Source organism: Staurois parvus, unplaced genomic scaffold (assembly GCF_062004578.1).
Source record: "Staurois parvus isolate SC_StPar_1 unplaced genomic scaffold, SC_StPar_1.0 ptg001805l, whole genome shotgun sequence".
NCBI classification, from domain to species: Eukaryota; Metazoa; Chordata; class Amphibia; order Anura; family Ranidae; genus Staurois; species Staurois parvus.
Genome location: NW_028319601.1, coordinates 1146077 through 1250539, shown reverse-complemented (window position 1 = coordinate 1250539; position 104463 = coordinate 1146077). Strand labels below are relative to the sequence as shown.

The 104463-nt window shown below is 41.7% G+C and overlaps 2 protein-coding genes across 2 annotated transcripts; one reads left to right on the top strand and one right to left on the bottom strand.

Annotated features, from left to right (window-relative positions):
* Positions 1-6676: 6676 nt before the first annotated feature.
* On the bottom strand, positions 6677-64502 carry SCAMP2 (secretory carrier membrane protein 2). Its single transcript, XM_089663935.1, has 9 exons — positions 64338-64502; positions 31656-31736; positions 24574-24660; positions 20294-20405; positions 17666-17794; positions 16065-16227; positions 11809-11910; positions 11610-11727; positions 6677-7756 (listed from the first exon to the last, which is right to left on the bottom strand). Exons 1-9 carry the CDS (start codon positions 64392-64394, stop codon positions 7610-7612), a joined length of 996 nt encoding a protein of 331 aa, XP_089520061.1. The 5' UTR covers positions 64395-64502; the 3' UTR covers positions 6677-7609.
* Positions 64503-64903: 401 nt separating this feature from the next.
* On the top strand, positions 64904-101235 carry MPI (mannose phosphate isomerase). Its single transcript, XM_089663936.1, has 8 exons — positions 64904-65056; positions 79143-79270; positions 88119-88319; positions 92587-92728; positions 92814-93002; positions 96286-96459; positions 98012-98220; positions 100955-101235. Exons 1-8 carry the CDS (start codon positions 65041-65043, stop codon positions 101165-101167), a joined length of 1272 nt encoding a protein of 423 aa, XP_089520062.1. The 5' UTR covers positions 64904-65040; the 3' UTR covers positions 101168-101235.
* The last annotated feature ends 3228 nt before the right edge of the window (positions 101236-104463 follow it).

The following is a 104463-nucleotide window of genomic DNA, read 5'->3' as shown; positions in this document are numbered from 1 at the left end:
TAATGCTCACCATATACTTTACAATCTGATTGTACACCGCATTCCAAATTATTATGCAAATTCTATTTAAGTGTCACAAAGATTAAATATTTTGTTTTTCAGTTCCATGTTTTTCATGGATGGCATTGTGTGTCAGGGCTCTTTTGATCACTGAAAACAATCTCAGACACCTGTGATAATTAGATTGGCCGGTGAGCCCAATTTAAGGAAAAACTACTAAAGGAGGGTGTTCCACATTATTAAGCAGAGCACCATTTTCAAGCAATATGGGGAAGAAAAAGGATCTCTCTGCTGCCGAAAAGAGTGAATAGTTCAATGCCTTGGACGAGGTATGAAAACATTAGATATTTCATGAAAACGTAAGCGTGATCCTCGCACTATTAAGAGATTTGTGGCTGATTCAGAGCACAGACGGGTTCGTGCAGATAAAGGCACATTGAGGAAGATTTCTGCCAGATCCATGCATCGGATCAAGAGAGCAGCTGCTAAAATACCATTACATAGCAGCAAACAGATATTTGAAGCTGCTGGTGCCTCTGGAGTCCCACGGACATCAAGGTGTAGAGTCCTCCAGAGTCTTGCAACTGTGCATAAACCTTCTATTCGGCAACCAATGCTCACAAGCAGAAATGGCTGCATTGGGCAGAAAAATACACGAAGACTAATTTTCAAACAGTCCTGTTCACTGATGAGTGCCGTGCAACCCTGGATGGTCCAGATGGATAGAGTAGTGGATGGTTGGTGGACGGCCACCCTGTTCCAACAAGGCTGCGACATCAGCAAGGCGGTGGTGGTCATGTTTTGGGCCGGAATCATGGGAACAGAGCGGGTCAGCCCCTTTAGAGCCCCCGAAGGTGTGAAGATGACCTCTGCAAAGTATGTGGAGTTTATGACTGACCACTTTCTTCCCTGGTACAGAAGGAAGAACTATGCGTTCCGTAATAAAATCATCTTCATGCATGACAATGCACCATCTCATGCTGCAAAGAATACCTCTGCATCAATGGCTGCTATGGGGATAAATGGAGAGAAAGTCATGGTGTGGCCTCCATCCTCCCCTGACCTCAATTCTATTGAGAACCTTTGGAGCATCCTCAAGCAAAAGATCTATGAGGGTGGGAGGCAGTTTACATCCAAACAGCAGCTCTGGGAGGCTATTCTGACATCTTGCAAACAAATTCAAGCAGAAACTGTCCAAAAACTTACAAGTTCAATGGATGCAAGACTTGTGAAGCTGCTATCAAATAAGGGGTCCTATGTTACAATGTAACGTGACCTGTTAGAATGTTTAAAAAGTTAAAATGTTAAAAGTTTGATTGAAATAGCTTTTGATTTCAGTAAATATGCTGCAAACACAACAAATGACAATTTTCAGTTCTTTACAACCTATAAAGTGTTTTGAAACTTACTGTGCGGAATAATTTGGAACAGTGCATTGTAAGTTTTTAATGTTTAAAAAAAATCCTGTTATCATTAGGAGGTTTGTTCAATAAAATGTGAATTGTACTCTTAATAGTTGATAACATGAGAATTATGCTGACTGTTATTTACATCAATTATTTAGGTAAATGAGAAAAATATCATTTGCATAATAATTTGGAACAGGGTGTATAATCTCCTTTAGATCTACCATCAACTATGTAGGGCAAGGGCCTGTCTGATTGGATACAGAGTAATTGGATAAATGGTGCGTCCTCTTATTCTATAGTTTTGTTAAATCTAAAGGAGATTGTACAGAGATGGTACAATCAGATTGCATAGTGTATGGCCACCTTTACAAAGCTATCCACAACTCTGTCCCAAGCTACATCACTAGCTTATTCTCAAAATACTAACCTGATTGTTCTCTTCCTTCCTCCCTAGACCTCCTGCTCTCTAGCTCCCTTTCCCACCTTCTCCCATATTTGCTCCCAGGAGTTCTCCCGAGCCTCTACAGTCTTATGGAACTCCCTACCCCAATCTGTTCGACTGTCCCCTACTCTGTCCACTTTTAGGCTATCCCCCAAAAAACCCTAATCTTCAGAGAAGCCTATCCTGCCTCCACCTAACAACTGTATTTTTATTTTCTCCATCAGCCCATCCCCCTCCGTTATTATCTTTTGTATCTCTTGATCCTCCCTCTTAGACTGTAAGCACCAATGAGGAGGGCACTCCGATTCCTCCTGTATTAACCACTTTACTACTGCGCTATAGCCGAATGACGATTACACCGAGGCAGTCCATTTTTGGGAGGGCGTCATATGACGTCCTCCCAAAAGGTGCCCCCAGCTGCGCACCCGGCACAGTCTGTGATTGCTGTGTCCTTTGGACACAGCTAATCACAACATGGTGTCCAATTCCAGCTGACCACTATGTAAATACACTTGCCAGTTATCAGTAGTACTTTCCTCATGCTGTCACAGCATGAGGAAAGTACTGCTGGTAATCAGCAACTGTCAAAGCAGACATCTGCACTAATAAGGGCACTGGTTATCAGGCCCTGATTATTAGTGCAGCCCCAAAAGTGCCCAACAGTGCTGCTTATCAGTGCCCAACAGTGCTGCCCATCAGTGAATGTCAGTACTGCCAGCTATTCAGTGCCCTTCAGTGCCACTTACCAGTGCTGAATATCAGTGCAGCATCATCAGTGCCTTCTTATCACTGCTGCCTATTAGTGCAGCCTCATCAACGCACATTAGTGAAGGAGAAATATTACCTGTTTGCAAAATATTTTAATAGAAACAAAGAACACCTTTTTTCACAATTTTTGTTTTTTCATTTATAGTGCAAAAAATAAAACTCAGTGGTGATTAAATACCACCAAACAAAAGCTCTATTTGTGTGGGGGGAAAAAAAAAAAAAAAATCACAAAACTTTCACATGGGTACAGTGTTGCATGACTGCGCAATCGTCATTGAAAGCTGAAAATTGGCCTGGGCAGGAAGGGGGTAAAAGTGTCCAGTAGGCAAGTGGTTAAATTGTATCATAACTGTACTGTCTGCCCTCTGGTTGTAAAGTGCTGTGCAAACTGTTGGTGCTTTATAAATCCTGTATAACAACCAATTATTTTTGGGTTATTAAAGTAAATCATCAAATAAAAAGAAACATTTGGGCCGTCCTGAGCATTTTGCCATAATGTGCTACTGTCAGAGATGTCAGCATTCCCCTCTATTGCTACACTAAGGTAAGGGGTGACACAAATGTAAGAGAAGTGGGATCCTAAGGTAAGGAGGGGACACTGGTATTCTGCATTCTGGTTTAAGGGGGAACTCTGATGAAAGGGGAGACTCTGGTCATCAACACCCCCCCTCCTTTTACATCAGAGTTCCCACTTACTGGTTAATTATCAATTTCCTTAGTTAATAATAGGCATTTCTGTCATATTTCAAACGGTCAGTAAAAACAAATTGCTCCATCAGGATACTTATGTTTTGTCAGTAAATAAGCCATGGAGGGTGGCAACCCTTCCTGGCACCAGACAGACACTGAGCTGCCAGTCATGGAGATCAGAAGAGGCATACAGTTATCTCTTTTGTCATAAAGAAGTCTGCTCTATTATGACTTTACATCTACTTGAAGGCCTCTTGCACACAGACAATGTTTAAGCTGCATGAACATGAGGGTCTCTCCCCATGCAGTATATATTTCTGGTGTCTCAGGTGTCCTTGAGCTGCATACAGCTGGCCATAGACATGAATGGGTGAAGGCATACAGCTAATTGTGTAAAGTAGCACATGCACACAGATATAATGTACCGAACGCACTTTGAATGCATACAGCCACCTTCACCCATTTACACACTCCGGCCACTTTATTAGTTACACCTTGCTAGTACCGGGTTGGACCCCCTTTTCCCTCAGAACTGCCTTAATTCTTTGTGGCGTAGATTTAACAAGGTGTTGGAAACATTCCTCAGGAGATTTTATTCCATATTGTTACTGTTGCCTGTCATCTCGAACGAGCCTGCCCTTTCTCCTTTGACATCAACAAGGTATTTTCGTTCACACAACTACGGCTCACTGGATATTTTCTCTTTTTCGGCCCATTCTCTGTAAACCCTAGAGATGGTCTGCAAGAAAATCATAGTAGATCAGGCGTTTTTGAAATACTCAGACCAGCCTGGCTAGCACAAACAACCATGCCACATTCAAAGTCACTTAAATCTCCTTTTTTTTTTCCCCCCATTCTGATGCTCAGTTTGAACTTCAGCAAGTCATTTTCACCACGTCTAGATGCCTAAATGCATTGAGTTGCTGCCATGTGATTGGCTGATCAGCAATTTGTGTTACTAAGCAATTGAACAGGTTTACCTAATAAAGTGGCTGGTGAGTGTATATCTATGACTACGCAGATCTAGGACATCTGGGACACCAGAAGTACACAATGCTTTTGCTTTGCTCTAAGAAATGTGCCCATGTGCATGGAGCCTTAAACGCAGGATTTTGCTGGCAGAAAGATCCTGAATAAAAACACATTCTTCATCCTGTTCTAGCAGCAGTGTTGCAATGTATGCGTATACACTCATATTCATCTGCATATACAAGTGTAAGCGTGTAAATGACTGCACTCAAACAAGAGGTTTTTTTTTTTTTTTTACAGCTCTACTTGTGTTCTAAACCAAACAATCAATTGGCTGGTGTTATAACTGATCACATGTGCACCACCATGGCAGTTGCAGATCAAACAGATGGTAGATTCCTTGGCTGCAAGGACAGGAGAGTTTAGTTCTGCTTTAATTGCTGCTCAGGGCACTTCTACAAAATGGCAACCTCCAGCAAGAAGAAACAGGAACAAGGCTGGAGGCAATTTACAGAGCACACTAGTTTTGGTTGCATAATTAATGTGGAATGTATGTTCTTTGCTAAGGAACATACTTTTTATATATATATTTATATTTTTGAGTAAAAGTCGACTTTGACACATGATATGAGAAAAACATGGAGCAAACTATGACCCACCTCTCCATCTGAAAATACCAATTTCCTGCACTGTTACTTATAGCATTGTCTTATGTAGACATGACTTTAATAAACTACATACTTTTTCCAGGCCACTGATGTGAAACCTCAGACCCAGCATTTTAATGTGGTCAGCATTGGCAGCTCTGATAGCAAGTGAACATTATAGTCCATCTCCAATCAAAACTAATTTTGAGAGGGAAATGTACAGAATCTAAATTCCTATTGGGAGAGAAAGCTGATTTTCCAGACTGCAAAAAAAAAAAAAATGAAAATTGTAACACTTCCTTTTCTGCGACATTGACACCAGGAAAATGGACAATTATATCACATACTTACCATAATTTCCCTTTCTTGGTGCCAATTCATTGCAGCATACTACCAAATTTGCTGCCATATTGGTGCCTGGAAAACACTTTTTCGGTAAATTGGAGAAGCGTTAGAACCAGTAAAGCTATTCTGTCTATATCTTCATGTCTCAGTGACACCAGTTCAGTTTTCTTATTCTGTTGTCAAAAGGCAGTCACAGGGATTGGATATGAGCTGAAATAACCCCTCAACAGAATCAGAGACCAATTTAAAAACTCAAAAATGTATTTACTCCCAAGTCTAACCAAAACAGTAAAAAAAAAAAATATCTGTTGCATAAGTTGGAATTTAAAGGATAAGATTATATATTTATTATTAATAATAAATAATAATATTAATAAATGCACGTCTTCATGCAGGTAAAAAAAAAAATAAAAAAAAAAAAAAAAAATGTGCATTTATCTTTTTTTTTTTTTTTTAATATACACTGGAGCCTGTAAAGCATTGCACACGTGATCAGTAGACTGCAGGTGCAATACCAGGCTCATGCAGATTCTCAGTGCACTGTCTGCCCATACCTCCTTTGCGGGCAGGCAGTTACAGATTGCAAGAATAATCAATGAACTACTAGCGTGCTCACCAGTGCCCTCACAGTTCCCTGAGAACTACAAGCAGTCAGCTGCAGTGGACGACAGTAATCATAGTTCATTAACTCTGTGAATGAAGGACATAGCTGTGTGGGTGGAGCCCCGCATGACCACGCTCTTTTCAAATTGTGACAGCGGGTATGGAGAGAAGATCTCCAGCTGCTGCCACGTGGGGGTGGGGGGGGAAGAGGAGGCAGGAGCTGAAATTGTATTTATTACAGATAAGCACTATCAATTTACACATCACTTTACATATATATTGCACTTTCACATCAGTCCCTGCATTCAAGGAACTTACAATCCAAGGTCCCTAACTCACATTCATACATACACATACTAGGGCCAATTTAGATATGGGACACAATGAACCTACCGGCATGTCTTTGGAGTTTGGAAGAAAACTGCCCGTGTGGGTTTTCTTCAAGTATTCCACAAGGAGAGCATGCAGACTCCAGGCAGGTAGTGTCATGGTTAGGATTCAAACTGATGCTCCTAGTGGTGCTAGGCAAAAGTGCTAACCACAGTTACATGTTCCACCTTAAACACAGGCAAAACATGTAACATGTTCCAAAGGTGAACTTAGCCTTTACGACTCACACTTCAGCACCAGAATATAATCTAAGCTTCGCATCACAAACAAAACATAAAAAAAAAAAAAAAAAGGGACTAGGTACAATCACAATCACATAAAGGACCACTACTGATGGGAAAAAGCACAAAGATCCTTGATAGTTATTGACGTACAATTAGAAAGTAACAAAAAAAACAAGAATAAAAAACACATTATAGAAAAGAGGTTTATTTAATATCTTATTTTTTTTTACTCACTAGGCTCTGCAAGGCAATAGCCATGAACATCATAGAAAGCTGGTGCTGTCATAACTGAACCCACAGAGCAGTGATTTTAGGTTCCCAGTTTTCACTCCCTACATAATAAAGCAAGCCTCCGCCAGGCCTGAACTATGTCACCAATTTGATTATTGTTTAATGACAGCACTGGCTGAAAAGAAGAATTAAAAGACAGCTCTTTTGTTATATATTACAATGATATGTGTCTTTTAACATTTGTACAAATCCAATCCATATTAGACTTGGAAAGCCAGGCTGCAATGATTAATGAAATCTGAAAATTTAAAGCCACCATCCTCAAGTCACTACTGCAGAAGAAACACTAGTACTTAAATGGCTGCTAAATTCATTTGGAAATACAAAGAAACTGAAAAATATTGGAGAAAATATACAAGATAAAGAATCTACATATTTTACATCTTAGTATGGCATCAAAAATGCAGCAAGTGACAGATAAAGCAGATCATTACATTGGATAGTTCACAAAGTTACAATTCCATGAGTTTTGAAATACAGGTTCAAAAAATATCAGTTATTCCCCTTTCTTCACAAGCAACCCCACAGAATAAAAGTAAAAATCCGAAAAATATTTTAGCCCCACATAAAAAAAGATCAAGAAGAGCAACAAGTAAATTAGTTCATCTTGTCAGAATATATATATTTACATATATATATTTATATATGTAGAATTACATAAAGTCTCTTAGTGGAAGGGGTAATGAGTGGAGTGCTGTAATCTGCCACCAGGGGCATGAAAGAGGCAATTGGCTTTACAGAATCAGTTTTACTCCCTGGAAAAGCATTAAGGAGGGGAGGAAGGAGGAGGCAGAAGGATAAGAGCAATGACAGACAATGGAATGATGTTGCTCAATTGCCCTGGAAGGCCCCCCTTGCAGCTGAGGTGGCGGCTCCAGCAGCAGCATTCTGCACATTGCGGTTGGAGAGGATACCCTGGGAGAACTCCTCCTGTGCTCTCTGGAAGCTGGCACCTGTCCGGCGGTACATTGAGTGAACCTGTCAGAGACAGCCAAGAGAAAGTGGAAATATTAGCACACATAATAAATAAAACATAGCATTTTGGAATTCCATGTCATTTAAAAGGATCCATTTCTATTGGCAGAAAATTATGATACTCTTAAACTGCCATTAAATTAACATTTCCGAAGAATTCTGTACATTTTGTACACAGAACCATCCCCTATTAATTAATTAAACTTCCTGCTTGTAGGACTGGCTGTTTTTCCTACAAATATGCACACAGCTTAAGGTAGAATTGCAGGCATCTCCTGGTATGTCCTTCAGTTTACTGCTGTCAGACTTTACACTGCCGTGAGATGCCATTCATCTTCAATGACAAACCAATGCACATACAGGTGAAACTCGAAAAATTAGAATATCGTGCAAAAAGTTCATTTATTTCAGTAATGCAACTTAAAAGGGGAAACTAATATATGAGATAGACTCATTACATGTAAAGCAAGATAGTTCAAGCCATGATTTGTCATAATTGTGATGATTATGGCTTACAGCTCATGAAAACCCCAAATCCACAATCTCAGAAAATTAGAATATTGTGAAAAGGTGCAATATTCTAGGCTCAAAGTGTCCCACTCTAATTAGCTAATTAAGCCATAACACCTGCAAAGGGTTCCTGAGCCTTTAAATGGTCTCTCAGTCTGGTTCAGTAGGAAGCACAATCCATGGGAAAGACCGCTGACCTGACAGTTGTGCAGAAAACCATCATTGACACCCTCCATAAGGAGGGAAAGCCTCGAAAGGTAATTGCAAAAGAAGTTGGATGTTCCCAAAGTGCTGTATCAAAGCACATTAATAGAAAGTTATGTGGAAGGGAAAAGTGTGGAAGAAAAAAGGTGCACAAGCAGCAGGGATGACTGCAGCCTGGAGAGGATTGTCAGGAAAAGGCCATTCTAAAGTGTTGGGGACGTTCACAAGGAGTGGACTGAGGCTGGAGTCAGTGCATCAAGAGCCACCACACACAGACGGATCCTGGACATGGGCTTCAAATGTCGTATTCCTCTTGTCAAGCCGCTCAAACAACGTCAGAAGCATCTTACCTGGGCTAAAGAAAAACAGACCAGGTCTGTTGCTCAGTGGTCCAAAGTCCTCTTCTCTGATGAGAGCAACTTTTGCATCTCATTTGGAAACCAAGGACCCAGAGTATGGAGGAAGAATGGAGAGGCACACACTGCAAGATGCTTGAAGTCCAGTGTGAAGTTTCCACAGTCTGTGTTGATTTGGGGAGCCAGGTCATCTGCTGGTGTTGGTCCACTGTGCATCATTAAGTCCAGGGTCAATGCAGCCGTCTACCAGGAGATTTTGAAGCACTTCATGTTTCCTTCTGCAGATGAGCTTTATGGGGATGCTGACTTCATTTTCCAGCAGGACTTGGCTCCTGCCCACACTGCCAACAGCACCAAAACCTGGTTCAATGACCGTGAGATTACTGTGCGTGGTGGGCCAGCAAACTTGCCTGACCTGAACCCCATAGAGAATCTATGGGGCATTGCCAAGAGAAAGATGAGACACATAAGACCGAACAATGCAGAAGAGCTGAAGGCCGCTATTGAAGCATCCTTGTCTTCCATAACACCTCAGCAGTGCCACAGGCTGATAGCTTCCATGCCACGCCGCATTGAGGCAGTAATTGCTGCAAAAGGGGCCCAAACCAAGTACTGAGTACATATGCATGCTTATACTTTTCAGAGGTCCGATATTGTTCTATGTACAATCCTTGTTTTATTGATTGCATGTAATATTCTAATTTTCTGAGATTGTGGATTTTGGGTTTTCATGGGCTGTAAGCCATAATCATCACAATTATGACAAATCACGGCTTGAACTATCTTGCTTTGCATGTAATGAGTCTATCTCATATATTAGTTTCCCCTTTTAAGTTGCATTACTGAAATAAACGAACTGTTGCACGATATTCTAATTTTTCGAGTTTCACCTGTATACCAATCCAGTGGCATACCTAGGAAATCTGGATACTGGTTAATTTTATACTCCCACCAAAATTATTTTTAGTAACAATCATGAAATTAAATGTTGGGGCTGGAGTAGAAGCAGAATAAGCCATTGGTAGGCAGGCAGCAGAAGCTGTAAGTAGAATCGCAACTTCATGCAAAGATAATGAACTTGGTTATCCATCCACTTGACCTCCAAGAGCTCTGAAGGGCTATTCCCTGCAGAGTTGCCAGAATATCAGGATGTGTGGCCCATAAAATTGGCATTGCTTTACAGTACGTGTCTAAACACCAGTGGGGAGAAGATCTCCTGCCAACATGCACTGCGCTGGATGGAGATCAGGCTCAAGTGAGTATTTAGGAGGGCAGCGGCCGGGGGGCGGATGGGGGTAAACTGCATATAAAACCTTTTACCTTTACAACCACTTTAGGTCTTAAGTTATTACTAAAATCAGTAATAATTGAATGCAGAGGCAATTATGTATTATAATAAAGAGTAGATACATTTATGAAATCTTACAGATACGACAGGCCCTTTGAGGGCAGCCATAATGCAGATGCATCCTGCAATGAAATGGAGTTTGACACCCCTGCATTATGGTGTATGGCTTGTAGCATGGGACTGAAATAAACACCATTACTGGTGTCACTGACAACAATAGTAATCCCCAGCATTGGGGTAAGTGGCCGCAAAAATCCCCCCTTTATTGAGTGTCAGGGTGCAATAGCCCCAGCGTGATTGGTCAGTGGGAAACAGACTGTAATATTTAAAACAAAAACATACACATACAACACATAGCAATGGTGGTCAGTGACAAGCTTAAGCTGAAACAAGTACCCAACAAGTATATATATTGGTCAGTGGAAGACATAATCTGTATTAAAAAACCCTCCAGCATTGGTGTTTAGTGGTTACTTACCAGAGCACCACACTCCCACCCTGCTGCCTCCACCCACCAGCCACCACTATACGTCTATTCATTCTGACAGTTCTAGCTTTCTTTAGTGCATATCATTCCTACTTTGCATGTCAGACGGCTTAACCAGGGCGCCCTCCAAGTGGGGCTACCTGATGCAGACGACCTCCCTAGGAACAAGACTGATTCGATCCATCTATGGGCAGACTGGTTGTACTGAAGTTGATCCCTCAATCGACTCCACTACAACCAACCTTCTGGATTTTCTTTGCATGTGATTACTGCCGGCAGTTCTAGTCTCCAGCAATAATCAAAATTCCCTGATGGCAGAACACAATAGTATATCAGGAGGGATTCCCCCATCAGCACCAACAGTGTAGATATGAAAATCAAGTGATGTTCTTTCCTGCAACCTGTGGTTGTGGAAAGAAAAATCATATCATATAAGGCTTGCTTTACTATGTTGGGACTGATCACAGTGGGAGGTTCACCAGTCAGTTTGTTGAAGCTATTGCACTAACCTACCTCAATCTAAGGAATAGAAGCAGGGAACAATTAATAGTGAAGTCAAAATTCTTACATTGAATATAACTGGCATGGGAGTGTTTTTCCCACAACAAAAGGAGACACCAGTTCTAAGTAGTTTCTTCACATAGTGTAATGTAATTTAATGGTGACAACCCCTAATGTTTTCTCCTGTCAGTTTACAGTATGCAAACTTAGATTTTCATTAGGCCACTTAAAATGGGTTAAACTGGTTTAACACTGTAAAACTAATACAATTTTTTGGTAGATGCAAAATAAAAATTTCCGAACCCGTCTCTGATCTCAAAAAGCTAATGAAAAACATCTGGTGGTCCCTTCACTGACTGGATTCTTGCACATTTTTTATTTTTTTTCCATAGTCAAAAGTCCTCAGTTATCATGTGGCTATTTTGGTCAGGTGTATCACCGAACACTCACCCTCTTCAGCATGAACAAAGAGAAGGCAGCAGAGACAGTGAAGAAGGAAGCCACGACCATCATAATCACAGCGACAGCAACATTGCTTTTTATCATGGTGAGTGCCATTATCCAGCCACTGGAAAAAGAAAAAGAAAAACAGATTATAAAAAGGAGTGCTTCCCAAATGAAAGCTGCAACCAAAGAATTACAATCTCACCTGTCACCCCAGTGAGGGATACCAACTGCTTGTATGATATAAATGATAGTCTGGCAGAAAAAAATAACGAAAAATACAAAGAAATTGAAGGAACTGTCCGTCCTGTAGAAATACAAAATAAATGAGTAAATAAAAGAACAGGTCATTTTAAGTTTTATACAAAATGGTTCAAATACTTCAACTTATTATTCTGTAAAGAAAAGGTATAAAGCAGTTTTAGTATATTAGAGCATTTACCCTAAAGTGTAGCATCAGTATTGCTTATTTATTTTTTATTTTATGTAAAGATTTGTAGACTAGTCGCTAAAAGGCAGGCTAGTTTACCCTCTGTTAAGCTGGTCATACGAGGTTAGAATTTCAGCCAATTCCTGCTGAAATCTGGAGGTGTGGGTGGACCCTATCAGTACCACCTGGCTCGAAAAACTTTGAAAAAAATGAAAGCAGCCAGGTGTGACTTTGTCAGCCAAGTAGTGAGCACATCTTATCAGATCCAGTTACTTATCAGGTAATCTATTAGCAGTGGCTGTCATAATACAATAGCTGGCAGAGAACATTCCTCTATCCATGTTGTTTGGCATGGATGGAGGAAAAGATTGTATTTCACCCATTCAGCCCTTGGAACAGGTACCTGGTTTTGACAGGTAACCACTCCCAGACAGATCACCACAGCAATTCCACCATAAGTTTGATACCCCCCCCTTCACTGTCTGCAACTCTCTGGGCCATGTCACAGGTCCCACCAAGAAGGCTGCGGGACCCTTCAGAAAGTGCAGCCTGTCTTGCGTATGTTGTGCAGTGTAAACCCACAAGGAGTCACAGACATTTTTCCACAGTAAACATAACAGCGCTGGAAGACTAGCAAAGAACCAGCCCAGGTGAGGACGGCGCTGGATCCTGGTACAGGTAAGTGTCCTTTTATTAAAAGTCAGCAGCTGCAGTATTTGTAGCTACTGTCTTAAAGTGTTACTAAGCCCACAACAGTAAGTTCAGTCTGTATATGCAGTAAAGCATGCTTGTTATACTCACTGTTGAACCTAAGGGGTTTTTCCTCTGCATTGTGTAAAAAGGCTGTTTGATCCTTTCTTCACTGTTCCTCCCCTTTTTCAAGCGACCACCTCTTATCACCAGACTGAACCATAGACGTACACATGCTCAGTTTGGTGTATATTGCTAGAGAGGCTGTTTTTTTTTTTTTTTTTTCTTGGGAAAGTGCATGTGATTAGCACATGGCCAATCTGCACTGTCCAGACAGAGGTCAGGGGATTTCCATCCTCCTAGAGCAGAAAGAAAACTCCTCCTACAAGCTTTAGCTAGTGGTGGACTGGACACAGATAGAAGTCAAAAGACTGCTCTATCTGCTGATGAGAAAAGGTAGTTTATATTTACTAAAATAATTGCACTTCCATGTTCTGTGTACTGTGGGAGACAGGATATAGTGAATGCAGGGTCCTGGGTTTAGTAACACTAAGTTTTTTTTTCCAAACAGACTGAAGCTCCTCTTTAATAACTGTTGAGATATTATATCAGCCCTATACAAAGCACATGGCTTTTTGCAAACTGGACGACTCAGACTTGCATTGTGAGAAGGAGCAGAATAGCCATGATGTAGGACTGCAAGATAGAAGACTGAGCCAGAGTATGTAATAGCAAACACGAACAAATAAACATCCATGCTTTTTTACATACAAGTATTAAAAAACACAAGATTATGTGCCGTAACAGTTTATCATTTACCTGTTTAACAATTATTGAAAAGACTACAATTCCCTAAACTTGATTTTTTTGTTTAATAATATAAAAAGGGCTTTCTAAATAAACTTATTACAACAAACTGAGCAAAAAGATGGGATTTGCATACACTAATAGTGACACCTATAGAATCACCTTACCCACTGGCAAAACCATCCATTTTTCCTTACAACAACCAATTGGATTTAAATAAATTTCTAGATTAAAAGGAACCAGATACACTATTAAACCATCTAGTGTAAAAAAACCTGGCATGTTAGTAAAGCAGAAATTAGACTTCTATGCATAATTTAATATACAACTGCAACAACCCAGAGAAAATGATCCAAATATAGCTTTCCAAAGTATGTCAAATTTGACTGCGACGTTAATTCACTTTGTGTTGTCTTACTGAATAAGCATTTAGTGTCTTATAAAAATTGTATGGACAGCCATGTGCATCATATAGCTATTTACAGTACATCCAGAAAATATTCACAGCGCTTAACTTTTGCCACATTTTGTTATGTTACAGCCTTATTCCAAAATGGATTAAATTCATTTTTTTTCTCAACATTCTACAAACAATACCCCATAATGACAATGTGAAAGAAGTTTGTTCTGAAATCTTTGCAATTTATTAAAAAAAAAAAAAAAAAAAAAAAAAACACAACATATGTACATAAGTAATCACAGCCTTTGCAATGACACTCAAAATTGAGCTCTGGTGCATCCTGTTCCCACTGACCATCCTTGAGAGGGTTCCACAACTTGATTGGAGTCCACCTGTGGGAAATTCAGTTGATTGGACATGATTAGGAAAGGTATAAACCTGTCTATATAAGGTCCCACAGTTAACAGTGCATGTCAGAGCACAAACCAAGCCATGAAGTCCAAGGAACTGTCCACAGACCTCAGAGACAGGATTGTATCAAGGCACAGATCTGGGGAAGGGTACAGAAAAATGGCTTCAGCATTGAAGGACCCAATGAGCACAGTGGCCTCCATCATCCGTAAATGGAAGAAGTTTGGAACCACCAGGAATTTTCCTAGAGCAGGTCGCCCAGCCCAAATGAGCGATTGAGGGAGAACGGCCTTAGCCAGGGAGGTAACCAAGCACCCGATGGTCACTCTGAAAGAGCTCCAGTGTTTCTCTGTGGAGAGAGGAGAACCTTCCAGAAGAACAACCATCTCTGCAGCACTCCACCAATCAGGCCTGTATGGTAAAGTGGCCAGACAGAAGCCACTCCTCAGTAAACGGCAAATGGCAGCCTGCCTGGAGTTTGCCAAAAGGCACCTGAGGTACTCTCAGACCATGAGAAACAAAACTCTCTGGTGTGATGAAACAAAGATTGAACTCTTTGGCCTGAATGCCAAGCATCATGTCTGGAGGAAACCAGGCACCGCTCACCACCTGGCCAATACCATCCCTACAGTGAAGCATGGTGGTGACAGCATCATGCTGTGGGGATGTTTTTCAACAGCAGGAAGTGGAAGACTAGTCAGGATCGAAGGAAAGATGAATGCAGCAATGTACAGAGACATCTTTGATGAAAACCTGTTCCAGAATGCTCTGGACCTTAGACTGGAGGTGACTGTTCATCTTTCAACAGGACAACGACCCTAAGCACACAGCCCATATAACAAAAGCAGTGGCTACGAGCTAACTCTATGAGTGTCCTGGAGTGGCCTAGCCAGAGCCCAGATGTGAACCTGATTGAACTTCTCTGGAGAGATCTGAAAATGGCTGTGCACCGACTTTCCCCATCCAACCTGATGGAGCTGGAGAGGTACTGCAAAGAAGAATGGGAGAAATTGCACAAAAATAATTAAAATGACTTGAGGCTGTAATTGGTGCTAAAGGTGCTTCAACAAGTATTGAGCAAAGGCTGTGAATACTTATGTACATGTGCTTTTTTTTTTTTTAATTTTTAATAAATTGTAAAGATTTCAAAACAAACCTCTTTCACGCTGTCATTATGCGGTATTGTTTGTAGAATGTTGAGGAAAAAAATGAATGTAATCAATTTTGGAATAAGGCTGTAACATAACAAAATGTGGCTAAAGTTAAGTGATGTGAATACTTTCTGAATGCACTGTATATGTCTGCTTCACCTTCAGTGGAACTGTACAGACAAGTTTTACAGACATGGGAACAAAAACACACAGATATAGCTGTCTTTTAAACAGGGAAAAAAAGCAGCACCCTTTCTGGAGCACCTTCCTGGAACATCATAGATCAAGGTACTACCTTTGTCCCATGGCTGACCGACAACTTAAACACTCAAGAAGAAGAAGAAATTTCAGGCTCTGCATCTCTGTGCTGTTTCCGCAGTCTCTAGGTCGCGTTTGCTAAAAAAGGAGCTTCTGTTGCACAGCATTTAGCCAGTAGGGATAAAGAACTGACAAATATATACAATAAAAACAACACACAGAAGTGAGAGCCCTCTTCACACAAGCTGCAGTCCATGGTGTAAAATACATATGGCGCTTACAGATACTAAAAGATTCAGCGGCCATTCAATTACCTGAAAGCCTTGTAGATTGGTCGGAACCAGCACAAAAAGGCACAAGGCGTAAACAAAATAAGCCACAGGATAGACAGGCCAAAATCTACACCACCCGATTCTGTGTTACTGGTGAAATACGCCAAGCAGGCCAGAACATTAAGGAAAAGAGTGACTCCATGAACTATAAAAAAAAAAAAAAAAAGAGAAAAATAAAAGGATTAATAAACCCATTAATTACTTGTGTTCAGAGAAATCAATGGTTGACAATCCTCAATTGCACTAATCACTTAATATTACTGGCCAGTCTTCCATAACTGAACGTTCCATAACCTCTAGGCACACAAATATCAGGAAATTGATCATTAAATGTCTACTTTAACTGTATATTCAGGCCTTACCCAAATATCTCCATTACCCTTTCAAAAGAATGTCCCAGCATTATTTTTCTTCAACCTTGTTTCTGCATTGAGAAACAACTTTTATTACTCCCATCACTAGGGTTGCAAAATTCTTGCAGAGGCAGCTGCTAGGAGATATTGACTTATCACAAAGGACTACATATTCCAAGAGCTCTTTCTCTAAAGACTGTGTGGGTAGGATCATTGTTTTGCTGGGAAAATCAATGTATACACATGAATTGGGACAGAGAGGGACAGGAGGGTAGGTGAACTTCTGTAGTTTCCCCAGACAGTGCTCACAACGTTTCTTGAGATTTTGGGTTAGCCAGCTTAAATAAGGTTAGGATCACACTGAACTACAGGCAGATAAACAGGTATTCTTGTGTAAAATGTACAGGTGTTGCAGAGATGTAGTGGATATTTATTTTCCTTTCTTAATTTTGTCATGAATTTAAGGATCACTCTAAAAAGAAGGAGTGGATCATCTTACAATAGCTTGATATTTAGCATGGTGACAAGTGAGATTTATCAATCACTTAAGACAGTTAGTTTTTAAAGTAGTTTATTTTTTTTTACTGATTTCTATGTCTGTCTGGACTTTTGCATTTGAGCCAAACAGGCAATGCTTTTAGTTTATGAAAGTTTTTTTTTTTTTTTTACTAGATAATTTAATAGATTTAATAGATAAAAGAGAACATTTGAACATCTGATGTATGACTGGTTTTTCTGTACAGAAAAAAAAACAAAAAAAAGTGGTGACAAGGCTTTAAGGCAGGCCATAGATTATGCAAAAATTGCTTGATTCCACATCAACACAGACAGTGTTGATGGGGGGGGAATCCGTCCTGCAGCACCATTGTGCTCTGCAGGTAGACAACGATTTGTGTTGCCAGCTATAACAGACAGCACTAATTGTTCAGAAAAAACAAGACAGGCTGGTTTTACACAGCTTGATGGATGGATAACCAGGGTGCCCATACACGGTTTGAAATTCAGCCGGTTCAGTAAGGACTGAACAAATTTCAATTCATGTATGGCTGGGTTTAGGCACCCATGCACACATCTACAGGTTCTTCTGTAGAAGTTATAATCTAGATAAGGCTGAAGTGTGAAGCCAACAGACTAAAAGTGGCCATGTAAAAGATGAGAACAACAAACAAGTGGCATTGCTTTTCCTTCCTATACAAGCCATAATTAACTACTTGAATTCAAAATACTTACACATCCATAAGTAGTAAAGCATTTTACAGGTGCGTTGATAATCTGCTGGGATGTCTCCAGAGAAGTCCTGGTAGAAGCAAGGCTTGATCGGGCACTTTGGAGGTAGAGGAGGCCAGTTATTCTGTCTTACTGCAGTAAAAAAAAAAAAAAAAAATAGCTATTAATTGCAGTTGGCAGACACAATTTTTTTTAACTTTTAGGGATCAACTAGAAAAAAGAGAAAACCACTGATATTTATGTATTAAAGCAACTTTTTCAGTACCTGACAGTATGTTCGTATAATGTTATTAGAAGATTAGGTGTAATAGTAAAACAAAATCAATAAAAAATATTAAAATGTTAAACTGAACCTGTGTGGCGTAGTTAACTTAACAGAGCTCTGGGAGCTTTTTAAAAAAATTTTTTTTTTGAATACAGGATTTACTTCTAAGACCAGACAAAAAACAAAATTTACAGATAATGTCTATGAAGAAATTGTCAAAAATGTGGTAGGGAACTGCTAAGGGATATAGGAGGGCTGAGTGATTCCTTCTAGTGGATTGCAAGTGGAGAAAAAAGGATAACCATTTGTCACATATTATAATTAGAAGGTCAACCACTAGGTTTATAAACAATCTGTTTGTAAAGTAGCATTAACATCCATCTTTCAGTGGGAAATCATAGATAGAAAAGCCTGTATGCAGAGTTTATCTTAAAAGCGGTCTGGTAGTAAACAAGTGTTTCTTATAGAAAAGTATGGTTATAAGTGCCAAGGTCAGGTATGTTAAATATTCCCAGAAGACAGACCTTTGAGTCCAAAGATTCATGCAAGATATTACATTTATATCACATGTTGCTGTGTTGTTGAGATCACTAGGATAGCAAAAAGTGTGTTTATATGAATAGGACAAGGAATAAGTGCCACACAATAATGCTAGTCCATTACGGGGGAAAAGGGAAAGTTACTGAAATTAGGAATTTATAAAGTAGTGATCAAATAACGAAAAAGTTTAAGGAAGTGCTAGATGTCCTTGCAATGCCAATTAAAGAAGCTTGTGCTGAAAGCAATATAGGGAGACTACCATTGATGACCTATTCTTAGTTGACTGAAATTCTTTTGTTCCTCTGGTCCAGAATAAGCATGCAGCAAGTGAGCTCACAATACTTAAATTGGAGTTCCAGTCACGCTGTCAAAAAATAAAACTCAGCAGCTACAAAAACTGTAGCTGCTGACTTTTAAAAAACAGTCACTTACCTGTCCCTCGGTCCCGTGGTGTGTCCCCTGCAGCCCGTTTCACCGGCCGTCCTGTATTCCAGGTGCCGGCATCTTCAGTGTGGGCACCCGGCTGTGATAGCTTGCGGCTTCACAGCTGGGTGCCCACTGCGCATGGCTGCTTATTACTTATGGCTGCGCTTCTTGAATGGTCCTGTAGTCTTCTAGGACTGTCACGTGTCCCAAAAGACTACAGGGAGGGAGGGAGGACACCTTCCGCTTCCGATCGTGTACCTGTCAAATTTGGGTACCCGCCCCCCCCTGCCCCCCAAAGATACCAATCCTTAATGGAGTGCAGTCCTTAAAGCGAAACTTCCCCTTCTGGGTGGAGCTCCAATTTAAAAGCCATTAGATCAGTTAGGAGATCAGCAATGGCTACCTTTGTATTTACTTACACTAGATCTAAAGCCAAAACTTTTTTTTTTGTTTTAAAAGAATAAGTAAGAGTTATAGCCGTCTTTTTTTTTTTTGCCAACTGAGCCCCAGCGGTGTGATTTCCCTTCACTTCCCATAGCCACAACAGGAAGGGAGATGAAATTCCTATGAAGTCAGGTAATCCCTGGTTATCACCAGAACTAGTGTCCACATTGCAAGATTTTCCCTCTACTCCTGATTGATGACAACTCAAAATTTGGAATTTTCTTTCACTCCATGAGAATGATCACAACTAATAGACAGGGTGCATCTCCCTAACAGGAACACAGAACGTAATTAACAATTTGACAGCCGTTTTAATCCCTGTCCACTCCAATCAGAGCAAAGTAAAATGTTTTGGCTGCACCTGCACTTTATAGCAGAGCTTAAAGGCAAAACATGTTTTTCCATTTTGGATAGAGCAAGGGAAGGTTATAGCCCGTCAGTTTTTTTTTTTCTTTTTTTGCAATCTCTGTCTCATAGGGGAGATTTACCATAGCAAAACAGGAAGAGATTAGAAATCTTTACAAATTCCCCACCCCCTTTCCCTTGCCCAGGTCCCCTTTGAAAGATTTCTCCTCTATTACTTTTCTGGGATTTTTTCACTTTAAATATTAAAATGGTACAGAGGACAAATCTCCAAAATGGGGACCTGGACAGCAATAAAATAGGTGTTCTAATCCTTCTCCACGCTATCCAAAAAAACTTTTGCCTTTAGTTACACTTTAAGCAAAAGGGCTTTTGTAAATGAGTTTCAGACCCAGAAACAGCATGTTTTCAGGTATATTCTGCAAAAATGGTCTTGCAATTAAGGGTCAGTTTGATTTAGATGCTGAACTGGTCAATTATGGACACTAAGCCAATTAAGTTTTGACTGGCAGATCTCTGCATTCACTGAGCATATTCACAGAACCCTACAAAATACATCCAAGCCTTAAAACTAAATATAAAAGTGTACTTACAGTTAATATTTACATTCTTCATCTCCTTCTCCTTCCTCTCGATTTCAGCTGCTTTCCTGTCCAGTTCTTCCTGTTGCTGAAGGAGGCCAGCTTGTGCAGCCATTGCTACTGCCTACAAAGAAAAAAACATGAGCAAATAAAAAGGGGGAAAAAAAAAAAACCTTGTAATTTCTTCTTATTGATTTTCAAAGTTTGGAAATGCTTCCAGACGGATTCAATAAAACAATGGAAAGATCAGCGATGATCTTCAAAGTGCAATAGCCTTTAGAAGCAAATAGGGTTTCCTTTTTCTGAAGTTAGATCAGTGACAGATGAATTCTGATTGAATGGCGGCACACACACAAAAAAAAAAAAAAAAACCCTGCAAGTTTTTATTATTATGACATACTTATCTTTACACGGAGCCCTCCAGCGCAGCTATGTCACGGGTCCTGGACACATTTATCTTCACTTGGTTTGCCTTCTGGGTTATTGGACTCCAGCTGTACGAAAGGCCGGGGCCGCAATGATGTCACTCCCGTGCATGGAGTTCTGAAGGTAAATTACAGGTATGCCGTCCCTTTAGAGTGCATGCACTGGCTGCCTGCTGTGTGGCTAGCGCCTAAACACTGCACGTTTAAGAGATATTCACTGTACCTACAGTTAAACCTTACTATAGGACTTCCACTTTAATGAGCCTATTAAAGTAGAACTAAACATCTAGAAGGATATCTCCACTTTCGTGGAAAAAAAAAAAATATATATTTTACACACACACACACACTAACTGAATGCTATTAAAAACTACCTCTCCTTTTCAATCTGCAGTCACTGTAATTTTATGTGACATTCAGTGCAATATGGCAACCTGGAGTCCTTCTGTTCATGCTAGGTGTACAGTACTTCCCCATACATGTCGTTTCCTGCTTGTGTGATGGTATGGGCAGCAGATTGGCTAAGTGGTTAGCACTTCCGCCTAGCAGCACTAGGATTGTTGGTTTGAATCCCAACCACGGCACTACCTGCTTGGAGTTTCCATGTTCTCCCTGTGCCTGCGTGGGTTTCCTCCAGGTACTCCTGTTTCCTCCTACACTTCAAAGACATGCTGGTAGGTTAACTGGCTTCTGTCTAAATTGCCCCAAGTATGTGTATGTATGAATGTGAGTTAGGGACCTTAGATTGTACGCTCCTTGAGGGTTAAGGACTGATGTGAATATACAATATATATGTAAAGCGTGGAGTAAACTGACAGCGCTATATAAGTACCTGGAATAATAATAAGAATAATAAATTATTATTAATAATAATAAAAATATATTTTAGTCTGCACTAAGATATAAGTAGAATTTCAGGCATCCTCTGCAATAGGAATTATATTTTTGTCGAGACTACTTCCTCATCATCATTTCACAAATACTATTCAGGATACACTAATATATATCTAGCAAGTACAGTAGTGGAGATATTAAAAACCAATACTTGTTATAGGTCTACAGTAATGGTCCAATCTTTCTTTGCCACTGGTTCCTGTATGGGTCCAGGATTAACTTGTGACATGGACATACTCCCAGAGGGGTCTTCAGTGTCTGGGGACCATAGGAATGGATCACAGCTTTCAACCTGTATAGCACTCTGTAGCTAAACACACACGTTGCACTTAATGTTAAGGTGAGAACCGAAGCAGAATCCAGTGCCTGTTTTTATTGTTCTAGTAGAAGGCAGTGAAGAGGTTGAATGAAGGATTCAAAGTAAATAAGAGCTAGGAAGCATGGGAGCACCTCCATAAAAAGGAAGAGATCCATCAACTACAGGACACTAGCAAAAAATTGAGATCTCATGGTGTAGAGGAGTTTTATAGCGATAAGCTCAAGGTCCAAAAGCTTTGCCAGTGTCCAATCACCTTACGGTAGAAGCCTATACCCCAGGGTCTTCGAATATCCAGCCTGTGTCCTGTACTGTATGACTAAGGTAAGTACTTTTACTTGCCAGATACTCCACTCCCGCAGACTCCCTCCCTAGACCAGTGCCCACCCCTGGCCCTCCCTAGGCCAGTGCCCACCCCTGGCCCTCCCTAGGCCAGTGCCCACCCCTGGCCCTCCCTAGGCCAGTGCCCACAGCCTCTTTTGCACTATGGCAGTCTGGCAACTGCATGTCCTCTGATGTCATCAAGTCCTATGCAGGGCCATAGCCCTGCACTGGACTTATGCCAAGAGACAGCCAGTCAGTGTAGGGAAGAAGAGAACACCTGCTCCCGGAGAGGGTTACCCTAAACATAAACAAGCATTTAACCTTTGCTGTACATGGGCACTCCCAATACAAGGAAGAAGATAGGCTTTAAAAGTCAACCAAAAAGGTTCATATCAGGCTTCATAAATCGTAATAAATGTGGGTGTTTTATTTTGGTATTGCACTACTGCAATGCAGCAAGAGTTAAAATGCCATATGGTGGCAATACACTGGGAATTTCCAGTATTCCAACATTCAGATATGGTTCTCTTTTCAGTATTCCAATCAAGAGGAGTTTGCCCTTCTGTATTGAATGAAGCTCTTCTATTTCTTACTGTCTGACACTTCCATGAGCATCAGAGTGTTTCTGCCCTTCACAACAGCTGCTCCCCCTCCAATCCCGGATGTCATGCACAATGCAAGTGATCTAGTCATCTAAATGCTTCACATACCCGGACTGTTTCCATTGCACATTTAAGTGTTGGTGGTCAGTAATCATGTGCAAGCACACTGCCATTTCACTAGAATTCTATAGAATCATGGAGGGCTCATTGGCAACCTGTCATAATACCTGCTCTATTGGAAACAGTCAGTTTTTAGTGAAGGCCAGTTATAGACTGGGCAGTAGCCATTTGTTGTACTTTTGGACTTGTTCATGAGGGGGGCTCACTGGACACCTTGGTCGCCATTGTGCTATATGCTGGGTGTCCAGTGCACTTCTGTACCTTTAACCACCTCCCGTCCAGCCCATGTATATAAGCGGCCGGATGGTGGCAGTGCAGGGTCAGGTGGCCGTTTATAAACTGCCTCCCCGCCCGCTGCTTGTGCGCGCTCCCTGGGAGCGTGCAGCACTGCGATGCAGTGCCCACTGTATCCTCCGGACACAGTGGAACACAGATCATTGTACGGGACCTCTGTGCGAGGTCCCGATCATATGATCACTGATTGGCCAATCAGTGATCACATGCAGAGTAGTAAGCAAGCTGTCAATTCTGACATCATTGCTGACTATGTGTGAAATCTGTGAATGATCACAGGAGGTCACATGGTACAAGGCTATTCACAACAGCCTTGTGCCATGTGACAAGCTGTGACCAATCATAGCTCACACAGTATTTCTCAATCAGAGAGAAGGAGAAATTATTGCTTTTAGGGCCTTTACCCATAAAGTAAAATCAATCAGTGTAAAAAAAAAAAAAAAAAAAAAAAAAAAAAAAAAAAATCTTCATCACTCCCCGCCCCCCCCCCCCCAACAAGTAGTACAGTGTCACCATGGTGACACTGTATTGCTAGGGTGGCAGTATGAAAAAAAAAAAAAATATATATATATATATATATATAAATAAAAATATAAAAATTTATAATTTTTGGTTATAAACTAATTTGCTTTATTATTTTACTAAAAAGATAACTGAATACATTTTGGCCAAGATTTATGATGAAATATTATTTATTTGTAAAATTGTATAAGAAAAACACTTTTTTTTCAAAAATTTTGGACATTTTCATTTATATAGCAAAAAAAAAAAAAAATCCCAGCGGTGAATAAATACCACAAAAAGAAAGCTTGATCTGTCTCAAAAAAATGCTAAAAAATTAATATCGGTAGTGTTGCATGACCGCGCAATTGTCATTCAAAGAGTGATAGCGCTGAAAGCTGAAAATTGGCCTGGACAGGAAGGGGTTAAAAGTGTCCGGACGTGAAGTGGTTAGGGAGGGGTGGGCTCCCTCAGGTTCACCAGTCTTATCCATTAAATACATGTGCCTCTACTATGGGGGATCTCAAAATTTGCAGAGTTAGGAACTGCAGAATATCGGGGTGCCGTGAAGAGGCTCTGCAGCTTACACATGTATTTGCACATGTGTGCTAACTAAACCCGTTTTTAAACGCATACTGTTAGACAGGTTGATTTGGTTTGTTTGCAAGCTGGTTGGTAAGCTGAGCTGGGAATTTTTCTCTTTTATTGTTTGACAAGCGTCGCTCTTCCATGTTCTCCTTGCTGTGAAGGCCAGTTATAGACTGGGGCAGTGTCCATTTTATGTTCTACTGAAAACAATCAATCATACACATTTACCTGTGGTGATGGTTCTATAGATGGCTGAAGAACAGCTGGCTGAGAAGGCATCACAGGCTGCACTGGAACCGTCTTCTGATTGGTTGTCTGTAGACAAACAAAATTTCATCAGCAAGCTTCGCAGGTTCTCTTCCTCTACTATTTGGATCTCAACTATTTTTCTGATGCTAATAATACAATCAGGTAAAATAAATAATTTGTGTAGTTCATTTTTCTCATTACCTACCTTGTTGTAGGCTCATATATGAGTTAGGCTTACAATGTGTCTAAACGATCAGTCTGTAAACGTTTTTGCTGCTATACATCAAAGTCTACAGAATGCAAGCGTGTTCATGTTCACTATAGGTTCTACAAAGTGACAAAGCTTCATCCAGTATTTCACCATGACAAACTAAAACATGAACTTGCTGCAATGAATATTTAAAAAAATAAATAAAAAAAAAAACCCCAAGGGCCAATTCACATCTGTGCAGAACAATTTAGGTGTGTTACCAATGAACTCTACATTTTCATGAAAGTGAATCAAACATGCAGCTACCAGTGTGACGATCGTGGCGTCAGACCCCAGCCCTTCTCACCAAACTCGTGACCGAAGGACTAACCAATCTAAAACCGCGCTGTCACGCGTGTAACAATGCCACGCCCAGCTGCACCCTGCGCAAAGATTTTCCAGCTAATGGACCACAATCTATGTACCTGCAGCCTGGGAGCGATTGTTACGGGGTCAGGTTAATTACGCAATTAACCCTTCACACTGCCACCACCTCCTTTTTGTACAGAGCAGGAGGAAACTCGTCAATATCAGCAATAACACTATGATGTTGAATAATCATCTGTATACCACTGTCGGATATACATAAGTTTAAACACACACAGTAGCGCTCTTCAGAGACAGGGGTTCTTAGTTTGCATTAAAGAGCTTTAGAAACAGTTCAACACTTTCAGAAAGTAAGATTTATTACTAAAAAGGTCAAAAGGGTGCAATAAAAAAATATTTACAGATAAAAGATGTAGCCAATAAATACACACACACATATACATATACACACACACACACACACACACACACACACACACACACAAATATACAGAGAGCAATAACACAGCAAAGAGATAAAGGAATTTAGAGAGATAAAGTACTTGCCAAAGCCTTGATTTAAGCAGATAGAGTTTCCTGAGCCAAAAGGGCCTGATCTCCAAAAGTTAGTTCCGAAGTTAAAAAGGGAGAATCTTCAACTTAGCTCAACTCAGCTTTTTTTTTTTTATCTCCAAGCATAACAGACTTTTGCTAGGAACTCAAAAAGGTGTCTCCTTAAAGCAGAGAACCAATCGCCTCATTTGGGGAGGAAGGTGTAGGTGGAGACCACAGCTAGGACCAAAATCACTCACAAGTTGATATCAGGGCAATAACTTTCCCTGGATACATATAACATTCTATCCACGAGTAGATTAATATGCAGAATCATCTGCTGAACGTCTAGGTATGAAATATGACATACCTGCTGGGATAGTTGAGGAGATATAATTTTCTGCTCTCCTGTAGCTGTCAGCTAGGGGGTGTAACCTATCAGGCGACTTGTATTAAAGTGAGCCATCTGAATATGTGCTCCATGTTTATGTAATTATTTCCTATTTGGAGATATAAAATTATATGGAAAACTGGGTTTTTAAATGTAAGCGTTTCACAGCTAGCTGGAATGTCTTTGAAGCTCAGTGAGGGCTTGGTTTATGGCTTTACGATCCCTTTCCAGCAAAAGTCTCCCAGACATATGGGGGCCAGGCTAATTGGGGTTTATAGCCATGAGCTCTCCCGCTGGGCCTTGATGCCTTTTTGAACTCAGCAACCAGGGAGCACGTGTCACTCAACAGAGAGGGAGGGGGGATGAGGGAAGCTCATTTGGGAGTAAAAATTATGAAAATGATAGAAGATGGAGGCCTTTGCCAAAATGGAGGTTTGCATCCATCTCTGTATGCACGATTGCTACAACCAGGACTTTTTTTTTTTTTTCGGTCCATCTATGGCCGACTTTAGAGTCAGCATTTGCCACCACTTTCCTTCCATGATACTGTATATATGGACTGATGCTGCTTTGTCAATCACAGCTTTGTAGAGGACATTCCCTTCTGCAATCTCAATACATTTGTAAATATAAAGATCAGTGCTGTTCGTCGCTATAAATATAGTGTTTCAGTGTTACTCTGACAAAATAGCATGTGACCCTTGACACAATGATAAAAAAAAAAAAAAAAACCCACAGGAAACAGGAAACCCTTCATACTTCATAGAATGCGCTGCATGAAAACACCATGAGAACACCAACACCAGTAGAAGAAGTAGCTCTCTTTCAGGTCTACATGACAGCACACCTGAGAGAACAGGCCCTCTAGAAAAGGACAAAAAAAAAAAACTAAAATTTTTCACCTCCTTAGCACCAGTAATGTAAGAAACATAACCAATGATAAGGAAACTAATGTTCTTTGAACAGAAGCAACAACTGGGCAAAAAAGTGAATGTTTGGTCTTAAGGAAGCCATAGATGATGTAATTTTCTTTCCTGCAACACAGGGTTGATGGGGGAATCCCTCCTGCAGCGCTATTGTGTTCTGCCAGTGGACAGCCTTCCATGCTGGCAGAACACAATGATAACTGCTGGCGGCTATAACAGCCAGCAGTAATTGCATGCAAGCTTGCTTGCATCACATAGTAACTGAATTTAGAACTTAGTTGAAACTATCATATAGGGGCCTTTAGATTATTCCAAAGAGAACAGTTTAACCTAGCAGAGGGAATTCCATGGTTATAGAAGAAATGGTCACATGGGCTTGACTCCAATAACTGGCTTTACTCCAATTGTTTTTCTTTCACTCATTCATTTTTCATAGGGTGACACCAAAGTCAGTGGATCACTAAGCATATCAACGAGTTTAATAAATGTACAGAATTTTTTTTTTTTTTTAAAATCTACACTAATTAATGCTAAAGCACTGATATAGCCACAACACTGCTTTATGAATGGCCCTATAAATGTTTAGGCTCTTACATAAGATGCAGTGGATATAAAAAGTCTACACACTCCTGTTACAATGTCAGGTTTCTGAGAAGCAAAAAAATGAGACAAAGATAAATCATTTCAGAACTTTTCCCACCTTTAATGTAACCTATAAACTGTATAACTCAGTTGAACAAACTAAAATATTTTAGGTGGAGGGAAGTAAAAATAAAAAACTAAAATAATAATATGGTTGCATAAGTGTGCACACCCTTAAACTAATACTTTGTTGAAGCACCTTTTGATTTTATTTCAGCACTCAGTCTTTTGGGTATGAGTCTATCAGCATGGCACATCTTCACTTGACACTCTTCCTTGCAAAAAAAAAAAAATAATCTTGTCAGATTGCGAGGGCATCTCCTGTGCACAGAGCCATCTTCAGATCACCCCACAGATTTTCAATCGGATTCAGGTCTGGGCTCTGGCTGGGCCATTCCAAAGCTTTAATTTTCTTCTGGTGAAGCCATTCCTTTGTTGATTTGGATGTATGCTTTGGGTCGTTCTCATGCTGAAAGATGATGTTCATGTTCAGCTTTCTAGCAGAAGCCTGAATGTTTTGTGCCAATATCGACTGGTATTTGGAACTGTTCATAATTCCCTCTACCTTGACTAAGGCCCTAGTTCCAGCTGAAGAAAAACAGCCCCAAAGCATGATGTTGCCACCACCATGCTTCACTGTGGGTATGGTGTTCTTTTGGTGATGTGTTGTTTTTGCGCCAAACATATCTTTTGGAATTATGGCCAGTTCAGCCTTGGTTTCATCAGACCAGAACACATTTTCCCACATGCTTTTGGGAGACTTCCGATGTGTTTTTGCAAAATTTAGCGGGGCTTGGATGTTTTTCTTCATAAGAAAAGGCTTCCATATTGCCATTCTACCCCATAGCCCAGACATATGAAGAATACGGGAGATTTTTGTCACATGTACCACACAGCCAGTACTTGCCAGATATTCCTGCAGCTCCTTTAATGTTGCTGTAGGCCTCCTGGCAGCCTCCCAGACCAGTTTTCTTCTCGTCTTTTCATCAATTTTGGAGGAACGTACAGTTCTTGGTAATGTCACTGTTGCGCTATATATTCTCCACTTGATGACGCCCTTCGCTGTGATCCCCCCCACCCAAAATCCATACCAGACCCTTATCCGAGCATGCAGACCGCAGATCAGGAAAGGGGGGAAGGCGGGCTTGAAGCCTAAGTTCACACTAATGCGATGTTTGAAATGCCGTAATCCAAGCGCGTTTCACACACCATATTCCAATCACACTGCCCTTGCGATGTGCAGCAGGTGTCAATACAAAAGTTAATGACACCCCAAACACAGTGCGTTTGCCTGCACCAGATTGCATGGTACAAAACGACCATTAGATCTGGTTGCGGTGAAGCTCCTAGATTGTAAGCTCCAAGGAGCAGGGCCCTCCTATCCCTTTTGTATTGAACTGTATTGTTGCTGTATTGTCTCCCTTTATATTGTAAAGTGCTGAGCAAACTGTTGGTGCTATATAAATCCTGTATAATAATAATAATAATAATAATAATAATAAAAGCTCCAAAAAAAGCGCATGCAGGTCTTCAGTGCGATGCGGTGCAATTTGATCCCATTGAAAATGAATGGGCTCAAATTGCACCACAATGAATCACACGTGAATTGCACAGGAATGCAATGAAGTTCCTGTGTGCGATTCACATGAGGTTCATAGTGTGAACGAAGGCTAAGGCCTTATGGTGATTAACAACAGCACAATAGGTAAAGTTGTCGAAAACCCTTACATATACCCAGTGAAGTGACTGGACTCAGGTGATACACAGAGATTCAACAAATCTTCCAACATACATTGTACCTCTGTCCTGCAGAGCTTTCTTAAAACACACAGATCAAAGGACTGTTTCTCAGCTCCAGAACCAGGGATCTCAAGTTAAACAGTGTGAGGAGAGCTCATAGCGCTGACTGAAGGGAAGAGCCCCCCCTCCATCCACACAGCAACCATGCAGCGCTAAGGATATGAATCACAGGCAGTGTGCTGGAGTTCCCTCCCTCTCACCTTTTTAAAAGTGTAGTATGGTTTTATTCCCCCCCATTATACTTACCTAGGTGAATGCAGCATCGGTCCGATGCTGCATCTGTCCCTCGCTGGCTCTAAGCCTGGGTTCAGACTGATGCAGTGCAGAATTTGCAGCTTTTTCATCAGAATCGCACCCCGTTCATGGGAACTGCTGCAGGTGTGTATGTTAACACCCCCAAATCTGTCTGCAAAACGGGGTGCGATGTGCAGAATCAGATCACATAGGTGTGAATACCCATGCGATCAGATTCTAGTTTGGACCCAAAAAAGGGTCCTGCACCTTTTTGGTGCAGGTGCGGTGTTATTAGAGCCATACAAAATGGCGCCAATCGCACTGCACACAAAGAGCATGTGATTTGCACAGGAATGTGGTGCGGTTCCTGTGCGAATCAAATGAGATGTACTGCACCGCATATGTGAACCCGGACTAAGTGTGAGAACTCAGGACTTGCATGACCGCTGATCGCAGTGTTCCCCTCTCTACTCTAAGCAGAGAACGGGACTGTCAGCCACCGCTGTCTGCTCAGCCCCCCTTCCCCCCAAGTGCTGGGCTGGGGAGCGGCGGCTGACTCAGGCTCTCAGCGCTTCCCTGAGAGGCTGAGCCAGATGCAGCTCCAGACTCTGGGGTGGATCTTGACTTTGAAGTCGGGATTGTTCCCAAACCTAGACCAGCTGAGTGATGTCCGCTAACTTCAGTCCGCTCTCAGCTGAAAATGGGTCACGGGAGTGCAGAACGAACTGAGCTTTGGCTGTACTTATCCTTTAACTCTGTGTGGGAAAACCCTTTCAGAAATGACTCATACAGAAGGCAGGGGAATGGGGCAGCAGAGAGAAATGACACTCGGTGCTTTGGATAGAAATAACCACACACTACAGAAGGATGTGTTTTGTTCATATTTCATATCTGAGGTTTACAACCACTTTAAGACAGATCATTTGTTTGAGCCATCTTGCAGTTACTGGCTTGCAGCATTTTCAGCCATTAGGTTAGCCATAGATGGGTTGTTTTGTTTCAGCCAGTTAGTTGGTTGAACACTAATGGATTTTTCCATCCACATAAACAAGGTGAATGAAGGAATCCCCACAATGAGACATTGTATTCTAACAGAGGGACTCGCACTGTCAGCATACATTGATCAGCTGCTGACTGACAGAAGTTTTTTCCAACAGTCCCGTTTGACAGAAATCAATCGATCTAACAACAAACTTCTGTCAAACAGGGATATCCACACATGGATCAGAATTTGGCCAGTCCCTGCTAAACCAACAGAATTTCAATCCATCTGTGGCCAGCTTTACCCTTTCTTTAAATAAGCATGTTTTGTCCATACTGCTTGAAGATATTGAGGTATACATCTTTTTGGTGGGTTAGTGCTGAAAAAAAAAAAAAATATAAGATAGCTTAGGCTAGCAGGGAAAAAAAAAAAAAAACAGGGGTCCCGAGAGATTAGAATTTATCTGACAAGACATTTATACATCTATTGTTTATTTTACTGTTTGCACCGCAATCAACAATGTGGTTTTTAAACTGAAAAATATGGTCAAGATATTGAGGACAATCTACAGGAACAAAATACATATAGACTGCACAACCACAAATTCCATCCTTTTAAATACCATTTATTGCATAGTATTTACTGCCAGATTCTGCCAAATCATAATTCATTTATCTACATCTAAACAGATGCAGTAGTAAGATGATGTCCAACAGTATCCACTCTTCCAGCCCCCCCCCCCCATGTAAAAAGTATTGCTTCTGAGCCGGTCCTGCCTGGAAATTGGAAGGAAAATACTGGCGAAGGTGGAAAAGGGAATGGCACATTTTTACCATCTCCTATTCTTTTACAAGTATATCATCGCTCTCATGTTCTTCCAGAATGACAGGGAATAGAATAAAGCATCAGAACTAAAACCTGATAACGTGATATTATCCTTGTCGATATTATGTGCTGCACAGTATTACTCATACTCACCAACCGTGAACTTTCAGTGAAAGGGTTAAATTCTTCAATACCTCCATGGCTGCCGGCAGTAATCTGCGTCACTGAGGGATCCTGAAAAAGAAACCCAGGAAAACAGATTTATTAATGGGAACCATAACATGTTTTCAGGCAGAGAAATCAACAGTGTGAATTGGGTAAGCACCATATACGAATTCAAGGAGCAAGCTGATGCAGTGGCAAAGCCTCCACCAGATTCCCAAATATTATTATTATTATTATTATACAGGATTTATATAGCGCCAACAGTTTGCTCAGCGCTTTACAATATAAAGGGAGACAATACAGCAACAATACAGTTCAATACAAGAGGGATAGGAGGGCCCTGCTCCTTGGAGCTTACAATCTAGTTATGCACATATTCTGGGGCTCCTGGGCGCTATGAAGAGGATTTTGGAGGGGGAAATCTAGTATGTGTGGACACATTGCAGTGACTTCTTTTAGGAATCTATGTCTTAGGACATGTCATATAAAAGGTCCCATTCACACCAGTGTGTTGTGTCACTGCAAAACTCATACAGCATCTCGGGGGGGGGAATTTACTAACACTGGAGCAGACGGTAACAATGCACAGCTGCTCCAGATTGTAACTTCAGCCTGTTCAGTTAGGTTTTGAAGTTTAAAGCTAGAAGCTGACTGGTTGTCATGCACAGATGTTCCAGATTCTGTTTGCTCCAGTCTTAACCACTTTCAGCATTCTGGCTGGATGACAGATGATGTCCTACAGGAACATGGCTGCAATCTGTCGTCTGATGCTGCAATCTGATGACAGACCATTGTACCGGCTGCTGCTAGAACCATGTGATCGCTGCGACTAATCACAGTAGATCACAAGGCAATTGTAAACAATGAATGGCTTCAAATCATGCCATTGACTGTGTACAATTATGTTGCTAGCTCTGATTGGTCACAGTGATCACATGGTACAGACAGGGCCAATCACAGCCCACATGTACCATGTGCTTAAATGTGGCCAATCACAGCAATACACACTGAATGCATCAATTTCATTCAGTGAAAATGGTTGCTTATACCAGTGAAATTCACTGGTATAGGCAATCATAATGAGAAAAAAAAACTACATACTAGATTGTAAGCTCCAAGGAGCAGGGCCCTCCTTTCCCTCTTGTATTGAACTGTATTGTTGCTGTATTGTCTCCCTTATATTTTAAAGCGCTGACCAACTGTTGGCGCTATATAAATCCTGTATAATAATTTACCTACAGTAGTACATTGTTACTATGGTAACATTATACTGCTCATTTCAGGGTGTTAAAAATAAAAAAAATGTGATTAAATAGAAGAGAAATATTGGAAAAATTTATTAAATTCATCAGTGTCCCTGATCACCACACCAGTTATATGATGACACTGTACTGCACTGGTGACAGTATGTAAAAGAAAAAAAAAATGTTTTAGGTTCTTCATTTTCCAAAAAATTATAACAAAATTACAACCTCAAAAAAACAGAAAAAAAACAAACAAAAAAACCTTGCCATGCCTCTTACTAAATACCTTGCACTGTCTGCTTTATACAAAGGGGTCGTTTGGGGGTTATTTGTACTGTTCTAACATTTTATGGCCTTTAGAAATGAGTACATCAGGATTGATTGATTTTCTGATATATTATAGTTTGTTGACTCTATAACTTTATTACAAACTAAATAACACTGACTTGGTTTATTGTCACCAAAGAAATGTAGCAGCATACATTTTGGCCTAAATTTATGAAGAACAGTTCTTCAATTACAAAATTCTATAACAGAAACGAAGAAAAAAAAACAAAAAAAAACACTTTCATTTTGTCTTTTTTCGACTATTTAGCAAAAAATAAAAACCTAGTGGCAATAAAAAATAGTCACCAAAAGAAAGCTCATTTTGCGTGAAAAAAAAGAAAGATAAAAATTTCATATGGGCACAGTGTTGCATGACTGTGCAATTGTCACTCAAAGTTCAACAGCGCTGAAATCTGAAAATTGGCCTGTGCAGGTAGGAGGTGAAAGTGTCGGTATTGGGGTGGTTAAGCTGGCCATAGATAGATCGAATCTTAGCCAGTTCAGCAGGGACCGGGTATGATTTGATCCATCTATGGGCAGGCTGGTTGTACTGAAGTCGATTTATCAACTGACTTCAGTACAACCAGCCTGTCGGATTTTTTGCAAGCGATTACTTCCAGTGGCTATAATAGGCAGCAGTAATCATTTTGTTCTGCCAGCAGGGAAAGCTCCCCACAGCAGAACACAATAGCACCGTGGGAGGGATTCCCCTATCCCCATGTTGATGGGGAAATCGAGTGATTTTTTTTTTTTCTTGCAACCAGTGGCTGAAGGAAAGAAAATCGCCTCAACTATGGCTTGCCTTAGTAAATTCCCTCACTGTGCACTGATGTTTTTACCTGGTGATCTGGCCAGTAACACACCTCCTATATTAGAGTACCCCCGCTCTGGATGAAGGAACACAGGGGCACCTTCGGACAGTAGCATTGTCAGTCTGGGGGAAGGGGAGTGTTAGATGTACTAGCTGATTTAGATACATTAATCTAAGGCCTAGTTCACACTGGCATTGAAAGCAGGTGTTTGAGGGGCATTTTTAACACTCCTCAAACCCCTACACCGGGTGTCGGCAACCCGCGGCTCTTTTTCACCTTGGCTGCGGCTCCGGAGCACACTGCCCACCAGGTGACAGGCAATAGGGCAGCAATGGGCAAACTACGGCCCGCATACGGCCCGGCGGACCTTTTAATCCGGTCCGCGGAGCTAGGCTCCTCTCACAGTCCGCCCTGAAGACCGGTGTAGCATGAAAATCTGTCTCCTATGAGGATCTGTCCCCCTCGACGTATCTGCGCATGTGCCGGAGATCGCCGATCGGCTGCTAATGCCTGAAACTGGCACATGCGCAGATACGTCGAGGGGGACAGATCCTCATAGGGAGACAGATTTTCATGCTACACCGGATCGGCGCGGGAACACGGCGTGAGGAACGCGCGGAGCAAAGGTAAGTGAATTGACACAGGGGGGACTTGGGGACTTAATATGGGGGATGAATTACTATGGGGGATGAATTACTATATGGGGGATGAATTACTATAGGGGGGATGAATTACTATATGGGGGATGAATTACTATATGGGGGATGTATTTTCAGTTTTAAAAATGTGGCTCTCAAAATAAAATTTCAATCGTGGTTTTGGCGAGATTTGGCTCAGTTGAAAAAAAAGGTTGCCCACCACTGAAAGGCTATGATTGTGATTATGACGATACACTGTGGCCCTGATTAACCCTTTGCTTACTGGGCCCTTAAACCCCCTTCATGACCAGAGTGCTTTTTGCAATATATGCAGTGTCGGATTTGTTTTAAATGTTGCAATGGTTTTGCGGCTCCCAGTCTTTTTTTCCCTCTCAGAAACGGGTCCAAGCGGCTCTTTATGTCTTAAAGGTTGCAGACCCCTGCCCTACACAAATGATAACATGGACAGCACTCAGTGTGTGAACATTTCCCCAGTCTATCGATACCGCTAATGCAGGCCATAGATGGGTCAAAAATCGGCCTATTTTGCAGCCAAAAAAAAAAACGGCCGATTTTCGCACTGTTAGTGGGTTAATTGGTCGGCCATTTTTTGGGATTTTGGCACTTTTTTTTAATTGGTGAAGTTGTGGGGGGGGAAAAAATCGGACTATTTTGCCAATCGGCCGATTTTCCCGGCAATGATGGGCAAATCAGCCCATCTTTTTACCGATAAAAAAAAAAAAAAAGGAGGGGGGGGGGGGGGAGGGGGGAGGAGGGAGGAAAAGAAGAAAAAGAATTCCAGTCCGCTATTATATTTGCCATGAAAAAGTATTGCGGTTGCAACAATGTATCTATTTGTATCCAAATAAAAACATCTGTATCTGAAATGGATACAAATAGATACATCGTTGCAACCGCAATACTTTTTCATGTCAAATATAATAGCGGAGCTCTCTGCAAGGGACCTAAGTAACTAAATGCCGGCCGCAGACGGGACGAAAATCGGCCGATTTTTTCTTTACCGCTGGTGGTAACGTCCGACTATTGAACGACTGATTTTTTTTTTTTCATTAAAACAGCCGGTTTTCGACCAGTCTATGGCCTGCATAAGACAGGAGTCAGAAGGAAGAGGTTATTTTGAGTTCTTGTCTAATGCCAAGTTCACATCAATCAAACTAAAAAAAAAAAAATACACCTCTCACTTAAAATTAATTGTACAGCACAAGGATTGACTTGGTCGAATGTGACAAAGGGTCCTTTCACATGGATGTTCTGTATGTCTGTTTTTTATCTCTCTGTTTACGAATGAAAATTGGACACCAATGTATCTCTATGGACCAGTAGATGTTAATCTGTTTACATCCATTAATGTCCGCATCCATTAACATCCGTTTTTTCAACAGAAGAAAACCCTATTTTTCTTCCGTAGAAAAAACATAACGGACAAAAAAATGGATGTAAACGGATATACGGTCTGTTTTTACATCGGTAAAGGATGTAAAAAAACTGAATTAAAAACAGATGAGAAACAGATCAATTTTTTCTTTGAAAAACAGTGACTGAACTGATGAAAAAAACAGAACGCCCTTGTGAAAAGACCCTAAATTGTCCCATAGGACTGTTCCTTTTAATGAAAACGATTGTTAATTATTCATCAAGCCCTTTGGCATAATCAATATGTGAAGAATAAGATTGATTGATTTGATGTACCTGAAACAAAATTGTATCCTTAGGTAAAGGCCCTGTATTAGATGAATCAGTCATACAAAAGGAACACTGTCAGAATACAATAGATCCGCAGGATGGATTCCCCAATCCACACAGAGTGTGTAGACAGGGGAATTGAAAAGAAAAAAAAAAAAAATGCATCCTCAATGGCCTGCCCAACATCTATTGTTTAATGAGAAATAGGTTATACCAAAGATCGTTCACAAGTCAGGCAAGCAATTGTCTGTGATCAATCTTGGGGCTCGTTTACACCAGATGCAGTGAAAGGTTTTTAATGCAGTACAAATGCATATGCAAGAAAAAATAATGTAGTAACCTCCCTAGCGGTCTGATTATGTCAGTATTTCTGTGCTCAAAGTGGTACTTTTTTTGCATGGAAATATGTATTTTTTTTTATCGTAGGCCTGAAATTTTTAGGAATAACTCACTGAAATCTGTCCGAACAAGAGTCTAGTAAACATCCCGGGTAGGTTAAAATTTGAAACAGAAAATCATAATTTAATAATCATAAAAAATAATAATATAATAATAAATTTAATTCAATAATATAATCAAAGCAAAAACACTGAAATTTGAAATAGAGCGCCAAGTTCGCACATCACTGAGCAAAGTCGCAAAATCGTTTTCAGTGTCCGATGATGAATTTCCCCGCGAATCGTCATCACTCAATTCTGCAAGTGGTTCTAATTTACGATCGCTGTTCTCTAGCTGGTCTAAAACCGATTTTGACCTAAAGGGACGCTTTTTGGACACCATGGACGTTTCTCAGTTTCCAGGCAGAAAGAAAAGTAAAAATGTAAGCAGGGCACAGGACAAAGCACTTGGGACAAAATGTATGTGAAATGGTTTCATACAGTAATGTTTTACTATGTGAATTTAGTGTATTTAGTGAATGTCACCTTTTTACATTTTTAAATTTCCCGCCAGTTCCTTCCCCCGTACGTCCCGATGTCGCAGGGAATGGAACCCGGAACACAGATGCCGGCATCGGCCGGAGGACATTGCCGGGGACGCTGCAGGAGGGACATCGCGGGAGCGCAGGACAAGGTAAGTGAAGAACAGATCCCGGAGCAACGCTGCAGGGTATTCCTGAGTGTAACTCGGGGTTAACTGCTTGTTGTGCTGAAACTTTACCCCGAGCTACACTCAGGAATACCTCCAGGGAGGTTAACCATAGTCTACATGTGCATGTTAAAAAAAGTACAACATACAGCATTTTTTTTTTTTGCACACAAACACATGTAATTACAGCTCATAAGAAGGATGAAATAAACAAACAATGCCAAAAAATGCATTTGAAACACGCACTGCAACTGCGCATGTAAATGAGCATGCAGAACTGCACACTGAACATGGGGGATTGTGGTATACAGGAGCTCCAAGTCATATATTCTCCTGCTACAGCGTGGCATTTATGGTCAGTAGTATGGGACTTTCTCCAGCATAAGAATGTGACCTATGAAGTGGGCACACCCGTCCTTAACAGGTTCCTCCAGCGATGACTCAGATGTGATCCAGTGAAGAGGGAGACACACTGCTACTACCTTACACAAATCCACAAGACACACACAGGGTGTAGAGAACATGGTCAAGTGTCTAGCGGCATGTCACCAGAAGCACAATCACAGGAAAATCCCATTTGCTGTTAGTTTTTATTCATATTCAATAGTAAGGAATTCTATACTCCTCCTACCAGTCCATCCCCCACAGTTACTACCTTTTGTACCACTAGCCCCTCCCTCTTAGATTGTAAGCTCCAAGGAGCAGGACCCTCCTAACCCTCTTGTATTGAACTGTATTGTCTCCCGTTATATTGTAAAGCGCTGAGCAAACTGTTGGCGCTATATAAATCCTGTATACTAATAATAATACTGAATATTTCCGGTTTCAACTAAAACAGAAAAAGAAGACTTCAGCAAATCACAAAACTCAAGAAATTATTTCTTTACTAGATGAGTGGTCAGAGAGTGACCTACAAAAGAGAAGAAGCGTTGTAAGGCTAGGTTCACATCTGTGCGGATATGCATGTAAAAATCGCACGCTTTCCCCACAGCCGCACACACGTGGTGCTTTAAAGAAAACGCATGGGGGAGTCTTTTATTCTTAATGGCACCCCCACGCACTGGAAAATCCGGCCGCTGAAATCATGAAGCAAAACCCATGCTGGTCCAAACTAACAATTTCTATTACTAAGGCTGGCCATACATTATACAATTTTCTTGAGAATTTTGCTTTAGCTTTACCAAAAACCATATAATATGAGGTCAAACCTAAACAACACTTTCAATTGTATCCAATCAGGCAGGCCCTTGCACTACATAGCTGAAGGTAAATCTAAAGGAAATTGGACAGAAAATTGTATAGTGTATGGCCAGCCTAAGAAATGCACCCGCTGTCAGTGCTGTATAGACGGTATACAGCGTTGTTTTTCGGCAGTAGAACAGGAACTTCCTGTCGCATTCCCAGAACAAAATCAAGTTGGACTGAGGGTACCTCAGCCCATCATTCATTGGAGGTGGAGATCTCCATTGGAGGTGGAGATAGTGATGTAATCTGCCCACCTCAGCCAATCAAGGGAAGCCTTGTATTCATTCCTAAAATACAAATCTTCCTGTGAATGGATGAGCAGTGCTCTGACCAACTAAATTTTGCTTTGGAACGGTACGGGAGGTCTCTATACCTCTGCTAGAGCACATGCTGATGCTACATATAGTTTATACAGCGCAGACAGCGGCAGCACACATTAGTAATGGAAATAGTTTGTTTGGGTCATCGTTGCCCAAAATGAACTATTTAAAGTGACATGAACCCTGTAGTTAAAGACTTCTGTTTTTTCCAGTGTTCTGTCCTCCAGGTGACAAAGTCCTTTGTAAGCCTTGCTAGGAGGTCAGACAAGGCAACCCTCTTCCCCTCCAACATGGTGACAGGTGCTCATTTCCAGCTCCAAGTACTTGCCCTAGACAAGAGGTGGCAGATGGAATGCAGTGGGAGAGGAGGCATGTCAGCTTCCCATCTCTCTGCATTCCCCATGCCGCTGCTTGTTTCAGGAAAGTGCTTGGAGTTAAAGGTAAGCGGGTTACTAATGCGGCCATCTTATTATCTACGCTATCAGTTGGTCATGGGGGGAGAGGTATCCGGTCCAAAGCTGTAGCTAGACTTAAGAAAGCCATAGATGATGCAATTGTTTGATTGCTCCATCAACACAGTTAGTACTGATGGGGGAACCCCACCCACTGCGCTGTGTTCTGCAGGTGGACACCCTTCTCTGCTGACCAAACAAAAGGATTACTGCTGGTGGCTATAGATGCTGGCAGTAATCGCATTAAAAAAAAATCTGATGGGCAGGTTGTGCTGAAGTTGATCGATGGATCAGGTTTGGCTCTGAGAAAGAGGGCACTTGTTATATACTTTTAATAAAATTGAGCTATGGTAATGCACTAGGCCTGTCCTGAGAGGGCAGCGAGAGGGGTGTGCGATATACCAGCAAGACTAGCTAAAAGGATAGCCTGTTTTATAACTAAGCATCGCACCTGCGCGCAGAAGGTCAAGTTTTCAATCGACTTTATTACAACCAGCCTGCCCATAGATGAATGAAATTTCGTCCGGTCCCGAGATTCGATCCATCTAGGGATGTCTTTAGAAAGCACCTAGGAATACTGGACAAAGTACTACATGTACTTTGTCGCCTGAGGGACAGAACAATGTGATTAACAGTACATACATACCTGCCTTAAAAACGAGAGGTTTCAAGGTTTGCTATGGAATATAGACAGAAAAACTCCTTTTAACCACATGCCCTCCTGAGTATTTACCCCCTTCCAGACCAGGCTATGTTTTGCATTATAGCGCTGTGTTATTTGAACTGACAATTTTTCAGCCATGCAATGCTGCACCCAAATAAAATTTATGTTCTTTTTTTCCCGAGAAATAGGGCTTTCTTTCGGTGGAATTTGATCGCCTGTGCATTTTTTTTATTTTTTGCGCTATAAAAAAAATAAATTTTGAAAAACAAACAAAAAATATTTTTTTTTACTTTTTGCTATAAAACATATTGAGTAAAAAAAAATTTGAAAAATCTAATTTTGTCATAAATTTAGGCCAAAATGTATTCTGCTACATGTCTTTGCTAAATCCCAATGACACTAATACAGTGATCAGTGCTAATAAAAAGCACAGACACTGTACTAATGACACTGGGCAGGAAAGGGTTTACATCTGGGGCAATCAAAGGGCTAACTGCGTGCCATTTTACACTGTGGTGTGTGTTTTATTACGGAGACACGCTGCTTTGCATTTCTCTACTGTGCAGAGAAAAACAAACCAGCATGTCCTTGCTGTAAGGAGAGAGACCTGTGTTGTTTACACACAGGTCTCTCCCGTCAGATTTCCCTGATGATCTCCGGGTGCCGTCGGGGAATCTCTGGCCGGAACCCGGTGATTGACATTCCTATCCGGCAATGGCAGCACGCATGCACGCCCCCTACTTGGAAATGGAAATTACGAAAAAATACGTGATTTTGCGCAGCCATGACGACCTGTAACAGTAGTTCTACTATAGAGTGGCGGGAAAGCGGTTAATCTGAATACAATGGGGTGGATTTACTAAAACAGAAGACTGCAATGTCTGGTGCAGCTCTGCATAGAAACCAATCAGATTCCAGGTTTTATTGTCAAAGCTGAAATGAATAAGCTGAAGTTGGAAGCTCATGAGATACCATGCACCAATGCACCCAATTTTGTTTACCCCGAAATTCAAAATGGCTCATTACCCAAATTTCTACACCAGAATGTGACTTTTCTATCAGAATTTGGAACCCCAAGGTTATCCACTATCAGAGCTACCAAAAGTTCTATACAGAAAAGAGTACAGTAAAATGTCTGTACCCAAAAAAAAAAAAAAAAAGTCTCTTGGATAAGCTCCAGGATGATACTCCAGTAATACTATCCCATTGACTGTCAGTCACATGAGGGCGTCAGGTATTCTGTGACAATATGGGATTACCTAAACAGGTAAATGATTAAACTAGGATGGATGTTTACATACACACAACTTTCGGCTGTTGAAGCATTTGTGGTTACCCGGTCTACTGTCATTTTCTCAGGTAGAGAAGTAATTACATTGTGCAAGACTTCTATGTTTTCCATTAACTAAGTTTACAAAAGGATGAAGACTTGGGTAGAAAGCCGGCCATAGTTCGAATCTGCTAAACCGGAACTTGGAATCATGTATAAGCAGGCTGTATGTACCCAAGTTGATTGATTGATCAACCCGGATACAACCAGATTATACATGTGATTAACTGCTAGTGGCTATTATAGATGGAAATGGCTCTGTGGTTGCCGGAAAGAAAATTGTGCCGTCTATGTCCAGTTTAAGTCACAGGCATATCAAATGGCAGTTGATTACCTTTTTACCATTTGTTGTAATAAGTCCCCTCAATGTAAACAAAAGAATGGCGTCATGGTGGTTTTAGGAAAGTTATAACTAAAGCCGGCCATACATTATTATTATATTATATGGGATTTACATAGCACCAACAGTCTACACAGTGCTTTACAATATAAAAGATCGAAATACAGCCGGGTCAGCAGGAACCAGGATAATGTTGATCCATGTATGGGAAGGCTGGTTGTACACAAGTCGATTTATTGATGGACTTGTGAACAAACAGCCTGTTGGAGAATTTCCACTAAAAGCAGCAATGATCAGTGTATTTTGACAGCAAAGAAAGTCTTCCCGACATAAGAACACAATAACTTAGTGGGAGTGATTCCCCTACAGCCTCCTCGAATGTGTGGATGGAGGCATCAGGTCATTATTTGCCATTCAAATCGCTGGTTAAAAATGAAAAAATATAAAAATATATGGGTTACCTAAGTTATCACAACAAATCTAAGCTATGCCAGCCTTGATGCCTATCCAAAGTGCTGGACACATCTATTTTAAAATGTGTGTGGTTTTTTGGGAACACAGTGAGATTGTACTGCCCACTGCATTTATGGCAGACAATGATATCTCTCCCTCCTTTGAGATGTGTCTACAGCCTCGCTGAACAGAGGCAGCACACTTGCATCTCAATCAACTCACTGCCCCAATTAATAAGTAAATGGCATTCAAGTATCATTACCATATGTAATAGGCCTAGAATACAGGTCCAACAGAATGCATGCCATAAATTTAACCCCTTCATTTGGTGGTAAATGGTAATGGATATCTCCCGAATTTTTTTTTTTTTTTTTTTAATTACCAAAAAAGGAAAACTGGCACACAAAACCAAAAACAAACAAAAAAGAAACTGACCCTTGACCCACACTTTGACCCAAAAACACTAACCCTGGCACAGACCTAGATCTTTTTATTTTTTAAATTATTTTTTCCTCTCTGAAAGGACACAGAGACACAATGTATAATATAATGTATATAATAATAAAATGCATCTCTCTTCATCATTCAGAGAGAGAAAACACAGGGGGCAGGCTTCACGGTGACTGATCAGTTGACCCGAAATTCGGAAATCTAGGTCTCGATTGTTAGAACGGGACCGAAGGATCTCAGTGACAGCCCAGTCTTTCTGCTAGGAGTGCGCCATGCAGTGCGCTCCCAGTAGAAAGACAGGTATGCAAATTAGCAGCTACAGCACTGGTCCCCACTCTATGCTCCGGCAGTTGGGTGCCCCTGATGTGATAAAGTCCAAAGCAGGGCCCATACCCTGCACTGGATTTGAGGACGCCAAGAACCGTTGAAGCATTGAGAAGCACCATCGGCCAGGGAAGCAGTAGATGGGATAAGTAAAACTGCTTTCATCTCCCAGTAAAAATATAGAATCAGTGAACGCTCAAATAATACAGCAGTTATTGCACGCAAAGCTAACCAAATAAAACCTCATAAAACTCAAATATATAAAAGTGCAGCGCTTGAAAGTATTCCCAAGTCTAATAGTATAAAATTATATATAAAATAAGTGACAGTTCGTGATAAAGTTCTTGATACAGGAGTTGATGGGGACTTCAAATTCCAGTGGAGTGCCAGTAAATAGTAAAAATACGCACTCACCAGATGCGCATCTTTAAATACGCATACAATCAGTATGACCAGAGGTCCCCCTCTCAGGATGGGATGGATGAGTTGGGTCATCTTAACAGATTCTCATCCCTCTGGATGGTAGAGCAGCTACAGAGACTCCTCCCTTCGTGTGTGCGGATGGAATCCAGGTAGAAACCTCCTTAATGGATGGGTCGATGTCTCACTCTCGGTCCCATTATATGAGGCCCGCCCTCAACCTCCGGGCTCCCCTCACCAGGGAAGGGGGTACAGCTGGCCGCCCCTCTCACGTTCCGCGCAGGGTCAGCGGTGCCTGGGCAGGAGGGAAGGGATCACACACACACGTCTCTGTAGGTGCTTAGCATCCAGGAGGAGAGTCCATTAAGACGGCCCAACTCATCCTGAGAGGGGGACCTCTGGTCATACTGATTATATGCTTATTTAAAAGATACGCATCTGGTGAGTACGTATTTTTACTATTTACTGGTACGCCAGTGGAATTTGAAGTCACCATCAACTCCTGTATCAAGCACTTTATCACGAACTGTCACTTATTTTATAGTATTAGACTTGGGAATACTTTTAAGCGTTGCTTTTATCTCCCCCTTAGGCCTAAACAAGAGCATTTGACCCTTGCAGTGGGGAGGCAGGGGGGCAATCACATTCCAACGGAAGATTTTTTTCTTGGAGTTGAGCTTTAACCCTGAAAGTTATCGGTCAGCCCAAAAAATGAAAAGCACTGAAAACACTTGTTTTACAAACTCATTTGCAGTGGTTTTAATTTCCATTATTTTTTAATCACTTGCAATTTTTCTTTGAACATTCTAAAAAATGTAGACCAGTCAGTTCTCTAGCACAGCCCCTTTCCTCCTTGCATGTCATAGCCCTATTCATTTCTGCAAATGTCTAATTATTTATGTGCCAGCCCAGCTCCTCCACCCCTCCCCTCTCTACATAACTTTGTATGCAGCAGCCGCTGAAGGAGTGGATAGGAAAACTATAGAATGTCACCTGATTGACAGCTCTGAATCTGCTGACATCACATCAAATATGGCAGCATCCAGCAGCAGTCTCAGGGCATATGGCTGTCTACACAAGGGAGGCTTTTCCAGGCAAAAACAACTATAAAATGTGTTGAATGCACATATAGACTTGCATGAAAATTCAGTGGATATTTTAGCAAACCTTTATACTTTAAGTTTTTTTAAAGGAAATGACAGGAACATTGAAAAAGTATTAAAAAATTAGATAAACAGGATTTCTGCAGGGTGCTTCTCCACAGATAAATAACAGTAGGTGAGTACTGACACCTTAGGACAGGAAGTTAAAAAAACTAAAAAAAAAAAAAAAAAAAAAAACAACTAATGCAGCCATCTCATCTAAAGGCTGGTAAACTGGATTATATTGTATTTTTGGCTTTGGGTTTAAGCTGGTCACACATGGATCAAAATTCAGCCAGTTCAGCAATGACCGATTAAATTTCGTTCCATCTATGGGCATGCTGATGGTACCCAAAACCAGCCTTTCGGGAGTTTTTTTTTTTTTTTACTAGCGATTACTGCCAGTGGCTATAGCTGCTAGCAGTAATCGAGTTCTGTCAGCTGGGAAGGCCCTCCGTACACCCTCATCCTCCTCCCTGCCCAGAACACAATAGCGCTGCAGGGGGCATTCCCCCACCAGCCCGGACTATTTTGATGGAAAGAAAGCTGAATCATCTATGGGCTGCCTTGGATACGCCTTAACGTGCAACAGGACTTTTTCTTCTAGAAACCCACTTCTTTACAGCATGAACATGAACACCTAGGCAACAAAAGTATACACGTTGGTGCTCTAAACCCCAGCAATGAACTGGTCTTATTTGGTCTCTATTGTTCTGTTAAATAATGTATACCATTGAAAATGTTTTGTTATATCTGTCTGAGAAGTTGAGAAAATACTTGTTGATCTTGTCAGGAATCTTGTTGATCTTGTCAGGAATCTTGTGAGCTGATAATGTCCTGTGCTCCCTGTTATCACTTCCCTATTGTTCTTAGTTTGCTCTGCAGAACCACACCTCTCTATGATATGAAGAACAGGAGAAGGGCCAGCCTTCTGTGGCCCCATCTTGTTTCTGTTGTCCTGATACAAAATGGTGAAGGAGAGTTGTCATCCAAGGACTGGAAGTGTGTTATTGGCAGAATCAGCAGGTACAAAAAAAAACAAATAAACAAAACAAAAAAAAACATGGAGGCCTAAAGCTTAGCACTCACTACCAAATCAACTGGTTTAACAGGAAAAGGCCACCTTTCGGTCAGTGTGTATAGTAGTCTGTCTGGCAGAAGCCAGTCTAACGGCCGACTTTTGTCAAAGGGACGTGCAGGAAAACCAGCCTCTGATCAGCACTCACAGCCATTGGCTGCGAGCGCTGAACACTGCAATAATTTAGCGGGGGAGATTGCCACTTTAACATCACTTGTGTTAGTATGGTGATCGGTCAGGTTTTTTTTGTTCAGCCTGCTGGGTTGAACAAAAAAAAAATATAAAAAAAATAAACACACCTCGCAGCATGTTCTAGGCTGGGGGGAGCCGATCATGGAAAATTTACCTTAACCCCTTCCCGCCAAGCGTACGCATATATGCAGCCCCATTGGACTGGGCTTTTTTTTTTACATGGAGCCGTATATATGCATATCTGTCTTTGTGCTGGGAGTGCACCGCATAGCGCTCTCCCAGCACAGAGACCAGGGTTTATTTGGGAGCCCTGGGTCCCATACTAACAATCAGGACCCGGAACTCCCGGTTCCGGATCACCTGATCGCTGTGACAGCCTCTGATTGGCAATCATGGTGATCAGTCACTGTGAAGCCCACCCCCATGTTTTCTCTCTCTGAATGGAGGAGAGAAATACACTCTCTCTCTCCTTTCAGAGAAAAAAAAAAAAAAAACATAACTGTGGATTTTTTTTTGTAATTATTATCAGTGTCAATTATTTCAGTAAGTTTTAGGTAGGAAAAAAAAAAAAAAGCAATCAAAATGTGCATGATTGCTTCTGGGCTGTACTACGGTTACATAGAACTACTAACAAACACATGAGGTATCATTGCAATCGTCAGGAGCAGGAGAATTCATTTTGGGTTGTTCTTTGGTGGTAGGTTATGATAGTATCAAGAAATATAAAAAAATATATATTTTTTTTTAACTATTTGTGGCCAATTTTCCTTTGATAATAAAATCAATAAATAGATAAAATAATCAGGAGATATCTATTACCATTTACCACCAATTGATAGCCCAATTTGTCCTGAGAAAAACATGATGTAAAATTCATCTAGATGCACAAAGTAGGTGCGATGAAATGTACGGTTTTACTAACACATGGCAAAGTTACAAAATTGTACTTAGGCATTAACATTTGTTTACCCTTAGGCAGGAAGGAGTTAATGCAGAGAATGCATTAAGGTACTTCAGCCTTTAGAACTACTTTAATATGGTGCTTGCACTAATAAAAGTAAAGAAAGGATTTTTTTTCTGGATACTTAAACATCCAGTAGCTGCTTGTGGGCTGGTTAATTAAAAACTTCACAACCCTCTCAAATCAAATAGCTGATGCAACAGGGTGGAGAACTTCCAGGATACAACACTCCTGTATAGATCATGGAAGGACTCACCTGTATATCTATAGTCAGTCCTCCACTTCTCCATCACAAGTACAATTGTGAATTGCTACCTGAATTGGAGGAGTTGTATGCTGCAGACCAAACATTCAGAATTTGGTTTAGCTTTAACCATTAACAGTGAGAGGACTAAAAAGTTAAAGCATATCCAGTCATTAGTTGATGTATACCAAGACCTCCTGCCCCCATCTCCCTTGAAGTTCATTCAAAGTCTCTGAGGTTTGTGTGCAGTTATATCTATTAAGGATCTTTATTTTATATAAAATGTTGAATTGCAGTCAAATTAAAAAGCACCATGAAGGTGGTCTGGGGTACGTAAGGGTTCCCATTGTCAAGGTACGGAAGCCATATATTTATTAGATACTGGAAAAAGCCAATAATGGAAACTAGTAGGGTTTACCAGCAAAATGTTTGAATTAAAAAAAAAATAAAAAAAATAATAGGTAAACAATTTTTTAAAATCCAAACAAATATATACTCATTTAAGTAAATAGGTCTGCGCCGCAATCATTTTGCAACTGAGCACATTGCATGTGTTTGTAGTCCAGTGGGCTGTTAATGGTTCATACAGGTGGTAAGGCAGCAACACATTGTTAAATGCCTCTGAAAAGTGATTTTAGGTGTGGAGAAAAAAAAAAAAAAAAAAAATGACTGGTGGTGTTTCCAGGACAGATCAGAATGATTCTGATTGGTCACCGCCTGCACAGAGCATCACTCTGATCCATCCCAGAAGCCCTGTAGAAAGAAGAATGAGGATTTCAAATCCCCAGGCTGCTACACTGGCTTCATGCACACACTCAGCTCATCAGCCACAGAGATAAGTAAAGTGGGGATGTGGGGGGTGGGTAACTGAAAGGTGTTAGTTTATCTTTTCAATTTTTCTGAACGGGTAAAATTTACACCAACATCAAACACCTGCATATACAACTGAAATACATAAAATTTGGTAGTACAGCTCTGTCAACTCACCCCTTGCCTGTTATTGGAGAATGACAGAAAAAGTAGCACACTCATGAGGTCATCACTGTGCTCACTTTCCCTGTAAGCATCTATAAAAAGTTGACAGCATTGTGCAAAGCCTCCAATTCCAGTCCCTTCCTCTCCCAGTGGGCTGCTCTTTATATGATCACAGCAAAGATCACAGAAGCTAGAATTATGTTCTACAACAGCAATATATTTAATGAGTTTCTTTAACCATTGGAAGGCTTTACCCCCTTCATGACCAGGGCATTTGTTGCTATTCAGCACTGTGCTACCTTACCTGGCAATTGCAAGGTTATGCAACATTGAAAAAAAATACGAAAATTTCATTTCATTTGTGTACACACAAATAGAGCTTTCTTTTGGTGGTACTGGATCACCACTGGGCTTTCTTTATTATATAATAAAAAAAAACCCTGATAATTTTGAAAAAAGCAAAAACCCAAAAATGGTATTTTCTATGGTTATAAAACATATCCAATATTAAAAAAAAAAAAATTATTATATAGCTTTATATATTTAGGCCAAAATGTATTCCGCTACATGTCTTTGGTAAAAAAAAAATCCCCAAAAGTGTATATTAATTGGTCGGTTTGGAAGTTATAGCATCTACAAACTATGACACACACACACGAAACTCGAAAAATTAGAATATTGTGCAAAAGTTCATATGTTTTAATAATGCAACTTAAAAGGTGAAACTAATATACGAGATAGACTCATTACATGCAAAGAAAGATAGTTCAAGCCGTGATGTGTCATAATTGTGATGATTATGGCTTACAGCTCATGAAAACCCCAAATCCACAATCTCAGAAAATTAGAATATTACATGCAATCAATAAAACAAGGATTGTACACAGAACAATATCGGACCTCTGAAAAGTATAAGCATGCATATGTACTCAGTACTTGGTTTGGGCCCCTTTTGCAGCAATTACTGCCTCAATGCGGCGTGGCATGGAAGCTATCAGCCTGTGGCACTGCTGAGGTGTTATGGAAGATCAGGATGCTTCAATAGCGGCCTTCAGCTCTTCTGCATTGTTTGGTCTCATGTCTCTCATCTTTCTCTTGGCAATGCCCCATAGATTCTCTATGGGGTTCAGGTCAGGCGAGTTTGCTAGCCAATCAAGCACAGTAACCCCACAGTCATTGAACCAGGTTTTGGTGCTTTTGGCAGTGTGGGCAGGTGCCAAGTCCTGCTGGAAAATGAAGTCAGCATCCCCATAAAGCTCATCTGTGGAAGGAAGCATGAAGTGCTCCAAAATCTCCTGGTAGACGGCTGCATTGACCCTGGACTTAATGAAGCACAGTGGACCAACACCAGCAGATGACATGGCTCCCCAAATCAACACAGATTGTGGAAACTTCACACTGGACTTCAAGCATCTTGCAGTGTGTGCCTCTCCATTCTTCCTCCATACTCTGGGTCCTTGGTTTCCAAATGAGATGCAATAGTTGCTCTCATCAGAAAAGAGGACTTTGGACCACTGAGCAACAGACCAGGTCTGTTTTTCTTTAGCCCAGGTAAGATGCTTCTGACGTTGTTTGTTGTTCAGGAGCGGCTTGACAAGAGAAATACGACATTTGAAGCCCATGTCCAGGATCCGTCTGTGTGTGGTGGCTCTTGATGCACTGGCTCCAGCCTCAGTCTACTCCTTGTGAAAGTCCCCAACACTTTTGAATGGCCTTTTCCTGACAATCCTCTCCAGGCTGCGGTCATCCCTGCGGCTTGTGCACCTTTTTCTTCCACACTTTTCCCTTCCACATAACTTTCTATTAATGTGCTTTGATACAGCACTTTGGAAACATCCAACTTCTTTTGCAATTACCTCTTGAGGCTTTCCCTCCTCATGAAGGGTGTCAATGACCGTTTTCTGCACAACCGTCAGGTCAGTAGTCTTTCCCATGATTGTGATTCCTACTGAACCAGACTGAGAGACCATTTAAAGGCTCAGGAACCCTTTGCAGGTGTTAGAGTGGGACACTTTGAGCCTAGAATATTGCACCTTTTCACAATATTCTCATTTTCTGAGATTGTGGATTTGGAGTTTTCATGAGCTGTAAGCCATAATCATCACAATTAGGACAAATCATGGCTTGAATTATCTTGCTTTGCATGTAATGAGTCTCTCATATATTAGTTTCACTTTTAAGTTGCATTACTGAAGTAAATTAACTTTTGCACGATATTCTAATTTTTTGAGTTTCACCTGTACACTGGAATTTACGCAGCTATAGATGCTATACTGCAATAGCGGGGATCAGTGACTATATTGGGACTGTGATAGGGTTGCGGCCAATCTGGACTAACACACACTGGCTGAGAGGGTCATTAACGGACACTGACATTGTTAGTGACACTAATACAGTGATAACACTGTATTATACTGTTCTGGGTACAAAGATACCTAATAAAAATAAAATGCACACCCATCATGTTCCCAGAAGTACAAATATATAATAGTTGGCATCATATAAACTTCATCTTATAGTTTAGTAAAGGAAATACTGGGCACAGTCCTGTATTGATAGACCCTTAAGGGTTAAACTTTATGAATGGCTGAGTATAGATTGACGATCCACTCACAATCTGTTTGGGAAGGTCATCCTTCTTTCCATGCTAGAAGGCATCTCCATCCACTTCACTGGGCCGCTCCTCCCCGGGTATCACATGGTCCACCTCAGATCCACCATGTCCACCGATTAAACCCCATTCTGACTTCTAGGAACATGATAGGTGTGCATTTTATTTTTATTTTTTCTAGATACCTTTGAGTGTGTCCACATTTGTTTGTTTTTTATAAAAATGAATAAAATATTTAAAAGGACACCTGTCTGTGAATCATCTCTATCTTGTCCACATTTTAATGTGTTTAGTTGTGAAATATTTGGGGTTGGTATAGAGCCAGAAAGTCCCTTTTTATGGTGCAATTTTCCTCTGATTATATAATGTGTGGACAGCTCACACCCCAGACACTTTTTGATATGACAAACTTCAGATGGAGTTGTTTTCTCTTTTGGTGCAAATGTGTGACAAAGCAGTGCACAAAAATGGGTGGGATTCTTCAGAAAGTAATGGTGGCCATACATTGGGGTTGATTTAATAAATGGAAATATACTGTGCACTGTAATTACAGTTGCTCCAGAGCTTGGTAAAAGAGGTAAAGCTTCACTCTGCAAAGAATACCCAATCACATGCAAGGAAAAAAAAAAACAAAAAACACCACAACATTTTTGTTTGCACATGATTGGACGAAAGAAATCAACAAAGCTTCCCCTCATGTCAGAGCTACCGAACTTGCAACACACAGACTATTTCCCTTTGGTAAGTCAACCCCACGGTGTATAAAATGATTCAACTAAAAACCAATCAACCGCATAAAACTAACAAAAAAAACACGATCATACAAGGAAATTTAATCGATGATCCATAAACTTGTTCCCCAAATTTGGACTGATTCTTTACATAAAATCGATCATATCAAGTTAACTGGACAGAAGCATAGGACTCCTCTTGTGATCCCAAGAACCTCGGGAATTCAATCACTTCCTGCGAGTTGGTGATGGAGACAGAATTGTTTTTAATGAAAGTTCTTTAATCCAGCAACCTAGTATAATCAATATTTTCTGCCACTGATCAACTTGGATTGACTGAAACCATCACAATCTGTTGTTAATCCATGCTGTTTTAGTCTTGCTTGATCAATGTCCCATTCAATCATTTTGTCAAAATGGACATCAATCGTTCAGTTTTATCGCGCCGCCATTCCGCCATTAGTAGTCAAATCAAGGGGGAGCCAGCAGAGACAGTAACTAGACACCCCTAGAAGAGGAGAGGGCTATGAAGTGGCAGGACAAAAGGGGGCTGGGCTAGGGAACCAACTCCTTCTAGAGAGATCACATTACCAAGTTCTAAAGCTGGCTTTAGATGATGCGATTTTCTTTCCAGCAACCACAGGTTGCAGGAAAGAAAATCACTCTATTTCCTCATCAACATAGTCAGTGTTGATGGGTGGATACCTCTCTAAGAGCTATTGTGTTCTTCTGGTGGGGAGGGGCTATCCCTACCAGGAGAACATAGTGATTGAAGTGTTACTAAACCCACAACAGTTATACTCACTGTGGAACTGAAGGAGTTAATCTGCTGTATTGTGTAAAAGGATGTTTGATCCTGTCTTCTCTGATCCTCCCCTGCTACTGTCCCCATTTCATCTGCTGATAAAACAGAGCCTTGGGGGCAACCTGCACATGCTCAGTTTGGTGTGTATTGCTAGAGAGCGTTTTTTTTTTTTCTTGGGAGAGTGCATGTGATCAGTACAGGACCAATCAGCACTGTCCAGACAGAGGTTCAGGGGTCTTGCAGCCTCATATGACAATCAGGGGAGAATGAAAACCCCTCCTACAAGCTTTAACCAGTGCTCTGCTGGACACTGATAGAAGTCACAAGACTGCTCTAACTGCTAATGAGAAGGTAATTAGCAGTTTATATTTACTAAAATAATTGCATTTCCATGTTCTCTATACTGTGGGACACCAGATATAGTGAATGCAGGTTCCTGGGTTTAGTAAAACTTTAAGTGAATATTGCTAGCGGCTATAGCCATTGGCAACAATTGCATGAAAAGTCCGGCAGGCTATTGTATCAAAGTTGTTCACCAATCAAACTGGGTATAATCAACCTGACCATAGATGGTTTGAATCTCATCCGGTTCCTGCTGAATTGGATGAGATTCAAACCATCTATGGCCGGCTTAAGGTATATTACAAGCAGATAAATTATTTTAGTGCCCGGTCATACCAGTACGATTTGAAATTGCAGCTAAAAATCGCATCAAGTGAATGTCAGTTTCTTAAAGCGGTAAAAAAACGCAAGAGAGAAAGAAAAGATAAAAAATAAAAAAAAGTCCCTTGCAAGGTAATGACATAATGTGCTAGTATGCATCGCATACTAGCACATTATGTAAAACTTACCTTAAAACGAAGCCCTCCAGCGGCATGCTGCAGAGGCTTTCATCTTCCCCCAGTCCTTCCTCCAGGTTCGCGATCTCCAGCCATCTGACAGGCTGGGCCATGATGATGTCACTCCCACACATGTGCACGGGAGTCCTGGGCCACAGCACACGTCTCTGAAGGAACGGCACAGTTATGCTGTTCCTTCAGAGCGCATGCGCCAGCTTGAGGAAAGAATAGCGAATTTTACCTACAGGTAAGTTTTATTATAAGCTTACCTGTAGGGAAAATTAAAAAAACAAGTTTACTACCACTTTAACATGTGCGATTTCCTGCAGCGCAATTTCCAAAGTAGTTCTTGTATTACTTTTTTCTGCAGTTTGTTGCAATTCCACATACATAGAATGTAATGGAAATTACACTGCAAATTACAAGAAATCGTTGAAAATCTTCATAAGTAGCAGCAAAGTCTTCAGAAATTGCAGTGAAATTGCACAATATTAAAAATCGCAGCGGTGTGACCGGTGACTTAGGAAAAAAGAAAATGCTATAAGCTTTACGTTTTTTGAGGCATCTAGTCCATATTATAATCGTGCCCTTGAGCATTTATGGCGTAAGACTAAGACCCAGCAAGACTTCGACCAATATAAATCTGCCCTTTAAAATCAATTCCGGTCTCCACACTGCCAAACAGACCTATTTTATCACTCTCATCAACACCCTCTCATGCAATCTCCGTCAACTCTTTTCTACCTTTAACTCTCTATTTTGTCCTTCTTTACCTCCACCCACTAACTCAATCACTGCCCAGGAGATCGCTAATCACTTCAAAAATAAGATTGATACAATTTGTGACGAGATCTCCCCTGTACAGATATCTCCCTCACCCTACACTCCTTGTCCACCTGTACAATCCATACTTCCCTTGTTTAATCCAGCAACTATAGAGGAAGTTGGTAAACGTTTTTCCTAAAGTCCACCTAACTACCTGTCCCCTGGACCCTGTTCCCATGCAAATACTACAGTCACCCTCGGGCTCTATCCTTCATTCTTTAACTCATATCTTCAATCACTCCCTTTCTACTGGTATCTTCCCCAACTCTCTAAAACATGCACTAGTCACCCCCATACTTAAAAAAGGACACTGGACCCCACCTATCTTAGCAACCTAAGACCCATTTCCTTACTCCCTTTTGCCTCCAAACTCTTTGAACATCTAGTCTACAACCGGCTGAACTGCCACCTTATTGAGAATAACCTTCTCAATCCCCTTCAGTCTGGATTTCGCCCACAACACTCGACAGAAACTGCTCTCCTAAAACTCACAAACGACTTGCTAACCGCTAAAACCAATGGTCAATATTCTATACTCTTACTTCTGGATCTCTCCACTGCCTTTGACACAGTTGACCATCCCCACCTCCTCAAAAAACTCTATTTACTTAGTCTCTGTGACTGTACTCTCTGTTGGTTCGAATCTCACCTATCTCACCGCACATTCAGTGTAACTTACAACTCTACTTCCTCCTCCTCTTACTGTCGGGGTCCCCTAAAGTTCTGTCCTTGGACCTCTCCTATTCTCAAGCTATACTTCTTCCTTGGGTCAGCTGATAGCTTCCCATGGTTTCCAATACTATTTCTATGCTGATGACACACAAAATCTATCTACTCCTCAGCTCACCACATCAGTTTACTCACATATCACCGATTTACTAACAGACATATCAGACTGGATGTCACACCACTTCCTAAAACTTAATCTAGCCAAAACTGAGCACATAGTATTTCCTCCCCCAAAAGCCTCTTCCCCTGATTTCTCGGTTAGGGTCAATAGCACCACCATCAACCCATTCCTGCATGTCAGGGTGCTAGGGGTAACCCTGGATTCCGAACTATCCTTTCAGGCCCACATCCAATCCTTGTCAAAATCATGCCACCTCAACCTCCACAATATCACCAGATTATACCCCTTCTTAACCAATGATACCACAAAGCTCCTAATTCACTCCCTGGTTATCTCTCGCCTTGACTACTGCAACTCCATCCTCATTGGCTTACCTTTACATAGGCTATCCCCCTTTCAGTCCATCATGAATACTGCTGCCAGGCTCATCCACCTTACCAACCGTTCAGTAGCTGCTACCCCTCTCTGCCAATCCCTCCACTGGCTTCCACTCGCCCAACAAATAAAATTAAAAATACTAACAACTTACAAAGCCATCCACAACTCTGCCCCAGCTACATCACCAACTTGGTCTCAAAATATCAACCAAACCGCTCTCTTCGATCCTCCCAAGACCTTCTGCTTTCTAGTTCCCGTGTCACCTCCTCACATGCTCGCCTCCAGGACTTCTCCCGAGTTTCTCCCATCCTATGGAACTCCCTACCCCAATCTGTCCAGCTATGTCCTAATGTATCCACCTTTAGACAATCCCCGAAAACCTCTTTAAAGAAGCCTATCCTGCTTCTAACTAGTAAACTGCCTTTTATTTCCTCCATCAGCTCATCCCCCACAGCTATTACCTTTTGTATCACTCAACCCTTCCTCCTAGATTGTAAGCTCTAACAAGCAGGGCCCTCTGATTCCTCTTATACCAAATTGTATTGTAACTGTAATGTCTACCTTCATTTTGTAAAGCGCTGCGCAAACTGTTGGTGCTATATAAATCCTGTATAATAATAATGAGGAAAAAGACTTGAAGCACAAGCGGACAAAGACACATATACTCACAAATGTCTTAGTCAATGGACTGCCTTTATATTATCCATGTTAGATCACCAAGATATAGCTATGATTGTCTGCCCACTTGAATAAAAGGTCAAAATGGTAAATAAAAGGCTTCCCCCCTCCTCCTACCTAACCTACAAAAAAATTAGAAAAAAAATACAAAATCTGTGTACATCTCTGCTCCAGTCCAGTCACAGGATTCTACAGCTCCATCTTACTATGTAAGGGAGAGCTTGACAATGGCTGTGAATTCCTGAAGCCATGACATTATAGGCTCCTATGGCCCAGCTGTTGTAGGTGCTCCCTTCTCTCCCCTGCAGCAGCCACTCACAGATATAGGGAGCCAAAGCTGAAGGATCACATGACTGGACCGGAGCAGAGTAAAAAGACAGGAGTACACAGATCTTTTTTTTCTTCTCTTTATACACAGGGTATGCTGAATAGATAGGAGGAGGGAGGAGGAATTTTAAGAATAGTTTGTATTATGCTTTTCTGCCACTATAACAACATTTCACTGTAGTTTTTACTCTTCATCCTTTATTTTTTTGTTTTCACAAATGCTGGGGGTGGGTGGGGGGCGGGGGGGGGGGGATAAAACGGAACTAAACCCACTGATTTAATGGTTTTCCAAAAACAATTACATTAAAGGCATGCCATGAATGAGAATTGTCACAGTTGTCTCTCAGCCGAACTGTCAAGTCATCAAATGTTTGTTGTCAAAACGGATCATGTGTGCAGCAATGCAGAGGCTAAGGTGGCATCTTCCTTGGCTATAAAGGATAGGAGGGTATAGTTCCAATTGAAGTGCTAATAATCCCCTCTAAAACTATTCTTAAGGTGTTGGGGGTGCTTAAAAATGTAAGACATTTGATATCATATAGAGGGATACATCTGAAGCTACTTTCGCACTGATCTGCTGTGTTTTTACTGTGCTTGCAGTGCGTTTTTAACAGGACATGTGACTCAAAAACCTCAAATGGAAAAGATGTGATTATGATTGATTTCAAATGGGAGGTAAATTTTTGCTTCAGTTTTTTTTACTGCATCAAAAATGCAGCAAGCAGGATTAAAGAAGAAAAAGAAAAAAAAAAAACTGCACCAAACCCGCAACAAATCAGTGTGAAGAGTTCCATAGGAATACCTTGGCACACACTTTTATTTCGCTTTAACGCAAAAGCAGAAGAAAAACGGATCAGTGTGAAAGCAGCCTTATATATTGAATTCCTATTACAGTGACAACTGTCCTAGTTGTGATCTTGTGTTGTCACCATGCCATATCTACCCCTTGCGACTATGAGGACCAGCGCAGCATTACCTCTTCAGTAAGAGGGTACAATTAGGTGTTAGGGACACTTTGGTAAGCTATAGAATTTACAAATTCCCTGTGCCAAAAAAACTGCATCAAAAAATTATCAGAGCCATAAACTAATGTACCAGAATGTTCCTACCCCTTTAAAATTCTAGTAGGTATGAGGCACACGTGCACTGTCTCTACCCAGTCAATATGTATAGATCAGTGCCCACGCATGAACTGCCAACCCCTGGTGTCATCTTGACTGGTGTGCTATGTCCAGCTGTTAAGCACTCCGGCATTGTGAATGTGTTATGGGTGTGTTCAATAAGTTAGGTATGTTAGATTGTACGCCCCTTGAGGGTTAGGGACTGATGTGAATGTACACACACACACACACACACACACACACACACACACACACACACGTAAAGTGCTGTGTAAATTGATGGCGCTATATAAGTACCTGAAATAAATAAAGACCAGGGGCGGACTGACCATTTGGAATCTCGGGCAGTGCCCGAGGGCTGGGGTCAGTAGGGGGCCCCATGAGATGCCCCTGGTACCTTTTTCATAGGCTTTTTTACGTTTGGGCAAGGACACATGATCCCCTATTGCCCGGGGGCCCCATGAGTTGTCAGTCCGCCCCTGATAAAGACACTAGAAATTAGAATGGTGTGTTGCGAGCACACTGTGTCTATTGCATCTTAAGCCGGCCATAGATGGATCGAATCTCGGGCGGTTCAGCAGGGACCAGCTAAGATTTGATCCGTCTATAGGCAGGCTGGCAGTACTGAAGTCAATTGATAGATCGACTTCAGTACAACAAGCCTGTGAATAGATGGATTGAAAAGGAACTGGTTGACTTTCTATCTGTTTATGGCCAGCTTTAGGTGATGATCAGATTACATTTTATGCCAAATTAATGAAGAAAACCAGTTAATTCCAGTGGGTTCACATACTTTTTCTTGCCAAAGTATAGAAAGATATTACTCTCAAACAGCAGCTCCCAGCCAGGAAATTTATAGAAATAATGTTTTTTTCAGCCAGAATGATAATCATAAGTGCATGACCACAGCTCTTACAATTAGATTATATCACAAGACACGCAGAACAAAGAGAATGAAGATCTTTCTTGGTGCAACCCTTTCCAAATACATTCTTTTCAGAATTCCCCTCCTTGCATTCAAACTTGGAAGTATCATGGCATGTCACGAGTATTGGGTGCAACTCTATCCTGCATTCCTGCTTTATGAATGACTGATGTCATTGCCTCCTTCATCCAAACAAATACAGAGAAATGGACTGTGAACCTGCCCCATGATCATTGACAGCCAGATAGACTTTGGTTGTTTCAGCCAAATTTCATATTGTTTAGGGTTTACTGAACTGGAAAAACAACAGTTATATATGTAAAATGCGTCTAAAAATGTGACTTCTCTGCATCATTCTTTCCCATGTGTTCTCCATTAAACTCACTTCCTCTACCTTCCTGAGCTGATAGTATCAAACAGAACTCATAATTTCTATGAAGCCCAGGAGATATTAGGCAGATTAGCACCCATCGTGACCCATTGCACATACCACAGGCCCTCACCTCATTCACCCCTTTTGCCCAAGGGAGGCCTGTGAATGGAGGGGGGGGGGGGATTGATGTCATTCGTATTGCCAAGACAATTTTTGTTTTAAATCCAGTTAATCAGGAAATGCTGGAAATCATATTCTAATGGTCTGGCTTTTGGCCATCTCTGGCCATACACAAAGATCAGGCCAATGGACATGACCTCAGGCTACCCATATACACCATCTGTCCAAACTAATCATAAGAATTTTGAGGGCTCTTACACATAGGTGCCAAACCAACCATGTCTGTAGCAGTTCAGGCATTATTTTTATTGGTCTGAATGCAGTCCATTGTTTACAATGGGTCTGTCCACATAGACATGCAAATATCAGTAAGATAGCATCACATTTAGATCAGTTAAAAAACATCTGTGTTACTGATCAGTATATGTGTATAAATCCTAAACCCTTGAATAACAGAATATTTGTGCTTCTGGCACAGGAAATTTCTTCCAGGAAGACTGGGCATTCATACATCAGTACTGTGAGAAAGGACCCTTGGGCCCCTTTCACATGCAGGGTCTGCTCAGGTCCAGCTACCAGATTTTCAGGAGGACCTGACTGGAGCCTCCATTCACCTCTACGGAGTGACAGGTGTAAACGGACTTGTTTCCAATCCGATTATTAAAAAGAGAAAAAAAAAGAAAAAAGGGAAGGGAACCAACTTCAGTACAACCATCCTGCCCGTAGAGGGATTGAGCATCGGCTGATCCCTGCTGAACTGGCTGAGATTTGACTCATCCAAGGCCATCTTTAGGCCAAGTCAAATATATAGTGATGTATCCATACAAAACCGATTAGATGTCAAGCAACAGAAAATTGTGCAACTAGAACCAATCAAAAAAAGCTTTTATTTAAATGGCCAAAGCTAGCCATAGACCGTTCGATTTTCGTCCGGTTCCTGCTGACTTAAATCATGTATGGGCAGGCTGAATGTACCCGACTGGACTGATCGATCAATTTGGCTATGACCCAGCCAGACAGATTTTACATGTGATTATTAAGCAGCTATTATAGCCACTAGCAGTAATCACTGTCTTCTCCTGGTGGGGATGACTCCCTCAGCCACCCAACCTGCTGGGAGAACACAATGGCTCCTCAGGGGGGATTCCTCCTTCAACACTGACTGTGCTAATGGGGGAAGTTGAGCGATTTTCCTTTCTTGCAACCTGTTGTTGCAGGGAAGAAAATCACTCAGTCTATGGCTGGCTTAACTGTTCAGCCTTATAATTCAGCAGACACACAATAAATGAGTTAACTTGTTCCTGCCAGCGCTATGCATATACACTATATTGCCAAAAATATTGGGACACCCTTCCAGATCATTGGATTCAGGTGTACCAATCACCTCCATGGCCACAGGTGTATAAAATCAAGTACCAAGGCATGCAGACTGCTTCTACAAACATTTGTGAAAGAATGAATCCCTCTCAGGAGCTCAGTGTATTCAAGCATGGTACCGTTACAGGTTGCCACCTGTGCAATAAGTCCATCTGTGAAATTTCCTTTCTACTAAATACTCCACGGTCATATGTTAGTGGTATTATAACAAAGTGGAAGAAACTGGGAACAACAGTAACTTGGCCACGTAAAATGACAGAGTGGGGTCAGTGCACAGTGTGCAGAAGTCACCAACTGTCTGCAGAGTGAATAGCTAAAGACCTCCAAACTTCGAGTGGCCTTCAGATTAGCACAACAGTGCATAGAGAGCTTCATGGAATGGGTTTCCATGGCCAAGCAGCTGCATCCAAGCCTTAGATCACCAAGCGCAATGCAAAGCTTTGGATGCAGTGGTGTAAAGCACGCCGCCACTGGACTCTACAACAGTGCAGATGTGTTCTCTGACGTGACAAATCACGCTTCTCTGTCTGGCAATCCGATGGATGTGTCTGGGTTTGGCAGTTGCCAGAAGAATGGTACTTGCCTGACTGCGTTGGTAAAGTTTGGTGGAGGGGGGATTATGGTGTGGGGTTGTTTTTCCAGGGGTTGGGCTTGGCCCCTTAGCTCCAGTGAAGGGAACTCTTAAAGGTGTCAGCATACCAAGACATTTTAGACAATTTCATGCTCTCAACTTTGTGGGACCAGTTTGGGGATGGCCCCTTCCTGTTCCAACATGACTGCACACCAGTGCACAAAGCAAGGTCCATAAAGACATGGATGAGCGAGTTTGGGGTGGAGGAACTTGACTGGCCTGCACAGAGTCCTGACTTCAACCCAATAGAACTTTGGGATGAATTAGAGACTGCAAGCCGAGCCTTCTCATCTGACATCAGTGTCTGACCTCACAAATGCTCTTCTGGAAGAATGGTCAAACATTCCCATAGACACACTCCTAAACCTTGTGGACAGCCTTCCTAGATGAGTTGAAGCTGTTCTAGCTGCAAAGGGGGGCAGGTGTCCCAATAGGGTATGTGGGAGCTGGGCATTAATGCCAAGCTGCTGTACATACGAGTCCATGGGCAGCTCCTGATGCTTACTTGCAATCGAGAGCGTCTGATCATGTGACTTCTCTGACAGCCAATTACAGTTATCACACAATCAAAAAGTCTACCACAACCACCTTGCTATTTACATATTGTTAAAAGGCTGCAGGGGCAAGAGTGGCAGCAAGGGGTTATAATTTTTAAAACAAAATATCTGATATTATTCTAGGAATGTTTGTACGTCACTGTTTTTGTTCACTCTTTTTATAAAGAGGTGAAAGTGACAGTCACTAAAAACTTTCACCACAGGTGAATTACTGCACACGTGTACCAGGAAGATACATCTGCAGTGAAAGTCTGGTGAAAATCACATTTGCTGCATTAATAAATACACCTGTGTTCAGTATTCAGAATGGTGTAGACATCTTTACATATTCTTCCCATACAGTATCCAAATATATGCGCCCCATATGAAGAGATCAGCAGTTTGCTTTAAAATATATCTAAACCCTGAAATTCTCATACAACCCAACACGTTAATGTTTTCAGTCTTTTTAAACCTGCTGATTTCACTAAAATAAAGCCAGGTAGTCCTTTGTGACAACGTAGGGGCACAATTACACAAAATGTCACAGCCACCCTGGATGAGTCTACATGGGACTGTGGTGACACACCGCACAGGGACAGACCACCTTCACTATCAGGAATCTGCTCCAGAACAATGATGTGCAGCCAATCTCTGCTGGTGACAACCTATAACGTTGTATTGTCTCTCAATCAGTGACAGTGATCATCAGGACAGGAAGAGGGAAGAATCCACCCATCAGGGAGACAAGCAAAAAAAAAAAAATGTTGTCCTCAGATACACAGAAAGTAAAATGTGCCCCTCCATGGCACACCTGTCACTGGTAGAGACACGTAAGTTCATACACCAGTGCAGGGTCATTGCTCCATACAGCAGAACAGTGAAAAGGGGACACAACTGATCAGTGGTGGTTGGGGAGGGGTGTCGCTGCTTTAGAATACAGATCAGTGGGGGAGGGTAGTTTGTTTTGGGGGAATCACAAATTAATAATACAGATCAGTGGAGGGGGAAGGGGGGGGGTCACTGCTCCACAATACAGGTTGGTGGGGTTTGGGGGGGGGGGGGGGGAGGTCACTGATCTATATTACAGATCAGAGGGGGGCATTGGGTCAGTGCTACAAAATAATACAGTTCGGAGGTGGGGGGATGTCGGGATGTCATGGTTTTAGATTACAGACCATGGGGGGTGTTCAGTGATCCATAATACAGATCAGTAAGGAGGAGGGGTTGGATCAGTACTCCAAAATAATATAGGTGAATGGGGGGAGTCACTGTCTTGTGATATAGATCTGGGGGGAGGGGGTGCCATTGCCTTATGATACAGATCAGTGTGTGTGTGTGTGTTTGGGGGGAGGGGAATTGCTCCATACTACAGATGGGGGGGGGTCACTGCTGTATAATACAGATTGGGGTGGAGGGTTTCTGCTCCATAATACAAGCGAGTAGGTTGGCGGGGGGGGGGGTCACTGCTCATAATACGAGTGGGGGGGGGGGGGTCACTGCTTTATAATAAAGATTATGGAGAGGGGAATCATTGCTCCATAGTACAGATTTGGGGGGGGGGGGGTCGACTGTCACTGCTTTATAATTCAGATTGGGGTAGGGGGTCCTGCTTTACATTACAGGTGAGTAGGGTGGTGGGCACTGCCCAATAGTACAGGTAAGAGGGGGGGGGGGACGGGGGGGTCACTACTCAATAATACAGATCACTGGGGGGTAAACAAGATCACTGCTCCATATCACTGATGAGTGGGGGGGGGGGTTCACTGCTCCATAATAAAAGCAAGTGTGGGGGGTGTCACTGCTTTATAATAGAGATCAGTGGGGGAATCACTGCTCATAATACCATTGAGTGGGGCTGCCACTGCTCAACAATACAGATCACTGGGGGGGGGGATGTGGCGGCACTGCTCCATATCACTGGTGAGTGGGAGAGGGCCATTGCGTGATAATACAGATCACTGGAGGGGTGATCATTGCTCCATAGCACAGATCAGGGAAGTGGGTCCTTCTTCATATTAAAGGTGACTGGGGGGGGGGGGGGGTGACACAGGTGAGTAGGGTCAGGGGTCACTGCTCCATAATAAAAGCGAGTGTGGGGGTGTCACTGCTTTATAACAGAGATCAGTGGGGGAATCACTGCTCAATAATACAGATCGTGGGGGGGCACTGCTCCATATCACTTGTGAGGTGGGGGTGTCACTGCTTTATGATACCGATCAGTGTGTCTGTGTGCATTTGCAGGGGGGGGGGGGGTCAGTGGTCACTGCTTGATAATACAGATCGGGGGGGGTGTTGCAGAGTGATCATTGCTCAATAGTAAAGATTGGGGGAGGCTCCATATTAAAAGGTGAGTAGGTGGGCGGGCTACATAATACAGGCGAGTGGGTGGGGGTCACAGCTCCATAATAAAGCGAGTATGGGGGTGTCACTGCTCAATAATACAGATCATGGGGGGGGGGGGGCACACTGCTGCTCCATAACACTGGTGAGTGTCACTTAGTGCTTTATGATACAGATCAGTGTGTGGGTCCACTTGCGTTTGCAGGGGGGGGGGGGGGGCGGAGGTTACTGCTCGATAATACAGATCATGGATGGTCACTGCTCCATAGTAAAAATTGCGGGGGGGTGTCAGCTCCATATTACAGGTGAGTAGGGGAGGGGTGTCACTGCTTTATAATAGAGATCAGTGGGGGAGTCACTGCTCATACTATGGGGGGGGTCACTGCTCCATATCACAGGTGAGTGGGGGGGGTCACTGCTTCATAATGAAAGAAGTGACTGTGGGGGGTGTGTTATAACTGGGGGGGGGTGGGTGTGTGTGGGGGGGTCACTGGTCAGGCTCCCCCAGGAGGGATGTCAAGCTCTGACAATAGTTGCATGGTGTCCTATGACAGCTCCCACACACCAATCACAGGTGAGGCTCCCAGCCAATGATCACATCTTGTAAAGAATCATGTGACCGCCGACCCCGCCCTTTCCACCTGTTCTGCAGGGCCCCTCTCCTCGCCCTCTGATTGGTTGCGGGAACTTCGCACTGTGGGCTCGCCGCCAGGTTAGCTCCGGCCGGTCCCCAGTCGCACTTGTCCGGCAGCTTCCCTCCACCAGAGGCCTCCAGCCCAGTAACATCTCTCCCCAGTACCTGGAAAGGATTCACGTCCACCGGGTCCGCGAAGGGGTTAGTGTCGTAGCCGGCCATGGTCGCCGCAGCGAGGGTCAAAGTGTCTAGCTGGAACCTCCAGCCGGGGACTCCTCCTCGCACGGGAACCTTCCTGGATGTGACGGGGCAGCCTCCGGAGGGCGTGGCCAGCGACTACTGGGTGTGGAACAGTCGCCAATGACCATGCAGTAGGCTGGGGTAGTCAGCTAAAAGACGCAGTAGGTCGTCCAATCAGCTTACTCGCCTCTGGGCGAGGAGGCGGAGCTCTGCCTGACAAGTAACTCTCATCTACTAAAAGACGAGGGCGGGGTCGTAGTCAGTGGGCGGGAATATTGCATAGTTGTGCGGCCAGGTAAGGCGCAAGTTCAGGCGAGGCTCGCTGACGTCAGCACGGTGGCAGCACCCGACTAGTGTGCCCGTGTCAGCCGACCTGTGCCAGGGCACGTGACCCACTTCCACGATAAGAATAGAAGCACGAGTTGTAAAATAAATATCTTTATATAGAATATGTCCCGACATCCCTCGCTATGTACTCTACACTGTCGGCCGCACAGGAGCCTGTTCTATAGGACTGGGCCGGAGCCCCATCATTCCTCCAGGAGGAGACTACATCTCCCAGCATGCCGTGCGCGGGGAGGTGTGCGCACTGACACGCGGGGAGGGGGTGTACAGAGGGGTGCTGATCATGGCTGAAGACAGAGGTGAGTGGAGGACATGGGGATCACAGAGCACATACACGGATGAGGGGGGATCATTATTCCTTATGGTGATTGGCGGATGAATGACAGGCTGGGGGCGGAGCTTATCACGGCTATATGTCATCACTATAGGACAACTTCCATCCGCAGCTCCAACATCTCAATGTATCACCCTGTATACACCTGATTCCTTCTACACGTCCAGCTCCGGATTTAATGTTCCATCTAGCAGTGTTGTCAGTTCCCATACACAGATATCAGGGTGTGCATGTAAATGGGGTTCAGAGGGAACTGAGAGCTGTCACAGGGCACTGTTCTAGGTCAAGTTGAACGTTTATTTAAATACAATCCTCAGTAGCTACAAAAAATATAAATCCACTTTGTGTGCACCATATGCCTTTGAAAACCCAGATATTACCTTGTAAAAGTAGCAGTGACATCACTGTGCTATGCATAGCCTGTATAGAGAGCACAGCTGTGGGAGGGACCCAGCCAGGGGCGGACTGACAACTCATGGGGCCCCCGGGCAATTGGGGATCATGGGGCCCCTGTGTCCTTGCAACAAACTCAAAAAAGCCTATGAGAAAGGTACCAGGGGCATCTCATGGGGCCCCCTACTGACCCCAGGCCCTCGGGCAGTGCCCAAGTTTCCAAATGGTCAGTCTGCCCCGGACCCAGCAGACCCCACCCACTACAGACTGCCTGCAGGATGGTGCGGAGACCAGACCAGTCACCCTGTACAAGAAGAGAGAGCAGCCCTGACTGGTTATAGGGGCTCATTCACACAGTGGTGTGTGTATTTTCTACTTGAAGGATCAGTTCACACTACATGCGTTTCAGTTGCTTTTTTTCTGAATCCAAAACACACAGAAAGTAGGTTATGTGGTTGTCCATGTCATAGTTCACATCATTACTTGCAGTTCCAGAGCGTTCCAGTTGCAGAAAAAAAAAGTAGAACATGCTGCATTTTTCCTGCACAGAACTGTACTGGAATGTGGTAAAATGCATAAAAAAGCACCAGATATGCACTAGAATGCACATGTCCCTATTTAAATTAAAAAAAAGGGGAAAAATGAACCAGAAAGAAAAAACGCACCAGAACACATCAAAAACACGCATGCAGAAACACACCCGAAACGCATCTGGACTATGTTTCTATAGTGTGAACCGGCCTGAATGCTTTTTGCTGGCAGAGTTAGAAGATCCTGTGTAAAATACGCATGTAAAGTACTGGCATTTACAGTTGTGCTCAAACGTTTGCATCCCCTGGCAGAAATCGGGACATTTCAGCATTGATAATCTGATCATGCCAAAAACTGTCTTCTTTTAAGGATAGTAAATATATGAAGCCATTTATTGTCACATAGTTTTTTGGTTCCTTTTTAAATTATAATAACAGAAATCACCCAAATGTTCATGATCAATAGTTTACATACCCTGGAATGTTTGGCCTTGGTACAGACACACAAGGTGACACACACGGGTTAAAATGGCAATTAAAGTTTAATTTTCCATAGCTGTGGCTTTTAAAATGGCAAATAACATCTGTGTATAAATAGTCGATGAGTTTGTTAGCTCTCAGGTGGTTACACTGAGCAGGCTAGATACTGAGCCATGAGGAGCAGAAAAGAACTGGCAAAAGTTCTGCATAACAAGGTAATGGAACTTTATAAAGATGAAAAAGGATATACAAAGATATCCAAAGCATTGAATATGCCAGTCAATCGATTCAATCGCCTTTTTAAGAAGTGGAAAATTCAGGGATATCTTGATACCAAGCCAAGGTCAGATAGACCAAGAAAGATTGCAGCCACAACTGCAAAAAGAATTGTTCAGGATACAAAGAAAAACCCATAGGTAACCTCAAGGCTGCTCTAGAAAAAGACAGTGTGGTTGTTTTTACGAAGTGCAATACGACGATACTTGAACAAAAATGAGCTGTATGGTTGAGTTGCCAGAAGGAAGCCTGTACTGAGCCAATGCCACAAAAAGCCCATAGAGGTATGTCAAGGTGTTGTTGGGCATATTGTATCCGGGGCTTTCTGTGGTATTGTAGTTATCATTAGGGGGGGTCATCAGCAGGAGGAAGGGACTCTCGATTCCTCTGCATAGATCTTTATATAGGGATCACCAGCAGGAGGAAGGAGGATCTGATTCTCCTAGACAAATCTTTAGTTATCATTAATGGGGGAGGGGGGTCACCAGCAGGTGGAAAGAGGTCCTCTATATAGATATTTATATAGGGATCACTAACGGGGAAGGAGCTCTCAATTCTCCCATATAGATCTTTACATAGGTTTTTCTGATTCTCCTATATAGATCTTTATAGAGGAATCAGCAGGAAGAGGAAGAAGGCCCTGGTTCCCCCCTATATAGATCTTTAGTTATCACTAGAGGGATCACCAGCAGGAGCAAGAGGCTCTCAATTCCCCTATATAGATCTTTATATAGGGATCACCAGCAGGAGGTAGGAGGTTTTGATTCTCCTATACAGATCTTTATAGAGGGATCACCAGCAGGAGGAAGGAGGTTTTGAGTCTCCTCTATAGATCTTTATAGAGAGATCACTGGAAGGAGGTTCTGATTCTCCTATGTAGATCTTTCTAGAGGGATCACCGGAAAGGAGGTTCTGATTCTCCTCTATAGGTCTTTGCAGAGGGATCACTGGAAGGAGGTTCTGAGTCTCCTCTATAGATCTTTATAGAGGGATCACCAGAAGGAGGTTCTGATTCTCCTCTATAGGTCTTTGTAGAGGGATCACTGGAAGGAGGTTCTGATTCTCCTATATAGATCTTTATAGAGGGATCACTGGAAGGAGGTTCTGATTCTCCTATGTAGATCTTTATAGAGGGATCACTGGAAGGAGGTTCTGATTCTCCTATGTAGATCTTTATAGAGGGATCACCGGAAGGGGATTCTGATTCTCCTCTATAGATCTTTAAAGAGGGATCACTGGCAGATGAAGGAGGTCCTGATTCCAAATACAAAGTGGGATCTGGTCATTGGAAGATATGTGACACAAGCAGCAGTTAACCATAAGCTGTGACTGTTCAGCAATGTGCACACATCATGAAGGATCTAACACACATTTCCCTGGCAGGCATCACGTTTTTCATTCATATTTGGTGTCTGTGATTCCCTATTGTGAACACTTGCAGGATGTGTGTTTTCCGGTTACAGAGCAAACACAAAACAAAATGCAATACTAGAAGATCATCCTTTATCTACTCTGTGATTTTCTTATGACTCTTCACATGAACTTTAAGTGTTCATTTTGGCAGAAAAGTGTAAAAGGTTCCATATATCAGGCACATTTAAAGCTGAACTCCAAGCAGATATGAACAATTTATACTACAGATTATTGTAAGGCTCCGTGTACACGGGACGTTTGGAAAACACTTCTGAACGATGGAAACTGACTGCTGGAAAACGTAGGTTAAAAAATGTCTGTTTAGCCGTGTTTACATAACGCGTTTATGCGTGTTTTTGAGTGTTTGTGTTTAGAAGCGTTTTTTAAAGATAACCTCAGGAGACCTTCCAAAATGCCCAGAATGCACTGAAAAATAGTAAACAATTAACTATTTCAGACATTTTGAGAGAAATAGAGAGAGCAGAAGCAGAGAGAGCAGTATGTGTTGAGATTAGCTGTCTTTTTTTAATTTGTGATGTTTGGATGTGTTCCAGCTGATTTCCATGCAGAAATTATTGCAGCAGTGTCTAACATATTTTCTTTCATGCAAAACCTCAAAGTATGGTGTACCAGGTCCATTTGAGTACCGGGAAAACGCTTTGCATGCATCTTTCATGATGAAAAAAGGCTCTGGACAGCATCTCGAAATGGAAGAGTTAAAAAAAAATTCCAGACACTTATAAACGCGGTTAGCCACGTTTACACGCATTTACAAGCATTTGGCGTTTGAAACGCTGATAAAATCTACTCCTGAACGCAAGTTTGTTGCGTTAAAAAAAAACTACTGTAAACTCAACTGCCTGTAAATGACATAGTGTACATGGACACATAGGAAAACATTAGGCAGAGTTCAGGGGCTGCTGGAAAAAACGCAGAAAAGCTCCTAATCGTGAGTTTATCAGCTGCAGTGTACATGAAGCCTAACTCTGTATACATTATTATATCATTAAATGTGTTTTTATAATGCAGGCAGTGTGCGTACCTGAGTGTGACCTGGTGTCAGCCTCCTTAGTCACTGTGCAGCAGAGCTCAGAGAGGGGGAGGGAGAAACAGCACAAGGAGGCAATCATTTGTGCTGCAGTATAGAGAGCACGTTGAGATGAGCTTATAAATGTGCTGCTTCTCCTTACCCTGTCCAGTCACAGGCTGAAGGAGGGAAAATACTTTTGCTGTTACTGGAATGCAGCAGAGTAAAGTCAGGTTCCATGCCCTACCTGCTGGGGCTGTTCAGTGTGGCAGAGCCGTGTACATTTTTGAACTGGATGGACAGCAGTATATGTCATTTGGCAGGTAAAGCAACTCCCTTTATGAGTATTTAATCTGTGTGTTTAGCTGTTTGCCTGGAGTTTAGATTTAGGCCTCATTCACATGTTGAGGCCTATAGACTGTGAATTGGCCATGTGGTTATATGGGCTGAGCTGCCAGGTGCTGCATACAGGAAGGCCATGTAAGTGTATAAAAATATATATATGTTTAGACCACGCATCTAAATTAAAGCTTACATATGTACATAACCTCTATACAATCTCAAAAATTCACGTTTTGGCATTGGTTATAATTCCCATATCTGTGAATCAAACATTACAGTGGGGCAAAAAAGTATTTAGTCAGCCACCAATTGTGCAAGTTCTCCCACTTAAAAAGATGAGAGAGGCCTGTAATTGGCATCATAGGTAGACCTCAACTATGAGAGACAAAATGAGAAAAAAAATCCAGACAATCACATTGGCTGATTTGGAAAGAATTTATTTGCAAATTATGGTGGAAAATAAGTATTTGGTCACCTACAAACAAGCAAGATTTCTGGCTCTCACAGACCTGTATCTTCTTCTTTAAGAGGCTCCTCTGTGCTGCACTCATTACCTGTATCAATGGCACCTGTTTGAACTTGTTATCAGTATAAAAGACACTTGTCCAGAACCTCAAACAGTCACACTCCAAACTCCACTATGATGAAGACCAAAGAGCTGTCGAAGGATGCCAGAAACAAAATTGTAGACCTGCACCAGGCTTGGAAGACTGAATCTGCAATAGGCAAGCAGCTTGGTGTGAACAAATCAACTGTGGGAGCAATAATTAGAAAGTGAAAGACATACAAGACAACTGATAATCTCCCTCGATCTGGGGCTCCATGCAAGATCTCACCCTGTGGGGTTAAAATGATCACAAGAACGGTGAGCAAAAATTCCAGGACCACACAGGGGGACCTAGTCAATGACCTGCAGAGAGCTGGGACCAATGTAACAAAGGCTACCATCAGTAACACACTACGCCGCCAGGGACTCAGATCCTGCAGTGCCAGACGTGTCCCCCTGCTTAAGCCAGTACATGTCCGGGCCCGTCTGAAATTTGCTAGAGAGCATTTGGATGATCCAGAAGAGGATTGGGAGAATGTCATATGGTCAGATGAAACCAAAATAGAACTGTTTGGTAGAAACACAACTCGTCGTGTTTGGAGGAGAGAGAATGCTGAGTTGCATCCAAAGAACACCATACCTACTGTGAAGCATGGGGGTGGAAACATCATGCTTTGGGGCTGTTTCTCCACAAAGGGACCAGGACGACTGATCCATGTACAGGACAGAATGTACGGGGCCATGTATCGTGAGATTTTGAGTGCAAACCTCCTTCTATCAGCAAGGGCATTGAAGATGAAACATGGCTGGGTCTTCCAACATGACAATGATCCCAAACATACCGCCCGGGCAATGAAGGAGTGGCTTCGTAAGAAGCATTTCAAGGTCCTGGGGTGGCCTAGCCAGTTTCCAGATCTCAACCCCATAGAAAACCTTTGGAGGGAGTTGAAAGTCTGTGTTGCCCAGCGACAGCCCCAAAACATCACTGCTCTAGAGGAGATCTGCATGGAGGAATGGGCCAACATACCAGCAACAGTGTGTGCCAACCTTGTGAAGACTTACAGGAAACGTTTGACCTCTGTCATTGCCAACAAAGGATATATAACAAAGTATTGAGATGAACTTTTGATATTGACCAAATACTTAGTTTCCACCGTAATTTGCAAATAATTTCTTTCCAAATCAGCCAATGGGATTGTCTGGATTTTTTTTCTTATTTTGTCTCTCATAGTTGAGGTCTACCTATGATGCCAATTACAGGCCTCTCTCATCTTTTTAAGTGGGAGAACTTGCACAATTGATGGCTGACTAAATACTTTTTTGCCCCACTGTACATATGTGCATAATCCCTACACAATCTCAAAATTCAAAACATGATTTGCCATTAATTAAAGTCCCAAATTGTGAAATAGATGCCCGTGTTTGTGTTCCAACCTGATTACAGTGCTTCACTTATTCAACGTATTCATAGTGCTCCATACATCAGTGCTCAGACATGGACTAAAACTCACACTCTGTAGACAACCATCTGTTTCCAGGTCCCTCAGTCTCGGAGTAGATGTATCCTCCGGGGATCACACATGGAGCCTCCGTGTACAGTGCAGGGTTTGGTCCCAGTGTCAGTGTATAATGCAGGGTTCGGTCTCGGTGCTGGTCCCGGTGTACAGTGCAGGCTTCGGTGCCGGTCCCCGGTGTCCAAGACCGAGCCCTGCACTGTGTACGCCGTGACCGGCACCGAACCCTGCACTGTACACCGGGACTGGCACCGAGACTGAATGATGCACTGCACAGGGGAAGCAGCACTGTACACTGACACCGGGACCAAACCCTGCACTGTACACAGAGGACGGAGGCTCAATGTGTGATCCCCGGAGGATACATCTACTCCGAGATTGCGGGACCTGGAGACATTAAACAACTTCATTGAGAAATGCCCCACAAGCGCTGTAGACCACTCTAGAAATAGATGGTCATCTACAGAATAAGTGAAGCACTGTAATCAAGTTGGAACATGAGCACGGGCCTCTATTTAACAATTTGGGACTTCAATCAATGGCAAATCATGTTGTGAATTTTGATATTGTGTTGGGATTATGCACATATGTAATGTTTAATTTAGATGCGCGGTCTAAACGTGTGTGTGTGTTTCACATTTTGGTGGTATTGTACACCCTCAAGACTGCTGAAATTATTTTAGTTTTGTTTGATTTCTAGCAAATATATTGTATATTAATTAATATATTGGACACATATCCATAAGCGCATGAGCGCTATTTGTCAATAATTCATGTAAGTGCAGGGGTGGACTGACATCTTATGGTGCCCCCGGGCAATAGGGGATCATGGGGCCCCTGTGTCCTTTCCCAAACTCAAAAAAGCCTATGAAAGAGGTACCAGGGGCATCTCATGGGGCCCCCTACTGACCCCGGGCCCTCGGGCAGTGCCCGAGTTTCCAAATGGTCAGTCCGCCCCTGTGTAAGTGTATAGGGACACAGCGGCTGCACAGACAGAGCTGCTCAACCCATTTCGACAGGCATGCGGATGGGGGTTACAGACCCTGAATGTGGACAATGGGTATTTGGGGCTTCTCATCTGCTTCCCTGTCAAATTGGGACGAGCGGCTGTGTATGTACATGTCCTTGTATACTTACATAGGATGCCTCACAGCTCAACAGCATTAACACATGGCCCATTTGTGGACTACAGGCCTCAGCATCTGTATACATGGGGTCCTGGGGCCCATTTACACTAACACAGTGCAATTATGTTACACATGTTGGTGCAATATGGTGCTATTTGTTCTGGATGGCACCCCACCGCACCTTTCCAACAGACATGTTGTAGCATAACAAACAGCAATGCACTGCTGTGTGCTGCCAAAAATGCTACTATCCTCGTGTGTTAGGCAGTTTTTTCAAATGAATAGTCTGTCTAAGCTGCGACACACATTATTGCAGTGCATTGTATCTGCATAGAGGAAAGTGCTGCAGACCCATCACATCCACACTGTGCCATGACAGTGATGTATTTCACACCCAACTGACTGCAACTCAGTTCAACCTGAAACAAATGGCTATTGCTGTCTATAGATACACAAGACATTTCAGGGAAGAAACATTTGGAAGTAAATTGAAATAACATATATAAGCATTGAAATAAACATATTTAAATAATAACATCATCTTTTTGTATATACTTTCTATTAAATATTAATATAAGAAAGAGAAAAGAGTTTCAGTTATACAAGAACATGTAACTGCTGTCATGCCAGCAAATAAAGATTGAGGCTAGGTTGACACTGATGCGGTGCGGAATTCGTAGCGTTTTCTGTGTGAATTCCACTCCGCACCGCAACAGAATTACACCCCGTTCATGCGAACCGCTGCAGGTGTGTATGTTAAGTTAACAACACCCCGAAATTGGTCCGCAAAACGCGGTGCAATATGCAGAATCCGATTGCATAGGTGTGAATACCCATGCGTTCCGATTCTAGTGCGGACCAAAAAAAGGGTCTTGCATGTTTTTGGTGCGGATGCCGTGCGATTTGAGCCATACAAAATGTATGGCTCCAGTTGCACTGCACACAAATCGCATGTGATTTGCACAGGAATGCAGTGCAGTTCCTGTGTGAATCACATGCGATATACCGCACTGCATATATGTGAACCCAGCCTAATACATCCAGAGTAGAAAGTGCATAACGTGACAAAAATAGTATGTAGCAAAAAATTACTATATAGAGAATTTGTACCCTGTAATACTCATTGCAAATTTCACTACAAGTAACCTGTATGTTTCTAAAAAATCACGAATTGTAGTTATGATACATTTTAGCAATAACTGTTATTTAAAATTGATTACATTAAAATGTTAGACTATAGAGATAAATAAGAGAAAGAGGAATGAAAAAGAAGAGAAGTCAGGAAGGAAGTTTATCACAAATATCAATCATGTGGATATAAATGTCATCAATTAAATATTTTATAAATGCAACAAGGACCTATCAGATCTCACTGGGAGAAATTATTCAGACCAAATCTTCTCAAATTTACGAGTTCTATCTTAAAAGATGGCAGGCAATTTGTCCAAAGGCTGCTCTGTCATACGAATCATTTACACATAAACCTAATAAACAACCTATATTCTGCCATTTTCACTGAATGTAAGAGGTTAGCTAGAGGATTTTAAATCTTGATCTGCAAGGCAAAAAGTGTTTCACAATCAAATCAATTTATCATAGACTAAAGTCGGCCATACATGGGTCGAATTCTGAAAACATTTTCTTTCGAAATTATTTTTTAAGAATTTTCATTCGGATTTCGCAGCATTAGTGGGCCACAGCAACAGACGATTTTTGAGCGACCATCAAATTTGAGTGATCGGGAATGTTGGAAATGTTTTGAAAATGTAATGAATTTCTAATCAATGATGAGAGAATCATGTGAGAAATGTAATCGAAAAAGAAATGAGCATGAGCTGTGACCTGGAAAGAAAAGAAGATTCTTGGCCACAACATTTTTTTTCTGAAGCAACAAGAGGTGAAATTAACCACTAGCCTACTGGGCACTTATACCCCCTTCCTGCCCAGGACAATTTCCAGCTTTCAGCGCTGTCACACTTTGAATGACAATTGCGTGGTCATGCAACATTGTACCCATATGAAATTTTTATCATTTTTTTGAGACAGATAGAGCTTTCTTTTGGTGGTATTTAATCACCTCTGGGATTTTTATTTTTTCTTAAACAAACCAAAAACCACTGAAAGTTTTGAAAAAAAAAACGTTTTTTCTTAGTTTTTGTTATACAATTTTGTAAATAAGTGACTTTTCTCCTTCACTGATGTGCGCTAATGAGGCTGCAGTGATGGGCACTGATAGGCTGCACTGATGGACACTGATAGGTGGCACTGATGGGCACAGATGAGGAGGCACTGATGGGCATTGACAGGCATCACTGATGGGCACTGAAAGGCAGCACTGATACATGACACTGATACATGGCACTGTTAGGCGGCACTGACTGGCACTGTTAGGTGGCACTGTTAGGCGGCACTGACTGGCACTGATAGGTGGCACTGATGCGCACTGATAGGCGACACTGGCACTAATAGGTGGCACTGATTGGCAGCACTGATAGGTGGCAATGGTTGGCATTTATAGGTGGCACTGACGGGTGACATGGAAAGGCAGCTCAGATGGGCACTGATATGTGGCATTGATGTGCATTGGTATGCACTGATATGTGGCACTGATGGGCACTGGCACGTGGCACTGATGAGCACTGACAGCTGGCACTTCTGGGGCCACACTGATCATCAGTGCCCTGATGATCAGTGTACATGTCCCCTCCGCGGAAAGCCGATTACCGGCTCTCCTCTCCTCTCGATCTGTCAGTGTGACAGCTCGAGAGGAGAGAAATGCTGATAACCAGCATTTCCGTGTTTACATGTGATCAGCTGTGATTTGACACAGCTGATCACATGACCGAGCCGACATCTTCGGCTCTTTCCGTGATCCGCTGTGTCCGATGATTGCCGCGCTGCGTGCTCCCTGAGCCGCACATGCGCAGTGAGAATGGTAGGACATCATATGAAGTCCTATCAGAACGAGAGAACCACCTTGCGCCCGTCATTGTACTACAGGGCGGGCGGAAGGTGGTTAAAGGCTTGGTTGGTCAAATTTTCGAAATCAATGGTGGCATCATCGGATTACAAAATGCATAAAATTTCCAATTTTCTTATGAAAATTTGTTCAGAATTTGACCCATGTATGGCATGCATAATATTCACTTGTATACCAATAAAAGGTTTTCCTACCAGCTGTTTAGTGATCTGTAATCATTCCTCTCTGCCATCTAACATGTCATGGTAAAAGATCTGAGAATTCTGACAGAAGGAGTAGTGTTCATTGTATCCTAGCAGAACATACCCTTCTACCTGTGACCAGGTTGTCACCAATCATTTGTCACCTGCCCAATACCTATGAAACCAATTTTTAAAGATGGAAGACCGCACAACCCCGAACATTAATAGAGCATTTATGGGAGGAGCTAGAACTGCACACTGGACGTTTAGCCTGTGTGTGTCCAATTCTAGAATTTTTGTCCGTCCAGGAGGCACAGGGATGTAAGTCCAGAAGTTGGTATTCTGCATTGCAGGCACATGTCTCTGAAAGCCTAAGGCACTAAATGCTCTGCACAGTGTTCAGCCGCTGTGTATTTCTGCTTGTCCTAGACATTGACAGGTTGCAGGCAATGGGGATGGACGCTGCACATGTGCGTCCTGAGACCACGAAAATACTGGGATTGGACGCACATGGGCTAAATGATCACTGTGCATAAGGCCTTATGCTGCATTTATTTCTAATTTTTGCTTGGAAACATTTTATATTGTCAAAATGTATCCAAACTCAAAAAGCAAAAATGTAACATTGCTGCTCACTAGTCAATAGGTGTGGTGGCTGTATGTGTTTTTCTTTTCAAAAATGCATAGACGGTTTTAACACGCTTTTTCTGTGCTTTCTGAGCATTTTTAAATTACATGTGACTTAAAAACCGCACCAAAAACTCTTCTCAGAGGTGTTTTTCAGGCGTTTTTAAGGCGTTTTCCATTGATTTCAATTGGAAGAGGTTTTTGGGATTTTTTTTAACTCCCCAAAGATGCTGCAAGCAGGAGTTTTTACACCGCACCACAAGCGCAATGCCTCATTGTGAAAACATACATAGATAAACATTCACATACATAGGGAAGCATTTTTCTTGTGCTTTTCAGGTGCTTTTTTTAATGTAAAAACGCTTCCATAACTCCTCAGTGTGAAAGTAGTCTATGGGTCCTTTCACACAGGCGTTCCGTATCAGTTTACATCCGTTTTTCATCCATTTACATCCATTTTTTTTTTAACCACTTGCCCTCCTGAGGATTCACCCCCCTTCCTGACCAGGCCATTTTTTGCATTACGGCTCTGCATTACTTTAACTGACAATTGTGCAATACTGCACCCAAATTAAATTTACGTCCTTTTTTTCCGACGAATTGAGCTTTCTTTCGGTGGTATTTCATCCCCTGTGTGTTTTTTATTTTTTGCACTATAAAAAAAATTGGAGAAAAAAAATAGCATTTTTTTACTTTTTGCTATTAAACATGTCCAGTAAAAAAATTTTAAAAATCAAATTTCATCATAAAAATAAGCCATATGTCTTTGCTAAAAAAAATCCCAATACGTGTAAATTAATTGGTTTGCATGAAAGTTTTAGCATTTACAAATGGCGGTATAGATACTGGAATTTTTTTTACTAGTAATGGTGGTGATCAGCGACTTATAGCAGGACTGCGGCGGCCATTCTGACACTGGGTGGAACTGACTTGGTGTCACTGACATCCTCACTGACACCAATACAGTGATCAGTGCTAAAAAAAAAAAAAAAAAAAGCACTGACGCTGTACTAATGGCAATGGGAAGGAAGGGGTTAACATGAAGTACGATCAAAGGGTTAACTGTGTGCTGTTTTACTTCTGTCTGTGCTTCACTGTAATCACACTGCTTTGGATGGCTGTGCTGTGTACAACCATGCAAAGCAGTGTGCATGAGCTAACAAGGAGGAAAACTGTATTGTTTACGTACAGTTCTCCTCCACGTCAGAGATGCTCGGCAATCACTGGGTGCCAGCGAATAGTCACCAGCTGGGACCCGATGGTTGACAGCTGCGGCCACAAATGGCGTGCGCCCCCTACCCAAAAATCCCAAATTATATACATATGTGATTTTGTGCACCTGTGTCGACCTCTAGCAGTATATCTGCTATAGAGCATTCAGGAAGCAGTTAACATTCTTTATCAATGCAAAAATGTATGTCTGTTTACATCTGTTTTTCATCTGTTTACATCCATTTTTTTTTACATCCTTTACCAATGAAAAAATGGACCATATGTTTGTTTACATCCATTTTTCATCCATTCCATTTTCTTTTTTTAATGGAAGAAAAATCGGGTTTTTCTTCAGTTCAAAAAAAGTATGTTAACGGATGCGGACAATAACAGATGTAAACGGATGATCATCCATTTACATCCGCTAGTCCATAGAAATACATAAGTGTCCATTTTTCATCCTTAAATGGACAGATGCAAAACGGACATACTGAACGACCATGTGAAAGAACCTTTACTTGGTGATCCTGTCAGTAACACCCTTCCTGTCCTAGGGTGACAACTCTCACTCACTTCACTATATCTATTGAAGAGCAGTGTTGTCAACCTAGGACAGTACGTGTTTTAGGACTACAGAACACCTCCATCTCTCCTTTTCTCCATAAAAAGTTTAGATATTATGTAGTCCTGTGAACAGCGTTAATTGCAAGTAGAGAGTATAGGAGGTTTTAGGAATATTGGGAGTATAGTACTTTACAAGGTCATAATGTGTTAGACATGCATTTCTTTTGAATTTGTTGTTGCTACTCTGTCTCTAGGTGTTACAATACACCTACCATTTGATTTTTAGACTGATCATTTCTTTGTGAGTGGGCAAACATTCAATATCAGCAGGGGATCAAATACTTATTTCCTTTACTGTGTATATGTATGTATGTATATATATAAATATATATATATATATATACACACACACACACAAAGAGTTTATTTGAAATGTCACTATGCACTTTATGATATTTTATTTGAATTATGATTGAATTATGAATTATGATTATTTGAAATAAGACTTGCAGCACCAGGTTGTGGTATCAATTCTGATAACAATATCATACACATTTTGATGGCGCTGCAGCACCTTATTAAATTTACTTTGATACTGTGATGTATTACACAGCTAGGTGCTAGCGGCAGTATTCATTACATCAGATCCATTATATTTATCTTTAGGTGGCAGCGCATAAGTCTGTTTATTTCAGATCTGTAAGTTAATGACTTCAGCCAATGCAGCAAGTGGAACGTAGAATAGATTGTGAGGGTTACTTTGTAGACTAGTTAGGTAACGGTTATTTACTTCCTATTGCTTATGTTTGTAATGTTTTCTCCTTCCTTTTTTTGCAGTGTTTCTTCTTTCTTGTGCAGTACAAGACTATGCATGGGGAAAGCTGGGCAGCAGCAGTGAGGTGGCTCGGTTGTGGGCTAGTGGTGACCCCAAACGTCAGATAGAACCTACCAAGCCATATGCGGAGGTATTCCTAAAAAATGGACATGTTAGACTGTAAAATATTGTACAAATTAGTATTGATTTATAGGAGGCACTTTTATAAATTATTTTTATTCATTTGAAGCTATAGAAATGAAAATGTATCAGTACCAGTTTATGTTGTTCCTGACACTTGCTTTGTAAATCCCCCTGACTTGCTATCCCCTCACACGACAAAATCTTTTTGTGACAATACAAATACTGGTTACAAGGAGCCTAGGCAGCTTCATACCATCCAGATGCATCATGGGAGATTTATGGCATCAGGCTTCCTCCTTCTAATCTGTCAAGCCATCCTCTTAAACTGCGCGGGAAGCGACCTTTTATAAAAGCTGCATCCCCGGTTCCCTTCAGTCTAGTGTTTTGCTATGATTGCATTTCTGAAAACCATACATCAAAGTGGTACAAAACCCACAAAAAAATTATATATATTGTAGCTCAAGAGTCCCCAGGGGTGGACTGACCATTTGGAAACTCGGCCACTGCCCGAGGGCCCGGGGTCAGTAGGGGGCCCCATGAGATGCCACTGGTACCTTTTTCATAGGCTTTTTTGAGTTTGGGCAAGGGCACAGGGGCGCCATGATCCCCTATTGCCCGGGGGCCCCATGAGTTGTCAGTCCGCCCCTGACAGTCCCTATACATCATGGCTGCACTAGTTTTGTTTGTTTAGATTTTTTTTCACCTGGTGATCCACCAGAAACACACTTCCTGTCTTAGGGTGTCTCCACTTTGGGTGTAGGAGATATGGAGACACCTTTGGAGAGCAGCCTTGTCAGTCTGGGGAGAGGGTAGTTTTAGATGAACTTTTAGATTTAGATGGACCTGATTAACAAATTAAAGAAGTACTCTTACATTTATTTAGCAACTACAGCCATGATTATTTTTTCTTTCCAGATAAAGGTTTTACATTGTACATGGATAAAAGCTGAATATTTTATGCCCCTTTGTCAGTGATAAATGGTTTGTCCCAACCCTCTAACGTCCACTTTTTCTGGACAGCTTGATGAAAAACTCACTTTAATCTGAACGCAATGGGGTGGATTTACTAACACTGGAGGGTGCAAAATTTGGTGCAGCTCTGCATAGAAGCCAATCAGCTTCCAGGTTTTATTGTCAAAGCTTAATTGAACAAGCTGAAGTTAGAAGCTGATTGGATACTATGCACAGCTGCAGCAGATTTTGCACTCTTCTCTGTTAGTAAATCTACTCCTTTGGCTGTAGAGCAAATGTTTTCATTTTTTTTGCACACATGTAAGCATCTTCATTTTTGGCAAATAAATTACTTAAACCCCCAGAACATTATATATTTTCTGAAAGCAAAGGTCCTGTAGAATAAAAAGATGGTAGTTTTAAATTTGAATGTCACATGATATTTGCACAACTGTTTATTAAATGCAAATTTTAAGCAAAAAATATAATAAAATTTATTTTAGTACAAACATATATAATATAAGACCCATTTTTTTGGTAAAATATAAGGTTGCATTGAGTAAATAGATACAAAACATGCCAAGTCTTAAAACTGGGCAGGTGTCAGTTACTCTTTTTGGAGACATTAGTGGGATCCCCTAACACACACCATCTAACCAAGCACAGATCTGCTCAGTTAGATCTGGCTGTACCGGTTAGGAAATTGTGGATCTGAAATCAAAAGTGACTAAATCAGAGGTAGGAAACCTGTGAGAGGTGGAGATCTACCTGAACAACAAAAAAGAGATCAAAGATCACCGGGGTTCAGCACCCTTTTTTATTTTTGAAGAAATTGACTATCAAGGCCTAGCTAAACAGTAAGGAAAACGTAGTAAAATATATTAAAACAAATGTCACTGTAAAAAAATTTATTTATCTTACCTTAAAAGTGGACTGTGTCAGTCAGTAGAGCATTGGACAGTGTCAGAAGGGCAGTGGACTGTGTGGGGACGGTGTCAGTAGGGCAGTGGATGGTGTCAGTAGTTTTTAATTTAATTTTTTTTTTTTTTAATTATTGTTACAATTTAAATTTTTTTAACAATTTAATATTTTATAATATTTTACAATTTGTTTACAAGTCTTGTTGGGTTGTTGCTTTGGTGAAAAGGGAGCACAGGGGGAGCCCGGGCAGCAGAAAAAGGAGGAACAAGCACAGGAGTGGCAGCAAGAGAGGCATTTACTGGAATCGCTCCCCTGGATTTTCCTCTTGCAGCATCCGAATGCCAACAGTGGGAGAGGAGAAGATGACTGCTGTGCTGCCTCCAAATCTCAACTCTTTCAGGAGGATGAGAGCGGCAGAGGCAGGGAGGAAGGAATGGCACCTACGTGGCAGGGGTTGGCAAAGCAGGGACATTTTTACAATCTACCTGTCACCTGCCCAGGGTCAACAGGTAGATCGTGGTCGACTGGTTGCCGGCCCCTGGAGTAAATCATCGTCACTTTCGGTTTCTTTGTTTACAGGTGAGATTGAGGCATGGATTTTGCTCATTCTCACACTTCTCTCCATCCTGAAGCCAGCGGCTGTGGTCCCGGATTCCCAGTAAGTGCGGGAGAGTCACCCACTCTGTGAAAGTGATTGGCAGCTAAAGAGTCACTGCATCATTTTTCACTTTGAACCCGTTAGCAGCTGCAGTAGCAGCCATCAGCTTGTGATTAACAGTTCACTCTTTGGACATGCCTAGTATGTCCAGAGAGCTGAACTAGTTAAAGTAAAATGAAAAATAACAAACTTTACTAGAAAGTAAATGGAAAAAAAAAAGATCTTAATGCCTTCCTGCGAACCGTATGCATATTCACAGAAGAGGGTCTTTATCCGTGGGGCTATATATTTGCATTAGTATGAAATTTCCTTGTGAGCCACTAGGGGGTTTCAAAATATCTACTTGTATATGAGCTATTAGTGTATATATAAACAATGTGTCGCAGGCGTCTTTGCTCACCCTCACGTGGGGGATGTAGAGGAAGCTACGAGTCCCTGTGGCGTAACGCGTAGGGGAGGGGCAGTGACGTCATCACGCATCCGAAGCCAGACACGGCGAGTATTGACAGTGTGCGCAGGCACACCAACAAGGCTGGTCACACCGCTACCCGCGGTTGTGTATATATACAAAAGGCGCATTTGATATTGACACCATGTGAGTGTACTACTAGTCTTTATTAAAGTCTTTTAACGCAGATAAAACACTATGTACCTCTTTCTTCTTTTCCCTATGGTCCATGGGAGGAGAATCTAATTGAGGAGAGTGCTGGGGAAGGATTACTCTTACCTATGACAGTGACTCACACTACTACTAACCATTGCAGCTATACAGCACGGGATACTATAAAGGAGAGTATACGGCATTCAATTTATAAGGAACCGGATATTATTCCAGGGCACTTGGGATTATTTATTCACCACTTATGATTGGACTCTTTATTATTTTATATGATTTTATGATTTTTTTATTTTTAAACAAAATTTTCGTTTTTTCACTTTTTTATGTTTATTTTCATTATTTTTGTTTATGTGCATATATTCTTATATATTTTTTGTTTTGTTCAAATATTGGCACGAGGTGTAAAAATGGTAATTTTTCATTTATTTTTTGAGAAGAACAATGCATAGAGCACGGCACTTAACTCTTTAATTTTATATATTTGCGTAACCCCCTTTGCGATGGTGGCGCGCCGCACAGTTTGATCTCAGCACAGAGATTAGGCTCTCACATTAACTCCCGGTTCCAAATCACCAGTGTTTATTTCCTCTTCTGAATGAAAAGAAAGATACATTGTATATTTCTCTTCTTGCAGGAGAAGAAGATATAAACAAACAAAAAAATTTAATAAAAAATAAAGAATAATAAATAAATAGAAGAAAAAAATAACTAGATCAAGCTTTCCTTTGATAATAAAAAAAAAAACAGGAGATCTCCATTTTACCACCAAATGAAAGCCCAATTTGTCCTGAAAAACACAAGGCATAATCCACCTGGATACACAAAGTAGTTGCAATGACATGTACAGTTTTACTAACATACTGTAGGTCAAAGTTGCAAAATTGTGCCTAGGCATTAACATTTGTTTTACCCTCAGTAACTAAGGGGTTAAAAAAGAAAACTAATACAGCCATCAAATAAAAGAATTGGTAAGCTGCAAAATAATACATTTTTTGCCTTTGGGTTTATTACCACTTAAAAAGAAAACTAGAGATAGAATGATGTGAGCTACAGTATGAATATACTATAAAGGTACTTCTGCACAATCGCTTCTTCTGATCTGTGTAATTCAAATACTGCAAAATGTAGTAGATTGCAGCCACATAATAAAAAAAAAAGTATCTTCCTCACCACTATGATTGTAACAAAATAAAGCAGAGAACAGAAGAGGACATTCTATCTCCTGTAAAATGGAATATTCATCCATTTTAGTAATGCAAGATTAAAGCTGAGCTCCACCCAAAAGGGGAAGGTCTGCTTTAAGGACTGCTCCCCATTAAGGATTGGCACCTTTGGGGGGCGGGGGGGGGAGCAGGTACCCAAATTTGACAGGTAACCGCTCCCACTTCCGGTCCGATCGCCTAGTCTATCAGAAGCGGAAGGTGTCCTCCCTCCCTCCCTGTAATCTTTTAGGACACGTGACAGGTCCCAGAAGACTACAGGACCATTCATGAAGCGCAGCGCTACTCGCGCATGCGCGGTGGGTACCTGGCTGTGAAGCCGCAAGCTATCACAGCCGGGTTCCCACACTGAAGATACCGGCCTCCAGGAATACAGGACTGCTGGTGTAACGGGCTGCAGGGAACCCACCGAGGGACAGGTAAGTGGCTGTTTTTTAAAAGTCAGCAGCTACAGTTTTTGTAGCTACTGACTTTTATTTTTTGACAGCGTGAGTGGAACTCCGCTTTAAGGAACAAAATGAACCAAAGGTAGTTGGGGGATGTGGACTTTTATGAGATTAGCAGATGTGCCATTTATGAATGGGTTTAGGCTAAATGGTTTTTGTTGGGTACAGGAGGCAGAAAAGGGGAACTGATCATGGACAGGAAGGATGAAGAAACAGGAGACAGTATGGGCAGGGGATCAGAGGAGACAAAATGGCAACTTGGTTTTAGACCATGGGGTCATGAGGCAGTGGAGGGGGAAGAGGAGAGACAGCTGGCCTTAGAACATTGGGAGATACAGAGTAGCAGCAGATTGAGAAAGAAAGAGATGGGAGGCAAAGTGTGAGCTCATCAAGTATTGGGGAGAGTGAAAGAGGAGGTGATAATCAAACATTGGGGCAGAGATGGCTTGGGACAGGCTGAAGAAGGCATGATAGAAGCTTTGCCTCCTCATCCCTTCATTTGCCATTAATAAGGATTTCAATGGGCATAGAGAAGCTGATCCATATTTGTGCAATGCCAGGTTTTTTCTTTTTATTATAGGTTTTAGGCCTAATACACACAGGGCATTTTTGCAGCCACTTTAAGGCCTCATGCATACAGGACGTTATTGCAGCCACTTTTAGGGGCATCAGGGCTTAAAAATGCCCCTCCATGTTATCCTATGTGTCCATGCACACATAGACTTTTAAAAGCTTTTAGTGGCATGGATGTTCACAGGCAGGAAAAAAAACCCAGGGTCAGTGCATCCAGGAGCAGCAGTGTTTTGGAGAAAAAACGCTTGACACATGTAAACATATTTTAACGCTAGTTGCGTTTAGCACTTGAATGTTAATTTATTTCAATGGCCACAATAAATTATCATTGTGGCCAATGAAATTAATTATTGACCAAGCGCTTGACGCCTGTAAATGCGCCTAAATGCTTGTAAAAGCATTAGACACATTTACACACTTGACTATGTGTCAGGCGTTTTTTCTGCCAAAACACTACTGCCAAGAGGAGGAGTGTTTTTAAAACGTCCTCTGTGCATGAAGCCTTAGGGGCATCAAGAGTTTGTGTTTACTGCTTTTAAACACTCCTCCATGTTATCCTATGTGCCAAGGCACACATAGCTTTTACAGTAGAGGCAGGAAAAAAACCCCACTGCCAATGCGTCCAGGAGCATCAGAGTTTGGGCAGAAAAAACTCTTGATGCTGCTAAATGCACCTAAACATGTCTAAACGCTAGGCATGTTAAGCGCTACAGCGTTAATTAATTTCAAAGGTCAGAATAAATTATTTATTCTGGTCACTGAAATGAATTAACGGCAAGAGCTTGAAACCTGTAAAAGCTCCTAAAAGCTTTAGACACTTTTGGAAGCGTCAGCATTTTTTCTGCAAAAACGCTGCTGGCTCGTAGGAAAGTTAAATAAAGGTCCTGTGTGCATGAGGCCTTATTGCATACTTCAGTTTAGCATGCAGCAATACTGTAGAGTATTATGTTGAATACAAGATCAGCGAGCACTCAAGACTCTGATGAGGTCAGCTTTTACTATGCGCATCTGGTGAGTGCGCATTTTTATCAAATTCCCTGCACGGATTAAAGTCACATGGAATATTTTGATACCTCACAAAAATAGACTAAAGAAAGCCACCTATAATGACACTAATAACTAGTGTCATAATCATATCTCCGACTCACTTAACATGTAAGTGTGGATCCATAAACCCAAAAAGAATTGCATACTAAACAATATGGTAGTGTGACCAGAGCACCCCTACTCAAGGAAAGGAGGTTATTAAATGATCCACGCGGAGTAATATGGGTTCAAAGATTACAGACAGTATTTTATTCGATCACATGGATCATAGGGAGGTTAAACATGAGCACGGTGTACATATCAAACAATTAAAATCATTTTAAAAGCACTTGGCATCCTCATTTCTGGGTCATTTTGGCAAGTAGAGTACCATATAAGGCAATGTAAGGTAGTGGTGTGGCTTTGGTTCTAGGTTTCCATAGATCTCCAGCTTGTATTAGGATAAACCATATGTTCGGTAAGTATATTTTCCATATGAGCCAGGGTGTGTAGAATAGCCTTCTGGCCCGTGGAAACTGGAACATAAAAATAGAAATAAGTATATATGAAGATGTAGGAGCTAATCACAGCTAAGCCCACCAGACCTCCCTATACAGTGGTCAATGAACACTTCATTACCTTCTCAGTTGTAAGCCTGTCATACCCGCTTCTCAGTTGTGGAGACTTCCTGGGTAGCCACCCCAAGTGAAAAAAAGTCCACAGTACCAAATGATTCTGGGGATATATATAAAAATTATAGTATAGAACACAAAGCATCAATTAAACCCTGAAAACAAAAACAAAATATGGGTATATTACCATCAATGAGGATCAAGAAGACTCCCGTCGACTTGAAATAGGATCAGGTCCTTGATGCTTGTTTAAAGATGCATATGGGGGTGGGAAGCCAGGTGGTCTCAATACATAATTCCCAACACATATATTATGTATGTAACAGGCCGTGAGTACCTGAGTCTATATACCCAATGAAGGGTTTCCAAAAATTACTCAAACTGAGAAAAATAAAGCGGTTTATATAGGATATGGCTTTGTCACAGCAAACAGTGCCTCAATATCCTCTAAAGAGGATTACCAAAAAATTCCCCAAAAGAATAGGGTAAATTAGGCACATATAACCTACCCTCTTAACTCCATATATGCTCTATGAGTCTAAACAGCAGTGAGCTAAAATAACTTGCCACCGGTGGAAGATATATTCCCATGGGGGATTGCCGTTTGCAGACCGCTGTAATAGTAGCCTTATGGTAGTTTTCAGAGGGCCTCGTGCCTTCCTAGCAGGGAGCTGTGACACCGCCGTTCCTTCCCACCTTGTGGGCGCCGCACCCTATGAAGACGCCGAGCGTAGTGACGTCATTACGTTGACGCGTTTCGTCCGCCAATCACTGCAGACTTCGTCAACGTGGATCATTTAATAACCTCCTTTGCTTGGGTAGGGGTGCTCTGGTCACACTACCATATTGTTTAGTATGCAATATTTTGATACCACCTGTGCAACAGGATCTGTAGGTGGCACAATTTTTTGACTGGTGTTTGTCAGACCCTCACCATCATATGAACACTTTCTTTGTTTTATGACTTTCACAGCCGCACTTGTTTATTTGCGCTCATTGTAGCGCTTCATTCACTCCCATGTTATCACTTGTGTTTAATATTTTTATATCAATAATATCTTGATAGTGCACTTTTATATATTAATTTCTTCAGCACTGCACCAATTTTTGAATACTGTAGAGTACAAGTTTCAAATTCAGAGTGTTTAAAAGAACGTCCAGATAGCAGATATATAAGCATTCAACCAAACTAGGTCCCCTTCCAAGAGGGCATTCCGGTTGCAGCAATAAGTAAAGTGGAGTACAGGAAGCTTAGTTTCCAAAAACACCTTAATAGACATGTCAGGTAATGCCTTGCTGACAAACTTAATTTTTCATTAGAACAAGGAAGGCAAGAGTTGAAATAGAAAAGAAGTACGGTAGTTGCATATTTGAAATTTACAGAGGAGATGACGGGTAAATACTCTGGAATACCCACAGTCTTTAAATCAAAGAGAAGAAAGAAGGAATAGGAGAACAAGATTTTTTTTAAATGAAATATCCCCTTAGGAATAGGGGATTGGTGCGCCAGGAGGTACAGTATTTACTACTTGCTTGGGAGCTGGGGACAGTGCTGACAGTATTTGCAGAAGAAACAACATACCAACGATAGGATAGCATTGTTGAAAATGGAGGTGTAGAATGTCACAGATGCTGAAACACAATATCAGGCTTGTGCTGTATGGTTGAGTGTGGATGTTTTAAGTCCACTTTAATCCTGTTTTGTTTTTTCACAAATGTTTCTTTTTCGTTCTCCACATTTACTACTCATATAAACCCGAACTGATTTGTTTTTACTGATGATCTTGCTTTCCTAATTTTCTCCAATAGTTATGGATGGGAACTCACCCAAAAGGTGACGCTGTAATCCTACATAGTGGCGTAGCCCACAAGACTCTGGGGCAATGGATTGCTGCTCACCCGGATTGTCTTGGGACGAAAGTCAGAGAAGCTTTTGACAGTCAGCTTCCTTTTCTATTTAAAGTGCTGTCAGTGAGGCTAGCACTGTCTATCCAGGCCCACCCAGACAAGGTAAGTTGGGTGCTGCATGACGTGGTGGGGGGGATTATAATTGATAAAAGGGCTGAACTGTTTATGATGTTGGCTTCTTTCTGTTAATTTCTTATTTGTGCTAGAAACATAAAAAGAGAGAAGTAATTTGGTTGCATCTCTTAAATGCTAGTTTCATGTTTTGCCATGCCACACAGCCATGTCATTCATTCACAAAGAACTACAAGTTCTATGTTCCACTATGACAGACAGACTTATAATTCTTAATTATTATTATTATACAGGATTTATATAGCGCCAACAGTTTGCGCAGCGCTTTACAAAATAAGGTAGACATTGCAGTTACAATACAATTTAATGGAACACAAGTGTGCTGATCACCACACTCATAGTCCATTGACACTTCCTCTAGTCCTGCAGCTGAAAGCCTGTATCTCTGTACAGACAGAGAGCAGAGGAAGAGTAGCAGGAGCCTAGAATTACACCCACAATTCACTGATTACGAGTGCAATGTTCTGCGGGCTTCTGTGGGGGAAAAAAGTGCACATTTTTTTCCTGCAAAAAATATGTGCATTTATAATTTTTTCTAAAAGATGAAAAATAATAGCCCATTAAGAGAAAAAATAAAAAAAGCAGCTTTTGCTGATATAGTCATCTTCAATCCAGATCTGGGTCCCACAGTAGTTCTTTTCTGCCACAAGATATCCTCAGTCCTCTGGGTTGCATTAGACCTCATGCACACTGGAAGCTTTGGCCATCTCTCCTTTCCTCCAGGCAACGGCATTATGGAAGAAAAAAACGCTTGACACTTGTGCTAAAGCAGGGCTTGAAAAAGCTGCTCGCCAAATGCGAGGAGAAATTCCTCTGTGGCGAGCAGCTGCGAGCGGTGAGCACAGATAAAGCATGGAGCGACTGCACCTGCGCTCCAAGCCTCATTGTGAAGCCGAGTTACTCAGTAATGTATATCCCAGCTCCCCTGTACTCCATTATAGTGATATGACATGTATACAGTAATGTATATCCCCCCTCCCCTGTACTCCATTATAGTGATATGACATGTATACAGTAATGTATATCCCCCCTCCCCTGTACTCCATTATAGTGATATGACATGTATACAGTAATGTATATCCCCCCTCCCCTGTACTCCATTATAGTGATATGACATGTATACAGTAATGTATATTCCAGCTCCCCTGTACTCCATTATAGTGATATGACATGTATACAGTAATGTATATCCCAGCTCCCCTGTACCCCATTATAGTGATATGACATGTATACAGTAATGTACATCCCAGCTCCCCTGTACTCCATTATAGTGATATGACATGTATACAGTAATGTATATCCCAGCTCCCCTGTACTCCATTATAGTGATATGACATGTATACAGTATGTATATTCCAGCTCCCCTGTACTCCATTATAGTGATATGACATGTATACAGTAATGTACATCCCAGCTCCCCTGTACTCCATTATAGTGATATGACATGTATACAGTAATGATTACTGTATACATATCATATCACTATAATGGAGTACAGGGGAGCTGGGATGTACATTACTGTATACATGTCATATCACTATAATGGAGTACAGGGGAGCTGGAATATACATTACTGTGTACAGTTTTATATTTTGGGCTATTTATTCTAAAGAAAAATGTAATTTCATAAGCTTTAAGGGGGCGTAGTTGGGGGAGGGCCAGGGGTGGGGTTGGGGGCGGACCTGGGCAAGGTTGGGTGGGCAACTGGTGGAGGGCAACTAAGTTTTGTGACCGGCTAGTAGGTCTGGACTCTAAATTTTAACCCCTGTGCTAAGGCATTTAAGCACGTCAAGCACTTGGGCATTAATTATTTTCAATGGCCAGAATAAGCTATTATGAAATAAATTAACACTCAAGCACTAAACACACCTAGTATTTTTTCTGCCAAAAATTTTTTACCAGCGTCATCAAAACGTCCAGAGTGAATGAGGACTAACAGCGAAGTGTGCGTGGACGCATAGGCAAACATGCAGAGGGACATTTAGAGGCAGAAAAAAAAAAGCACCAGACGCCCCTAAGAGCAACATCTAGTGTGCCTCAGGCCTTAGGCTCCATGCACACTAGCGGTTTTTTTAAGCTCCTCAAAGCTGTTATTCGTTTTTTGTTTCTGCTCCTAGAAGCTAAATAGTGTTTTCCTATGTGCCCATACACACCACTTTAGGCAATTAGCATTTTTTTTTTTTTTAGCTTCAGCGTCTCGGAGTAGAAAAAACAATTGTTTTTGTAGAGTTTTTTGGAGCATTTTTCCAGCAGAAAAAAAAAACACTAAACGTTCTTAAACGCTACTAAAACACTCCTGATAGCTTTTTTTCTAGCTTTTATTTTCCTCTACATATACTGAAAAGGCTAATAAAATGCTAACGCTCCTAAATGCTACTAAAACACTACTAAAAACACTATTACCAGCATTTTTTATCCAGAATTTTTAAGCTTAAAAAAAAACCCGCTAGTGTGCATGGTGCCTTTAAAGTGGTTCTAAAGTCACAAGGTTTTTTTACCTTAAAGGAAAAGTTCACCTTTGGAACATGTTACGTTCCACCTGTTTTTAGGGTGGAACATAACCTGTTCCCATAGCAGTTGGCTTTTAGTTTTCAATGAAAAACCACGGCGCTGTGGAGCACTGAGGTAGTTCATTGAAGCTTCCTGTCAGTACATCTGCCTCGCTGTACATCCCATATGGCAAGCAGGTTTTCTGACAGGTCTGCAGGAGACCTGCATGGCATCAGCTATCTACTGATCGCTGGTGCAATGCTTTACAGGCTCCTTAGGACAAAAATAATAATACATATTTTTTTTGCCTGCAAAAAAATGTGCATTTATTATTTTTGTCCAAAAGTGCATTACTTGCTTTAGGATAAAAAAAACTTTCACTAGTTGTTTCCTTCCCTCCTCCCTGAATACTTACCTGTATCCTTACCTGTAACCTGAGTCTTGTATCGGATCCAACACTGTGCCAGACTGTAGCAGCGCTGCTTTCTCACTTCCTGGTCCCACAGGGCAGATTAATAGCAGTGGGAACCTTTGGCTCCTGTTGATTTTATTCAAATCCAGTGAGGAGGAGTGTGAGATGGGACCAAGCCACACTGGGTGTCTATAGATGCAAACAGCCTGGCTTGGAAGCTCGCCCATGCGTGTGCCCCCATAGAAAGCGGCTGCAATGGGGACATCTGGAGACAAGAAAGTGCGGACAATGTCAGCAGGGGACCCCAGAAAGGGAGGTAAGGGGCCGCTCTTGCCCTTGCACAGAGCAGGTACGTATACACCTCTTCTTTTTTTTTTTTCAGATGAAAAAAAATGAGCCTTTACTATCACTTTAAGCCAAGCACCCACTCCCTGTTCATCTCTCCATCACTCTATTTTAGCTTCCTATCAGCAGGCTTCTTGTCAGTGCAAGAGCTGATTGGCTGCTCGTGCTGCTTTTTCCTCTCCTATTCTGAGCTCTGCTGTATAGCATATGCTAAAGGCTGATACTAGTGTAAATTCAAGTACTTCCACTGCTTAAAAAAAACATTTCTGATAAATGAATGAATGACTGCATAGTCTCATTCATTTGTGTCTTTTATGTCTGCTTTAAAATGTAACCTCTGCACAGCAATGCGGACTATACAGATATCACTGTGACAGCTGAAAGTTAAGCTACCCATAGATAGATTGAAGTTCGGCCAGTTCAGCAAAATCTGACCAGGAACATTTTGATCCATGTGTGGCTGCTTCCACAGAAGTCGATCTAACAATGCTGGAAAACCTTTTTTGATCAGCTGCAGCTTTCTGATCATTGTATTCTGACAGAAGAGAGTCCTCGCTGTCAGAATGCAATGGGGTTGATTTACTAAAACTGGAGAGAGCAAAATCTGGTGTGACTATGCATGGTAGCTAATCAGCTACTAAGTTCAGCTTGTTCTATTAGCTTTGACCAAAACAACTGGCAGCTGATTGGTTTCTATGCAGATTTGCACCAGATTTTGCACTCGAAAGTCTCAATCTTCCTCTCTTGTGTGGATGGTGGAATCCATTAAATTTTCTTCAATCAGCCCCCTGGCTAATCAAAAAAAGTTGTTAATCTATGGCCAGCTTTAGAGGTGGCAGTTAAAATTGAACACTTTTATATTTCTCAGAATATCATTCTTCTTAATTAATCTTGTGTTCTTTCTTCCATTTCCAGTTTAATAACTTTTCTACCTATTCTCAGTAGTAACACATCGCTATCATCTCTTTCCCCTAATATCTTTACATATAGGCATTGGCTAAGAAGCTGCATGCTCAGTTTCCACAGCATTACCCTGATGACAACCACAAACCAGAAATGGCCATTGCCCTCACACCTTTCCGGGGTCTCTGTGGATTCAGACCTATATCTGAGATTGTAGCCTTTTTGCGGGGTATGACTATATTGATCTTCATATAACACAATGGATATACCCCGGGATCATTCTAAAAAATGTCTGCCACTCACCTGTGTTTCAGATGTTCCTGAGTTCCGTGCACTCATTGGCCAGGATGCAGCACAGCAGTTGGAGGCAAGTGCAGCAGATCTGTCCAAAGATGTGGCGGTACGTACGGCTCTCCAGCGATGTTTCACCTGTATGATGCAGAGAAGTAAGGAGGAGTACGCAGAACAGCTTCAATTGTTGGTACAGCGCGTAAAGCAACAAGGTAAACCGTTTTCTTTACTGCTACATAAACGCATTCTAATTTGTTTATTTTTTTGGTTATTTGTCTTATAGGGGAACTAAAAGGACTATTTATAATTTTTTTTACTTTTTTCCACCTATTTTTAGGACCCCTATCACAACATGACCGCAGTGCAGGAAATACACATTCTGTGTGCATTTCCCTCACCAAGTTCAAAATGCCTTGCCTTTGCAGTTTGCAGTGGGCGCAATGCTAACGACACCCCATTAACGAAGATTGCAAACGCAGTGCGTTTTTCTGTACAGGATCGCATGTGACAGAATGACCATGCGATCTAGTTGCAGTGTATTTTTTTTTTTATATTTTTTTTGCAGGCACTACTTTTGGTGTGGTGCAATGCGATTTCAGCCCATTTAAATGATATGGCTAAAAACACACTGTACTCAAATCGCACAGGAACGAGATTGCTTTCCTGTACGATTCCTAGTGTGAACCAGCCCTTAATGCATGAAATGTATAATCGGATACCTTATTAAAGTATACCTAAACACACAAATGCAATATATTGCAGCGCGCCAGTCTTTAGATGTGTGCATTCGTTTTAATTTTTTCAGATTAATAACATTTTTAGCAAGTACAGAAAAACCTGTTGATCTTGCCAGAAATGCAGTGTCTTTGTCACTTTCTGTGAGCCAGAAAGACAGTATAAACAAAGTTTTCTAGTTTGTAAACTATTAATCAAATCAAATGGAGATGAACAAAGGCAGACATGTTTGAAGGCTGTCCTGTGTAGCAACCATGGCTCCCTCCATAGACACCATAGGGAAGGGAGTGTAGACACAATGGAACTTGAAATGTGTTATTCACAGAACTATCAAGTGGAAATAAAGGAAAAAGTCTATAAAAAGAATACTAATGCAACCACCACATCAATATATAAAATGTTTGTTTTGGGGTTTATATATGCTTTAAGTCCTCATAAATTACACTATCAGTGTTCTTTACTATTTCTCTACCCCAAGCTACATAAAAGGTATATTGTGCTGCATTTTTGTATGTAATAAAGGGTAACTCCACTTTTATTGGGAGAAAATAGAAAAATACACAGCATATACATTTGCTACACAAGCCATATTATAATTGAATGTTATTAAAATTTCTTTTCCTTTTCAATCTGCAGCACTGTAACTTTCTGTAAAAGTCAATGCAATATGGCAACCTGGAGGCATTGGTGTACAAAACATCACTAAAAATTTTATTTTCTGCTTGTGGGAGTGGCTCACTGATTTTCCCAGAAGTCTCTACTCAGATACAAGCCAGATATTAGGCATCCTCTGCAACAAAAATTAAATTTTTGGTGAGATACCCCAAAGGGTTAATCACTTCTAAAATGATGCAGGCCTTTCCACTCTTCTCATTAGAACACTGCAAGTGCATCAGCTGATTAATAATGAAAAATCACTCCCACCCAGATTCAGTCTGCAGACAACAAACAGCTTTTTTTTCAGAGCACCAACAGGTAGGACTCAGCAAAAAAGTGTGTTACAATCCCTGAAATGTATATATATCATGCAGAGGGGATTGTTTTTTTATTTTTTCAACAAAAGTGGGGTTACTGTGTAAGTAAATTTTGCCAAACTTTGGTCCCATCTACTCAATAAGACAGAGAGTCTCTGGAGTCATATTTTTTAGGATTACGAAATTTTGTTTTACCATTTATTGGCTGTCTCATTTTTCTGCTGATACCTGTAATGTTGTCTTAGTATTTAAACAGTTGAGTGCTCCTCAAGGGATTGGAAGAGTTCCTGTCATTAAAATAATGTAAAAAAGTAAAGTAGAAACCTTCACAAGCACCTTATACAGGACACATGCTTATGAAATAAAAGGAAAAAACACACAATAAGTCAGATAGAAATGTAATGAGCTACAAGCCTACAACCTGAGAAACAAGAAAAGTTTATTCATTCTGTCTGAAAGTTATGAGTTCCAAAGCTTAGCCGCTCTCTCCTTCCTCATTGGCTCAGAAACAGCAGTGGGAACCATTGGTTCCTGCTGCTGTCAATCACAGCCAGTGAGGAGGGACGTCAAAGGTTTGGGGTCGAGCTGCGCTCTGTGTGTCTATAGATACACAGAGCCATCTCAAGAGTGAGCTCGCACGAGTGCCCCTAGAGCAAACGGTTTGCTTATGGAGGTTCTCTGCAGTGGGGAGGAGCCAGGAACACTGATGGGGGACCTGAAAAGAGGAGGATCAGGGCTGCTATGTGCAAAACCATTGCACAGAGCAGGTAAATATAATATGTTTGCTATTTTAAAAAAAATTACCTTTAGAATCACTTTAAAGTATAAAATATTGCACACAGTTCACTAAACTAAAAAAGATGCACATGTCCATCATTTCACCACATGTCCCGTGCCATGTAAGATAAGTAAACATGGCTGTCATATGTTGTGCTATGGTTGCTGGATTTAGCCTCAGATTTGTTCATATCAGATGAAATGAAATTGTATGTTGTATTGACAGGAATAGCTGTGCATTTTCTGATGGGTATCTGTGTTATTTTAAGCATCTCAATTCAGTTGACGTAGGTAGGAAACTGCAGATATGGAGACACTGATATGGAGATATTTTGAAGCAGCTATAGTACTGCAATACTATGATTCTTTGGAGTGTCCCTGTGCTAAGATATATATTATTTATTTTTTGCAGGTACTTATTTGCAGGATACGTTTATCTATAGTGCATTCACATCAGTCCCTGCTATCAAAGAGCTTACAGTCTAAGGTCCCTAACCCACATTCATACATACACATACTAGGGACAATTTAGACAGGAGCCAATTAACCTAGCAGCATGTCATTGGAGTGTGGGAGGAAACCGGAGTACCCGAGGCACAGGAGAACATGCAAACTCCAGGCTGGTAGTGTTATGGTTGGGATTTAAACCAATGACCCTAGTGTAGGGGTGGGCAACTGTGGCCCTCCAGCTGTTGAAAAACTACAAGTCCCAAGAGGCATTGCAAAACTGACAGTTGCAAGCATGACTCCCAAAGGCAGAGGCATGATGGGACTTGTAGTTCACCAACAGCTGGAGGGCCACAGTTGCCCACCCCTGCCCTAGTGCATATAAATATATATAGAGAGAAATAATCCAGTGGTTGCCACTGCACACACAAATCTGAGAGAAAATGGGCCCAGGTGATCATCAAAGAATTAGATACATATAATCCACAGGGTCACCTTACCTTTTAGGGTATATATCTCATGCTGATGTCTATATCTAAAAAGCACATTTGTTGTTTTCCAGTTCAAAGTGGAGGTAATGTGTTGTCTTGTCTTGGAGATCTGCTCTTGACACTAAACTCGCAGTTCCCAGGAGATATTGGCTGTTTTGCCATCTATTTCCTCAACGTGGTAAACCTGCAGCCAGGAGAAGCCATGTATCTCGGAGCCAATGAACCTCATGCATATCTGGAGGGGGGTGAGTAGCTTGCATGAGGATACACATACATTTTGCAAAATGAATTCTTCAATCGTAGTAAAGATGGCTGTGAATTGATATATACAATAGTGCATTTGTCATAATGACCAAAATGGCAGCACACACAATTTTTCATTTTTGTTTATTGAACTCAGGGATTGTAAAAAAAAATAAATAAAACACACACAACTGTGCTCAAAAGTTTGCATACCCTGGCAGAAATCCTGAAATTTTGGCAATTATATTTTATTTAGTGACCATTTGCAGCCATTTATCACATAGTTGTTTGGCTCCTTTTTAAATCATAATGATACCAGAAATCACGCAAATGACACTGATCAAAAGTTTACATACCCTGCAATGTCTGGACCTGGTACAGATACACAAGGTGACACACGGGTAGAAATGGCAGTTAAAGGTTAATTTCCCACATCTGTGACTTTTTAAATTGCAATTAGTGTCTGTGTATAAATAGTCAGTGAGATTGTTAGCTCTCACATAGATGCACTGAGCAGGGTGGATACTGAGCCATGGGGAACAGGAAATAACTGTCAAAAGACGTGTAAAGGAAAAGGAAAAAAAAGATATTCAAAGCCTTGAATATGCCTGTCAGTTCTGTTCAGTCACTCATTAAGAAGTGGAAAGTTCAGGGATATCTTAATACCAAGCCAAGGTCGGGCAGACCAAGAAAGATTGCAGCCACAACTGCAAGAATTGTTTAAGATACAAAGAAAAACCCACAGGTAACTTCAGGAGAAATACAGGCTGCTCTGGAAAAAGTCGGTGTGATTGTTTTTACGGAGCATGATACAATACTTGAAAAAAATTAGCTGCATGGTTGAGTTGCCGGAAAGAAGCCTTTACTGCGCCAATGCCACAGAAAAGTCTGGTTAGAATATGGTCGACAACACCTTGACATGCCTCACTGGACTTTTTTTGTGGCATTGATGAAGTAAAAGCTTCTTTCTGGCAACTCAACCATACAGCTAATTTTTGTTCAAGTATCGTCATTGTTTGAGACATCGCAGTCCTAATGGCTAATATACTAAGGATAGAAAGGAAGCTCAGCCTAGTATCAGGCAACACCCACTGATGCGTTTCGCCCCGTGGCATAAACTTTGAGGAGCCTAGGCTGAGGCCACTTTCTATCTTCACTTAGTATTTCTATTTCTAGGATGTCTCTGCATTTAAAGTAAAGATGCAATTCACCTATGGGAATAATTTTCGTAACTGGTAATATTTTTCTCTTCTGCTATAGCCTGTACTTAGAAAATGTTTGAATTAAAATTATTGAAAGTGAAAATAAAGATGCAATTTGCTTGGCTGGTTTATTGATTCTAATAATTAAATACAATATTAGGGGTTAGTAGATTTGACAGTATATAAAATCATATGTGTTATAACATACAGTGTGATATTTGCATGAGTATTTCCCCAGGAACCACAAGTCATCTCAATCTAATTTCTACAACAAAAGTAACTGATAGATGAAATCCATGATCTATTTTCTCTGCCATGTGGTAACATGTATGTCTTCTTATTTCTTCTGCAGACTGTGTGGAGTGCATGGCTTGTTCTGACAATACAGTCCGTGCTGGACTCACCCCTAAGTTTATAGATGTGGACACGTTGTGTGAGATGTTGACCTACACGTCAGCTCCTGCCACTAACAAACTCTTTACTCCAACACCTTTCAGTGGAGACCCTCGTGCCCTCCTCTACAACCCACCTGTACCTGATTTCACCGTTATCAAAATTGAGGTCAGACATTATTAACATGTTGAAACAGAGGTTAAAGTAATTCTTTATAAGCGTGTGTTATGTGAATACTGATCATATAAATCTCAGCCACCAGTTATGAAGCATTTGAAGTTTAAAGTGATCGTAAAGTTATTTTTTTTGTAATAACAAACATGTTATACGTATCTGCTCTGTGTAATGGTTTTGCATAGAACAGTCCTGATCCTCCTTTTCTTGGGTCCCCCATCTGTGCTGTCTGCTCCTCCTCTGCTCCATGTGCCACCATAGGAACCCTGAGCCACACTCTTTGTGTCTTTTGCCACATTGACATACACAGTGCAGTTCGGCCCCACTCCCTCGTCACTGGATGTGAGTGACAAGCAGAACTCCACTAAGCAGGGAGAAAGCTATATTGAAATCAGACACAGGTATTTGGAGGTGCTTATATCTGTGTAATTTTTTTGTCCATCGTATGACATTAGCCGACCAGAAGAATCCCATCTTTTCTTTTTCCTGTAGTGCCTGTTCACACCTATGTGATTTTTACTTGGCCATTTTTGCAACATGTCCTTCTTTGGTGAGATTTTGGCTTCATAGACTTTAATGGAATTGCAACAAAATGCATGCAGTGTTTTGACACTTTTTATTCAATAAGAAAAGAGTTCCTCTCCTACATGGGAGCTGCCATTTCCAATTACCTTCTGAAGAAGCTAGTAACCTGAATTCAATGAGGTGTAAAGTGTAAGTTCACCTTTTAGGACGTTTTTCAGAAAATCCCAATTTTCCAGTCCAGTTCTACATCCAATAATACATATCATAGTTCCTCTTGTTGAAATAGTTAAGATCCTTCCATTCCTGGCTGCAGCTAACGTCAGTAGCAGCCTCTCTGAGCTGCTCAAACTCCGCACATGTGCAGTACGCTCAGCTGAAGGAGGAGAACGTGCACATGCCAAGTTTCCATGACCAAGGGGGGCCGCTACTAGGGTTAGCTGGAGCCAGAGAGGAATTACTGGACATGGGTGCAGTTTGAAAAGTCCAGAACAGTCTCTAGGGGGTGCAGTATAGTGAAATTCATCTCGTCCTATCGTTTGAGAAGTAGGAGGAGCCAGCAGTTTTTCTGGAGTGGGTGCAAAACAACTACATCTGGAATGGGAGGACCTTCACCATTTCCAACAGGAGGAGCTATGCTATGTACTATTCATTAGATGTAAAATTGCATTGGGGGGATTTTCTAAAACTCTTTCTGAAAGGTGAACTTACGCTTTAAGTTACTGACCTAAAACAAGCATGCATTAAGTGAGACATCTCTATTTGCATGCTTGTTCCGGGTAAGGGACACAAAGTATTGAAGTAAGATGGTAAACATGACAGCCAGGAAACTAGCAATTTCAGATTCCATAGCTCTCTCATGAAAGGTTTCATTTACCATCTTCAAGCTGGAAGTGTTTTTTTAAAGACTTCAAGAAGCCTTGCAAATGCTTAGTTAACCACTTCCAGACCGGACACTTTTAACCCCTTCCTGACCAGGGCAATTTTCAGCTTTTAGCGCTATCACACTTTGAATGACAATTGCGCGGTCATGCAACACTGTACCCAAATGAATTTTTTACCATTTTTTTGAGATAGATAAAGCTTTATTTTGGTGGTATTTATTCACCACTGGGATTTGTATTTTTTTTTTGCTATGTAAATGAAATGTCCAAAAAATTTGAAAAAAAGTGTTTTTTTTATAAAACTTTGCAAAAAAATAATATTTCATCATAAATCTTAGCCAAAATTTATTCCGTTATCTTTTTAGTAAAAAAAAAAAATCCAAATTAGTTTATAAGCAAAAATTATATTTTTTAAACATTTTTTTTAATATTTTTTATATTTATTTTTTTACATACTGTCACCCTAGCAGTACAGTGTCACCATGGTGACACTGTACTACTTGTGAGGGGTGATGAAGATTTTTTTTTTACACTGATTGCTTTTACACCCATATAGGATGTAAAAGCAATCATTTCTCTTTCTCTCTGTGTGCATTCTTGCACTCATTGAGAAGAACTGAGTGAGCTGTGATTGGTCACAGCTTGTCACATGGTACAAGGCTTTTGTGAATAGCCTTGTACCATGTGACCTCTGTGATCATTCACAGATTTCACACATAGTAAGCAATGATGTCAGAAGTGACATCTTGCTTACTACTTTGCATGTGATCACTGATTGGCCAATCAGTGATCACATGATCGGGACCTCGTACAGAGGTCCCGTCCGACGATCGGTGTTTCACTGTGTCCGGAGGACACAGCGGGCACCGGATCGCGGTGCTGCGCGCTCCCAGGGAGCGCGCACAAGCAGGGTGCGGGGAGGCCGTTTATAGACGGCCACCCGACCCTGCAGTGCCACCGTCCGGCCGTTTATATACAACGGCCGGTCGGGAAGTGGTTAAAGATTGCTATACAAGCTGCTCTGAAGGCCATATATGCATGGCCTGATACATAAACACCAAGGAGCTCCCTACTGAACCAGGAGCCAATGCGGACAGTGTCCAAACAGAGAAAGTTGTAACAGTGTAGAGTATATCAGAATATTCACAAATCAGCATGAAAGCAGTAAGTATCAGGTGCATATACAATAATTCACTAGTGCTAACAAATCTATTAGTCTCTACTAGCATATTAATTAAAATGAATGCTGTCTCGTCAATCTATGTTTGACATTGAAGATTAATTCAAGTCCAAAATGTTGAATGTGTATTTTTTCTTTGCAGGTACCATCTTCTGTGTCCCAGTACCATGTGCAAGCCTTAGATTCTGCAAGCATCCTATTGGTTGTCCGGGGCCTTGCATCCGGGCAAGGATCACATGAAAATTTAAATCTCCATTCAGGATCTGTTTTGTTCATCTCTGCTAATGAAAGCTTAACCCTCAATGTGGATCCATCCCACTCTCTTCTCTTATTCAGGGCTTGTTGTTTGCTCTGATAAAATGACAATTTTGCTATATCCTACACTCTATTAGTATGGATCAATAAAGGGTATTATAACACTTATTCTGCAAAGTCTTCTAGATAAATAAAAAAGCATAAAATGATTTATAAAATTGTGTGTAATGTACTAAGATATTATTTTGACTAATAACAATCTGACACACCTACAGGCAGGCTTGAGTTAAGGAGATGGATTGAAATTTTCATCCTCATAGGTAGCTCTACTGTAAACCGTAGTAGGTCACATGCCAAAGCTGGGCATAAACTGTTCGAAATTCAGCACGGTCTGGTCAAATTTTGAGTAGTCTGTGGCCGTTCCTGCTTAACAGAAGTCGACTGTTCGATCGACGTCTGCTGAAGAACCAGGTTGGAAGACTTCTGTCAATCAGCAGCTAAAACCACTGATCAGTGTATTCTGACAGAATACAATGCCCTTTTGGGGAGGATTCCTCCATCCACCTTGTTTGTATGGATGGAGACATCTGCTAAAAAAAAAAAAATAGGTGTATGGCTAGCTTTAGACTTGTAGCAGATATAAGAAGCGCAACAGAAAATGCAAAATAAATCAAATAAGCAGCACCTCTAACCAAAAAAGGTAAAATAGTGTACAAATAAAAAGTGCGCTAATTATTCACAAAACATGCAAGGATAAATAATAAAAATAAATGAATTCATAAATATAAACATAAGTCCAGCCACCATAACAGTGATAGTCCAATATCAACTTAATGTCAATCTTGAAAACAAACACCCATGTGCAAATCCGACACCAGATGAAATGAATACACTCACCAGAGCTATATGCTGATTATATTATAAACCAGCATGATAGCATTTTCCTCTGGGAGCGGATATCCCAGTAGAGGAACAGCAACCAATAGTAATCCAATCAGCACATATGGAACAGCTAGGCAGTACATGTGGAACAGCTAAGCAGCAAATGATCTTCCAATAACATGGGCAAAGCTCGAGGAATAAGAAGAGATATGATGGTGCAGTACGTTTAAAACCAGTAAAATTTTATTAATAAAGTATTGCACTCACAAAGAAGGTGTCTAGCCGACACCAGCAATGACAGCCTCTAAAATGCCACATCCACAAGGGAAAAACCAAGGGATGAACCTCCTGCACTGCGATCAAACAGCCGACAGCTGGGAGGAACGTTCCAACGTCACATCCACTAGGCCAGGCCCAACGCGTTTCGTCACTTGACGTCTTCAAGGGGCGGAGTGGATATCAGACGTCTGCTCATAAAATATATACCCTTTCCGTATACGAGATCAGCTGCAGTCGATCAGCACATCAATCTGATACCAAACTACAGCTCAATCGCCGCAGCTCCTATTGACTGTTGGGCCAAATTAGCCATTTTCCCTCCCGGGTGTCATGTGACTCCTTAGTGTAACAAGGTCTCAGGTGTGAATGGGGAGCAGGTGTGTTAAATTTAGTGTTATTGCTTCTGCGCTCTCATACTGGTCACTGGAAGTTCAACATGGCACCTCATGACAAAGAACTCTCTGAGGATCTGAAAAAAACAATTGTTGCTCTACATAAAGATGGCCTAGGCCAGTGATGGCGAACCCGTGGCACGCGTGCCACAGCCGGCACGCCGAGACTTATCTGTGGGCACGCCAGGAGAATCCAGCGGCGCGCTGTCTTCCCGGCTGTAGTGTGCGTGACAGCCGGGTCCCAAGTGCGCATGCACAAGAAGCAGTGCTCTTTGTGAATGGTAAGGCGGTACCTGGGACACATGACAGATCCCAGAAGCCGCCGGACCAATCACAAAGCGCAGCGCTTCTCGCGCATGCGCACTGGGCATCCGGCTGTCCGACGAGCGCCCACACTACAGAAGCCGGGAAGACAGCGCGCGGCTGGATCAAGGAACAGGTAAGATAAAAAAAAAACTCTGCGGAAGTAAGAGCAGGTACCTGTCAAATTCAGGTACCCGCTCCCCCTCCCTCCCCAAAGGTCAGCAGTCATCTCTGTACTGTCCGCAGTCTCTGGTCATCCCTGTGCTGTCCGCAGTCTCTGGTCATCTCCTGTACTGTGTCCGCAGTCTCTGGTCATCTCCTGTACTGTGTCCGCAGTCTCTGGTCATCCCTGTACTGTCCGCAGTCTCTGGTCATCCCTGTACTGTGTCCGCAGTCTCTGGTCATCCCTGTACTGTGTCCGCAGTCTCTGGTCATCCCTGTACTGTGTCCGCAGTCTCTGGTCATCCCTGTACTGTGTCCGCAGTCTCTGGTCATCCCTGTACTGTTTCCGCAGTCTCTGGTCATCCCTGTACTGTTAATTAGTTTGCACTACTGTACGAGTTGTTTTTTCTAAACCAAAAGCTCGATATTCAGGTTTCATTGCAGTGTTGGCACTTTGAAAGAAATAAGTTGGTTTTGGGTTGCAGTTTGGGCACTCGGGCTCAAAAAGGTTCGCCATCACTGGCCTAGGCTATAAGAAGATTGCCAAGACCCTGAAACTGAGCTGCAGCACGGTGGCCAAGACCATACAGTGGTTTAACAGGACAGGTTCCACTCAGAACAGGCCTCGTCATGGTCGACCAAAGAGGTTGAGTGCACGTGCCCAGCGTCATATCCAGAGGTTGTCTTTGGGAAATAGACGTCTGAGTGCTGCCAGCATTGCTTCAGAGGTTGAGGGGGTGAGGGGGTCAGCCTGTCAGTACTCAGACCATACGCCACACACTGCATCAAATTGGTCTGCATGGCTGTCATCCCAGAGAGAAGCCTTTTCTAAAGATTATGTACATGGAAGCCCGCACAGTTTTGTGAAGACAAGCAGACTAATGACATGGATTACTGGAACAATGTCCTGAGACCAAGATAAACCTACTTGGTTCAGATGGTGTCAAGTGTGTGTGGCAGCAACCAGGTGAGGAGTACAAAGACATGTGTGGTGGTAGGAGTGACATGGTCTTGAGCTGCATGAGTGCTGCCGGCACTGGGGTGAGCTACAGTTCATTGAGGGAACCATGAATGCCAACATGTACTGTGACATACTGAAGCACAGCATGATCCCCTCCCTTCGGAGACTGGGCCGCTGGGCAGTATTCCAACATGATAACGACCCCAAACACACCTCCAAGATGACCACTGCCTTGCTAAAGAAGCTGAGGGTAAAGGTGATGGATTGGTCAAGCATGTCTCCAGACCTAAACTCCATTAAGCATCTGTGGGGCATCCTCAAACAGAAGGTGGAGGAGCACAAGGTCTCTAACATGCACCAGCTTCGTGATGTCGTCATGGAGGAGTGGAAGAGAACTCCAGTGGCAACCTGTGAAGC

What these genes read in the sequence shown, in the direction of transcription:
- SCAMP2 (XM_089663935.1), bottom strand. Translation starts at nt 64,394, where the DNA reads ATGGCCGGCTACGACACTAACCCCTTCGCGGACCCGGTGGACGTGAAT. An exon ending in TCACTGAAAGTTCACGGTTG is followed by an intron (nt 24,661 to 31,655) that starts GTGAGTATGAGT and finishes GTTTGTCTACAG; the next exon opens with ACAACCAATCAGAAGACGGT. An exon ending in GCTTTACTACTTATGGATGT is followed by an intron (nt 16,228 to 17,665) that starts GTAAGTATTTTG and finishes TTTTTTTTATAG; the next exon opens with TTCATGGAGTCACTCTTTTC.
- MPI (XM_089663936.1), top strand. An exon ending in TCCAGGCCCACCCAGACAAG is followed by an intron (nt 88,320 to 92,586) that starts GTAAGTTGGGTG and finishes CTTTACATATAG; the next exon opens with GCATTGGCTAAGAAGCTGCA. An exon ending in GATTGTAGCCTTTTTGCGGG is followed by an intron (nt 92,729 to 92,813) that starts GTATGACTATAT and finishes CCTGTGTTTCAG; the next exon opens with ATGTTCCTGAGTTCCGTGCA.